General features: G+C 44.4%; 3 protein-coding genes across 4 annotated transcripts; 2 read left to right on the top strand and 1 right to left on the bottom strand.

The window, feature by feature from the left end:
• The first annotated feature begins 16,095 nt into the window (after positions 1-16,095).
• Positions 16,096-28,566, top strand: B3GNT8 (UDP-GlcNAc:betaGal beta-1,3-N-acetylglucosaminyltransferase 8). Its single transcript, XM_030219273.1, has 2 exons — positions 16,096-16,111; positions 27,258-28,566. The coding sequence occupies exon 2, from the start codon at positions 27,281-27,283 to the stop codon at positions 28,511-28,513; it is 1,233 nt and encodes a 410-aa protein (XP_030075133.1). The 5' UTR covers positions 16,096-16,111; positions 27,258-27,280; the 3' UTR covers positions 28,514-28,566.
• Positions 28,567-33,113: 4,547 nt separating this feature from the next.
• On the bottom strand, positions 33,114-45,428 carry BCKDHA (branched chain keto acid dehydrogenase E1 subunit alpha). 2 transcript variants are annotated; one of them, XM_030217402.1, is made up of 9 exons: positions 45,356-45,428; positions 40,543-40,719; positions 40,231-40,317; positions 39,862-39,970; positions 39,551-39,712; positions 38,280-38,486; positions 37,435-37,576; positions 36,707-36,878; positions 33,114-35,705 (listed from the first exon to the last, which is right to left on the bottom strand). In XM_030217402.1, the coding sequence occupies exons 2-9, from the start codon at positions 40,585-40,587 to the stop codon at positions 35,535-35,537; spliced, it is 1,095 nt and encodes a 364-aa protein (XP_030073262.1). In that variant the 5' UTR covers positions 40,588-40,719; positions 45,356-45,428; the 3' UTR covers positions 33,114-35,534. The 2 variants fall into 2 exon arrangements, with proteins under 2 accessions (XP_030073262.1, XP_030073261.1); XM_030217401.1 differs by lacking the exon at positions 45,356-45,428 and adding an exon at positions 44,960-45,142.
• A 101-nt stretch (positions 45,429-45,529) lies between these two features.
• EXOSC5 (exosome component 5) lies at positions 45,530-97,657 on the top strand. Its single transcript, XM_030217403.1, has 6 exons — positions 45,530-45,630; positions 58,930-59,043; positions 59,288-59,409; positions 78,569-78,709; positions 86,465-86,554; positions 96,690-97,657. The coding sequence occupies exons 1-6, from the start codon at positions 45,546-45,548 to the stop codon at positions 96,780-96,782; spliced, it is 645 nt and encodes a 214-aa protein (XP_030073263.1). The 5' UTR covers positions 45,530-45,545; the 3' UTR covers positions 96,783-97,657.
• Positions 97,658-112,363: the final 14,706 nt, after the last annotated feature.

The raw sequence follows: 112,363 nt of genomic DNA, 5'->3' as shown, positions 1-112,363 counted from the left end.
TGAATTCCGTTACCGTTTTCATCTCCACCACCTCCCGTGGATATTTCTCCAGCTTTTCACCCTGCTTCTCTGCGGATGTAGAGAGAAAGCAGCCCTGTGAAGAGCTTCCTCCTGGGTGAGGAGTGAGCTTTGAGTTGTATGCAGCAGACTTTGCCCATCAAAGGGGAATTAACAAAAGTGATAGGGCCGCAGAGTGTTGGGAGAAGAGTTTACTTAGCCCTCAAAAGATGCTTGGGATGGCAGGAGATGAAAAGTCAGATCAAATTGCTCAACCCTGCAAACAGGTGGGAAAATGTGGGATACAAATGTAACAAATAAACCCCTGATTTGCTGTAGTAGCTGAGAAAAGCAGCCCCACTGGTGGAATGTGTGAAGATTGATTACCTGCTGTGGCCATCACAGTGTGACCTTAGGGCCAGATGCACTAAACTTAACGAGCCATTAACGAGCAAGTAGTAAACCCTGGCATGCACTAAAGACTTTTTTCCCGACCACGGGTAGCAGCTAACGAAAACGGAATGCAGATGAGCAAATTGTGTAGAAACCCTATTGTAATGAGATGCACTAACCTTTTCCGATTGCCTTAACGCTGGAAAATCTAACGAGAGCTCTGTACCTCTCATTAAGTATGCGCGCAAGCCAGACAAAAATGCTTTAAAAGAGAAAGACAAGCGTAAGACGGAGCAGTGAGAGAAGGAAAAATCACGTTTCTCAAGAATCGGACTGAAAAGCTGCACAGCCACAGCAAGAGAGGGCTCAGCAGTTCTTCTTTCACAGGCAGGTGTATCTCAGCCAATCACAGCGCGTTTAGCTGTCACTGGTGTCAGCTAAACGCGCTGTGATTGGCTGAGAGGCCGTGCGCTGCTCTCCCTCCCGGCTGCTGATCACCTTTCTGCCGGATGCTGTGCTTTGGCCGCCTTGTTCACGCCGCACTCCACTCGATGCAGGGCAGTTGAGGCCGCCCATCCATAGAGACGGCCATTTTGGCCATCATCCCCCCCCCCCCCCCTCCCAATAATGAAAACGTCCTTTTTGGACGTGCTTCACCCAGCTGAGAGACCCAGAAGTCTCTGAGCCAATCACAATGCGTTTAGCCGGGAGAGAGAGCAGCGCACGGCCTCTCAGCCAATCACAGCGCGTTTAGCTGACACCAGTGACAGCTAAACGCGCTGTGATTGGCTGAGATACACCTGGAAAAGGGAACTGTGCCTTCTTGGAACTCGATCACACACGGAGGGAGGGAGGGAGCGAGCCAGGACACCGGGGGCAGGAGGAAGGGAGGGATCGCGAGAGAAAGAGACCGTCATAGACGGAGAGGGAGCAGCAGGAAACCATAGACGGTGCTGGGGGCAGCTAAGCCCTTGTGCATTGGAGATCGGACGTGCTGCTGTTATTTATTTTTTTTTTTTTGAGTGAAGGATTGGCATGTGCAGAGCAGCCAGCATAACGCTTGGCTGCTCTGCGCATGCTCGACCGGCCGACTGTTTGCCGATGGAATAGAGAATGCAAGTGAGCTACAACGAGCACCTCATTTGCATTCCCTTTCCTTAATGCATACCCGTTCCTTACCGGTTCGCTAAGGGAATCGGTAAGGGAAGGGCTCTAACGATTTTTTTTAGTGCATCTAGCCCTTAGTTACTAGCTGTAGTGTATCAGCAGCCAAGGCTATGTTATAGTTAAATTTATTAAAGTCTTCGATATACCGCCCTTCTATGTAAATCAGAATGCTATACAACAACAAAACAAACATAATTGCTGAAAGGAACTACAAACAATCAAAACTGTTAAATCCACTTCTTATCTTGTAACATCCCCATTAACCCCACTGTACCTTCCCATTGTTCCATGTATGCCACATTGAACCTACCAATTGGTGGGATAATGCGGGATACCAATGTAATAATAAGTAAATAAAATAGGGACAGCACAGAGTGAAATTGAGGAGGGGCAGGGGCAGTTCCAGGGTTGGCAACCTAGGTCAAGTCAGCCTGGACTAAGAAAGGGAAAAGCCTGGGAAAACAGGTGAGGAGGGTTCGGAATTGAGAATTAGATGAAAGGACAATCCAGAATGAAGGAATTGCACAGAAGAAAGCTGAGTGACGGCTAGATTCAAGGTGGGAGCAAGGGGGGGGGGGAAGACAAAATGTTAATGTAGAACAGAGGGTTCTAGAGGAGAGTGTAGGGAGCGATGGGTGCTGAAAGGTGAGAGGAGATTGCAGAATGTAAGACTTTGAACCAAAGTGAGAATCCTGAATTGTATGTGGAAGCCAGTGATAATAAGCAAGCAGGGGAGAGAAGTGATCGGACGTATGAGCATGGGAGAGCAAACGGATAGCATCATTTTGGACCCTGTTGTATTCTGTAGTTCCCCCTCCCCCTTTTCATCCACTGCAAGGGCAGAGCCAATACTAAATCCCAAAAAAACCAAGCAGACCACAGTTTGTAAACATTGAAACTCTGGAATTTGTTAGCAGAGAATGTGGTAAAGGAGGTTAGCTTAGCGGGGTTTTAAAAAAGGTCTGGACGGTTTCCTAAAGGAAAAGTCCATAGACCATTATTAAATTGACTTGGGGGAAACTCCACTGCTTTTTTTCTGGGATCTTGCCAGGTATTTGTGACCTGGATTGGCCACTGCTGGAAACAGGATGCTGGGCTTGATGGACCTTTGGTCTGTCCCAGTGTGGCAATACTTATGTACTTACGAATTTGTGTGCCAAAATCAAACCAGAAATGGTAAGCAAGATTCTGTTTTCACTGGCACGAGTAAATGTCTGAGTACCACATCCCTTCCAGAAAATAAAAGGGACAACATTCTGAGATCAAGCATTGCATGAAACAAAATGGGTGATCCAAGGCAACTTGCATGGCAGAAAACTGCATGAAGACAAACTGGAGTTGGACTAAAGCTTCCCTTGTGCACGGTAAGCAGCAGTCACGCTGTTTCCACTGTCTCCACAGTAATACCTATTCCTGACTGAATTTTGCACTGCTAATCTCTGAGAGCAGCAATCACCTAATCTGTTCCATTAACTAACAAATGGATCTTCTAAATTGTAGAATTCCAAGTTCCCCCGGGATTGCTGCCTAAAAGGGTCTTAAAGCAGTGGCAAGAGCTGGAAGAGCATTAAAGATGCGTCATTTCCTAAGAGACACTGTATTGTACAAGTCTGACTTGCAAGGAAAGCTTTCAGGCAGTTGGTGTAGGCTGGAAGGTCTGTCAAGTTCGATCTTCTTGCTGTATCAAGACAAAAGCAAGTCCTCTTTCCTATGTGGCAAATTCCTTCCTAACCCCAAAGACCACATCAGCACTTCCGAGCAATATGATATTTTTCTCCTGCATGTGTATTATTCAGTGTTGAACACAGCATCGATGGTCCTTGCCCTTTCCAGAGCAATCCTGCCTTTCTTGCAAACAGCAGTATTGAGCCCACCACCCTAACGATATCATCCTTTCAGTAGTAATTCTCATTATACTGTAACACTCAGGAGCATACAGCACTGATGATTCCTAGTCCAGACTTTTAGGCACCTTAGTCATTCTGTGGGGGAAAGTCCCCCTCTGAGGATGTGACTACATACCAATGGCAGTCGCTTAAGAGCTCTTTTAATATCCTGCCGCTGTGGTGTGGTACACTTAATTGCTGCCTGCCTTATCTGCTTTACAGTGGTCCTACCTCTTGATATTAAGTTTTAATTGACACACACCAATAGAACATCCTTGGTGCAAAAACAGTACAATAGGTATTTATTGGGTAAACACCAGAGGAAAACCCACTTTCTCCAGTACTCTTTCACTCTTCCCCTTGTTTGCCTTGAATCCTCCAGTCTGGTTTTGTGCTTTTTCCATGCCAAGGACTCCTGCAAAAATGTATGTACAGTAGAACTTTGTTATGAGGGACCCTGATATAAGGGATACTCGGATATAGTGGACTAAAATTTTAGTCCCAGCTGAGAGAATAGGATATCTCATGTATTTCAGTTTGTTTATAGTGGAATTCCAGTTATAAGAAACCATTTTACACAGTCCCAAGGCTTCATCGAACCATGTATATAAGAGACTGACACCTAGGTTGCGCTACGAGTGAACTGACTGACTGTCTTAAACAAATCTCTGTCGGACAATTTTAACTGAAATGTAAGTGTTGTTCAACTTCTTTGCATTTATATATACTGGACATTTTGTTCACAGTAGTGAGCTGTGATTGAGTAAACAAACTCATTAACGTACAGTTTGGATATAAAGGACAATTTTTATCTGTGCCCAGAAGACCCTTATAACAAAGTTCTACTGTATTTTAATTCTGCCAGAAAATACACCCAGCAGTGGCACCATCACTGCAAAACGCTGATATTTTGTACGCTCAAAGAAACCCTAAATCGTTGAAAAATAAGCACCTAAATGTATAGTTTCTGAACATCTAAAAGCACCAGTTATACAGCAGTGATGATATTTTTTTTCACAATAATCCTCTCACACTGTATAGCAGTGCTGAGGCACACACAGCATTGATAGTGATCCTTCTCAGGTTATGCAGTGGTGCTGAGGAGGATACAGCATCAACAGATCCACATTGTATATTTGTCAGACTAGCTTTTCTAGACTCCTTTAGGATATTCCTACAAGCAAAATAAATAAGAAAAGGCCTCTTTTTCTCTCTTGTCTCTAAAGCAGTGTTGCTTACCTGTAACAATTCATTATTTTTTTATTAGTTTTAAATATAACATCCATCCCAATGCATTACAAAATATAATATAACTTCCATTCCACATTAGAAGAACCATATGAAACAAACATATAACTAGATTACTGTCAAAGTTCATAAATGCTGCGTTCGGCACCTAACCCTTACCGTTCAGTGAATCCAGACTGCCCCAATTTGACTGCCCCGATCGGACCGACCGTTCACTTGTCTATTAGATTGTAAGCTCTTTGAGCAGGGACTGTCTCTCTTTGTTAAATTGTACAGCGCTGCGTAACCCTAGTAGCGCTCTAGAAATGTTAAGTAGTAGTAAAGTTCATAAATTCGAAGTAAGTATACAACAGGTATACAAAAAGGAAGTTGTATAAAAAGAAATGATAACTTAAAGGGAAAGACTAAGGACAGAGGGGAAGATAGGGGAAAGGGAGATCATAATATTGTGCTCAGATGGCTAACTAGTAGAATTGATTCCAAATATTGCTGCAATGTTAACCAAGTGTTTTCCAATGGACAGCAGGATTGAGAAGACGCACAAATGAGTGATGTTATCCGATGGTGCTGGGACAGAACTGCTCTCCCAGAGCTCAATACTTGGTATAAAGTTCTGAGCGTTTGTGGTCACCTCATTTCCTCTGGTAGTGCTAAATCTGTAAAGGGAAAAAAAAAAAAGCTTATGAGGTGGGCAGAAATATGTACCTTATCAATCCTGCTGCCTGTGAAAAAAAAACACCTGTTAGAGGTCAAGGACATTACCTTTTCTGTCAGGAAGCAGGATTGAGTTGAAACGTACAAGTGGATGACAGGGCCGCCGAGAGTCTGAGCCGGGCCTGGGGCAAGGCTGCCCCCGGGGCCTTGCCGCCGCCCCCCAATCGCTACTCAGGCTGTCGGTGACCCAGTCCCCACCCGCCCACCCCCAGCCCTGTTGACAGCCCCCCTCCGTCCGCCACCGGGCCCCCCTGGATTCAAATCAGCAGCGCCTCATTTCCATGTGAAAGTGCAGCAGCAGATTGCCTCCCTTCAGGCCTTCCCTCCCTGTGTATGGGTGTGAGGCTTAGGAGAGTGGGAGTTTGATTGGGCTGTTGATCTTGTAGGAATATGTGAAAGACAAGTGCTGCATGCATTAACTGTCAACAATTCTATGAGCTATGATGTCATTGGATATAGTGTAATGTCTTGTGGGTGTGTCTGAGTCACTCTAGTTGCTCTGTGAGTGAATGAGTCAGTCTGTGTCAGCATAAGATGGTGTTAGCAATCTCTCTTCAAGCTGTATGATAACCAACTGACAGAATTTTGTATTCAGTAGTTTTACCATGTCTACTGCAAGTATGATGTAAATAGTTATCTGAAGAAACTGTAAGTAAACATCATTTTTGTTTGGAAGTTAAAGAAGAGAGAGTAATTGAATCTTTTATTCAAGAGTCTGTGTGAAAGAGAGAGAGAGAACAAAAAAATGGGAGTTAACACTTCTAAAGCTCTGCTGCGTATGGGCTAAATCTGCTGAAGTAAAAGTCTATTTTTTTTTTTCTGTTCTCCCCATCAGATCTAGATCGGAGGTGGATGGAGGGTCCTGGATCGCAACCACAACCCCTTTAAGTTTTTGGCAGGGGTTATTTTATTGTGAACTTTATGGCCATAATGCATCTTGGGGTATGCACCTGGTGTTCATCACAAGTCATGTGATGGTTTTTAATATAGTAATGAGCTGTTTTATAAGCATCTGCATGTTTTGCATCTCTTTACTATGCAACCCTACTAGGAACAGTCAAGCTTGACAACTCCCCCCTCAATTCTTTTGGTCACCATAGTAGCATAGTAGATGATGGCAGAGAAAGACCTGTACGGTCCATCCAGTCTGTCCAACAAGATAAACTCATATGTGCTACTTTATGTGTATACCAGACCTTGATTTGTATCTGCCATTTTCAGGGCACAGACCATAGAAGTCTGCCTAGCACTAGCCCCGCCTCCGAACCAATGGCCCCGCCTCCCACCACCACCGGTGCTGCCACCCAATCTCCGCTAAGCTTCTGAGGATCCACTCCTTCTGAACAAGATTCCTTTATGTTTATCCCACGCATTTTTGAATTCCGTTACCGTTTTCATCTCCACCACCTCCCACGGGAGGGCATTCCAAGTATCCACCACTCTCTCCGTGAAAAAATACTTCCTGACATTTTTCTTGAGTCTGCTCCCCTTCAATCTCATTTCATGTCTGCTAGTTCTACCGCCTTCCCATCTCCAGAAAAGGTTTGTTTGCGGATTAGTACCTTTCAAATATTTGAACGTCTGTGTCATATCACCCCTGTTTCTCCTTTCCTCCAAGGTATACATGTTCAGGTCATCAAGTCTCATACGTCTTGTAACGCAAATCACATACCATTTTTGTAGCTTTTCTTTGCACCGCTTCCATTCTTTTTACATCCTTAGCAAGATACGGTCTCCAAAACTGAACACAATACTCCAGGTGGGGCCTCACCAACGACTTGTACAGGGCCATCAACACCTCCTTTCTTCTGCTGGTCACACCTCTCTCTATACAGCCTAGCAGTCTCCTGGCTGCAGCTACCGCCTTGTCACACTGTTTCATCGCCTTCAGATCCTCAGATACTATCACTCCAAGATCCCTCTCTCCGGCTGTACATATCAGACTCTCACCACCTAACACATACATCTCCCATGGATTTCTACTCCCTAGGTGCATCACTTTGCATTGAATTTTAATTGCCAAACTTTAGACCATTCTTCTAGCTTCTGCAGATCCTTTTTCATGTTTTCCACTCCTTCCGGGGTGTCCACTCTGTTACAAATCTTGGTATCATCCGCAAAAAGGCAAACTTTACCTTCTAACCTTTCGGCAATGTCACTCACAAATATATTGAACAGAATCGGCCCCAGCACCGATCCCTGAGGCACTCCACTACTCACCTTTCCCTCATCCGAGCAAATTCCACTAACCACCACCCTCTGGCGTCTGTCCATCAACCAGTTCTTAATCCAGTTGTCGGGTCCTATCTTCAACCTGTCAAGTTTATTCAAGAGCCTCCTGTGGGGAACTGTGTCAAAAGCTTTGCTGAAATCTAAGTAGATTATAGTAACATAGTAGATGACGGCAGAAAAAGACCTGCACGGTCCATCCAGTCTGCCCAAGATAAACTCGTGTATACCTTATCTTGATTTGTACCTGTCTTTCTCAGGGCACAGACCGTATAAGTCTGCCCAGCAGTTTTTCCTGCCTCCCAACCACCTGTCCCGCCTTCCATCACCGGCTCTGGCACAGACCGTATAAAAGTCTGCCCTCCCCTATCCTCGCCTCCCAACCACCAACCCCTCTTCCCCCCACCTGCCCTGCCACCCAATTGTAGCTAAGCTTCTGAGGATCCATTCCTTCTGCACAGGATTCCTTTATGCACATCCCACGCATGTTTGAATTCCGTTACTGTTTTCATCGCCACCACCTCCCGCGGGAGGGCATTCCAAGCATCCACCACCCTCTCCATGAAAAAATACTTCCTGACATCTTTTCTGAGTCTGCCCCCCTTCAATCTCATTTCATGTCCTCTCGTTCTACCGCCTTCCCATCTCCGGAAAAGATTTGTTTGCGGATTAATACCTTTCAAATATTTGAACGTCTGTATCATATCACCCCTGTTCCTCCTTTCCTCCAGGGTATACATGTTTAGGTCAGCAAGTCTCTCTTCATACATTTTGGAACGCAAATCCCATACCATCCTCGTAGCTTTTCTTTGCACCGCTTCCATTTTTTTTGACATCCTTCGCAAGGTATGGCCTCCAAAACTGAACACAGTACTCCAGGTGGGGCCTCACCAACGTCTTATACAGGGGCATTAAATCCTCCCTTCTATAGCACGTCCATCATTTAATTCTCCGGTCACCTAGTCAAAGAATTCAGTGAGATTCGTTTGGCACGATTTACCTTTGGTATGTTGTCCTGGATCTTGCAACTTATTGGCTTCCAGGAAATTCACTATCCTTTCCTTCAGCATCGCTTCCATTACTTTTCCAATAACCGAAGTGAGGCTTACCGGCCTGTAGTTTCCAGCTTCTTCTCTATCTCCAGATACTACTTCCTAATTCTTTAGGTGGGAAACATTCTTTTACCATGTGTACCCATATTTTCTCATTATTTAGATTATAACAGGGGTTCTCAACCCAGTCTTCGGGACACAGCTAGCCAGTTAAGTTTTCAGGATAGCCACAACGTATGAGACAGATTGCATACAAGGAAAGTGATGCTTGCAGATTCATTGTTGCTGTCCTGAAAACCTGACTGGCTAGATGTGTCCCAAAGACTGGGTTGAAAAACCCCTGGATTATACCAAGCCCTTAACTTCCATGCTTGATCATATTTACAAATGTCCTGAGCCACTCATTCCCCTTTTTATTTTTGAGCTATAGACCATTGTTTTAGTTATTATTGGCACTTTAAACTTCCAACTAAACTCGAATGAACCTCTGAGGCAGGGGTTCACAACCCAGTCTCGGTACACACCAAGCCAGTTGGGTTTTCAGGATATCCTATATAATAAAACACACCTCCAACATTCTGAAGCTGACTGCATGGCTGAGGCATTCCTACTCTCTGTATCCATCTCCTGAATTGACATCACGTACTTCTGGGTTCTTCACAAGCAGAAGTGACCAGCCACACGAGGTTTCTTGGCTTCAGAATGTTGCAGGTGCATTCTATTAAATAGGATTGGTCAGTTCCTTGAAGCACAGCCAGAGCTCAGCGTCCTGCACAGTAACGCTCAGACACCAGAGAGAGGGGGGGGGGGGCTAACACCAGAGAGAGGGAGGGAGGGGGGGGCCTGACACCAGAGGGGGGGGGGGGAGGTATCTCTGTCACACACACTCTCTCTCGCTCTCTCACAGTCAATGTCTTTCTCTCACTCTCATACTCTATGTCTCGCACTGTATCACATTCACTCTCTATCAGGCTCATTTTCAAAGCACTTAGCCTTCCCAAAGTTCCATAGAAACCTATGGAACTTAGCCTCCCAAAGTGCTTTGAAAATATGCCTCTATGTGTCACACAGTCACTCACACACTCTCTTGGTCTCATACACTCAGTCTCACAGAGAGTCTGTGTCTCACGCACACTCTCGCACACACTGTATCTGTGTGAAACACACTCTCTCTCACACTGTCTCACATACGCACTTGCACACACACTCATTGTCACAGACACACTCGCACCCAGACTCACTCTCTCTCACACACACACTCGCACATTCACTCTCTCTCTGTCACACACAGTCACTCTCACATACACTCTCTCAAACATACACACTCCGAGGAAAACCTTGCTAGCAATAATACACGAAAGAGATCTGCATGCACGACCCCCATTGTGTGCAAATCTATCTTAAGCATATTCAATGTAGGTATCCTGAAAACCCAACTGGCTAAATGTGTCCCGAGGACTGGATTGAGAACCCCTGCTGTAAGAGTTTTCCGTGTCTTGTCTTGGGAATTTGATAGGTAGAGTGAGGAAGGTATAAAACATTTATCTTTATGCTCAGTTGGTTTACCCCGCCAAGAAACTCTATTGATATATCTTTTAATTTATTCATTATTAAAGCAGGGTAATTAACTTTATTGATTTTGAGCTTCATATTCAAAGAACTGGTGAGTAAGTAAATTGTCTAGATAAATTTATTCGGATATTTAGATGGACTTAAGTGAACAACTTCAGGACAGCCTTTCTTCCTGTTCAGATTTGCCCACATAATTTAAAGTCGATAGCGCTGATTGGCTAAAGCAGGCATATCCAAGTTCAGTCCTTGAGAGCTACAAGCAGACTAGGTTTCAGGATATCCCTAATGCATAAGAGAGAGCTGTATAAAATGAATATAGTGGGCATGCAAATCTTTCTTATACATGGAGTGGCATTTTCGATATGACGTCTAAGTCGGACTTTGGACATTTTACGAAAAATCCAAATAGGAGAGAAGGTCATTTTTGAAAGAGAAAAATGTCTATCTTTTGTTTTCAAAAATAGGTTCTGAACAATGTTTTGTGATTTGGACGTTTTGTTTTTTGGTCCATTTTCAAAAACAAATCCCGTCCAAGTGCAAAACGCACAAGATCAAGCCATTGGGATGTAGCAGGAGCCAGCTTTCTTAGTAGACTGGTCACCCTGACATCCCAGGACAGCAATAGGGCACCCTAGGGGGCTCTGCAGTGGACTTCATAAAATGCTCCCAGGTACAGATCTCACCATTGCTCCCTTACCTTGTGTGCTGAACCCCCCCCCCCCCAACAAAGATCCACCCCAAACCCACTACCCCCAACTGTACACCACTACCATAGCCCTTACAGGTGAAGGGGGCACCTATATGTGGGTACAGTAGGTTTCTGGTGAGTTTTGGAGGGCTCACAGTTTCCTCCACAAGTGTAACAGGTAGGGGGAGGTAGGAGCCTGGGTCCACCTGTCTGCAGTGCACTGTACCCAACACTAGACTACTCCAGAGACCTGCATTCTGTTCTAATGGACCTGAGTATAACATCTGAGGCTGGCAAGTAATGTTTTTCATCACAGTTTTGGGGTGGGTGGGAGGGGGTTAGTGACCACTGGGGGAATAAGGGGAGGTCATCCCTGATTCTCTCCAGTGGTCATCTGGTAATTTAGGGCACCTTTTTGTGCATTCATTCTAGAAACAGGTCTAGCTTAAAATGTCTTAGTTTTAGTCCTGGATGTTTTTGTTTTGTTCCATTATGGCTGAAAAACGTCTAAGTCTTAGGAACGCCCATGTCCCCGCCTGAACACGCCCCTGATACACCCCCTTAAGATTTGAACATATTTCTGACTGACTTCATAGAAAAATGTCTAAAAAATGGGTTTCAAAAATACTGATTTGGACGTGTTTGTGAGAAAAACGTCCAAATGCTGCGTTATGTCACTTTTTAGACATTGTTTCAAAAATGAGCCCGATAGTCATTGAGGATATCCTGAAAATGTGGCCTGTCTGCAGCCCTTGAGGACTGAACTTGTACAAGTCTGGGCTAAAATTATATCTTGCCTTGTCAGTGCCTCCAGCCCTGCCTGCTTTTATGCAGATAAATTTTGTTTGGATTTGGATCGGATGAAAATTTTTTATTTACCTTTTCCAAACCCCAGTTGAAGGTACATTACATATGCAGGTACACGACACGAGCCATTCATACCCTGTGCAAACTGGCTCACAATCTAGTTATCGAAGAGTAATGTTCCAGGAGATCAATCTAAAAAAATGTGGTCTAAAGCTTCTTAAAATTCTCGAATGCTTGGCGTCCTGTGTATTTCAGGCTCGTGTTACGATTTTTGCTGAGTGGACAGTTTTATGATTGGTGCTAGTAGCGCCGCTCTCCAATTGTATTTATTTCCCTTGAAGCACCTACAGAAGATTCCTGATGAAGGCTTTTATGCCGAAACACAGCCTGTGTGGAGTCAAGATTCCATACACTTTCAATTGGCCATGATTTTATGTATATTGGAGTATTTGTTGATGAATAAAGAATTTTAAGAAGCTTTGGACTTCACGTTTGTTTAGTCAGATCTGGAACATTACTCTTTCACTCCTTTTGGTTTGCTTTGAGTACTGTGGGAGTTTGCTGTTCCCTCGCTTGCTGTTTCACAATCTAGTTTATACCAGAAGCAGTGGAGGGTGAAGTGACTTACCCAAGCTCACACAGAGTGTTAGCAGAAGAAGCAGGATTTAAACTTCTCCTTTCCTGGCTTGTATGAGCAACGATTTCCCTGAAGAGAATATACCTAAGCGGCAGGTAGAAAGTGGGGGCAATTTAAAACCCAATCATTTCTCTGTTTTATTTTTGCTGAAAATGGACGTGCGGTAAAATGAAAATTGCCGCGCATCCATTTTGGGTCTGAGACCTTACTGCAAGCCATTGACCCAGTGGTAAGGTCTTACACGGTAACCGGGCAGTAATGGTCTATGTGAGTAGCTGCCGCATGTCAGAAAATAAACATTCTTTTTTGGACGCGCATAGCGGATGTGCGGCAAAATTGAAATTACTGCAAGGGCCTCGCGGTAACTCCAATCACTAACCACACCCTCTCCAAAAGACATTACACGATGTGATACCTGCAAGCGAGCCTTCTCCAGAGTAGCCCCACACTCTGGTATGCACTGCTTGAAAGGCTGCGCTTAACACAAGACTACTTCAGGAAGCAGGTGAAAGCTTGGCTTTTCAACCAGGCCTTTAATGGAAGACGTAACTAACTTATTAGTCTCACTCACACACACAAGGAGTGACTCGGGCTGCACAAACTGCAGCAGGACACATAGGAGCCAACTCTGGGGGTGCTTGAGCACCCCCAATATTGAGAAAATTCCTTGTATGTGTCCAGGGAGGGGTTATTTCCACTGGGCTTAGCACCCCCAATAATTTTGAAAAGTTGGCTCCTATGGTAGGACATGTCTATCCACTCCTACCTTAGCTGAGATAATATTTAAATACCTCTCTGAAATAATTCCTTGGTGTGCACCTTTCTTTAAATTAGTCACCTATATGGCCAGCTATATAGGAAGTGCTAACCCCCTAATGCTATATAATTAGGGGTCCTTTTACTAAGCTCCGGTAAAAGGGGCCTGCACTAGCGTCAGCGTGTGTTTTTCACGCACTCTGAGGCCCCCTTTTACACCAGCGTGTAAAAGGCTGTCTTTTCTCAAAAAGAAATGGCCGTGCGGTAAGTGAACCACTTGCCGCATGGCCATTTCAGGGGGGGGGGGGGGGGGGGGGGGGGGGGGGAGAGTCCGTTGAAATGGAAAGCTTAACTTATTAAGTGCTACTGAATTAGAATAATTGATTTTAAATCCTGACTTCTTTCCAAACAGATCAAATTCTTTAGATAAATTGGGTAGAAAGGGTTCAAAATTGTTAATGTGACATCTTAATCTCATCATGACCATATTTCACTCCTCCAGTGTCCTTATTTTCCCTGCTCAGAATTAACAGATTCCTATTATGATAATGAACAGTAAGGGTGACTGCGAGCATTCCTGTCTCATCCCCCTACACCCTTGAACTTATTCTGAATAGCCTCTGTTAAATTTGCACCTTGTCTTGTGATGACTCGTATCATTTTCTCATCCAGGAACAAAACTAGCTTCCAAACCAGTTTTCCTCAGCAGTAACTGAATAAACGGCTAGTCTACCCTGTGGGAAGGCTTTCCCAGCAATTTATAATATGCAGATAGGTGGTCTCTTGTCCACTTTATGGATGACATTTAAGATCATATATAAATGTTGCTTTGAGTCATCCCATCCCACCCCACAAAGTCCAAAAGGCCTATTCCATGGAAAGCACCAACGTTTTAGACAGTAACCCCTAATTTTATATATGGCACCGAAAGATTTGTGCCAAAATCTGATTCATATACAACTTAATTGCTTAATTGGGTCAATTATTGTCTAATTGGTGCAATTATTGGTGTTAACAAGCACTTAATTGAGATCAATTGGGGGTTATACTTCACCAACCGCGCTTAACTGGTCTAGCACAGATCTGAAAATAGGGTGTGACCATGGGAGAAGCATGGGCGAGTCAAGGGCATCCTGAAAAGATACATGTAATGTTTGGAATTCTCATGCCAGGATTTACACCAGGTTTCATCTGACGTAGGCCCTTGTGCCCAAAGTTGAGTGCGGGATTCAGCGTCACGCTCTGTTCTACAAAGAGCACTCATCCCAGAGCATCCTTTACAGGGGCGTAGCCAGACAGCCAATTATGGGTGGGCCTCAGTCCAAAATGGATGGGCATGGAATTCAGTCCCTCCTGGCACCCCCCCTCAACTGTGCTCTCCCCCTACCCTCAAACACAAAATATTAAATGTCTATTTTCTTATGTATTTCCACTATTCATGATGTATTGTAAGCCACATTGAGCCTGCAAAGAGGTGGGAAAATGTGGGCTACAAATGCAATAAAATAAATAAATAAATACCTGAGCGGGTAGGGATCCCCAAACTGCACCAGCTGAAGATTCCCTCCTCCTCGGGCAGCCAGTGCTCTTCCAAACAGCAGTTAGCAGCACTTGACTTGAGCTGATGCTGCTGCCAGTAGCCCATACATGCTCAGTGCTTCCGCCTGGTGAAAAGTGAGCATGTGCAGAGGGGCCGGTGTGTGGTGCCAGCTGCCATTTGGAAGAGCATTGACTGTCTGACAAGGAGGAAATTCTGGTGCCACAGCAAGAGAGCCACAATTTTAGGTGGGCCACAGCCCACCCAGGCCCACCTGTAGCTACGTCACTGATCCTTTATAGAACTGTGCTGAGTGCTGATTTTTCCCTGCCCCTAATTTTCAGTGCCATTTACTGAATCCAGCCCTAAGCCTCAATTTGTAATGCTGACTTACAAACATCAGCTTACGAGTAACCATCTGGCAGATACAATTAACCTTCACAGCTCCAGTTTCCATTCTCCAGGCACACTCCAATATCCACCCTCATGCCTTTCAGTTTCTACATATTCCCAGACACCCCTTCTCCTATTCCCTGACTGGAGCTCTGAAGGGGACCTGAAACCCGGCCTCCGCTGCCTTCCCATCCACCTCTGCAGTCTATTGATCTCTTTTGAATTTGTTTTGCCAATACATAAATCAACTTGCCCTACCTCCACCTTCTTGGAAATGTATTTATTTATAAAGAGATTCACCCAGGGCAGTGTATAGCTGGTACAATTTAACATCAAACTTTTTTTTTTAAAGAATTTTAATTTAATTTTTTAAACAAATTTGTTAAAAGCATAACAATAGTAAAATGACCAAATATGAGAATAAATAGTCAATAAGGTAAACTTGGAAATAGCAGATTGAAATCTAGTAGAACTAACGTGATATAAACGTTTAACAGCAGCGTATAACAGTTATATTACAGAAATATGATAAATGTTGTACAATACAAATGATATGTTACTAGACAGCATGGAAGAATATTTAAGGGGGCCTTTTACTAAAGATTAGCTTGAGTTATCTGCAGCAGAGCACATAGGAATAAAATGGGCCCAAATCTTTAGTAAAAGACCCCCTAAATAACAGGGCATGTGCATTTTCAGTTTTTGTAACTTCCTTCCACCTAACTGGGGAAACTACTTGGTCTTGCTTTTCTTTCAAACATCTAGGGAGTCCTGATGTGGGGCTGGGATGGTGGAACAGGCATTCTTCTTCATCCCTTCTGTCCTCTCTCTCTCTCTTTTTTAATGGAAATAATTCCTTGTTGTGCCTTTAAGCTTGAAAAGCGTTTGATCAAATTATCGAATAAACTACAAGAAAAGAAGAGTAGGAAAGGGGAGGGAGACAGAGGAGGGGAGAGAGAAGCAGTGAACACAGGAACCACAGCCTCTGACTGGAGAGAGATCGGCTGTCTGCTGGAGCCTGGCTTCCACTTCAAGGTATTTCTCATTCCCAGTGTGTGTGTTGGGGGGGGGGGGGGGGGGGGGGGAGATTCTGGGGCAAATGCTGTCTCCCAATGCTGGTGTTAAACATGCTGGGGCCCAGGACAGAAATCCTGGAGGAGGCCCACAAAGCCCATTCCCTTTACCTTCAGGCAGGCTTGGGACCCCCTGTAGCACAGGGGCCCAGGGCTATTGCCCTGTTTGTACCCTCCTAACACCAGCCCCGGCTGCCTCCAAAGAGACATCTCTGCTTGCTGCTTTTTGGAAGAGGAGGATCAGACTTTCCTTCAGGCGATAACATTTCTGTCTGATACTTGCCAGCAATATGAATGGAGATTGGGGTGTGGTGGGGGAGTCTGACATAGGGAAATGAACTATGAGTCTTACTGTCTGTACACACTCCTGTAGGCCTATTCTGGTAAATATCTATCCTGAAAAGTTCAGAGACCAATATGTTAACACCTAGATGATTCTTGTTTTAATGGTTAGGTGCAAGGGAGAGAATTCAGGCTGGATTCCAGACAAGAAAATGGATTTAAGAGAGAGTAATGTATAGTTGTAAATACAATTTGATTTCATTTCGCTTATGTTCCTCCAAGTAAAGTAAGAAAAACAGTAGAAATGGTATTAAAAGTTTTCTCCACTGTGAAGAGTGATCGCAAGAGAAGTGATAGGCAGAACGCTCTGTGGATGTTATAGAGGTTCTTTTTGTCCATTCAGGATTCTGGCACACTTTGCTAAATAATTTATTTATGTATTTATTTGTTGCATTTGTACCCCACATTTTCCCACCTATGTGCAGGCTCAATGTGGCTTACATAGTACCGTGAGGTGTTAGCCACCTCCGGTGATGAAACAAATACAGAGTGATGTTGTTACAATAATAAGAATCAGAAAGGTGGGCGGTTGCCTCTGGGATGACCGTCCAGGAATAACACACAGACAGACGCACACGGTCAGCGGCAGAGCTGTCATTAGAACTGTAGCACAGGGAGATAAATGACCCACCCCAGGGTCACCTACAGAGAGTCTGTGACAGCACTGGGATTAGAATAAAGCTCAATACAATTTCTTATATTGCACAATTACAGAAGATCAGTTATAAGTGGAGCACAATAAGAAAAGAAAAACCAAGTCATTACTAGGAAGTACAGGAATAATAAAAAACTGTCTACAAACAGGTTACAATAATATTTCAACCACTGTCGTCTCCCAAATTTTCAAAATAAATATAACTTCAAATTGTTTTCGGGGAAACTGTATGATTTAATTCAAATCTTTACTATCAGCTGGTGGCTATTCCACTCTTAATATGGAAAAGTTCCGTACAATATATTTTCATATTTCCAGGGCTTTTTTTGAGTACCGGCACCTTTTCCATTGTCTGCTAAAATTGACCCATGGTCCCCAAGTTTTAATGAAGGAGCTCGGGCTGTACACACCAATTCTGCCTTGTCGTAGATTCTGTGTGACTAGTTGCAGGGGCCCCAACTATTGTGGGGTGGGTCCCTCAGTGATCACCCCACTCCTGAAGGCTGGCCTGGCATTTGAGTACCGGCACCTTTTTCGCTAGAAAAAGTACACTGCATATTTCACACCTCTAGGACTGGAAAATGAAGATATTAATCATTTCTTTTTGCCATAATTTATAGTTAGTAGAAGGAAACATTAATAAGTGACCCATGTATAATGGAGCTTGATAGTAAAATACCTTATGAACCAAAGAGCAAAGTTTTAAAATAATCTGTACTTCTTTAGGGAGCCAATGCAATCTTTGTAATGAAAGGGTAATCCTATCAAATTTACAGGTGTCACATAAAAGACAGGCTACAATATTCGTAAGAGTTTGCAATCTCTGCAATGCTTTCTTTCTTTCTTTCTTTCTTTCTGTATTATTTATTTGTGACATTTATATCCCACATTATCCCAAAAGTTTGAGTTCAGTGTGGCTTATAATAAACAGTATAGGATACATAAGAAAGAAATAATGCATAAGAAAGTAATTTAGTGTAGGAATCGAACTTTACAATATAGTATCATAAACGTACTGGGATAGCTATGGATGTTTAACATTTAGAAAATCTATTATGAACGAGAAATTGTACATGAAGCAAAGAGAAAGTTAATGGTAAATAGAGTAATAACCGATTCAGGTTGTTTGAGATATGGTTGTTCTTTGTGAGGGTTTGTTTGAATAGGAACAATTTGAGGATTTTGCAGAATCTAGTCTATTCCTGTATATTTCTTATTTTGAGTGGTAAGGAGTTCCACCATTTGGTTCCTAGGTAAGTGAAGTCTGCAGAGTGGACAGTTTTGTAGATCACTTTTTTTTTGCAATTTGGGTGGTGTAGTCTGAGATAGTTTCTTGCCTCATATTTTGCGTTTCTTTGAGGTAAGCTTATTAACAGGGCCGTGCCAACCCGGTAAGCGGGGTAAGCACCGCAGGGGGGCGCCTGCCTTCAAGGGCACCGCGCCGGCCGCCATCCAGTTGCATTTCAAAATGTAAAGAAAAACCAAACCTTACCGCGATGTCGCCTATGCACATGCGCTGCTGCCTTCCCGCGTCGCTGGCGGGCGGTGGGTGGAACCGATCGTTGGAGGTGGGGATTGATGTGCATGCGCTCCTATGGGGCACGGAGTTCCGAGATTGACGTGTTCGCGGCCCTATAGAATGCGGCCGAAGAGGTGTCGGATCGGGTGCTTGGGGGCTGCGGTGGTCGCGCTATGGGCGCTGCGAGCTTGAGCACGGTTCTTCTGTTGTTGGCGGGGGTCGGGGCGCTCGCGCTCCAGGACCCGAGGGATTCGGAGTCGTTACTGGGACAGGACACAATCATACCATAAAATCAGCAAAATAACACACCAAAGTCATAAAATAAACGTAGAACAAGTAAAAATGTACATTGTCTTTCTGGGCCTCATTCAGCAGGGCTAGGCTGCATTCCAAACAAACACTGAAAATGGGTTTTAAGAAGAATTTTAAATTTAGCAATAGACATTTCAGACCTTATATAGCTATATGATAAGTAGTATAATAATGCATATTATAACAATGTGTATTGTTATAATGAAAATTGTGTATTTTCATATTTTATGGAACACCATAAAAAATATTAGCATGTGAGATGTAAAAGTTATAATGTAGAAATTCAGTAGGATAATGGACACCAGCTTATACAGGGACTACATTCTTATAAAGGGAATGAAATGTTACTGATGGATTTCTGTAAGGTCTCACAGCTGTGATCTTACTGGCTGCTGGTTTTTGCCTTATCCTTTGTCTGATGCTCTTTATTGATCAGAGATTTTGCAGTCTTGCAGTTCTGCTTTTGTGTGCATGGAAATGTTTGACCTCTGTCCCTTTGTTAGATTCTCCTGTCCTTTTGTTGAGAATGGCTTCCTTGTCTGTATGGATCTTTTCTCAGTTCCTTTCTTTTCTTTTGCTCAGTATGTACGTCACCTTGGCCTGCCCGCCAGATAAGGCAATATAGCAAGTATGAACCAGAGGCATAAGTACATAAGCACTGCCACGCTGGGAAAAGACCAAAGGTCCATCAAGCCCAGCACTCTGTCTCCGACAGCGGCCAATCCAGGCCCCAAGAATCTGGCAAAAACCCAGAATTTAATAACGATCAATGGACTTTTCCTTCAGGAATCTGTCCAGACCCCCTTTTAATTTCATCTTGTGTCCCCTAGTTCTATTATTGTTAGCGTAAACAAATGCTTCACATCTGTCCACTCTACCCCACTCATTATTTTGTAGACCTCTATCATATCACCCCTCAGCCGCCTTTTCTCCAGGCTAAAGAGTCCTAGCCGTTTTAACCTCTCCTCATAAGGTAGTCGTCCCATCCCTTTTATCATTTTCGTCGCCCTTCTCTGCACCTTCTCCAATTCCTTTATATCTTTTTTGAGATGAGGCGACCAGAACTGAACACAATACTCCAGGTGCAGTCGCACCATGGAGCGATATAACGGCATTATAACATCCTCATGCTTGTTTTCCATCCCTTTTCTAATAATACTCAACATTCTGTTCGCCTTCTTAGCCGCCACAGCACATTGAGTGGAAGATTTCAATGTTCTATCCACGATGACTCCCAGATCCCTTTCTCGGTCCGTAACTCCTAAAGCGGAACCTTGCATGACATAGCCGTAATTTGGGTTCCTCCTTCCCACGTGCATCACTTTGCACTTGTCAACGTTGAACTTCATCTGCCATTTGGACGCCCAATCCCCCAGTCTCACGAGGTCCTCTTGTAATCTTTCACACTCCTCCCGCGACGAGACGACCCTGGATAACTTTGTGTCATCTGCGAATTTAATTACCTCACTAGTTACTCCCATCTCAAGGTCATTTATAAATATGTTAAAAAGCAGCGGTCCCAGCACAGACCCCTGAGGGACCCCACTAACTACCCTTCTCCATCGAGAATACTGACAGCCCAAGGTAATCTGCTGCCCAAGGCAGGGATGAGATGCCGCCCCTGCTCTCGTACCCGGTCTAGCATCTCCTTTCCTCCTCAACCCTCTTCCCTGCATTTACTTTTTTTTTCCAAAATGCGGCAGTAATTCCCATAGGCTGCCCTGCTGTGGTGCCGCTGGCATCGGCCTCTTCGCTACTGCACCCCTTGTTACGTCAAGAGGTGGGCTGCAGTGGGAGAAGAGGCCGGTGCTGGCAGCAGAGCAGCCTATGGGAATTGCTGCCGGTACCGCTGACTCTGCACTGACACCTATTGGAAAAGAAACAAATAAAGTAAAGGGTGAGAAGGGAAGGGGAAAGTGCCGCTCCTGGAGTGTGCTGCCTGAGGAGTGGCCCTGTGCGAGGGCTGTTGGGGAGCTGAGGGCGGGAAGGAGGGACCAGAGCTGCCTGCAGTGTTGTGCTGGCCCTGCCCTTAGCGTCGATCTTTTCTGGTGCCCAATTTTGATACAACCTGTTTTAATACCGCTCTCTACGACCCGGGGAAACCCATTTCCAGGGAGACGTAGAGAGGGTTTGCGCCTCCACAGTCTGCTTGAACGCCTCCTTGAGTTTCAGTGGTATCCCTCCCCAAGGGAATTGGCGTTGAGGAGACATCAGAAGGCGGAGTTCACACCTTATTCCCATGATCACAGCTTTCTGTCTTTCAGGATCTAGGTGTATCTTGGGCCATTTATGTTCCCACATATATATTATTAAAATCTACCCTAATTAGTTGGAAAAGTGAGTGTCACCTGTGTGTGGATTATTTGGTAGAGCAAATGATAGATAAACAGTAGAAATAAAGACAAAGATAGTTTTCAGAAATAGGATTTTGTTTATTCTTACCAAAATAAAGTCTTCTATTCAATACATTCATCAGACAAATTCTGGATTCAGCTGACCGGAGCTCTGCATCCTAGATGCGTTGGGGAGAACCTCCAACGATCTATCTGATGCCCTTCTTTATATAGTATCTGGCCCTAATACAAGTCTATGGCAAAACACTTTTTTTCTCTAATATTGCTTAATCTATGAATCATACTTTGCTTTCCGGCCAGGTGTCCATCTGCACCATCTGTACCATCTCCTTTCCTGTTCTAGCTATTTTGAGAGATTGAGACATTTCCCTTTTTGTAAACATTTCCTTAGATACGGGTATCCAAACATCCAAACAAGAACAAAACAACTTTTGTTATGAAGATATCTAAATTTGGATATATCAGGTTCATATCATCTTGTGATCTGAGTGCCAACTTATTAAAAACATTCTCCATCTTACAAACCAAACTTTCCATTTTCATCCATAATTTCTACATCATATGTGTTACATTCAATTTGAAAGTTGTACCAGGTTTCATTAAGACTCATCATGCAGTCCTGCTATTGCAGGTTCTCTGCTATAAGGCCATCAGCTTGTTATCAGGCCTAGTCAATGCTTTTCAGCTGTTTAAAGCTATGTAGCTTGGCCTGCCACTATTCCAGTGGATAGGTCTTAAGCTAGAACACATATTAACTTGCAGGAAAAGCAAGTCCTTGCTCAGCCAGTCATAGATTTTTAAACCTAGCTGGTATTTTTACAGCCTGAGTCCTAAAATCTGGCCTTCCACCCTTCCGGTGGACATCCAGTGAGGGCCTCTTGCTGTAGTGTAATTATACAAACCACACAAAAGTGGAGGAATGTTCAGTCTCTACGTGTTGTCAGCAAGACAAAATCCAAGGAGTAGAGTAAATTGGTTCTTCCGAAAAATCAAGGGAGATGCTCGTTCAAAGGTGATCTTTATTGACACAATTCAAATGACGACACAGCTGCTATGTTTTGGCTTTTTTAATGACAGAAGTTTTCGTGTTCGTTCATCTACCCCAGACCGACATTATTCATATGACCTTATACAGATGATCTTGGAAATAATACCTACATCTGCACAACAGAACATTGTGAGACTCCTGAAGCAGGCGTTCTGATGCCGAAATACAGCACCTGTGTCGAGTCATGTGAATTGTGTCAATAAAGATCACCTTTTGAATGAGTGTCTTGCTTGGTTTTTTGGAAGAACCAATTTATCTTATTCCTTGGATTTTATCTTGCCCAATTTTGAGCGCTATTTGTAGAATTTGCCTCAAAATGCTTCCCTGTTTAATACATCAGAAATGATTACAGCCTCACCTGAGAAGGAAATCACTAAAAACTAACCTATTCAAAAAGGCATACCCTGCCGATCCAACCTAAATGCCTGATCTCTGCGACACAACAAAATTAAAGTAATGGACATAATTCAACTCCTCCGAAGCACATTCTCTAAATGTGAATGCGCCACATGAACTTTATCCTACCACACTATCGCTTTGTATTTGTTCTCACCGGAGCCGGCAAACGCCTTCCGGTACTATGTAAGCCACATTGAGCCTTCAAATATGTGGGAAAATGTGGGATACAAATACTACAAATAAATAAACATCTCCAATCAAACTGTTATCAAACCTCTGCGATATAGCAATGCTACCATTACCATCCACTTAGAGAAAGGGAGCAGAATTTTTTTTAGGAAAGACTGCCACAGCAAGAAAAAAAGAAAACAGTTCTCTGTCCTATTACTATGGGTTGACTGATGGCTTTCTTTCTGCTGCTAGGGGACAAAAGGGATGATAATGGGGGCCATATCAGAAGTCCTCAGAGGCCACCAATGGTTGCTGAGCTTTGCTTTGAAGAGCACCGGTCTAGGGAGTTAGCAGAGTGTCTCCTAAGCTGACTTTGGAGTGGCTGCATTTTTCTTTCCGCACTAATCAGATGTTTCCTAGATAAAACTGTGTACTCTGGAAGTTAGATATTAAGGAATTAAACAATATGGAGAACATGTAATATTACAAGCTTACTGAAAGGTCAAACAGGAAATGTGAAAAGATCCAGAAAATATATTAAAATGGACAAAAGAAAAATAAGACAGAAATAATTTGCATCTTTTACTGCTATAAGACATATCTCATGAAAATTATGACAAATGGAATCAGATGACAAGAAATTCCTCAACCTAAAGAAAATGGATTACCATTGAATGCATGTTTTTTTTTTGTTTGCTTTTTTAACATTCTTACCCTAGTTTTTAACCTGATCCAGTAAATGTTCTAAAACCATAGTTACAGCCCCCCTTTTAAAACCTATTTATTTTTAAAAAATCCATTCCCCACCCTCCCCTCCAAGTTTATTGCCTTGATCCTTGCTAAATAGTGCAACTTCAAATGCACACACAAACTGATAGCATACCCTTATGACCAGTGATGACTTTCTAAGAGTAAGCATTTAGGGGCCAATTTACAAAGCCGTGTAAGCATCTACATGCGCCCAACGTGCATCAAAATGGAGTTACCACCCGACTACCACGTGGCTCTTGTGGTAATTTCTTTTTTTGGCGCGTGTCTGATACATGCGTCTGAAAAATATTTTTTTTATTTTCGGGTTCTCTTCCTACCTCTCCCTCCGCACCTTTAGTGTTCATTCTGGTGGATCCTCTTCTACTTCTATCCCTCTGCCTGTCGGCGTACCTCAGGGTTCTGTTCTTGGTCCCCTCCTCTTTTCTATCTACACTTCTTCCCTTGGTTCATTAATCTCATCCCATGGCTTTTCCTACCATCTCTATGCTGATGACTCCCAAATCTACCATTCTACCCCTGATATCTCACCTTGCATCCAAACCAAAGTTTCAACGTGCTTGTCTGACATTGCTGCCTGGATGTCTCAACACCACCTGAAATTAAATATGACCAAAACCGAGCTTCTCATTTCTCCCCCAAACCCACCTCCCCGCTCCCCCCGTTTTCTATTTCTGTTGATGGCTCTCTCATTCTCCCTGTCTCCTCAGCTCGAAACCTTGGGGTCATCTTTGACTCTTCTCTCTCCTTCTCTGCTCATATCCAGCAGATTGCCAAGACCTGTCGTTTCTTTCTTTACAACATCCGTAAAATCCGCCCCTTTCTTTCCGAGCACTCTACCAAAACCCTCATCCACACCCTTGTCACCTCTCGTTTAGACTACTGCAATCTGCTTCTTGCTGGCCTCCCACTTAGTCACCTCTCCCCTCTCCAGTCAGTTCAAAACTCTGTTGCCCGTCTCGTCTTCCACCAGGGTCGCTTTACTCATACTACCCCTCTCCTCAAGACCCTTCACTGGCTCCCTATCCATTTTCGCATCCTGCTCAAACTTCTTCTACTAACCTATAAATGTACTCACTCTGCTGCTCCCCAGTATCTCTCCGCACTCGTCCTTCCCTACACCCCTTCCCGTGCACTCCGCTCCATGGATAAATCCTTCTTATCTGTTCCCTTCTCCACTACTGCCAACTCCAGACTTCGCGCCTTCTGTCTCGCTGCACCCTATGCCTGGAATAAACTTCCTGAGCCCCTACGTCTTGCCCCATCCTTGGCCACCTTTAAATCTAGACTGAAAGCCCACCTCTTTAACATTGCTTTTGACTCGTAACCACTCGCCTCCACCTACCCTCCTCTCTTCCTTCCCGTTCACATTAATTGATTTGATTTGCTTACTTTATTTATTTATTTTTTTGTCTATTAGATTGTAAGCTCTTTGAGCAGGGACTGTCTTTCTTCTATGTTTGTGCAGCGCTGCGTACGCCTTGTAGCGCTATAGAAATGCTAAATAGTAGTAGTAGACAAGCGCCAAGTGGCATTTGGCGCGTGTAGGTCATTACCACGTGAGCCTTTACCGCTAGGTCAATGGCTGGCGGTAAAGTCTCAAACCTAAAATGGACGTGTGGCAATTTTCATTATGCCGCACGTCCATTTTCAGCAAAAATTTTAAAAAGGCCTTTTTTTTACAGGCACGCTAAAAAATGGATTGGACTGTTCCGGGGCAGAGGGAGCATGGAACAAACGGACAGGCGCGCGTGGCACCCCCCCCCCCAGCGGCGTGCACCTGGGGCGGACCGCCTCCCCCCCCTTGGTACGCCACTGGTGCTAGTGGTTTTAGTATGTGCTAAATGCTAGAGACATCCGTTGAAATAGATGGGCATCTCTAACATTTAGCCCGTACTTAGTGTGCGCTAAAAATGCTAGCATGCCTTTGCAAAAGAACCCCTTAGTTTGCCCAGCAGCTCTCCCAAGATTCATTGTTTTGTTCCAGTACCTCTGAATCATCACCTACAGTAGAAGGAATGGTTCTGTCATGAATATGTTTCCAACATCCTCCAGCATAAATACTTAAGCATAGAATGCATTTGGGTTGTCAGCTAAGGCTTTATCCTCCTTGGAGTGTCCTCCTCTTTCTCTCCCCTACCAGCTGTCTAAAGCCACAGGTCTTTCTGAAAAACATTATTAGCTTTAGTATTTTTGATAAGTCTGTCCTCAACTTCTGTCTTGGCTTCATGTATTAATGTTTCACATTTATTTTTTGGCAGTGCTTTTTTGCCTTCCTATTTCTCTCTTTTGATTCTGCTTTCCATTTTCTGAAGAATACCTTTTTTGGCTTTTTATAATATCTTTTGCAGAACCATTCAGTCAGCATGGCATACACTTGTTTTCCTACAGCCTTTTTCACTTTGTAAAATACATTTTACCTGGGCTTCCAAAATGGTATTTTAAAAAGCTTTTCATGGCTCTTGCAGCCTTTTAATCTTTGTTAACTGCTCCTCATTGTATCATAATCTCCCCCTTTGATTCAGTGTTTGGTTCTGTCAGCTCCGCACTCTTTAACAGCACAAAAAAAGAAGCTTGAGAGGTGAGGGACAGATCAAAAAATAAAGAAGCAAAAAGATAATACAACTCAATTACAATAAACATCTATTGAACCAAAGCAGAAGCAAAACACTTTGCTGTCTGAGGCAATTATGGTGTCATGGGGGAGCTGTTTTGCTTTGTTAATAGAGAGAATAGAAGTGTTTCATAACCAAATTCACAGCCAGTCATGAATAATTTATAAGTAATGAAATATTCAGCTCTGCATTTTGACATGCCCCACCCTCTGTGCAGGATTTTCACATTAATGGCAGTCCAGGGAGCCCTGGAGCCAATACATTCCCTGAAAGTAATCACTATATAATTTGACTATAATGCACGTCTATCATGTCACAGTAAAGTAACTGATCAGTCAAGGCAGTTCTTACTAGAAACCTGTTCCCATATACATCCACCTATCCTTCTGCCTCCGTGTACAAATAACCTAACAAGAATGGTTCCCCCTCCCACCACTCAAAAAAGCAGGATTAGAAATGAATAAATATGCAATATCTATTATCTTCCCTTTTGTGTTTTGATTTTCTCAAATTATTGTGGACAAGTGAATTTATGTTATTCATTTTTGTATTTACTTATTTATTCAATCAATCACTCTGGTTATGCAATTAATAAAAATAAAGTTTGCAATAAAAATAAAATTTAAAAATATGCAATCAGATATGATTTCCTCATAGTCATAGAGAAATGAGGGACAGTCCTCTCCCAATCTACAGAATCCCCTGAAAACACTGAAAAGGAATTCTGTACATTTGGTCCTTTTCAACAAATCTCCACAGCCAGAAAATACACCAATCTTTTTTTTTTTTTTTTTTTTTGGGGGGGGGGGGAGTAAGTTATAAATTTTTATATTAGCTAAATTATAATTACTATGTTTGCATTCACATTACAGTGAGGCAAACTAATGGTAAAAGAAGCACAAGTCTATGTTGTTTCCTGTTGCAGGTTTTGCTGGGGAGAAAGAGACAATGAGATGCCCCAAATGGCTGCCCTTCATTTGCACTATCTTCATACTCTTGGCCATGAAGCTTTGTATTGATTGGAGCTCTGATGACCTTCTACCCCAGTCAGAACTTCATCGATCCAAATCAGAGTGGAAACTCTCTGCCATGAACAAATTGTCCTTCATGGGGACAGAGAGAGACTTCTTAGAGGATGATAGATACAGGACTCTGCTACTCAACCTTTCCCAGGAACTGAGGAACAAAATCCCAGTAGTTGATGCCTATTGGAACAGAAAGCAGCATGAGATGTTCCAACGGCTGGAGAGTGGAGCCAATATCTCCATGAGTTGTTCAGCCAACAGAGACGTGACTAAGGAGATCAGAAACTTTGACTCCTACCCGGACCTATACAAGCAGTTCCTCTTGTACAGTAACTGCCATCAGTTCCCCCTAGTGATTAACCAACCCAAAAAGTGTGCTGGGAACCAAATATTCTTATTACTTGCCATCAAGTCAATGCCCCAAAACTTCATTAACAGACAAGTGGTCAGGGAGACTTGGGGCAAAGAAACTGCATATGGAAATCTCTGGGTCCGAAGAGTCTTTCTTTTGGGAATGGAAAAAGGGGATTTTGACCCAAACTTGCAGCACCTCCTCTTATTTGAGGGCCAGCGGTTCCAGGATATTCTCCAATGGGACTTTCATGACTCTTTCTTCAACTTGACATTGAAGGATAACTTGTTCTTGAAGTGGACCACAAAGTACTGCCCAGATGCTCACTTTATCTTTAAAGGTGATGATGACATTTTTGCCAACACAATGGCCATCGTCAACTACCTGCATTCCCTGACATATCCAGTAGCCAAGGCCCTTTATATGGGACATATTGTTTCAAATGCTGTGCCTTTCCGAGAACGAAAGAGCAAATATTACATCCCAGAGTCATATTATTCTGGTCCATATCCAGCCTATGCTGGAGGTGGGGGCTTCATCTTCACAGGGCACTTAGCTAAATGGTTGTATTTAGTTTCATATTACATAGTCTTTTATCCTATTGATGATGTCTACATAGGACTGTGCTTCAATGCATTAGGGATTGAGCCCTTGGCGCATGCTAAATTTCAGACTTTTGATATTGCTGCTAAAAACAGAGATAATGCATGTTCGCATAAGACGTTACTACTAGTGCATCAGAGAAGCCCACAACAAACTCTACGTCTCTGGAAGCTGCTGCATGACCCGACACTCAGCTGCTGAAAGTGCCCTGCAAATATGCAGTACTATGCCCCTTCTCATTAATCCCCGTGTAAGCTTTCCAGTCCTCCTATTAAAGGGCTAATGTCTGAGCATTTGGTAGTCTGTTAATAAGCACTGGAGTAGCTATCATTTCCACATCTCTATCCCACACCTGTGTACAGTTTCTATTTCATGTAAACTGGAGCTACTGGACGACCTGATATATTTTATGTAAGAAGGAAAATAGACATGGCATGTTAAATGAGCTTTGGAGACCACGTAGGTCCCTTCATCCTATGGAACAGATCTTTCCAAGCCTGTCCTGATGACCTATAGCCAGTTGGGTTGTCAGGATATCTACTTTTTTTATACATATAGTAACATAGATGATGGCAGAGAAAGACCTGTACGGTTCATCCAGTCTGCCCAACAAGATAAACTCATATGTGCTACTTTATGTGTATACCTGAAAAATCTGCATGACCCAAGTCTCCAAAGTTTGCAAGTTTCTCATGGTTACACTCTGTAGATATCCTAAAAGCCCAAATGGTGGTGGTGTGGGTTGTCATCAGAAAACAGTGGGATAGCCCTGCTTTCTCAATATTTTGTCAAAGCCTGGCAACCACACTTCCAAAGACCTTATGCCAGTTGCCAATCCTTAGTGCTTTCCAAATATCAGTACTGTCCTCTGTGACTCTGCTATCCATTATGTGGTGGAACCTGGAGATCTATAAGACCTCTAAAGCAGTACTTCTCAACCTCTCCTGTAAATCTATTGCATACATATTCATGAAAAACAGACTGGCTTAGTATGTCTCCAGCAAGGTATTGAACAGCTCTGCTCAACCCTCTCATGAGTGGAGGTGTACTCTAATGGTTACTGCAGTGGCCTGAGAACCAGGGGAACAGAGTTTGATTCCTACTGTAGCTCCATGTGACGCTGGGCAAGTCACTTCACCCGACATTGCCCCAAGTACAAAATAAATACCTTTAATAATATATAAACTGCTTTGATTGTAACCCAGAAAGGTGGTATATCAAATCCTATCCCCTTTTCCCTGTGAAGAACTCATGAGGCTACAAGTGTGAGGTTACCAGCACCACTCCAAAGCCATAAGGCCCTTCTAGGGGGATTTGAACCTGGACCCTCTGGTTCCTAGTCTGCAGCTCCTTTGCCCTATCACATTTAGGTGCATTGCTCACATCAGACAATCTGCAGCTAGGAAACTCTGAACAATCAGGAAACATATACACAGCTAGATCAAAGGATAATGGCTGCTGCATTAGTCTATTTGAATGTGTCAGTCCTTCTCTCAACCCCTTTCCTGGAGGCACACCTAGTTACTTGGGTTTCCATGATTCCTGTAATGAATATGCATGAGATAGATTTGCATAGAATGAGTCTCCTCACTCTTATATACTCATTGTAGGGAAACTGATTGGCTAAGCACTAGGATACAGAGAAATTAGGATCAAACAAGTTGGATGCGATTCCCTTTTATTTTTATTAGGCTAATTCAATACATTTGTGGATAGTGTGATTGTCACGTTAGTCCACTTTAAAGGCAATAAATAGAAATATTTATTGGATCAGCAAAGCCTTAGGCAACCTACATATATCATCATAGCTCAGTGAAAGGGAAAGGTGGGGGAGGTAGACTTAACAGAAGTGGAAGACAGTAGAAAAGGCCTTGAGCTGATACATGTATTTATTTAGATTTTGCTCATACCTTTTTCAGTGGTAGCTCAAGGTGAGTTACATCTGGGTACAGTGGGTATTTCCCTATCCTGGGGGGCTCACAATTTAAGTTTGTACCTGAGGCAGTGGGGGTTAAGAGGCTTGCCCAAGGTCACATGGAGCAGCAGTGGCATTTGAACTGGCCACCTCTGGATAGCAAGGCTGGTGCTCTAACCTCTAGGCCACTCCTCACTCCTAAAGACATTGGAAAACTCAACTCTCTTAATTCTATAAAATTGGGTGCACTATAAAGAATAAGGGAAGCTGCATGCATAACTTAATTTAATAATGGACTGGGGCTGTTAACTCCAATTAACAGAAAATATTAGCTTAAACCAATTAGTATTTGAGCTTGTAACTTCTAGAATAGTGACTAAAGGCAGTTGTGTGTGCAATTTCTATCATGCACAACATCTAGGGGGTCATGGAACTAGGAGGGGCAGGGGCATCCCTAGGAGTTAGGTGCGCAAGTAATAGAATACTAGGGGTTAGGCGAGACCACTTACACCAGCCTTTGACATGGCTAAGTGTTCACATCTAAAGTTAGGCCTGAAACTGCTGACTTATACTGCTATTCTTTAAAGACATTTCCACACAGAACTGCGATTATAGAATTCACGCTTACAGCGCATCATCCCAGCACCTAAAATGTGGCACTTTTTCTTGAATCTACCCCAAGAAAACTAAGTGTTTCACCATCCTAATTTCAAACATTTATGATCCTAGGCCCCGATGCTCAAAACTCTAGCCTATTCTGAATAGCGCCGTAAAGATACCGCCAGAATAGCAACGATGCTCAACGCTGAGATGCAAATATAGGTGCGCTTATAGCCTTGAGCATTAGGGAGTTTGGCAGGAGAGTTCCGCAGTAAGCTTGGCTCCTGTGTAAATGTGCCTGGTAAAATCCGAACATGAAGTACACATGGGTGGATGTGAATCACTTGTTTACTCTTTCCAAAAATATCAGGACTAGGGGCACGTAATGAAGCTATTAAGTAGTAAATTAAAAACAAATCGGAGAAAATATTTCTTCACTCAATGTGTAATTAAACTCTGGAATTCATTGCCAGTGACTGTGGTAAAAGCAGTTAGCTTAGCAGGGTTTAAAAAAAAACTTTTGGACAACTTCCTAAAAGTCCATAAGCCATTATTAAGATGGATGTGGAGAAAATCTACTGCTTATTTCTAGAATAAACAAGATCTTGCCAGGTACTTGTAACCTGAATTGGCCACTGTTGGAAACAGGATACTGGGCTTGATGGAACTTTGATCTGTCCCAGTATGATAACTGTTATGTCCGTTGGTGTCTGTTTTCTGTGGCCTAAATATAAGTGTATTAAATTGTTTTAGGTTGGACGCTTATATTTAGACGCAGGAAACAGACGCCAATGTGCATTTTCACTATGAGCGTTTTAAAATTTTTCTTAGCATGGCCGCTTTAAATTTAGATGCAGGAAAGAGACGCCAACGTATGCTTTCGCTTGGGTCCAAAAGCAATCAAAACCAGCAGATTTTGCAGAAAGAAGCATGAGAATCATGGAAAATCCTCTCTTCCAACACCCTAACACTTGTTCCGACCTGGCGTTTGCAGCGATAAGGCAATTTTTTTTTGGGGGGGGGGGGGGGGGGGCTCTTTTCTGAGCACTGGGGAGGAATACAAAATGACCTCATTAGCATGTGCTTGACTACATTAACATGCTACTTGCGTTGTTTGCATGGTCGTTTGTTCCCACATTCTGGGCCTCTGAACATTCTGCGCAGGTAAACGCGGGTGCTAGTCAGGTGCTAATAGCCTCTAGTAGCCGCATTTACACATTTTTAAGTATGCTTGTTGTGAGGGTGTTAAGAAGTGCTTCCTTGAGAAATGTTCACCAGTCATTCTGTTTTTCTCTATAATAGTTTATATCAGAGAGGACTGATTCCTTTCCATAATTTTCGGCTATTTTCGGAGATTCAGTTTTCTTTTGCACATTCTTCAAACAAACTAGGGCTATCACCCCAAAAGTCATCACCTCCAAGAAAAATACCACCTCATTCCAAATACCACAATGGACAGAGAACGTATCTGCAAATAATAAAAATGTAACCCGCTGTGGTTGTAAGAAAGCAAGAAGGCAGTTGGTCCACAATATCCACAGTGGGTAACAAAAAGACAAAAAGCAGACCTTACTGAAGAAACTGCAGTCTTTATTAATGCTCCCAGGATGCACACACTCAAATGCCCAACATGGACATGTTTCGCCTAGAATACAGGCTGTGTCATGGGCATACAATACCAGTTGGTGCAAATCTAAACACTCCACCATCATGGATCAGTGTGTATCTTCCTGGGTCCGTTTAGAACAGTGGAGTGTTTAGATTTGCACCATATTGTATGCCCCTGATGCAGCCTGTATTCTAGGCGAAACATGGCCATGTTGGGCATTTGAGTGTGCATCCTGGGAGCATTAATAAAGACTGCCGTTTCTTCAGCAAGGTCTGCTCTTTGTTTTTGTTACCTGCTGTGGCTGTACAACAGAAAGACGGTATATCAAATCCATGACCCCTTTACCTAAGGAAAACTCCATTATCATAAAAGGAAAGGAGAACCATGGAGAGAGTATCACTCCTAGTAACACAATCTGAAAACAGAAAACCTAAGCTGTAACAAACATAAAAGGCCTACAACCACTACTACTACCAGAGAGTTCATTAGGAACAGAGAACAGGAACAGAGGTGGAGGAGTGGCCTAGTGGTTAGGGTGGTGGACTTTGGTCCTGAGGAACTGAGTTCGATTCTCACTTCAGGCACAGGCAGCTTCTTGTGACTCTGGGCAAGTCACTTAACCCTCCATTGCCCCATGTAAGCTGCATTGAGCCTGCCATGAGTGGGAAAGGGCGGGGTACAAATGTAACAAAAAAAAAAAAAAAACAACAGCAGATAAAGAGTGGTCTACCCGGCTGTACTTGGGCTTTGGGACCAAAAAAACCATAGCCGTTAATTTTAAAACAGCTGGCAGTGGCCTAGTCGGGGAAGCAGCAAACTGAAAAAGCAGACTGTAATCTTGTTCCTACATCCTCTCTCTGTGGGACATTTGGCTAGTCTGTGACCCATTTCATGCAGATAGGGAACTCTTTTGGAAACAACCGAGGACAAATGATTTTCTTCATGTAGAGATTAATGATGCCTTTTAAATTAAGTGAGAAAATTACACACACACTCATCATAAAAAACATATATACAAAAATCTATTTTTACTTTCCACACTTGTTTTATTATTTCCCATAAGTACTTTCCCCATCTGTACAATTATATAATTTATCTGAAAGTGGTAGCTTTGCCATTCCCGCTAATGCTTTGTGTGGGCACACATTCTCCCTATCAAATGCCACTGCCAGCTGTGTAAGTAGCCACAGGGACTATCACATGGCTTACAGGTTACTAGACCAGGGACTTTACTGCTGCCTAAGTATCATTTTCCCAGCTAAAACTGTTCTTGATTGTGTAACAGATATTCCATGATTCCATAAATTGTCAGGGAATCCCTAGCCAGGGCACAGATGGCTACTAGACAGGGACTCTCGAGACTTGAATATAAACAAGACAAACCAGAATTGGCCAAGGTAAGTTTTAATCTCAGTAGCATACCAAGGGCGGTCCGTTCTGGGTGCAGGCAGCAATGGGGTATGCGGAACAGGCGTGCGGTTGCAGGCTCTTCCGGTCCCCTACCCCCTCTCATTACTTCCTGTTCCGGGGCAGGAGACTGGCAGAGCTGACAGCTGCATGCTTGCTCCGCGCATCCCCTTGCTGGGAGGGAAGGTCTGGTGATGCGCCGGGGGGGGGGGGGGGGGGGGGGGGGGAGGGGGCCATAGCGACGACCCGCCCCAGGTGCAAAACAGGCTAGGAATGCCACTGATATCACTGCACCTCCAAGGAGTGCATCCAACACAAGGCTTACAAGAACCAAAGAACCTGACAAGAAACTGGAAACTTGAGATATCAGGAAGCAAGGCCAAAAAAAAACAAAAAAGAAAAAAACAACCCACAGGAACCAAATACAAGGCCTCTGGAAAAAGACTGGACCAGAAGACAAGAACAATGAACCAGAGGGGAACAAACCCAGAGGCGGGGCAGAAATATCCAATCTGCCCTGGGCCACTGCAGACACAAGAACTAAAATTAGCACAGATATTATAAAAAACAAAACACAAACCTACTAGGAATGGGCCAGTTGAACATCGCCACGAGAACTGCTACTCCTGGAAGACTAGTGCCCTCCAATCCGAAGGGCATCGGTTCAAGGCCAACCCATACCTGACCCCTCCCCCTCAAAAAAAAATATATTTATCAGTTCTGTCAACAAAAATTAGCAACTATTAATCCTCAAAGCCCCTATATTTTGTGATTCAGCAGCAGTCTTCCCCGCCTTTAGGGAATATTCCAAGCATGTTATAAATCTTGGCACTGTTAGCAAAGGCTGCATCATTCAAAACACAGCCCTGGGTACAGGAAGGGCACCAGCAACACACATGACCCTGCAAAGAGAACCGTGGAGAATTGCAGCTGCAATGAACGGAAAAGGACAGACAGCAGCTCCATGTTTCTATTCCTCAGTCCACAATATCTAGTGTAGCCCTGAGTCACTGAACTGCCCTGTGCTTTAGACTATGCTCTCTGGGGGGGATGGTAAGTAGGTGAATTTTCTCCAACAGAACCGTGCATCTTTAAAAGGGAAGGAGAATGTGATAGTGTAAAACTGGCCTCACATCATGTTCTTGCAAGAAAGACTGGACACAGCCACTGGAAACATGGTCATTCCCATAGTTATTCAGTAGCCTGAAGAAATACTGCAGGCTCTAATATCTTTCTGAGAGGACCTGTGGGAACGGGACTGGGAGAGTGGGGTAGTGTAACCATTACCTTTCCCCTACATTGTTCTCAATTTGTGCTTTTATCTGTGGATTCCTGTACCTTCTAACCAAAAGGCAGGAGGTTAACTTGGCTGGTGAACAAGATACACAGTAGGGTGCTAATACCCATGCTGCTCTTTAGCCCTTATGAGAGGGGGTGGAACAGTTTGTGCAGTTCCTATTACTACCATATCTTCCCTTCAACTTCCTGTTTACCTACTGCTAAAGGCTCATATCTTCTGACTAAAAATCTGCACCCATTTATTCAAAGAATTCCCATCCTCCCCCTCCCTGCCCACTCTCCAAGTTCTAAGCTTTTACTCCCCTAGGGAAGCGACAAGAATCTGTAGGATGTGATCCATAAGGTCCCCCTGGAGAGAAGGAAAGACAGGGTCTGGGAGAGGAGGAAATGGTTCATTTTTCATAATGGTCCAGTGGGTAATGCTCTCCATAAATCTTCAGGTGTCTCCACAAGGACTCGCGCTGCTGCTTGATGTGAGCTGGCATCTCCGAGTACACATCAGAGAACAGGTTATCTGGGTGCGGCTTCAGCTTCCGTTCGGCCTGCTCGAAGGCCTCCATGACCTAAAGAAAAAGGACATGAGGAGGTTACAAAATGAGAAGGTAGGGAGATGGGGCTCTGCCCCAAAAACAAGCACCAGGAAAGAGCACACTGCTCAAACACAGGGGTGGGCAACCTCAGTCCTTGAGAGCCACAACCCAGTTGGGTTTTCAGGATTTCCCTAATGACTATGCATGAGATCTATTTGCATACAATGAAGGCAGTGCATTAAAATACATCTCATGCATAGTCATTGGGGAAATCACGAAAACCTAACTGGGATGCGGCCTTCTTATAATTCTCTAGGTCAAGGTTCTCATCCTGGTCCTTGGGGGCACACCTATATAAGTACATAAGTATTGTCATATTGGGACAGACCGAAGGTCCATGAAGCCCAGCATCCTGTTTCCAACAGTGGCCAATCCAGGTCACAAGTACCTGGCAAGATCCCAAAACAGTACAATACATTTTATGCTGCTTATTCTAGAAATAAGCAGTGGATTTTCCCCAAGTCCATTTTAATAATAATCTATGGACTTTTCCTTTAGGAAGCCATCCAAACCTTTTTTAAACCCCTCTAAGCTAACTGCTTTTACTATATTCTCTGGCAACAAATTACAGAGTTTAATTACACGTTGAGTGAAGAAATATTTTTTCTGATTCGTTTTAAATGTACTACTTTTAGCTAAGTCAGGTTTTTAAGATTTCCAAAATGAATATGCTCGAGAGATTTGCTTGCACTCCCTCCTTTGTATGCAAATTCATTATAATATCCTGAAAACCTGATTGATTGGGTGTGACCTGAGGACTGGGTTGCGACCCACTGCTCTAGGGAATAATACTGCAGCCACGTCAGTTTAATCTTACATATCACTGCTGGAATAACAAAACATACAAAATGACAAATGTAGTCTCAATGCGCAAAAGCTGCAACCGAAACAGCTTTACCAGAGCGCTTGCCCAGAGACTGGGGTTAATCACAGTGTTGCACCTTGTCCTGTCACGGAGGAGGATCACAACTCACCATTTTCCGAGACTTCTTTCTCCAGGCCTTCTCCTGCTCCTCGTCCCACCAGTGCTTGCTCACCATGTAGTGGCGAAGGCGGGAAATAGGGTGGTCCTGCTTGTCCCAGTAGTTCACCTCATCCACAGAGCGATAGGCTGAGCTGTCATCGCTGGTACTGTGATGTCCAATCCTGACAGGCAAATGCAAATGTCAACACTGAAGAATAGGAATGGACAGCCTCTGTTCTCCATCACAAGAGGTTCCTGTGGTCCCCGCGTCTCTTTCTGCCCATTCCAGACTTTAAGCTCTTCATGGCAGGGAACGCTTTTATCCACTGTACCTGTATAGCATTTGCCATTCATTCATTACATTCATCTAATTTAATGAAAAAATTTTAGCCCACAATATCAAGCAGCTAACAATGAAAACATGCATAATAATAATTAAAAAAAACCATAGCATACAGCAATGTATAATAATGTAATATCTGTCTTATCACAATATACCACCCTAACCATCTTGTTGACTTCAAACACTGAACAAGCTGTCAGAATTATGAAAAATAAACACACTCACTAACCCTACACAGGGAATGAAAACACAGGATTTAGAAAGAAAGGTTTGTAGGGTCCTGCGTGGAAAACAATGGCAGTAGCCCCCTCCCATTATCTCAAACAGGTACGAGATGCTCTGTGGTCCTATGATCTATCCCATCTTTACAGTGAGCCATGAGAAAGAGCTTTCACCTGTACGTCATGGCCTCAATCAGAAAGGGCTGGTTCTCCGCCACAGCTCTGCGTCGTGCCTCCTTGACAGCGTTGTATACAGCAAACACATCATTCCCATCCACACGGATGGACATGAGGCCATAGCCAGGGCCTCTAGCAGCTGCGATATGAGAGAGAGAGAGATTGTAAATGCTGAAAAGTCAATGGAGGTCACATTTAGGGCCCACAGAGGTGAATGAAGTAAACGGAATAGTCGGCAGGACGAGTCAGGTTAAATATGAGGGGGTTTTCCTTGAAAAAGCAGTAGCAAAACATGGCGCATGTCAGAAGAGATCTCCCCCAAGCCAACAATTGAAAAAAAGAGATTTATATTAAGGTACGTACCAATTTTGTTACTTTAATGTGAAAGATAAAAGAGATAAAAAAGATTTCAATTGAGAACAGATGAAGAAGTAGGTGTATAAAGCTCTGGGGAAATACAGTACTCAGAGTAACACCGCTATGATTCTATATATAAATTATTAAAGGATTTGTGACATCAAATTTTAATTATTGCTAAAAGGTATTCTATAAGATGCACGCGTTACATGGGCGGGACATCGGGGAGTCACCCATCTCCTCCAACATGTACGCATCCTTTTCAATTGCATGCTATGCCACATATGTGTGTGCTTACAGAACAGGTACACACTTGCCCAAAGCGCTAAGTGGCACCTATTCTGCTTTTTACGCACGTCAGATGTGTCTTATATAGAATTACCCTCTATGTGATCTCACCTCCTGGTTCCACCACACCTTCTTGCAAGAGTGCTGGATCTAGTGGCTCCCTCCCCTCTCTTCTGCACTTCACCACACGTACTCACCAATGCCATCCCCCCGGTACTGCTCGGAGGTGGGGGTGGAGATGGCATAGCCATTGTTGCGACAGAAGAAAAGAATAGGGCACTCCAGCGTGGCAGAAAAGTTGAAACCAGCATGGGCGTCCCCTTCACTGGCTGCGCCCTCCCCAAAATAGCAGATCACCACACGGTCAGCGTTCTCCCGTTTGATGGCATAGGCGGCCCCCACGGCTGCCGGGAGGAAGCAGAGGAGTAAGAAAGGAGAGAAAGAAAAAAAAACCAAGCAAATAAAACAAAAACCTCAGCCACTGAAACTTCACTTTCAAATAATAAGCTTTTATCACATGGATGAATTCCTGATCAGTACCAAATCCTGCTGCAATATAATCTTCACATTCACCCTGTACTGATGCACACAATTCTCTACAAAACCTCTTTCAAAACATGGAGGAAAGGGACCTCAGCTCAGAATCTGTCCAGGTGTGTGGCAGCGGCCAAAAAAGCAAACAGGATGCTAGGAATTATTAGGAAAGGGATAGAAAACAAGACCAAGAATATTATAATGCCTCTGTATCGCTCCATGGTGCAACCACACCTTGAGTATTGTTTTGCAATTCTGGTTACCGTATCTTAAAAAAAGATATAGTAGAATTAGAAAAGGTTCAGAGAAGGGTGATGAAAATGATTACAGAGATGGAACTCCAATCATACAAGGAAAGGTTTAAGAGGTTCAGATTCAACAGCTTGGAAAAGAGATGACCAAGGGGGACGATAGAGGTCTACAAAATCCTGAGTGGTGTAGAATGGGTAAATATAAACTGATTTTTTACTCTTTCAAAAAGTCCAAAGATTAGGGGATACAATGAAATGACATGGAAATACTTAGGAGGAAATATTTTTTCACTCTACAAATAGTGGTAACAGCGGTTAGCATATCTGGAATTAAAAAAGGTTTGGACAAGTTCCTGGAGGAACAGCTCATAGTCTGCTACTGAGATAGACATAGGGAAAGCCACTTCTTGTCCCTGGGATCACTAGCATGAATTTTACTACCAACTGGGATTTTGTCAAGTACTTGACACCTAAATTGGCCACTGCTGGAAGCAGGATATTGGGCTAGATGGACAACTGGTCTGACCCAGTACAGCTATTCTTATGTTCTTACTACAGGGTAAATATCAAGATTATATTGCAGCAGGTTGTGGGCTTGGATCTTTCTTATTCTGCTGTGTCTGCGCTGATTGTCATCATTTGTGTGAACAAAGACAGCAGTGCGTCAGCTTACATGTCCTCACCTTGTGGGATCTGGGTTGCCAGTGGGGAAGAAATGGTCACAAAGTGCAAATCCTTGCATCCATAATGCACCGGCATCTGACGCCCTTTCCCTTGGTCGCCACTATTCCCATAACACTGCGACATGAACAAGTCCAGGGGGTAACCGCGGTACATAAGGACACCTGAAGTGACGGCAGGACAGACAAGTGAGCACCCTCTTTCAAAACAAGGCAGATAACTTAAAGGTGTATCTATCAATATCAAAGTACGGCATCAGAAAAAAATCACAGCCCAGGTCCCTCGTCCTCCCCCACCTCCAGTAAATCGTTACCTGCCTCCCTGTACTGCCCGAACACCAGATCTCGGTCACCCAATGCAGCGGCACTGCCCACGTGAGTGCCCTCTTCTCCATAGTTTGTCATGTAGAAGGAAATCCTACCCTATAACACAGAAATTATTTTGCAGTCGATGCAAGTAGCCTGTATGATATTTAACTCACTTGTCATTCATGTCCCTCTATACGTAGCCTACCAAATGTGAGGTTTACAATTCCTATCTGTCAACCAAGCTTCAACCTATACCCCCTACAACTGTTTTAGAAACCAGTTCACTAATGAGGAAGCTGTGGCTCCATGTTCCTGCCCCTCCCCCTCCAGCTGAGTGCCTACTTACCAGCCTAGTCCCCAACTGAAGCACCCACCTGCCGCTGGGACTCATATAGGATCCGGTCCATGGTGTTCAGCAGTGTCATGGTACGATAGAACTTCAGTACCATCTCCTGCGGAAGCTGCAAAGAGCACAGACCACCAAGTTACTGACTGCAGTTTAGTTCCACTCCTCTATCTGGAATTTGAGAAATACATTAAGATCTTCAATGGCTGGGATAGGTGTGTGTCTACCAGGTGGATGAATGCCCAGGAAACTCCCCTTCCTTGCTACAGATCCTATCTGAACTCTTACATACTAAACCAGGGGTATGAAAAGGGAACTGGTCAACACACTGATAGGTTACCTGGGGATCTTCTGCTGGGTTTACAATCTGCCCTTGGCGATCCATGACCCTGTAGATAGGGATCCCAGAGATCACATTGGGCTGAATAAAATCCAGTTTGTCCACAAACTCAGCTGAAGCTCCAGGGAACTGTGGTTTTTCCTCCAGGGACGTGAACTCATGCTGACAACGAGCATGCTGGACGGGCAGGGAGAAACAAAAAAAAAAAAAAACACATATTTTTTTACATAGTGGTTAAAATTCTGCACCTGCTGTTGTGTAAACTTATATCTGGCTTGAGTGAAAATCCACACTGTACAAAATGTATTCTCCATTTTTCAAGCAGGATTGGTTTGTTTTACCACCCAATTCTTAAATCTAACCCTCAATATATTTGTAATCATAAAAAGAGAACTCACTAAAAACTTCAAGAGGACTAAAAATATTTCCAGTTCTCTGTTAACTTCTGTTTCAATATTCAAGCACCAAAGTTATATTTACAAATTTGGATCAACTTCTACCCGTAAGTAAAAAAAAAAAAAACAAAAACATTAAAAAACTGAACCCCCCTCCTTTTATCAACTTGTGCCCCAGTGCCCGAGGTTTGACGTTAGTAACGTAGTACATGTTGGCAGATGAAGACCTGCATGGTCCATCCAGCCTGCCCAACAAGGTAGCCAGAGTTCAATCTGGCACTCTGCAAAAGTTCCACTTCTTCACGATTAAACACTGGTATACTTACTCTCTAGCTTTCCCTGCCAATTTTGAGGCACAGACTGTAGAAGTCTGCCTGGCATGGATCTTACTTCCCAACTACTGGTTTTGCCATCAAAGCTCACTCCAGCCTTGAGGAACTGAGTTCGATTCCCACTTCAGGCACAGGCAGCTCCTTGTGACTCTGGGCAAGTCACTTAACCCTCCATTGCCCCATGTAAGCCGCATTGAGCCTGCCATGAGTGGGAAAGCGCGGGGTACAAATGTAACAAAAATAAAATAGATACTATTGGAGATTCTACATGGAATGTTGCTACTATTGGAGATTCTACATGGAATGTTGCTATTCCACTAGCAACATTCCATGTAGAAGGCTGCGCAGGCTTCTGTTTCTGTGAGTCTGATGTCCTGCACGTGCAGGACGTCAGACTCACAGAAGCAGAAGCCTGCGCGGCCACATTGGTGATCTGCAAGGGCCGACTTCTACATGGAATGTTGCTAGTGGAGGAGTAGCCTAGTGGTTAGTGCAGCAGACTTTGATGCTGGGGAACTGGGTTTGATTCCCACTGCAGCTCCTTGTGACTCTGGGCAAGTCACTTAACCCTCCATTGCCCCAGGTACAAATAAGTACCTGTATATGTAAGCCGCATTGAGCCTACCATGAGTGGGAAAGCGCAGGATACAAATGTAACAAAAATAAAATAGATACTATTGGAGATTCTACATGGAATGTTGCTATTCCACTAGCAACATTCCATGTAGAAGTCTGCGCAGGCTTCTGTTTCTGTGAGTCTGACATCCTGCACGTACGTGCAGGACGTCAGACTCACAGAAGCAGAAGCCTGCGCGGCCACATTGGTGATCTGCAAGGGCCGACTTCTACATGGAATGTTGCTAGTGGAATAGCAACATTCCATGTAGAATCTCAAATAGTAGCAACAGTGGAGGAGTGGCCTAGTGGTTAGGGTGGTGGACTTTGGTCCTGAGGAACTGAGTTCGATTCCCACTTCAGGCACAGGCAGCTCCTTGTGACTCTGGGCAAGTCACTTAACCCTCCATTGCCCCATGTAAGCCGCATTGAGCCTGCCATGAGTGGGAAAGCGCAGGGTACAAATGTAACAAAAAAAAAAAATCCTGATCTGTTTATGTCATTTACGGGACATTGGTCTAACCTCCCTACCTCTGAAACTGTCGTCAAAGTTCACTCCAGTTATGAGATCATTTAAGTTGTGCTTTAATTGGATTCCATCCTTTTTCTATATAGTGTTCCTCTGTGTTTATCCCATGCATTCTTGAATTCTGTCACCATTTTTGCCTTAGCTTCTTGCAGGAGTGCATTCGACTTTCTGTGAGAAAGTATTTCCTGACATTGCTCCTAGGTCTCCCACCCTATAACCTCAATTCATGACCTAGGTGTACCACTTCCTAAGTATTTAAACGACTGTATAATATCCCCTCATCTCTCATTTCCTCTAGGGATACAAACTGAGGTCTTCAAGTCTCTTCTAATATGTCTTTTGGCATAAGCCCCACATCATTTTTGTCACCTTCCTCTGAACCGCCTCTTCTGACGTCCTTAGCAAGATACAGCCTCCAAAATTGAACATAATACTCCAAATGGGGCCTCACCGACGACACATACAGAGGCCTTAACACCTCCTTTCTTCTACTGAATGTGCCTCTCTCTATGCAACTAATTATGAAACAAATTCTTCACAGCAATCAGTATGCCACCCTATATTAATCTTAACAAATATAAATCATTTAGATTGCAATCATGTCTTATTTTTTGCATAGCAGCTCAAGTTCTTTAGTCAATTGGTGTTAAGAGGGAAAGTTACTAAACTACAGTAAAATATCACATTTTACTGCAACTTTACCACGAGAGTCACTAACCAGCAGTTACTCGGTACTGCAGGTTAGTCACACGAGATAAATAAAACAACTTGCAATCAACCCTGCAAGCTGTGTTATTCTTCTCTCTGGGAGCACTGAGCTGCTAATGGGCAGCTCAATGCTCCCGGTGGCCACTTTAAAGAGCCAAAAGTGCTGCACAGAAATATCACTAGGGCTCATGCTGCCAAATAAGGACTGTGCACTCTTATCTGGCAATATAACTGTTAGCTGTTAGCGTAGTCCTGTGCAACTACCATTATGGGGTAAACAGTGCTGTTTTGAATCCAGAGGCCCCAGGGATGCCTGGGGTGGGGGGGGGGGGGGGGGGGTTGGGTAGAATCCACATAGAACTTTAGCTCTGGTCTCTTTAAGGGGTCTCCCACGAGCATCTGGGCAGTGTGTTTGTGGCCGATGCTCCAAGACAGATAAAATAATGCAACTTGTGAATTTTGATGGAGCTGCATTATTTGATTTGCATAATAAGGTGCTCTGCATACATCTGCATCCTTTGCATCTTATGTATTGTACAATGTGCACTGCATAAATTAACATGCCTTATGAATCTCACTCCTAAGCTAGGATATGTGACATACGATCTGTCTCTTAAATTTACTGATAAGGCTTGCCAAAGAGAGCTTCCTTCTGGAGTCCTTAAGATGTAATGTGTAGGCAAAATGGTATTTGCACAAGCAAAAGCCCTTATTTATGTTTATTTTTGAAACCTGTACTTTCTTCAATGATTTAGATTTAAATTACCTTCCAATTCTGTTTCAAAGCAAGTTATAGACCGGTTCACAAGTTATTTCCTTGCTCAAGAGGGTAATGGCAGGTGAGGTGACTTGCCTAAGATCACAAGGAGTATCAGTGAGAGAAGCAGGATTTGAACACTGGCTTCCCTAATTCTTATCCTGTTGCTCTAGCCACCAGGATACTCCTTCATCCAAGGTCACAGCATTAAAAAAATGGGCCAACATTAAGATAGTGTAATCAAATTATTTGCCTCTAATAATCTCATTTAGGTTTTCTCTAAAGGTCATAATCATAACCTGCACATTAAACTCCAGGAAGGTATACCATGTGTTCTTGGGTAGGTCCAGCCCCTCTCCCACCCCCTGATAGGCCTATCAGCTGCCTGCAAACTACCAGAATCCTTCCAACCTTTTTCACAGGCTTAATTCAGGATGTTTCTCATAAATATATTCAGGTATACTAATATAGCTCGTTCCATTTTTTAAGCCCAATCCATGCAAATCATTAAATACATGCAGATCTGGTTTCCAAAGAGCCCTGAAGACGAATTCAAGCACTGGCAAAACAACCTACAGAAAACAATCATGCAAATTGGCCTTCCCATAACACGTATGATTCTCAAAAACTGAAGCTACTGTAATTACACATTACTGGCTACTCTGATTTCATCAATGTGTTGTTACACTATATTACAAAATTTCAATAAAAATGTATTGCAACAACTACAAAAAAAATCAAGTTACTACATGAATCCTCACAGAGATAAAGCCAATTTTCCCTTTCTTTTCTACCAGGCAAGTGAGCAGGGTTTCCCCTTTCTGTCTCTCTCTTTTTTAGGGAATAGATAGTAATGTACAGTCCATCCCCAGTCTTTATTTAAACTCAAAATAAATAAAATAATACCATTATAAACATAAACTAGAATAGTAAATCTAAAAACGATTAACATAAAGTATAAACACTGACAACAGTGCGTAAATGTATGTAATAGGTTATGCAAAGCACATCATAAGTAACATTCCTGCTAATGACAGCACATAACGAGAATTCGCAAGGAATCTGTGGGTCTCCGTCTCACACTCAGTGTCAGGGTCCTACAGGAAACAGTGGCCCGGCGCAGCCCCCGGAGCAACCCTCGCACTGCCGCCATCTCGCAGGCCGGTGAAAGCGTCCACGGCCCACACCGCAACTATAACGGCGGCTGTTTCGTGCCTTACGCGTCGCCGTTCTCTAGCAGGCAACGCGTAGGACAACCAGCTGCCACGCTGGTCCTGCGCACTTCCCTGATACCAGCCAATCCCGACAGGAGGTGAGGGCGAGCCTTCCCCACCCTATCCAATCACCACAGGCAGGGGTGTATTCTTCAATCCGCTAAAAGAAAACACGACCATTTGGTTTTTTTCCACAATTCTTCCTAGAATGTTTGTACTACGATTGCGATGCAGGGGAGAGGAGAGAATGGTTTTGTGATGACCTGCTTATGAAAGGGTTATATCGCGGTCCTTGCCGCTGCCTCCTCCGTGAAACCCGGAAGAACTTGTTGGTGGAAATCATCAACGAGGTTAGATTGAGAACCACCTCTCGAAGAGACGTAAAGCACGTGGCTTTGAGCTGGGACGGGACGGAGGAGTGACTTTTGCCGTTTAGGAGGTGGAAGTGTGAGGATGGAGCGAGATTGCTGCTTAAGAGTCTTTGCTTGTGAGCAGAATCTGTTGTCTAGGCCCGATGGCTCTGCGTCCTTCCTGCAAGGTGAGATAGCGAGGGGCAGGGGCTCATCTTTGTGTAGGCTTGTTGGGTCCTGAGGTGGTTCTTCGACATTGTAAGGTAGGGATAGGTAGTTCGTTCCGCTTTTCAGATTCAGAATAGCCTTAAATGATTACGGGTTGGATTTAGTTATCTAATTCATGCATAATCATTAAGGCTATTCTGAAAACCGGATCAGTTTGTGGTGCTTGAATGATGGTGTTGCTCAGGCTGCAGATGATGATGGAAGGATTCTTATTTCACCATTTATCTTTATTTATTTATTTAGATTTTGCTCACACCTTTTTCAGTAGTACCTGAGGCAATGGAGGGTTAAGTGACTTGGCCAAGATCACAAGGAGCAGCAGTGGGATTTGAACCGGCCACCTCTTGATTGCAAGACCGGTGCTCTAACCACTAGGCCACTCCTCCACTAGCAACATTCTGTGTAGAATCTCAGGTAGTAGCAACATTCCATGTTCCACTGCACTAACTACTAGGCTACTCCTCTACTAGTAACATTCCATATAGAAGCCTGCCCTTGCAGATCAGCAATGCGGCCGCGCAGGCTTCTGTTTCTGTGAGTCTGATGTCCAGCACGTATGTGCAGGACGTCAGACTCACAGAAACAGAAGCCTGCGCGGCCGCATTGCTGATCTGCAAGGGCAGGCTTCTATATGGAATGTTGCTAGTGGAATAGCAACATTAACATTCCATGTAGAATCTCCTATAGTAGCAACATTCCATGTAGAATCTCAAGGTGAGTTACATTCAAGTACACTGGATATTTCTCTGTCCCAGGAGGGCTCACAGTCTAAGTTTGTACCTGAGGCAAAGGGTTAAGCAGGGGTGTGCTGGTAAATTTTTAACAACGGGCTCTCTCTCCGGGCATAGCCGGCCCTGAAATTCTTTTTTTAGGGGGGAATACATGACTCTCTCTCCCCTTCCTTGTGTGGGCACGCTAGGTATACCTTTGCCGAGCCCCACCAGCCAATAAATGGACTGCCACCATTCTCTGCTGCTTGTTTCTGGCTCTGAGCAGCATGATGGAACCTTCTTGCGCTTGCATGAAAAGTCTCAGCCTGATGCTCAGAGTCAGAAACAGGGAGCAGCAGCAGCAGTCTCTTTACTTGGCTGGTGGGGCCAGCATTACTGCCAGCAAAGTAAAAATGAATTCAGGAGGGGGCCCAAGCCCACATTTTGGGAGTCAGTTGTTAAAGTAGCCATGGGGAGGCCTACTTTAACAACCGGCTCCCAAAATTCTTAAAAACTTAACGAACGGCTCTCGTGAGCCTGTGAGAGCCTGCTCCAGCACACCACTGGGATTAAGTGACTTGCCCAAGATTACAAGGAGCAGCAGTGGGATTGGATCTGGCCACCTCTGGATTGCAAGACTGGTGCTCTAACCACGAGGCCAATCCTCCACTCCATTGTACTATGATGTGGGACGAAAGATAATATAACCGCACTGTTTTCGCGAGTTAAACTTGATTTGTGATCAGATAATGTTTTAAACTCAAAAGGTGTGCTAATATTGGTACTGAGAACCCATTTATATTAGGATGGGGGTTTGGGTAAATCGTGAGATCTGTGTGGTCCGTAGGATCTGTGTTTTACTCGGACCCCACAGCAGCATAGACCAATATTAACATCAGTATGAGTTGATTGTATTCCACTTTTGCTCCTGACTGCCCGCCTACTCACAAACTGGATTATTGAAGTAGTTAGGTGGGCATGAAGGACCGGGATGTTTAATGAGAGTGAGACAGATGATGAGGAGTGGTTTAGGAGATTGGTGGGAGGTGTTCCAAAAACCATTAGTAAAATGACTTTTTGTGCTTTTAAGAAATAGGGGAGGGGAGAACCTACCCAGAGCAGTAGTTGCAACTGGAGAGTTGCACGGGGACAGAAATCTAACCCATCCCCGCCACAAGTAATCTCCTCGATCCCAGCCCTTGCCGTGCCACAGGCATCGTAAACCTCGCCCCCTCCCCGGAGAAAGCCAGATTCTATAAGCAGTAAAAATACTAGTAAAAGTAACATAAATCATTTTCTTCTGTACTCTGCTAAGACAGCAGATGTACATTTCAGCATAGGACCCAAAGCAGTCCAAGCAAGTAAAGTCAGAAACAACAGAGTTTATAGCTAACTGTTCCACCACCCTTAGGATTCACCTTTGGGTTTAAAAAGCAAAACCATATGCATGTAAGGACTGGATAAATGAATTCAAAGAAAGTTTAAAGGAAATGCCCTTATTCCATATCATCAAGCTGATCAATCCATAGACTGGTGGTTGTGTCCATCTACCAGCAGGTGGAGATAGAGAGCAAACTTTTGCCTCCCTATATGTGGTCATGTGCTGCCGGAAACTCCCCAGTATGTTCTCTATCTCAGCAGGTGGTGGTCACACACAGCAGCAGCTCTGGCTAGGCCTCCAAGCCTAATCCTTAGGTTTTGTTGAGGCCTGGGGTTGAGGGCTCTTTTGAGCAAGTGCAAACCTGGTGGTGCCAGGTCCCTCCTTTTCTCCCCCCTCCCGCTGGCTCCGTTAAAAAAAAAAAAAAAAAAAATTTTAAACGTCCTTAAAGGCGTTTATTTCGACGTTTATTTAAACGTTCATTGCAGCTACTCACTGGGACACCAGTTCGTTACCGCTCGGAGCGGCAAGCAGGTAATTTTACCTTTTTATAGCGGGCAGGGGGTTCCCCGATTCTTCTCCTCGTGGCATATGGCGTCGGAGGGCGAGGGCGCAAAGGGTCGCTCCCCGGATCGCTTGAGCGCTTCTAGAGGGGATGCGGGGGTCTTACAGCCTGATTCGCCCTTGTTGGGTGACAGTTTCGTGACCGAGGAATGTCCCGGTCCTTTCTCCGGCGTGGCGGTTTTTCCCGCCATAAACGCCCATCCCCCGCTCCTCGCCTCCGCCATCTTGGCCGGCCACGCGGCTCGGACGGCTTCTTCGTGGGCCGCCCTTGAGGTTGGAGACATTAATGCCATGAACGCCCTTAATTTGGGTGACGGCACAAAGCGGCTAAAGTTAAGCGCCGTTCTTCCCGCGCGGCTCCTTCGCGGAGTGTCGCGCCGGACGCCATTTTGGATGCGCAGCATGTCTCTCCCCCGCTCTTGCGAGCGCCGGTTGAGGGTGCGTCTAGGGCTGTTGCCCAGGCTGCGGAAGTGCACAGTCTGGGGGGTTTCTCCCCCGAGTTTGTTTTGCTGCTGCATCAGGCTTTCCTCATGCAAAACGCTGCCCCTGCTCCCTCTTCTGGTAAAGAGGTTGAGGTTCCCAGAGGTAAACGCCCTCTGGTTGATTTCCAGGCCTTGGAGGACTTTGTCTCCTCCGATGTAGATGAGGGCAGCGTGTCTGAGGTCTCCCAACGGTCCTTTGCGGATTCCTTGGAGGAGATGGATTCCCGCTCGGATGGAGCGGATGACCCCTCTGCAGCGCGGCTTTTTAGCTCAGAGGATTTGCCCAACCTGTTAGTGCAGGCCATGGGCATTTTGAAGATTTCCTCTCCGGAGGACGTCTCTCCCTCAGCCCCTGTTGGCTCTGCCATTATGCTGGGGACGAAGCGCCCGCCTAGAACCTTCCTCGTGCATGATGCCATGCACACCTTAATTTCGGCTCAATGGGATGTCCCGGAAGCGAGCCTCAAAGTGGCTAGGGCTATGTCCCGCCTCTCTCCTTTACCTGAAAGTGAATGTGAGGCCTATCTGTGGCCTACCGTGGATTCTTTAATCACTGCGGTGACTAAGAAAACGGCTTTGCCGGTGGAAGGTGGCACAGCCCTAAAGGACGCCCAAGACAGAAGATTGGAGGCGGCCTTAAGGTCGTCCTTTGAGGCGACTGCTTTAAGTTTGCAGGCCTCGGTTTGCGGTGCCTATGTGGCCAGGGCGTGCCTGACTATGGTGCAGCGGGCTTCCCCCTCGGATCATTCCTTGAGGGCTGATTGGCCGGCCCTGGAATCGGGCTTAGCCTATTTGGCAGACTTGCTGTATGTTGTCTTGAGAGCCTCAGCTAAAGGCATGGCTCAGACAGTCTCTGCGCGGCGGTGGCTTTGGCTGCAACATTGGTCTGCTGACCACGCCTCTAAATCCCGCCTGGCTTGATTGCCTTTTAAAGGCAAGCTGCTCTTTGGGGTCGAGCTGGACAAAATCGTGACCGATCTCGGCACGTCTAAGGGCAAGAGGTTACCAGAGGTCAGGGCTCGGGCTAGTACCCGTCCCGGTCCCTCCAGAGGACGGTTTCAGGAAGCCCGTCGGTACCGCCCGGGCAGGCCGAGCTCCTCTGCTCCCTCTTCCTTCAAGAGGAATTTCTCCCCCAAGCAGCATTCCTTTCGCAGAGACCGCCGTCCCGGAGCTGCTCCCTCCGGTCCTCCCCCAGGGTCTCGTACCCAGTGACGGGGCCTTGGTCCACGCCCCAGTGCAGATTGGAGGACGGCTGTCCTCGTTTCGGGGTGAGCGGACCACAGTAACTTCACACGCTTGGGTGCTGGAAGTCATCAGAGATGGCTACAAGCTAGAGTTCTGCCGACCCTTAAGAGACGGGTTTGTACTCTCTCCCTGCAAGTCTCCGGTCAAAGCTGTGGCAGTGCAGCAGACCTTGGACAACCTGATCCGCCTGGGTGCGGTCGTTCCGGTGCCAAAAGATCAGATTGGCAAGGGACGTTACTCCATTTACTTTGTGGTACCAAAGAAAGGAGATTCTGTCCGGCCTATCCTCGACCTCAAAGGGGTCAATCGGGCCTTGAAAGTGCGGCACTTTCGCATGGAGACTCTCCGCTCTGTTATAGCGGCAGTGAAGGCAGGAGAGTTCTTGGCTTCCTTGGGCATCAAGGAAGCGTACCTGCATATTCCCATCTGGCCTCCTCTCCAACGCTTTCTGCGTTTTACAGTCCTGAGACGACACTTCCAGTTCAGAGCCCTCCCTTTCGGGTTGGCTACTGCTCCGCGGAGCTTTTCCAAAGTAATGGGGGTCATAGCGGCCTTCCTGCTAAAGGAAGAAGTACAAGTCCATCCTTATCTGGACGACTGGTTGATCCGAGCCCCCTCTTATGCAGAGTGCGGCAAAGCTATGGACCGGGTAGTTGCTCTTTTGAGCTCCCTGGGATGGATCATTAACTGGAAGAAGAGCCAGCTGCGCCCGACTCAGTCCCGGGAGTATCTGGGAGTTCGATTCGACACCCAAGTGGGCAGAGTGTTCCTGCCAGACAATCGGATTGTCAAGCTTCAGGCTCAGGTGGACTAGTTCCTAGTAGCCTCTCCTATTCGGGCTTCGGACTACGTGCAGCTGTTGGGCTCTATGACGGCCACGATGGAAGTAGTGCCCTGGGCCAGGGCTCATATGAGACCACTACAGCTATCTCTGCTGTTGCGCTGGACTCCGATGTCGGAGGATTATGCTGTGCGCCTTCCCTTGGACCCAGCAGTGCGCAAGCCGCTGAGCTGGTGGACGCAGACAGACAAGTTGTCTGCAGGAATGCCTCTGGTGACCCCGGAGTGGATTGTCGTCACGACAGACGCCTCTTTGATGGGCTGGGGAGCCCAATGCTTGGGAAGGACAGCGCAGGGGCTCTGGTCTCCTGCAGAGGCAAGTGGTCTATCAACCTCCTGGAACTCAGAGCCATTCGGTTGGTGTTATTGGAGTTCATCCCGGTACTGGTGTTGAAGCCTGTACGGGTCCTGTCGGACAATGCCACGGCTGTGGCCTATATCAACCGCCAGGGAGGTACCAAGAGCGCCCCTCTAGCCAAGGAGGCTATGAATCTATGCCAGTGGGCGGCAGCGAACCTGGAGCAGCTTTCAGCGGCCCACATTGCCGGAGTCATGAATGTCAAGGCGGACTTTCTCAGTCGCCATACTTTGGAGCCCGGAGAGCGGCAGCTATCTGCTCAGGCGTTCTTGGACATCACGAAGCGCTGGGGCCAGCCGAGCCTAGATCTGATGGCGTCATCGGCCAATTGCCAAGTGCCGCGCTTTTTCAGCAGAGGACGGGACCCTCGATCCCTGGGAGTAGATGCTCTTCTCCAACAGTGGCCGACACAAGAGCTCCTCTATGTGTTCCCGCCCTGGCCCATGTTGGGCAGGGTGCTAGACCGGGTGGCAAAGCATCCCGGCAGGGTAATCCTGGTGGGCCCGGATTGGCCCAGACGTCCCTGGTATGCGGACTTGATCAGGCTCTCAGTCGACGATCCTCTGCGGCTGTCAGTGGAGCAGGGCCTGTTACATCAGGGTCCCGTGGTGATGGAGGATCCCTCCCCCTTTGGGCTTACGGCCTGGCTATTGAGCGGCAGCGTCTGAGGAAGAAGGGCTTCTCAGACAAGGTCATCGCCACTATGCTAAGAGCGAGGAAGCGCTCTACTTCTACTGCTTACGCCAGGGTTTGGCGTATATTTGCAGCGTGGTGTGAAGCAGGCTCACTTTCTCCCTTCACTGCTCCAATTTCTTCAGTGTTGGCGTTCCTGCAAGAAGGTCTGGAGAAAGGCCTGTCGCTCAGTTCCCTTAAAGTCCAGGTAGCGGCTCTGGCTTGCTTCAGGGGCCGCCTGATGGGTGCTTCCCTGGCTTCGCAGCCAGATGTGGTGCGCTTTCTCAAGGGAGTTAATCACCTGCGCCCTCCTCTGCGCTCAGTGGTGCCTGCGTGGAATCTCAACCTGGTGCTAAGAGCATTGCAGAAGCCGCCTTTTGAACCCTTGTCAAGGGCATCTCTGAAAGACCTGACGTTGAAAGCAGTCTTTTTGGTGGCTATCACTTCAGCCAGAAGAGTTTCCGAGCTCCAGGCGCTCTCATGTCGAGAGCCTTTTCTGCAGTTCACTGAGGCAGGAGTGACTATTCGCACAGTGCCTTCCTTCCTGCCCAAGATTGTTTCTCGCTTCCATGTGAATCAGCAGCTCTGTCTCCCTTCCTTTCGTAGGGAGGTCTACCCAGAGGAGTACTCTGCTCTTAAATATCTGGATGTGAGGCGAGTCATCATCAGATACTTGGAAGTGACCAATGATTTCCGGAAATCGGATCATCTGTTTGTCCTGTGTGCAGGTCCTCGTAAGGGTCTGCAGGCTGCTAAGCCTACGGTGGCAAGATGGGTCAAGGAAGCCATTGCAGCGGCTTATGTGGCCGCAGGGAAGGTGCCGCCTATCCAGCTGAAGGCTCACTCCACGAGAGCTCAGGCGGCCTCGATGGCAGAGGTCGGATCCGTCTCCTTGGAAGAGATATGCGAGGCGGCAACTTGGGCTTCGGCTCATACATTCTCCAAGCATTACCGTTTGACGGTGGCTGCACGGGCGGAGGCCCGGTTTGGAGCTTCAGTGTTGAGGTCAGGGATGTCAATGTCCCGCCCTGGGTGAGTACTGCTTCGGTACATCCCACCAGTCTATGGATTGATCAGCTTGATGATATGGAAGGTAAAATTATGTATAATCATACCTGATAATTTTCTTTCCATTAATCATAGCTGATCAATCCATAGCCCCTCCCAGATATCTGTACTGTTTTTATTCTGATTGCATTTCAGCTGCAAGTTTAGTCTTCAGTTACTTCAGAAAGACTTCGTGTTCAAGTTTTTTCACTTGGATTCTTCAAGAGTTGAGACGAGTTTGTGTTACAGTGAGCTGCTGCATTCCTCTCCCCCCCGTTTTACGGGGCTGGATTGAGACATAAATTCTGCCGGCACTCCCTCCCGCTTCGTGCGGCTGTAGGGCAGCTTTGTACCCCTCCCTCTTCGGCGGTGTTGGGGTCAGTCAGCTCCTCCCGCGGTTGCGGTTGCAGGATAAGCCAGATCCCCCCGCATCGGCGGGTGTGGTGTCCCTCCCCCGCTCCGCGGGGATGAGCTGGACGGATTCCCCTCCCCCACTTGTGTGGGGATGAGCTGGGTTAATTCCCCTCCCCCGTTTCGGCGGTGGTGAGCTGGGCAGAGTGTCCCTTCGTGGGTGTAATTCTCTAAGTGCTGAGTCCTGCGGATGGAGCTTTGATATCGACATACTGAGGAGTTTCCGGCAGCACATGACCACATATAGGGAGGCAAAAGTTTGCTCTCTATCTCCACCTGCTGGTAGATGGACACAACCACCAGTCTATGGATTGATCAGCTATGATTAATGGAAAGAAAATTATCAGGTATGATTATACATAATTTTACCATATGTAATACTTGGTAGCAATAAGAAAACGGTGATGGAATATTCACATAGCAAGCATCTTGAGGCAACAGATTTATTTTCTACTGAACATAATTAACTTTGTATGAACTTGGTGGCTAATGGTGTGCTGAACTGGACAATGTTGGCACATTTAGACTGATGCTGGACAAAACTTCTGCATGAAGGAAGCCCTCTGAAAAAGTAATAAAAAAAAAAAAAAGCAAGTGCATTTGTGTAATATACTATCACAATCCACAAAACAAAAGGAGCAAGTTCCCATCTGCCATCTTTTTCTTTTGATGTGGGCACAGGTGAAAAATAAAGGTTTTAAATGCTCCCAGGTTTCAACCTAATTCATGTTTAATGTGGGTTATAAATAGATACATGATGGCAGATAAGAGCTGTATGGCCCATCTGTCCATCCTCAGTAACCACTAACTTTTCCTCTTCCTAAAAAATCCCACGTGTCTGTCTCATGCCTTCTTAAACTCTGACACAGTCTTCGTCTCCTCGACCTCCACCGGGAGGCCATTCCAGGCATCCACCACCCTTTCCGTGAAAGATTATTTCATCGGATTCGTCCTAAGCCCGTTTCCTCTTAACTTCATCTCATGCCCTCATTCCAGAGGTTTCCTTCATTTGCAAAAGGCTCACCTCCTGTACATTAACACCACTGAGGTATTTAAACATCTTTATCATATCCTTTTCTCTCCCGCCTCTCTTCCAGCATATACATGTTGAGGTTCATGAGCCTGTCCCTATCTGTTTTATGATCGAGACCGCTGACCAATTTTGTAACCGCCCTCTGGATTGACTTCATCCTATTTATATCTTTCTGTAAGTGCGATCTCCAGAATTGCACATAGTATTCTAAATGGGGCCTCATCAGAGACTTGTATAAGGGCACCATCACTTCTTTTTTTCCTGCTGGTCATCCCTCTCCTTATGCACCCGAGCATCCTTCTGGCTTTGAGCATCGCCTTTTCTACCTGTTTGGCCACTACCTTAATTGCCCCCAAGTCCCTGCTCTTCTTTCGTACGTAGAAGCTCTTCCAAAACTCTGAATGTTGATTCTTATAACATGATGTCTGTTTTAGTGGTCCTTTACCAGGAGAAAAAAATCTCTGCACAAATATAACAGTGCTAGGGTGTCCCTATAACCAGCCCCTCCAAATGACACACTCATTATGATTTATAACAAATTACTACTCTACCTGTGAAAAGTTATTCCATTATTAAACTTCCTTTGCACAAGCTGGCATTTTTGAAAATGTAAGTGAGATTAAATAAAAATGCCACCAACAATAAAGAACGACAACATGGATGTAGCAGCTCATAGGTTTGCTTGCTTTGTTTTCAGTGTACGGCAATGATGGTATCGTGATGAAGGGGAAACAGAGACTAACCTAAATGGCTTCAACTTTTTATCATCCCTACTGTAGCCATCCACTTCCCTTCCAGCTCTGGGTGCCCTCCTAGCACGTACGTCAAGGCACCCTAGTGGTCTAGTAGCTTCTTGGGGGCAGGAAAGATCCCCACTCTTTCCTGCCCGCTACCGCTTCCCCGAATCCTCTCGCTGTGGAGACAAGAGGATCAGCACCGTGGCAGCGGGGAGGAAAGAATGGGGATCTTTTCCTGCCCCGAAAAAGCCACTAGACCACCAGGATACCTTGAGGTATGTGCTGGGAGGGCACCCTGCGCTTGGAGGAAGGAAGGCATTTCTGCAGGGATCTCGCAGGACCCAGGTCCATCTCCTGGGTCCATCCCCATAGGATCCCCACAGACCTAGAGGGGATACCTATGGGAATCCCGCTCCCATGCAGCTCTCTAGTTGCAACCCTAACCATGGTGCCGGGTAAGCTAGAGGTTCCTTTTGATCTTTATCTGCTCTGTTACTGTGTCTCAGATTGGGATCCTGGTATAATAAAAGGCCCTCATTATATAATCCAGGGAGGTTTAAAAGGACAGGAGGTAGCAGGGATGTGCTTTTTCCATTACGTGGGCTGAAGCCAGTAGACGGAGCTTGCTGCCACATTGAGTCACCCAAAGCAATAGCAAATGCTTATTATTAAAATAATATAAAGCGCTTATTAGAAATAATGGACTGCCTATGTGTGGTCCATCTGTAAAAAGTCTAAAGCTGTTCCAGTTGGATAAGCAGTGCTTTAAAAGGTGGAGGATAAAGGATTTTATTTATTTTTTTAATTTATTTTACATCCCACATCGCAAGCAAACTTGGGTTGGATGTGGCTTACATGTGAAAAAGCTGAGTGTAGGGGTTTTAGGTCTGAGAAGGAGTAAAGTGTAGTTCATTTTTCAGTGGTCAGTGTAAGTGAGGATGTCATACTGCGTCTCTGTACTGTGAGCATGAAGTACTTGCAACATTTTGTTTGGCTTTGTTGAAGGAAATGGGCCAAAATAAATGGCAGGGTATGAGGTTTGTTGAGGGGAAGATACATTGCATGTTATCAGCAGTCCAGCACAATTATTATTTCTGTGCCAAATAATATTGAGGTTTGTGTGAAATAGCATTCCAGCATGTGTTCAGAATACATGTGCTTTAAAACCCTGTGCAGAGCTAGCTTTCCAGATACCAACAATATATTTTCATGTAATTCCCAACTTCTGATACAATTTTTTTGGTTTGTTTTTTTTGTGAGCAAACTATAGCTGCTGTCACGTCAGGGTTTCCGGTGTGCTCCCCCACGTTACCGCACACTTTTGCATACAACATATTTGCATACTGTTTGATTCCCTATATTGGAGAGCAACACTTTTTTTTTTCTTTACACTTGCATTAGAACCCACATGTTGAGATGTGTTACAGCTGTGTGCTAAATCTTCAGGTTTACTGGGAGGGATTATATAACTCTCACAAAAAGTAATATGTTCAAAACATTTAAGGGTCATGAGGTACTTGTTGCAGCATTGATTACTACCCTGTTTCCCCGAAAGTAAGACATCTCCCGAAAATAAGACCTAGTAGAGGTTTTCCTGAATTGGTAGATATAAGGCCTCCCCCGAAAGTAAGACCTAGCAAACTTCTGTTTGAAAGCAGGGCCGCCGAGAGCCGGACAAGGCCGCACCCGGGCCGCCCCCCCTCCACCCACCCTCCATCGCTCCCGGAACTAACCTTAAACGCCTCCTTTCACCTTTGCAGCAAGCAGCAGCAGGGCAGACCTCTCCTTCCTTCCGTGCCCCACCCTCGCGGACGTTACATCAGGCGAGGGCGGGACACGGAAGGAAGGAGTGCCTGCCCTGCTGCTGCTTGCTGCGAAGGTGAAAGGAGGCATTTAAGGTTAGTTCCGGGAGCGACGGAGGGCAGGCGGGCCAACCCCGATCCAACCCCGATGTTTCCCCGAAAAATAAGACAGCCCCTGAAAATAAGACCTAGCGCATTTTTGGGGGCAAAAATTAATATAAGACAGTGTCTTATTTTCGGGGAAACACGGTATATTGAAAACTCTTCTTGTTTCCTAAGTTGCGGCTGAAAGGTTGGAGCCTGATCTGTGTTAAGTTTTGATTTACTTATGTTGGTTTGTGAATGGATATTTTATTTTGTCAATGCTAAATAAAGATCTTTATAAATTAAAAAAAAAATCTTGGTTTACTATATCAGTCCATCGGTTGGAATATATAATCCTGGGGCTTGCCAAATACAGCGCTGCTAGGATGTCCCTATAAGCAGCCCCTCGAAATGACATAATGATTATGATTTTAGAACTAATTAGTAATCTAACCGATGAAAGGTTATTCCATTGTGATAACTCCTCTATGCTGCACAAGCTGGCGTGTTTCAAAATATAACTGAGATAAAGTTAAAAAATGCTGTTAACAATGAACGATAATGTGGATGCAGTAGCTGATAGTTTGCTTTCTTTTGGGTGTACCAACATGGCGCTCCTGGGGAGTGGGGAGGCTTCAGCCTTGTGACGTCAGGCCGTCTCCTGTCAAATCCAACCTACTGATACATTGCAGGATAAGAAGGAAACAAAAGGAGGACTGGGTTGAACTGAGAGCAAGGTGGTCTTGGTAGAGAGGGAGAGGAAGAAAATCTTCTCATGTTTATGCACAGTGGCCCTTTTCTTTTGTGCCCCAGCAGTCCTCTTCTGCTGCTTTTGGCTTACAGTACATAAGTATTGTCACACTGGGACAGACCAAAGGTCCATCAAGCCCAGCATCCTGTTTCCAACAGTGGCCAATCCAGGTCACAAATATCTAGTAAGATCCCGAAAAAGTTCAATACATTTTATGTTGCTTATCCCAGAAATAGCTGTGGATTTTCCCCAAGTAGCTTATTTAGAACCGGAACTTGGATGAAGCACCATAAGCCTTCGTTTTCAACTACTGTAAGATTTTTTTCCCCCTCTATTCAAGCCTTTTCCCAACTTGCTTTTAGTCTAGTTGTAGGAGTGACTATCCTTTGCTGGGTGCGACTCCAGGAACCCCACAATCTTGAGTCCTAAATCTTGCCATTAGGTGGCACCGCTGCATGTTCAGACTCTGCTGCCTCAGTTTACAGCATCACTAATAGACCCAAGAAGATGACCTGAACCAGAAATCAAATCCATATTTCTCTGCATTTTGGTGCCTAGCTCAGCCTTTTTTTTTTGTTTTGTTCCATTTGTACCCCGTGCTTTCCCATTCATGGCAGGCTCAATGCGGCTTACATATTTTATACAGGTACTTATTTGTACCTGGGGCAATGGAGGGTTAAGTGTCTTGCCCAGAGTCACATGGAGCTGCCTGTGCCTGAAGTGGGAATCGAACTCAGTTCCCCAGGACCAAAGTCCACCACCCTAACCACTAGGCCACTCCTCCACACTTTTGAGGGAGGGTGGCAGCTCTGCATCTTTGTTCATGGTCAAACAGATAACTGGAGCTGCCAGAATATTATGTGTGGTCCAAAGAATCCTTCCATCATCTTGTCCTAATTTCCAAATACACCTACAAATGTGTATTCTTTGACAGGATGCACTTTCTGACCAATGAAACAGGTAATGAGGACTCTTTTTGTGAACTGCATAAATAAATGTATAGAGAGAGGCTGGGGGGAGTAAAAGTAACCATTTGGATCTTTTATTTATTTTTTTTTTAACCAATGGCTAGAAAATTGTGTTTAGCTCCTACTGTGTTAAAGCAAGTGTCAATTGAGGGTTTGTTTTCCCTTCAATGTCTACAGGTGATACCTCAGTCCTTGCGGGTATCTACGGTCCAGCAGAAGTTAAAGTTAGTAAGGAAATCTTTGACAAAGCGACACTGGAAGTCATCCTGAAACCAAAAATCGGGTTACCAGGTACAGTGCAAAAGTGCGTGGGTGGAATTGTACCATAGCTATGATATTTCACTTTGTTGGAGCTACAGAAGAGAACTTGGCATGTGCTTCTCTGTTTCTGATGGCGTACATAGTATGGAACGAGGTCTTATGTGAATGGAACGTGTGGAATGCAGCGTGTTTGCATTTGAGATGGTGGAAGAGACAGCAGAAACAGTTCATGTCAGCCTTGAGCCTTCACAACCTCTTTCCTCTCAATCCCCAGCTGTACAGGAGAAGAACCAAGAGCAGATCATCCGAAACACATGTGAAGCTGTTGTGCTTACAACTCTGCATCCCAGAACCTCCATCACTATTGTCCTACAGGTAGTCAGTGATGCAGGCTCTGTATCCTTTCTCTGAAGGTGAATAGTTTTGGTTCCTTGATAGATCAATGAGTTGGGCCTCTTATTCCCAAAGTGAAAATCCCTTTGCAGAGTAATCCTCCCTCTTGTGAACTTTCACCTTGACGTTCACCGCTAAACGCTTGGGTGGGGGGGGGAGCTGACAGATACTAACATACTGTTGATTTCTAGCAAAATGAGGTTAATTGGAAATATTTGGAAAGGGAATTTTAAAACAAGGATAGGCTATAGGAAGTGTTCACAGGATTGATGGATGAATGGAATAGACAGCCAGGGGAGGTCTCATGGCAAAAATAGCAATTTAAGAAAGCATAGGCCAGGTATAGAGCTTTTTATTTATTTATTTGTTTTTTTGTTTCATTTGTATCCCACATTTTCCCACCTATTTGCAGACTCAATGTGGCTTACAATAATACATCATGACAAGCGTCAATCAAGAGTAGATAATTACATAGTAACATAGTAAATGACGGCAGAAAAAGACCTGCAAGGTCCATCCAGTCTGCCCAACAAGACAAACTCATATGTGCTACTTTTTGTGTATACCCTACTTTGATTTGTACCTGTCCTCTTCAGGGCACAGACCGTATAAGTCTGTCCAGCACTATCCCCGCCTCCCAACCACCAGCCCCGCCTCCCACCACTGGCTCTGGCACAGACCGTATAAGTCTGCCCAGCACTATCCTTGCCTCCCACCACCGGCTGGCTCTGCCATCCAATCTCGGCTAAGCTCCTTAGGATCCATTGGTTACATAAAGAACAAGAGTAACATAATGGATATAAACAATTCAATAAAGCATACAAATTATCAAGTAATTAGTAAAGTGTTGGAATTCCTATTATTTTTAGTAGTGAGGAAGCAAAAGATGAAGACTGGTAGAGGTGCAGAGGATCCTTAACAGTGGAGCAACAAGGTGTAAATGCCCAGGATTTCTGGCAGTGAGGATGGAATGGGTAAAGCCCAGTGTTAGGGAACTCAAACAGCATGAGAGATGGATAGTGACTGGATGGGTCTGGGTGTCTGTATCTGCTAGAAGCTAGTCAAAAAGTGTATTGTCGGTCCAGAAAGGTGTTTGTCTTTTCTACATTCAATTGGACTAACGTAGTAACTACACTCCTTTATTTGCCTTGTGGATATCTGTTTGTTTCTTTGTCTGTAAGGATAGTTATAGTTGCGAGAAAGATTTGTCAGGGTGAAAAACACTACTTTCCATCCCTTTTATTTGGATTTTGGCATGAAATTCAATATATCTTAATTGTGTGTGGGGGGGGGGGGGGGGGGGGGGGAATGGGTTTAGATGTGTAGTATTCTCAAGTGACCTGAGGAGGGCAGCAGTGCACCACACAGCGGTGGAAGCTGTTGGAGACCCATTAATCAGAGAGGTTTCTTGCTGTGCACAGCCTTGTGCCCACATCTCTCCCCTGATCCTTGCTTGCAGTACCTATAACTTTGGCCTCAACCTGGCCCAGGGTACATGTTTCTTTTTGACACATCTTTGAAAATATTCATCTGATCATAGGACGGCAAAGGTTTGTAGTCTGGATATCTACCCAGGAAGTGGCTGCATGTAGGGCCTTGAGTTTTTTTTATTTGCTTGAAATATGCTGTACCCTAAACATATTAAAGATAGGAGTGTTCCTTGTTCAAGTGCTTCCTTTCGACGGCTTGAAGTCTTACTTGGGAGCTTTTGAATTTACCTCTTTTGGCTGCCCATTGTCTGGAGAGCAATCTTGGTGTTGGGCCAACATGATCAAGGTAGGAACAGCCAGCAAGAATATGGGCAGCAGCGTTTAGAATTAACTGTAATATTCAGTGAGTTGGGAATGCCCATACTGTGCACTTTTTTTAGGTTGTGTTCTGGCTGTAGCCCCCATATTGTGAATTAAAGTTTCCATCTGTATTCTGTGAGCAGTATGTTGGAGGAAGTAGGTTTGCATTTCTACAAATAAGGCTAAGAGCCGCTTGAGACTGGACAAGTTCATGGGAGCAAATGTCATGAAGTGGTCTAAGAAAGCACAAAATGGCTGACTTTTTAAAAGCTTCTATAACACCAGTCCTACCATTCTAGTCAGCGCATGTGTAACGAGAAATAACTCGCTTAGGGGCCCTTTTACTAAGCTGCGTTAGGCACAAATGAACGCCGAATGCAGCAAAAAAAAAACGGAGTACTGCGGGATATGCTACAGTGTCGCACAGTAATTTTGGAATGTGCGTGCGCTAACCACACGTTAAAAAAAAAACTTTTTTTGAGGGGACTTGGGCAGAGAGTGGGCATTCCTGCACCAACCAGTTAGTGCACAGATGACGCAGGAGCCCTTATCGCCTACAAAATAGGTGGAGGTAAACGCTACCGCGGTAATCTGTTAAAAGAAAAAAATGACCGCATGCTAACGGCAACATTAGTTCATGGCCACTAATTTAATGTAAAAAAACAGAAAATCAGGTTTCCCTAGCGTCCGTCCGGCCCGGCCCAGTGATTGACTGATGGGTTGTGCACGCCTTCCAGCAGGTGGAGACTGAGACTTCTGACTTAATCTAAGCTATCCAATAAGAGCCCTTGCCAGATAGAAGATTCCAGTATTCTCAGTCTCCAGCAGGTGGAAGGTGGTGTGCAAAATAGGTGGAGGTAAGCTGTACTGCGGTAATCTGTTTAAAGAAAAATGGCCGCATGCTAACGGCAACATTAGTGCATGGTCACTAATTTAATGTAAAAAAATAGAAAATCAGGTTTTATAATGCTCTAGTAAAAATGGCCTTAGAGTACGGGAAAGATCTGTGTGAGGGCACACTAAGACCTGTTTTTACCACAGCTTAGTAAAAGGGCCCCTTAAAGCGACGATGTTCCACCTGTAACAGATGTTTTCCATAGACGGACGGCAGTCTTGATCAGGTACACACAATGAATGATGCCATTGCTGCAAGTTGTTTCACTACCAGAATAATGCATTTTGCTTACTGAAAACCAAGGGAGCACTACATAGTGGTGTTCACAGAACAAAAAAAAGATGTAAGGTTGATCTGTATCTAATGATTTCAGAGTAGCAAAACAGCAGAGCGAGTCGGAGCTGTAGGAATACGAGTGTGCTCAAGGTGCATCTTCCCAAACTGGCGTTGCAACCTAGGTGGGCACCCCATACGATGTCCTTATCCTGTGCCGTCTGAGATTGCATGCGTTCTGCAATCGCACAAATCGAAGTTGCGGATGCAGAAAGATCGGTGAGCACTGGCTTGGGGATTTCCCCACCAGTTATGCTACAACCCATTGTATTGGTCGTTGGTGAGACCCCCACCTGGAATATTGTGTCCAGCTTTTAGAAGCTGTGTCTTGAGGGATACGCACAGAGTGGAGGCAGGCCTACCAAGTCCGCAACAGAAATCATAAAAGATGTGACTTAGAGATCTAAATATGTAGGGGCCAGTGGGTAGGAGAAGCCCCTGCCTGATTATCTGCGCAGACCACGTGATCCCTGGATTTTCAGTGGCACATAACCAGATAGTGCTGCTGAAAATCTGGGGAGACTGCCGCGGCACCGTCCGTGTAATGCTGGAGTGATCCACGGATAGTCTGGGCAGAACCAAGGATTTTCAGTCCACTAACCCCCAGATTCTATAAACGCACACTAAAGTTCGACACGCAAGTCAGCACGCGTAGCCAATTTGTGCATGGAACTTAATTGGGTAACAAGCCAGTCAGCGCTGATAATTGGATGTTAAGCAATTATCGGTACTAATTGGCACTAATTAGGATTTACACGCATAGCTTGCTAAGAATATTCTATAAAGTGATGTGTGTAAATCGGACCACGTGGATCTCAGAAGGAATGGGCGAGTCATGGGCATTCCCAAAATTTACGTGCAGTGTTACAGATAAATCCGATCCGCGCCTGAATTAGTCGTATGCTTTTACACCAGGTTTTAGTTGGTGTAAACGTCTGCGATTAAATTTAGTCATAGGACCGGGTGCTACTCATATTTTATAAACCATGCCTAACTTTAGGCGAGGTTTTTCTTGGGCGTCATATATAGAATCTAGTCCTACCCAGTTAATAGGACACCAAAAAGGCTGTCTTAACTTTATCAGAGTACCAGTTTGCATATTGGCTGGCATTCAGATAATTAACTTCCAGTGGTTACTTTTATACCCGAATATTCAGTGCCAGTGTCTAGATTAGGCCTGGCATTGAATGTATGAGTAAAATTCTGCCAACGATGGTCAGCACCTTTAAAAAAATATATATCATTGAATGCCATGGGCTTAATATTGGGCCATATACTCCAGAGAAGGCTTCAAAGAAAGAGCAATGACGGAGACATTCAAATGCTTGAAAGCATGTGTAATTTGCTTATTATAGGAGAAGGTGGAGGGCAAAGGGCAGAGGGAGACCAATTCAGAATTAGCACTCCAAATTACACCTATGTTTGAAAGGCAATATTGGCAGCATCTCAGATGATTTGGGTGCCTAGAATCTGGAGCCTAATGCTATCCTGGGCCTGATGGAGCTGCAGCCCTAGGGAGAGAGGTTACGGCTGCTGCTGTGGGGAGAGATGTTGCTCCACTGGCCCACAAAAAGTATAAAGGGATGAAAAATTGCAAGGAAAAAAAGATTGTAAAGTGCATGCTAGAAGCCTTGCACATAGATGTAGTCCACTAAGGGGTGTGTGAGTTGGGTGTGTATAGTAACATAGTAGATGACGGCAGAAAAAGACCTGCACGGTCCATCCAGTCTGCCCAACAAGATAACTCATATGTGCTACTTTTTGTGTATACCCTACTTTGATTTGTACCTGTGCTCTTCAGGGCACAGACCGTATAAGTCTGCCCAGCACTATCCCCGCCTCCCAACCACCAGCCCTGCCTCCCAACCACTGGCTCTGGCACAGACCGTATAAGTCTGCCCAGCTCTATCCTCGCCTCCCAACCACCGGCTCTGGCACAGACCATACAAGTCTGCTCAGCACTATCCCCGCCTCCCAACCACCAGTCCCGCTTCCCACCACCGGCTCTGGCACAGACCATATAAGTCATTCCCAGCACTATCCCCACCTCCCTACCACCAGCCCTGCCTCCCGATCTTGACTAAGCTCCTGAGGATCCATTCCTTCGTTACAGGATTCCTTTATGCTTATCCCACGCATGTTTGAATTCCGTTACCGTTTTCATTTCCACCACCTCCCGCGGGAGAGCATTCCAAGCATCCACTACTCTCTCAGTGAAAAAATACTTCCTGACATTTTTCTTGAGTCTGCCCCCCTTCAATCTCATTTCATGTCCTCTCGTTCTACCATCTTCCCATCTCCGGAAAAGGTTCGTTTGCGGATTAATACCTTTCAAATATTTGAACGTCTGTATCATATCACCCCTGTTTCTCCTTTCCTGAGTAGTAGCTTGGTGCAGAGGGCTCTATGAGAGTGAGTGGGTTGCATGTATCTCTGACTAGGTTGTGTGATGTTAATGTCTGTATGTGTTTTGCTGCATATGTGTAGGGTTTACAATTGTAACAAATTTTTTATTTTATTATTTTCACCATTCCCTTCCCCTCCCCTCCCAACTCCCTCATCCATATGTTTCTTTAGTATCAACATGAACCTATACATTTCTATTTAATCAAGCATGTGGGTGATATTGCCCTCCGTAGTAACCCATTATCCCATAGTATAACAGTGAGGGGTTATAGCATAAGCCAAATGTATTTCAAAGCTTGAATTTGCTGATGGTCTCGAGTTCCTACAGGCAATCCTCGCCTGTCTTTAATTTAAATATTCATTTAACAAGGAGTGTTAAACATTTAACAAGAAACTTCTCCCTCTGGAAGGGAGGGTAACCCACAAGGGCTCCCACTGTGCCCGGAACCTCTGGCCCGGAGTGCTGTCCATGTCAGTAACTCCACATCTGTCCATGTGCATTTGCTTTATCAACTGCGATCGCCACACCTGCATAGGGGGGCTCCTCTTTAAGTCTCCAGAATTGTAAAATAGAAGTAATTTCAAAATGTACAGTCATCCTTGCAAACGCTTTGAATCCCTCTGGGGGATCCATCGAGTATTTAAAAATGTTAAATAATAACAAGGGATCCCAGATAAAAGTGCAGTTCCATAACCGATCTACCCCCCCCCCCCACCACCCTTCGCCAATGTGTAGGGTTTATTAATGTGAGTGAGTGTGTATGAGATGGTGTTTCGGGCGGGGGGGGGGGGTAGGTAGTGCACTCACTTTTGAGCTGTAACCTTAGGATAGTCTTCAGCTTCCCATTACCACTCCCCCCCCCCCCCATCTCTTCCTAACACCTTTCCTTCTTCCTCTTCCTCTCCTCCTTGCCGTCACTCACCTGTGCAGACAGACAAGCCTTCCCTAAAAGGCTCTCTCACTGTAGTGAAAATGTGCATACTACTACTACTACTATTTAACATTTCTAGAGCGCTACAAAGTGTACGCAGCGCTGTACAAACACAGAAGAAAGACAGTCCCTGCTCAAAGAGCTTACAATCTAATAGACAAAAAGTAAAGCATTTAAATTTAAAATATTTAAGCAGTCAAGCACAAGAGAACAGTCACAGAAGGACAGAAGATGTTGAAGGGTGGTCAGTGTGATTAGGTGTAACTCTGGTTGGAGTAGTGGGAGAAGGTGATAGAAGAATAGAAATGGGTGAGGTAAAGTAATGAGTGGGTTGATAGGGAGGTTATATAAGACATGTCACTCTAGGGGTGGGTGGGTAGAGGGGTAGGGTGGGTAGGATTAAGTCTAAAGCAGGAGAAGGTATTCTCTGCAGCCTATCTGTGAGATGGAAAATGCTCTCTGAAGCTGCTGCTATAAGTTGTTAGTTTTCTCTCCCTGAAAGAGATCCAAGCCACACCCACGAAGTTCAAACTGTCAGTGGGGAGGGTGAGGGGAGGAAATGGCAGTGCTTGATGAAAAAGAGAGCTCAGTTTGATAGGAGATATACTATAGGATGTCATTCTGAGGCCAGGCTAAGTCTAAAGCAGGAGAAGGTATTCTCTGCAGCCTATCTGTGAGATGGAAAATGCTCTCTGAAGCTGCTGCTATAAGTTGTTAGTTTTCTCTCCCTGAAAGAGATCCAAGCCACACCCACGAAGTTCAAACTGTCAGTGGGGAGGGTGAGGGGAGGAAATGGCAGTGCTTGATGAAAAAGAGAGCTCAGTTTGATAGGAGATATACTATAGGATGTCATTCTGAGGCCAGGCTAAGTCTAAAGCAGGAGAAGGTATTCTCTGCAGCCTATCTGTGAGATGGAAAATGCTCTCTGAAGCTGCTGCTATAAGTTGTTAGTTTTCTCCCCCTGAAAGAGATCCAAGCCACACCCACGAAGTTCAAACTGTCAGTGGGGAGGGTGAGGGGAGGAAATGGCAGTGCTTGATGAAAAAGAGAGCTCAGTTTGATAGGAGATATACTATAGGATGTCATTCTGAGGCCAGGCTAAGTCTAAAGCAGGAGAAGGTATTCTCTGCAGCCTATCTGTGAGATGGAAAATGCTCTCTGAAGCTGCTGCTATAAGTTGTTAGTTTTCTCTCCCTGAAAGAGATCCAAGCCACACCCACGAAGTTCAAACTGTCAGTGGGGAGGGTGAGGGGAGGAAATGGCAGTGCTTGATGAAAAAGAGAGCTCAGTTTGATAGGAGATATACTATAGGATGTCATTCTGAGGCCAGGCTAAGTCTAAAGCAGGAGAAGGTATTCTCTGCAGCCTATCTGTGAGATGGAAAATGCTCTCTGAAGCTGCTGCTATAAGTTGTTAGTTTTCTCCCCCTGAAAGAGATCCAAGCCACACCCACGAAGTTCAAACTGTCAGTGGGGAGGGTGAGGGGAGGAAATGGCAGTGCTTGATGAAAAAGAGAGCTCAGTTTGATAGGAGATATACTATAGGATGTCATTCTGAGGCCAGGCTAAGTCTAAAGCAGGAGAAGGTATTCTCTGCAGCCTATCTGTGAGATGGAAAATGCTCTCTGAAGCTGCTGCTATAAGTTGTTAGTTTTCTCTCCCTGAAAGAGATCCAAGCCACACCCACGAAGTTCAAACTGTCAGTGGGGAGGGTGAGGGGAGGAAATGGCAGTGCTTGATGAAAAAGAGAGCTCAGTTTGATAGGAGATATACTATAGGATGTCATTCTGAGGCCAGGCTAAGTCTAAAGCAGGAGAAGGTATTCTCTGCAGCCTATCTGTGAGATGGAAAATGCTCTCTGAAGCTGCTGCTATAAGTTGTTAGTTTTCTCTCCCTGAAAGAGATCCAAGCCACACCCACGAAGTTCAAACTGTCAGTGGGGAGGGTGAGGGGAGGAAATGGCAGTGTTTGATGAAAAAGAGAGCTCAGTTTGATAGGAGATATACTATAGGATGTCATTCTGAGGCCAGGCTAAGTCTAAAGCAGGAGAAGGTATTCTCTGCAGCCTATCTGTGAGATGGAAAGAGCATAGAAAGAGCAAAGTATGCCAAAAATAGAGTTCTTTGACTGGTGTCCATAGAAACATGGAACATGATGGCAGAGAAAAGACCATATGGCCTATCTAGTCTGCCCATCCACACCAACTGCTCAGTTCTGTAGTCCCTTCCTTTCCCTTAGAGATCCTCTTTGCTTCCTTTCTCAAATTCAGTTTAGTTTTTTTGTCCTTGACTCTACCATATCCCCTAGGAGTCTATTCCTGCATCTTCCATCTTTTCTGTACAGAAATAGTTCCTTAAATCGGTGCATCTGAACCCCGTCCTCGGGGGCACACCCACCCAGCCAGTCAAGTTTTCAGGATATCTGTAATGAATATTCATGAATTAGATATGAATGCACTGCCTCCTTGGTATGCAAATCTAGCTCATGCATATTCATTGTCTTAGATTACTCCTGAGTCTGCCCCATTTCACCCTCTTCTCATGATCCATCTTTCCAGAGCCTCCTTTGCATCTATTCCTTGGATTTGTTTAAATGTCTCTCAGCTCCCCTTTTCCACCTTTCTCTCCAGGATATCTCTGACCATTTTTAATAGCCACCTCCTGGACGAAGCCATCCAGTTGATTATCCTTTTGAAGGTGTTGTCTCCAGAATTGTACATAGTACATGTTAGGAATCGCTGACCAGGAAAAGGTATCTAGGTGTCATCATTGATGATACGTTGAAACCCTCTGCTCAGTGTGTGATGGTGGCGGCTAAGAAAGCAAATAGAATGTTAGATATTATTAGGAAAGGAATGGAATACAAAAATGAAGACATTATAATGCCTTTGTATCACTCCATGGTGCTACTGCACTTTGAATATTTGCAATTCTGGTCACCGCATCTAAAAAAAGATATAGTGGAATTAGAAAAGGTACAGAGAAGAGCGATGAAAATGATAAAAAGGGGAATGGGACGACTTCCCTATGAGGAAAGGCTAATGTGACTAGAAGAGGCATATTTTCAAAGCACTTAGCCTTCCAAAGTTCCATAGGTTTCTATGGAACTTTGGAAGGCTAAGTGCTTTGAAAATATGCTAGGGCTCTTCAGCTTGGAGAAGAGACAGCTGAGTGGAGATATGATAGAGGTCTATAAAATAATGAGTGGAATGGAACGGGTAGACGTGAATCGCTTCTTTACTCTTTCCAAAAATACTAGGAGTAGGGGTCACACAATGAAGCTAGAAAGTAGTACATTTGAAATGAATCGGGGAAAATATTTCTTCACTCAACAACATGTAATTAAACTCTGGAATTCTTTGCCAGAGAATGTGGTAAAAGCAGTTAGCGGGCTATAAACAAGGTTTGGATATATAGCCTCCTAAAAGGGAAGTCCATAAGCCATTATTAAAATGACTCGGGGGGGGGGGGGGGGTGAAATCCACTCTTTATTTCTAGGATAAGCAGCATAAAATGTATTATACTGTTTTGGGATCGTGCTAGGTACTTGTGACCTGGTTTGGCCACTGTTGGAAACAGGATTCTGGGCTGGATGGACCATTGGTCTGACCCAGTATGGCTATTCTTATGTATCTCATCTAGCCTCATCAATTGTCTACTTTTTAGTTTAGCTAGCTCCTAATGAACACTGTCTTCTGAAAATCGTTTGAGGTTTTACTTCACTTCCATTCTTATCTGTATTTGTTTCCTGCAGTCCTGTTCCTGGCCTTTCATCTGTTCATACAGCACAGAAATATTTGTTAAACCAGTGATTCCCAAACCTGGTCCTGGAGACACCCCAGCCAGTCAGGTTTTCAGGTTATCCACAATGAGTTTTCATAAGAGAGAATTGCATGTACTTTCTCCACTGAATGCAGATTTCTCTCATGAATATTAATTGTGGATAGACATATTCTCCCCCTCTCCTTTGGGTCTGATGGTGCCGCTTTGCGCTTCCTCCTGACACTAATGTATCTAAATAAGTCGTACATCCATTTTGGCTTATTGGCTATTTTTTTTTCCATTTGCATCTTTATTTTCCTGATTTCTTTGCCATATTCACATTTCACCTATAAATTATATTCCTTAAGTGGTTTACTTATTGGTTAAAATATTATGGTAGGGTAAGAAGAGGCCTAAGATACAGTAAACAATAAAGTCTATCTAACTGTTTAAAATTTCTTCTACTCAATTCACAATTGGCAAACTTTTAAGTAGTATTTCACAATCTCAGAGAACATTCACCAATATAAAAACAAGAGGAGAAACTTGTATATAAAGTGCTTATAGTGAAAAAGGTTTTGTGGACCTCAGTGTGGGGATCAGATGGCTTGTAATTCTTTCCTCTGTTCTGAAATCGCCCAGTATTGTCACTGGCCCTTATCAATTTTTGGAAAACTCTATTCAAACTTCATATTAAGCAAAATCTTCCTTCTTTCAAACAATCTTCAAAGTATAAAAAATATATAGTGTTACTTAGCTTTTGTAGTGTCAGCTGCGGAGGGTCTTCAAAAAATTGATAAGGGCCAGTGACGATACTGGGTGATTTCAGAACGGAACAAAGAATTACAGTCCGTCTGGTCCCCACACTGAGGTGTGTCTTCCCCCCCCCCCCCCCCAAAAAAAAAAATTTATATTGGTAAATTTATTCTAAGACATATAAGGAAGGGAGGAGGATGCGATTAGAAGTCGACAAAGACAATGAAAGCTGCTGACCAGGTGATTGCAGGCGCATTGCAAATTTAGGAGCCCTGTTATTAAATCTTTGAGCGCTAACATAATTAGTGTGTAGTAAATGCTATGGCTCCCATAGGTATAAAATGGGCATCTTACCATTTAGGGTCTCGTTTACTAAACCACGCTAGAGGCGCGTTAGTGCTTTTAGCGTGTGCTAACCAGTAGTGCGCTCTTAACTCAGCCTGAAAATCCTTGGCGTTACAATGGACCGCAACTTAACACTAGAGAGCCAAGTGACATCCACAACAAAGAAAATGTACCACTCAATGTGGAAACTCAAATGCGTGAAACAGTTCTTCCCGAGGGGAACATTTCGCAACCTGATACAATCAGTGGTACTAATCCATGTAGACTACTGCAATGGAATTTATGCGGGATGCAAAGAACAAACCTTAAAGAAAGTTCAGACCGCCCAAAACACGGCAGCTAGGTTTATCTTCAGAAAAACGCAATTTGAAAGTGCAAAACCCCTTCGCGAAAAACTACACTGGCTCCCAATCAAAGAACACATTGCTTTCAAAATCTGCACTCCGGTTCACAAAATTATCTATGGTGAAGCTCCTGGATACATGACAGACTTGATCGACTTACCAACTAGAAACACATCCGAATCAACACGAACGTACCTAAATCTGCACTACCCAACCTGCAAAGGACTCAAATACAAATCAACTTACGTGTCCAGTTTTTCCTACATAAGCACACAACTATGGAACACATTGCCAAAAGCCTTGAAAACTACGAACGACCACCTAAACTCCGGAAAACTCTAAAAACTAACCTGTTTAAAAAGGCATACCCTACCAATCCAACATAAATGCCTGATCTCTGCAACACAACAAAACTAAAAGTAATGGACATAACACAACTCTTCCGTTGTACGATTCCCTAGTGTGGCTGTGCCACATGAACTTTATCTTACCACAACATCACTTTGTATTTGTTTACACCGGAGTCTGTAACGCCTCTCCGGTACTATGTAAGCCACATTGAGCCTACAAATAGGTGGGAAAATGTGCGGTATAAATGTAACAAATAAATAAACTGTGTAGGCACCCACATTATTCTTATGGGCGCCAACACAGCATGAGCTAATTTTGTTCATGCTCTAAAAACGCTAGCGCACCTTAGTAAACAGAGCCCGTAGCGCATTCTAATGTCATTAATGTGCGCTAAGCTTTAGTAAAAGGGCCTTTTAAAGTATATCAGATTTGAGAACAAGGAAAGGCCTTTACAAAAAGATGCGACTTCAACGTGGCTTGGAATTCTTTGAATGACAGCTCAAGGCGAAGTTCTAATGGGATAGAATTCCAGAGGGACGGTGCAACCACTTCAAAACATGATGATCCGGCTCGATGGGAATGAATTTTAGGATGACTTGGACTATCGTAAGGTTTTGCTGTGATGATCAAAGAGTGTTAGAAGGTGAATATCCAGAGAAATAAGGGTAAGCTGTAGTGAATTGTTTGGTGTGATAATATCAAGGTTTTGAAAATTTAATCGGTACTGTACAGGGAGCCCGTGTTTTGAAATTGAGAGGCGACACTATCAAACTCTCTGGCTCCTATGAATTAGCTTAACAGCTGTATTTTATGTTAGCTGAAGTTGTTTTAGTTGATACTGAGGGATACCATGCATTAACGAGTTGTAGTCTAAGCGGGTTATAACTAAAGAAGATGAAGAAGTGAAACATCAAAAAGAGACCTAGCAGAATGAATTTGACGCAGGACAAAGATTTTTTGCCAGCAGAGGCAATGTGATTAGTGAAAATCAGTTTTGTCATCTAATGTGACCTTGATTTTTAACAGAGTGCTGAGTGTGAATTAATGTACTGTATATACTTAGGAGATATTGCAATGGTGCTGAAATAAAAAGTGAAAAAAAAAAATAAAGCTTTTTCCAGATCTTGCCTTCTTTCTCTTTCTGCGATCTCTTATAATTTATGAAGATTAATTGCTTTTTTTTTTCTCTTGAAAACAATAGTGCCCTCCTTTTTCCACTCACCTTTATTTACTTCCATAACAAAAAGATTTGGTGCGCTAAAAATAACTGTTTTCTTCTTTCTACTACTAATCATTTCTATAGCGCTACTAGACATACGCAGCGCTGTACACATTATATGCAGGCACTTTCTCTGTCCCTAGAGGGCTCACAATCTAAGTTTTGGTACCTGAGGCAATGGAGGGTTAAGTGACTTGCCCAGAGTCACAAGGAGCTGCAGTGGGAATCGAACCCAGTTCCCCAGGATCAAAGTCCGCTAGGCTACTCCTCCACTCAGCACTCCACTTTCCCCAGATCTTCCTATCCAAGTAACTCCTTGAGGTATTCCCCTCCGTTTTGATAGTTTTCCTAGAGTCTTAAGACCCTCATTTTTGAATGAACCTGCTGTATGCATGTCCTAATATTGAAGTTCCAACACCAGATGCACTGCTGACTTACTAGATAATCTGATTACACTTCTATCAGTGATTATTTTGCAAACGAGGGAAAGGTCTCAACCACTACGGTTATATTTACACATTGGTGTTCATTGTATAGCACGTAGAAAAAGTCATCACAGACTCAAAACCCCTCAATCTCTCTATATAAAAGGCAACCCCAACGTTCTGAAGCCTCCACGGAAGTTGAGGCGCCCGAGATATCCGGTGTGCCCTGGAGTGTCTGCACCGCCCTTGCGTCAAAACGTCATGACGTCGAGGGCGGAGCTATGACACTCGAGGGCCGAAACGGAAACGCCACAGCGAACAAGGCAAGTAGCTTGGAGGGACGGAGGGAGGGGGCCCCTTGCTAGCGCCCGTTTCATTCCGCTCAGAAACGGGCATTTTTTCCTAGTTATTTAAATAATTGAGGGTTTTTGAGTCTGTGATGACTTTTTCTACGTGCTATACAATGAACACCAATGTGTAAATATAGCCGTAGTGGTTGTCTTAATATTGAACCACATCATCCAGTGACCCCTGGATGCCAGATGGAAACATCAGAAACGCTCTTGCCATTCATAAGTGTCAGTTCTAGGGTGACCCCATCTCTTTGAGGTACCATTATCAGTTGCTGGAACAGTTTTCCCTGTAGAAAATCCAAAATCTTCTTACTTGTAGATGATACCACAGCAGGGATATTTCAGTTAATGATATTGAAATCATCATCCATCAGCAGTGCTTCCTCTTTCATAGCTATACTTTGAATATCTTCAGTGAAATCCCTGTCTGCTGCTTCCTGTGCAGGAGGTCTGTATATCGCACCAATGTAAATGGATGGTCCATTCCCTTTTTCTAGTTTAATATACAGGGCTGCCACCTTACCTCATATGTCTTGCAGTTCTACTGCTTTAATGTTATCTTTAACATATAACACCACTCTGCCTCCCCTTTTTCCCCACCCTATCCTTCCTTTCTATGGATTCTAGGCTGTTGTAATTATATTCTAGTCATGTTTTTCCATGAACCACATCTCTCTGACTGCCTCTAGATCCAGAACCTTATTTACCATACTGCAGGCATTAGAATACACAACTTTCCAGATCGTGCCCTTTTTTCCCCCCATTTCTATAGAGGTATGTAATATTTTACTTATCTAGGAGCTTGAACTGAAGAATTGGTATGCAATGAGCCTAGTTTAAAGCCTTCTTCAGTAGGGTTAGCCAGTCTGCTGCTGAGGACACTTCATCCTTTAATGTTTGATAAGCGGCTTGATATATCACTTTTCTTAGAAGAAAATCAAAGCAGTGTACAATCACTAAACAAATCAGAAAAGGAAAGGAACTATTCTTAATAGGTGGACTTATCCCTTGATCCAGGAAGCTGAAACTCTCTGATACCTTCCACACAGCCATGCACTTATCTCCAGGACGTGAGCTTCTCTGCCTTGGCTTTTACCGTTAACTGGGAAGATTGATGAGACCACCACCTGCACATCTATCTGCTTCACTCTGTCTCCCAGAGCCTTAAAGTCTCCTTTGATACATTTGGAGGGATATCTAGCAGTATCATTTATGCCAATGTGGATGAGCAGCAGTAGGATTGATGAGTGTTGACAAATTCTCCATAATGTTCTGGATATTAGCACCAGGCAGACAGCACACCTCCCGGGACATCATGTCTGGTTGGCAGATGGATGCCTCTGTACCTCTCAGAAGGAAGTCACCAACTATCGCTACCCTTTCACTTTCAGCTGCTGATCTAGCAACGTTGAGGTTCTGACCACTAGGTCCTCCTGTTCTTTGGGATGTTCTTGTGGAGGAGTAGCCTAGTGGTTAGTGCAGTGGACTTTGATCCTGGGGAACTGAGTTTGATTCCCACTGCAGCTCCTTGCGACTCTGGGCATGCAGGACGTCAGACTCACAGAAACAGAAGCCTGCGCGGCCGCATTGCTGATCTGCAAGGGCAGGCTTCTACATGGAATGTTGCTAGTGGAGGAGTAGCCTAGAGGTCAGTGCAGTGGACTTTGATCCTGGGGAACTGAGTTTGATTCCCACTGCAGCTCCTTGTGACTCTGGGCAAGTCACTTAACCCTCCATTGCCCCTGGTACAAAATAAGTACCAGAATATATGTAAACCGCTTTGAATGTAGTTGCAAAAACCTCAGAAAGGCGGTATATGAAGTCCCATTTCCCTTTCCCTATTTGAGATTCTACATGGAATGTTGCTCTTCCACTAGCAACATTCCATGTAGAAGCCTGCCCTGTGCAGGACGTCAGAAACAGAAGCCTGCGCGGCCGCATTGCTGATCTGCAAGGGCAGGCTTCTACATGGAATGTTGCTAGTGGAGGAGTAGCCTAGTGGTCAGTGCAGTGGACTTTGATCCTGGGGAACTGAGTTCAATTCCCACTGCAGCTCCTTGTGACTCTGGGCAAATCAGTACCAGAATATATGTAAACTGCTTTGAATGCAGTTGCAAAAACCACAGAAAGGCGGTATATCAAGTCCCATTTCCCTTTCCCTTCTTGCCTCCTCCACTTCCAGGGCTGCATACCAATTCTTCAGTTCAAGGGAAGGTGGAGTCAGGATGTTGACTCTGCAGGCTTTATTGATCCGTTTCCAGTTGACCCCTCTCGGTACAGTTTCATCTTCTCCCTTTGCTGGAGATATCGATGCCTCAAGAAGCATCTCATCAAAGTATTTCTCGTGTTTGTGGATGCTTATCAGTTTTGCAGCCGCCTCTCTTATTTCCTCCACTTGTTTCATGAGGAATCCAACCAGCCCTTGCCTTAAAATCACTCTGGACTGAGACAGAAGCTGTAAAATGGAGAATCGGCTTTGGTGACACAGAGTATTTGAGTTGTGGGAACTTTGCTGCCTGTTGAAAGAACAGGGAAAGACCTACCATAGCCCCTACTGTTCCTTATCCTCAGCTGTTCTGTATTCAGTAGAAGCAGCTAGCAGTAACATCTCTGTTCTGGTTCCCTGTATGTAGTCCTTCTGCTTGCTTGTTATTGGGGTATGCAGCGGTTTATCATCTTTTTAAGTTTTGAAGGGATGTGTTTTATGAAGCTGAGATGTGAAAGACTTGCCTCAAAAGATTTAGTAAAATATTACTAAGCAAAGCCTTCCCCTGAAATATAATTAATTTCATTCTTTTTAGCAGATAACCATAATCTATTTATTTCCTTGATTTCCCCCCCCCCCCCCAACCAATATCAAACACTCTTGTCTAATTAAATTCAGTAAATTTGTGAATGGGTCCATATAGCAAGATTTTGAAGATGGAACTAACACCTATTTAAGGTCCCCTAAATGTTTAAACAATTGCAAAGTATTTTGAAACTATGTAAGGGGTCTTGTTGGGGGGTTTTTCTTTTTTTTTTTACACCATGTACTGTACATACATATAAAGGTTAGTTGTTTTGTTTTGGAATTCTGCTGCTTCTGAATTCTGAAATCTTGTCATGACTATCAAATAAGTAATGTCAGCACTGTTATAATACACACATAGCAGCCAGTGGCGGTCTCTGAGTACTGATGGCAGTAGCAGCAGGCACTCGCTTAACAAGGTAGGAAGTCCCTGGTAGATGCCCATGCAATAATCCATTCCAGTCTGCACTAAGGCTTTCAAAACAAATCTGAGTTGATATGTCAAGAGCAAGTGTGTCCAACTTGTTACCAATTCCATTCTCTAAAACAGTGCACACCCAGCCAATCATGGTTGTTCATTGTGGATATCTTGAAAACCTGAGAGAGATTTGCATTCACCCTCTACTCTGTGTTGCATCTTGTTTCTTCATGGAGGTTTCTTCCTGTTTTCCTTGTGGATGAATGGGAAAGGTGCATGTCAGAGACAATTAGGAAATGTTTCTTCACACAACGTGTAATTAAACTCTGGAACTCGTTGCCAGAGAATGTTGTAAAAACATTTAGTTTAGCAGGGTGTAAAAAAGGTTTGGATAACTTGCTAAAAGAAAAGTCCATAAACCATTATTAGCATGGCCTTGGGGAAAATTAACTTCTTTTTTTCTAGGATAAGCACCATAAAATGTATTGTACTGTTTTTGGATCTTGCTGGGTACTTGTAACCTGGATTGGCCACTGTTGGAAACAGGATACTGGGCTTGATGGACTTTTGATCCGTCCCAGTGTGGCAAACACTTATGTTCAGTATGCAAATCTTTCTCATACATATTCATTGCGGATATTTGAAAACTCCACCGGCATAGATTAGTCTCGTAATTTAGAAGCATAAACTTTATAGAATCTGGCCCAGAGCGTACAGAATACTGTAATTTAACATGCACCCTTCCACATTTAAGCACTCGCAGTTATACCAGATCTATGGCCGGTGTATTCACATGCTCATAAATGAGGCGTCCTGATACCAGGTTATGCTCATGTTCTATAACTGAATCTGGATGCCCGCTGTGCGTCATCAAGGCGCCTAACGGGAGGTCCCTGGTATTCTCTAAGGGCACGATTATTCCTGGCATCCAGGTATAAACAGCCTGTGTACTTTCAGTAAAGGTAGATAATGCCAGATGTTTGGGCTATGTAGATAGGGACAACATAGGTATCCTCTGCATTCAGTCTGTATTTCATCCCAGAGGCAGACAGCAATTTTTCTATAGGCTGAAAAGAAATAGTTAGACTCAAGAGTACTAAACCCATCTGACCTGAGAAGTTCCAGTCAGAATGTTTCTTGCCCACGCTCACTTGCTGAAAACTGCCTATTAAAAATGACAGAAATCACAAGAATATTTATTTATTTTATATATACACTGGATATTTATTTTAGAAGCATGGGTGCCCAGGGCAAAATGACACGATCCAGTGTTTGAGACCAGTCAGGTGTCTGAGGACCATTAAGATTGCTTCCTTCCCTGTCTCAGTAGAGTCTCGTTGCTGTGATGCCTGTGAAATCCATATCCGAAGGAGCCGAGGACACCACAGTTGAGTGAGAACTATCTGCTCTTGTCAGCTTCCCTAAGAAAGGGAGACCTGAGATGAGATAATGATGATTTCAGAAATCCGAGGTATCCAGAGAAGGTTTTTTGTTTAACAGTGGCTGAACAGCTTGGAAGATGTGCTCTTTAAAGAGGTGTGCAACAGTTCTGGTCAGAACCTTTGGCAGAGAGGCATCAATTGCTCTCACTACCCAGATTGGACAGGAATCCAGTACCCAGTGAGGAGAATTTAGACACATGTTATCCAAGGGTTTCTCGACTCAATCCTCGGGACATACCTAGCCAGTCAGGTTTTCAGGATAACTACAATGAATATTCATTTGTATACAAAAAAAGATATGTTATACAAATATTTCATGCATATTCATTGTTGATATCCTGAAATCTTAACTGGCTAAGTGTGTCCTAAGGACTGAAACCCCCTGCCTTAGATTAAATAGAAATTGTTCTAGGCCATAAAACTAGGATTGGATAGAATATCTGACCCTTCTAGCTCCTCCAAACCAAGGGATTTATAGAGTTGTCATTTTAGAAGAAAAGAAAAAACCCCATGGCCATTTCTTCACGGTCAATTTTATGACAAGGGGTATCGCTGTCTTCTGAAAATAAAGTTGCCTTCTCCTTAACTTACCCTCCACACAGCTGCTGGCTTGCTGTCTGAATGCTGCCTGCATGGGTCTGCTGGATGCTGGACTGCCTATGAAGTCTTTGTTCTGTGGGGTGACATGTGCCTTGGATTTCGAGGGGGGTATTACTCTCGATCCCACGGACAAGCAAGAAAAGGTAGACATGGCTGCAGAGATGTGTTGGTTCATGTGGGGAGGCCTGCATTTTTGGGTGGGGGGGGGGGGGGGGAGTTATCAACATGGACTAACATTAAGACGTTATTTTACTGTTAACTCCAGTTATTAGTAACTAGGTCTCACTGCATAAAATGGAGCCTGGCTTAAAGTAGCATCAGTTGTGGTAAAATGACCCGACTTAACAGCATGGCAGAAAAAAGCACAATGATCCTCCAAGAGTGGGTTTAACATCAAACTTTTAATAAAGGATCCGACATGGGCCATGTTTCAGTGGAACGCTTGTGTCCGGGGTCTGTTAAAAACATTCATATAAAGACATATGTAAAACGTATGGGGCTCCTTTTACAAAGCTGCTCTACCGATCAGGGCGCGCTGAATGTGAATATACCCATGAGAATAGAATTGGCTTCTTTGCATTTAGGGGTCCTTTTACAAAGGTGCGCTAGCGTTGTTAGCATGTGCGTTAAATATGTGTTCGCTAAATCCTAGAGATGCCCATATATTCCTATGGACGTCTCTAGCATGAGGCACGTGCTAAAAACACTAGTACACCTTTGTAAAAGGACCTCTCAGCATGCCGCTAATCGGTAGTGCAGCTTTGTAAAAGGAGCCCATGATAGGCTAAATAAATCACCAAAAATTTGTTTAGCAAAAATTAAATATAAAATCGAACAAATTGCACGTCAAAGAATGGAAAGGTAAAATGACATTAAAAGGAAGAAGCTCGATACTGGCGCAAAGAAAGAAGGGAGGGCTCCTCATGGGGTCTTCTGGGAAACCAAATAGTGAGGAAATGTACCCAGAGCGGCACTGGGCAAAGAACCGTTTTGAAAATTTTAATCCAACAGGAAGCGGTGCCAATCAAAACTCGTTCAGCTGTAGGTTAAAGTGGAACAAAGGATCAGACTCGTGTGACAAATAAATAAGAAAACATTCACAAACATAAAACCAAAATGATAAAAGCCATAGTTGTAAAAAAAAAAAAAAAAGATAAAAACAATTGTCTTAACAAGATCCTTGGGACTAAATAATAAAAGCAATAGTAATTTGTACTGAGAAAATGACCGTTTAAATGCTCACTGTCTTAATTTTATCTTATTTAGGATACCACATAGGATCTCTTAGGAAAAGGAGTCGTTAGTAGTTACTGAGGATGGGCAGACTGGATGGGCCATTTGGCCCTTATCTGCCGTCATGTTTCTGTGTCTTCTTTATTTACCGTATTTTTCGGACTATAAGACGCACCGGACCATAAGACGCACCTAGGTTTTAGAGAAGGGAAATAGGAAAAAAAAATGTTCCTTTTTCCCTCCTCTAAAACCTAGGTGCTCCGGTGCGTCTTGTCCGAGTTCGGGATCGCCCTCCCCCCGGCCCTGTCACCATTTCTCCCTACTCACGTCACGCGATCTTCCCTGGTGGTATAGTGACGTCGGGGCAGGAAAGAGCCCCCTCTTTCCTGCCCAGCGCGCTACTCTCCGTCCTCCTGTATGCTGCCTGACGGTCTCGGCGAGATTCAAAATGGCCGCCGAGAATTGAAGTCTCTGCGGCCATTTTGAATCTCGCCGAGACCGTCCTTTTAATGTCATTTTATCTTTCTAGTCCCTGACGTGTGGTTTGTTCATTTTATGTGCATTTAATCGTTGGAAAAAATTTTTTATTTTGTGTTTTGAAAATTGATTTAGCATATCAGGCTCCTTTTACGAAGCGGCACTACCGATTTAGCATGTTCTGAATACGAAGAAGCCTTTGGGAATTAATAGGCTTCTTTGCATTCAGCATGCCGCTAATCGGTAGTGCTGCTTTGTAAAAGGAGTCTTGTATGTTTTACGTTTGTATTTGTGTGAATTATTTTTAACTAGGATTGCACACTAATTGCAATTAACGCTTTAATTATTAGTCGCAATTAATAATTGATTGCCCTTCCTCCCCTTCCTGCTTACATGCACGGTCAGTCCAGCATGTTTCCCTACCCTCCTGGACCGCCAGCGGCTCGCTCTCCCCTCCTGGTTTATTTTTATTTTATTTTTTGAGTAAATCTTCTCCCTGCAGCGGTATTGAAACGCTGCCCCTGCCTGCATCGGGCCTTTCCCTCTGACCTGTCCTGCCCCCTTCTGACACAGCTTCCTGTTTTTAGAAGGGGTAGATCAGATGAAAAGACCAGATGCAGGCCGAGGCAGCATTTTAATATTGCTGCTGCTGCAGGGCAAAGATTTACTGGGGAAAAAAAAAAAGGTAAACCGGGGAGGGGAGAGAGAGAATGGGTGAAGGCACTGGGGGACACATGAGAGAAGGGGTGAAGGCCCCCTCCAAAGCTGCAGCACCTGTTCAGTGGCTGATGGGGTAGCTGAAGCCCCTCCACCAGAATAAATCCGCTGCCTGAGTCGCCCCCTTCCTCCTTGTACTGCCTTAGGAGCGAGGAAGACAAACGGGTGCGTCTAGCCACCAAGGCTTGCACTTCCCAAGCATTCTCAGTTCATGCTGGCATCAGAAGCTGGAGGCACCCCACTGATTTCCTCGCTCCTGAAGCAGCACAAAGATGAAGGGGGCCTCTTTGGCTGTGGATTTCTTCGACTGTTGGGGCTTCGACATCCCCACCAGCAAAGGTATGACATCTAATGTGGGAGGGGGGAGGGTGAGGTTATGCGTGCCCCATCCCCAATGGACTGCCAGTTTTAATCGAGATTAAAACGTTTAATCAAAATTCAGTATTATTTTTAATAGACCCCTGATGCAGGAGTTGTTGCACTGAAACATGGCCTGTTTCGGAGGTTTGATACTGTGCTTGGTTCTGTGTGCTTTGAATTCCCTCTCTTCTGTCTCTTGTCTTAACGGAAGCCCACTTGATAACTTTCCACCTCCCTTCTTTTTATTTTGGGAACTGAAGACGGGCAAGTTTAAGGCTGTTGGGGTTAAGGAGGAGGCCATCAAGTCCTAGAATGTTTTGGGAGGTATTAAGATAGCACTGGGCAGACTGGGAAGAGAGAGAAGGCATTCTGGTGTTAGGGACACATCCTTTTACAGAGTCCGACTGACCTATGAAACGTGGACTATGTTTGGCACAAACATACAGAACCATAATTGGTTACTTTATTTAAGAGATCTTCACTGTTTTTCAAGTGGGGGCCAGTTTATTAAAAAAAAAAAAAAAGGTTCATTATGAGAGTCAAGACAATCACCAGATAAAATGCAGACATGTCAACCAGTTAAACATAGGACAGACCAGCAGGTGTAGAAATAGACTGTTTATTAAAATGAGTACCTGACGTGGCCACGTTTCGCCCAGAAAGGCTGCGTCAGGGGTACAGCTGTAGTCCAGACATATAACGTAAGAGTACAGTCAAAAGTGTAACATGACTAAAACAACCTCAACTGTGTGGCATACAAAGGAACAAAAAACAAAAAGTGAGGAAATGGATGAGGATACCAAAAAGTGTGTATTTATTCACATGAAAAGTAAAAATTAAAAAGTAACAAATTGTAGACATCTCTTCGGAGAGGAGTATTACAAGCTTGTTTTGCTTTTTAGCATATTTTATATACGTTTTTTAGAAGAGAGGAGACCTAATAGATTTTCGTCTTGATATTTCCCTTGGAGCACACATTCTGAGGTATATCTTCTAAGGTTGCAAAGACCCCTGAGGCAGGCCTTAGGGCCGAAACACGGCCGTGTCGGGTCCATTTTATGTACCAATTTGTTACTTTTTAATTTTTACTTTTCATGTGAATAAATACACACTTTTTGGTATCCTCATCCATTCTCCTCACTTTGTTTTTTATCTCACGGTTTCGTGAGGGCTTTTACCTCCTTTTTGTTTTATACAAAGGAACAAGCCACATCAGTAGGTGTACAGATGATCAATTACAGAGCAAGCTAGTGTGAAATGCACGCACCCGTGCATGGATACAGACAGAGTGAATCATAGAAGGTTCTCGGGCCTATTTTTGTAGACATACAAAAGTGGCACCAAAAAGACACATACCTAAAAGAACTAGAACAAACTTTCCCCTAACAGCAAAATTCTATCCAAAACAACCTAAAAATAGAGTTTTAAAAGAGCTAAGGCATAAATAGCTTAAAACATTGTTTAAAAAAAAAAACACTAAAAGTTTGGCTTATAATGTAATCAGAAATACAGCACTCTCTTGTCAGAGCAGCAGCACTTCTACTCCACAGGCAGAAATGAAAAATCTGTCATGCTGTGAAATAGTACTAGCTTATGGGACTCCATTTTCAAAGCGCTTACACATACAAAGTACCATAGTAATCTATAGCGCTTTGTGTGTCTAAGTGCTTTGAAAATGAGCCCCATAATCTCTTGCTGAGGTGAATGTTTGCATTTTGACCTTTCTTAACTTACAAAGAAACGGATTCTCAGAAGAAATGTGAAATTGTACCTGAAAAGCACTTGTATGAACCTAAAATATGAAATCACATTGTTTTTTTATTTATTTATTTTAGAAATTTCAAAACTTAAAACCGATGATAAAACTAGATATAGTTAGGTCTGCTGACCTGAAATGGCACTTTTTTTTTTTTTTTTTTGTCAAAACAAAACAAAAAGCTGGAAGAAAACACCTAAAAAAACCCCACTAAAAATATTTTAAAATCTTATACGTTCTAGCACCATCTTAGAATGCATTCCAGTGATGCAAATGTTGTCATTGGAACCAGGAAGTGCTGTACACTATGGGGAACCTAATAAAATAAAATCCCAGTAATCACTCTACAAAGGTTAGAAACACCAAAAAAAAAATGCATAAAAATGATGAATGACCACACAAGTAAATACTGTGCATCGATAAATGCAAACATTCTGCACTAAAATTATAAATAAACAGCCACATAAATTATATTACTAAAACGTCAATAAATAAAGATTGAAAACAACGATGAACAACTAACTTTGTAAGTCTGTGTGCTTTGAAAATGAGCCTCTTAATGTGTGGTCACTACTTCAGAACCAGTGTCCTATTTGGTGACTACAAAAAAATACAGAAATATCCGATTCCTGATTCAAGCCTTTTGATGCAACAGTATCATATATTTAAATATGAACTTTTGTTCTGCCTGCAGTAGCAGTCTGAGGGCCCTGTTTACTAAGCCACGTTATAGGCGTGTTAGTGTATTTAATGCACGTTAACCATATACATACGCTCGTTTACCATGTACTAGGGTTACCCATGTATTTGGTCCCCCCAAAAAGACACATGCCCCGCCCCCTTTCACACCCCACCCCCTTTCACACCCTCTTTCCGCCCCCGTCACCCTCCCCACATACACACACACACACACTTCTCCCCATCACCCCCATTCCCTTACCTTACTCTACTGACCTGGTGGTCTAGTGACCTCTTCGGGGCAGGAAAGAGCCCCCTCTTTGCTGCCCTGCATCCTGTTGCTGATCTCGGCGCCGATTCAAAATGGCCGCCGAGAGTTGAAGTCTCGCGAGGTTGCTTCAGTTCTCGGCAGCCATTTTGAATCAGCGCCAAGATCAGCAACAGAATGCAGGGCAGCATTCCGGGCAGGAAAGAGGGGGCTCTTTCCTGCCCCGAAGGCGGAAGAGGTCACTAGACCACCAGGGCAGTAGAGTAGTAAGTAAGGGGAGGGGAGGGCCGGGAGGCTAGCATAGGATGGCTCGCCAGCCTGCCCGTTTGTCCAGAAATCCGGACAAACGGACAGATTGGCAAAACCTGCCCGGTTGCCCAAAAAGAGGACATGTCCGAGTAAATCCGGACATATGGTAACCCTACCACGTACGCATCTATAACATCCCTATTGGCGCCTACATGGTTAGCGCGTGCACTGACTAGGCGCGTTAAAAATACTAACGCGCCTTAGTAAACAGGGCCCTGAGTGTGTCTACTTCTCCAATGTATTTTTGTAATCACCAAATAGGACACTGGTTCTGAAGTAGTGACCACACATTTAGGGCCTCTTTTACAAAACCGCACTAGCGTGGCAATGCCGACAAAGCCTATTTGCTTTGATTGAGCTTTCGCCAGCATTGCTGCGCAGGAATCGCTAGCGTAGTTTGGTGAAAGGGGCCCTTAATTATATTATAATTTCTGTGTTTTACTATAGGGCCTCTTTTTTTTTGTATCAAGCAGCGCTAGAGGTGCCGACGGAACCCATTCAAAGTGAGTGGGTTTTGTCTGCATTACCTTACCAGGAGCCGCTAGTGCAGCTTGATAAGAGGCACATAATCTTTTTTTTTTAAATTTATTTAGCTGTTCATCGTTGTTTTTTTTTTTTTTAATCTTTCTTGATTCTTTAGTAATATAATCTATGTGACTTTATAATTTTAGTGCAAAGTGTTTGTATATATTGATGTATTTACATAAGTACATAAGTGTTGCCATATTGGGACAGGCCGAAGGTCCATCAATCCCAGCATCTTGTTTCCAACAGTGGCCAATCCAGGTCACAAGTATCTGACAAGGTCCCAAAACAGTCCATTTTATGCTGCTTATCCCAGAAATAAGCACTGTATTTTCCCAAGTCCATTTTAATAATGGCTTATGGCTTTTTCTTTTAGAAAGCTATCCAAACCTTTTTTAAAACCCCGCTTGTGTACTTGTGTGATTATTCTTCATTTTTATGCAGTTTTTTGGCATTTCCATCTTTTTTGGAGTGTATAAGCTACTTCTACATCTGCTTGTCTGCTCCGTGTTTTGCTTTTTTCCATGCTTTTGCAGATCATGGAGTTTGAGACATCCTGTCTCCACCCCCATTCTCACTCCCACTCCCATCCTAAGTTCTTCAAGCTGGTTCTTCCCGTCTGCAGTTTATAATCTGTCCCTATATTTTTTGAAGAACTGTTCTGTTTTCTTCCAGCACCACACAGCTCACACACAGTAGGTTTGAACTGCATAGTGCTTTTCGGTCTTGTGAGATTTGAATGGGATTTTGGGCAGCACATAACTCGGACTCACTGAGAGCTGTGTGGTATAGGTATTAAACAGAATAACACTTATGGAAGAATGCCAGCAGCCAGGGCCGCCGAGAGGGGGAAGTTACATCAGACGAGGGCGGGACACAGGGAGGGAAGGCCAGAAAAGAGGCGATCTGCGACTGGCCTTGAATGCAGGGGGCCCGGACCCATGGAGGCAGGCAGGTGAGACCGTGGACTGCAGCGGTGTGGGGAGCGATGGGGGGCGGCAGCGGCGGGGGGGCAGAGATGGGGCGGCCTTGCCCCGGGCCCGGCCGAGTCTCTTGGCGGCCATGCCAGCAGCAAGTCTGAGCAAAAGGTGGGAGGGAGATTGTATACTGGGGAAAGACTGATGGGGCCACATAGAGTTGATGGGGGGGGGGGGGGGGGGGGGTTCAGACCTTGCAATGAAGAACACTGCTTTATTTCTTTCAATAGCTCTTTGGTACACAGCTCTGCGTGTGGAGGAGTAGCCTAATGGTTAGAGCACAGTGTTGAGACCCAGGGAAGCCAGGTTCAAATCCCACTGTCTCCTTCTGATCTTGGGCAGGTCACATCACATGACAGACTAGTGTCTGAAAAACCACATCCTCTATTGTCTCGGGTACAAACTTAGATTATGAGCCCTCCAGAGGTAGGAAAATACCTTCTGTACCTGAATGCAGCTCACCTTGAACTACTTGAGAAAGGTGTGAGCTAAATCCAGAGTGAATAGCTTAGAGAGTTGAGACTGTTCCTTCCTTACGCTGATTGTGGTCTCTTTTTTTTTTTTTTTTTTTTTTTTTTTTTTTTTTGCATGTTCTCAGGAGAGCAGAGCTCTGCTGACGTTCGCCATTGACAGCGTGGAAAAGAAAGTCCTCACCATCACATCGAAGGGATCCTACTCCATCGAAGAGGTGGGTCAGAGGGAGGGGAATATTCAGCCCATGAGTGCGTGCCTGTGTTCCTGTCCTGGCCACCAGTAACTGTTCACCATTGGTATTAGGACATCACTGGAGTCTCGGGTTCTGACCAAGGTTTCCAGTAAGGAGTGGCCTGGTGTGTGCAAATTATTTTCCGTATGAGCAGCACGTTTTAAAAACCAACAATATTTGAGCATCAGCATTAGCAATGCATTTCTGTATACAACACACAAAAAAAAACATTTTTGTGAGCAATGCTCTTAAAACGTATGAACAGTTGCTCATGTTCTCAGCTTAGAGGAAACACTGGTTCTGATGTTGTCGGTACTGACACCAGATTGGATTTCAGTGTTCTTGTGAAGACCACTTCCCCTCCTCCTCCCAGTAATAGGGTTTATTTGCCTCACCCACCTGTGTGCATTTGTCCCTTGGGCTTTAATTCTTTTCTGGATCAGGGATGTGTTAGCTGCTGTGGGGAGGGAGGTGAGACTGAATTGCAGGAGGGGTAGAGGGTAAAACATGAGAAGAAAGGGAGGGAGAGGATACAGTGGTAGCTAGTGAAGAAGTTACACACAAAGAAAAAAAAACATCTCTGTATTAGAATCAGCTTTTATTTTTCATTTCTTTTTGGAAAACATATTGGCCTAGGTTTGTTCGCATATTTCCTGTTAAATGGCTCAGAACGAGAAGATGCACAGAACGGATTAGAAGCATTTGACATGTTAAAACCAGGGTTGGTGGAGAGGGCTGTTTAATGAGACAAGAGCAGCTGTGACAGGAGTAGCGATTTTCCCCTCCTCCCCTTCCACTTCGTTCTTTGAATTATAATTAGGGCCAAAACAAAGCACCGTTTTTTTTTTTCATCCGGAATGCTCCGGCTCCTCGGTGTCTCCCGTGGGATGTTCAGTTCCACAGGAGCAGGAGAAGTTGGAACATATTGAACAGTACTCTGGCCCCAGTCCCCTCCTCGATGACTGCCACATCTGTTTGGTACCCTCGTCTGTCCCTTTTCTTCTCAGCAGCGGTGACCTTCCCCCTTCCACAATAGTTCCTTGTGTGTGTCTAGAATCGCAGCCTGCCCCTCTGCGGTTCCTGCTGCTTTCTGAGGTTTGGCTTTTCTTCACAGGCCTTTAATTTTTCATTATTTGGTAATACTAACATCAATTTTGAGCTGAAAACCAGATTCCACCACCCTGTGGTAGGATGTGCAGTTCATAAAAAAAAAAACCATGAAGTTGAAAAGTACCAATTTATGGAGACGTGCCGTGAAAGCTGGGGATTAAAGAATTAATTTTCCCACCACTTAATTGTAATAACTCTGGGCCTGCATTACACTGAAATCATTGAAATAGAAGCAGCAGTTGTGGATTTCCCTCCCTGCAACCTCCTTCCCACCACCCTTTCATCCACACACATCTGGAGATCCACAGAAATGTGTGTAATACAACTGCAGTAAATTGTGGAGCTGTGACAGAAGCACCATGCTCAGATCCTGCTCCTCCCCCCCCCCCCCCCCTCGACCTTAAAGCTTTTAATCCAGGCGCTTGCCTGTGGATGGTCATTCACCAGTTAGAAAATGAGATGAATTTTTGTTTTCTTAATATGAGTTTGTTTTCTGCTGACCTTCTTAAGAGGTTTTGTGCAAACAGATTGAAAAACTTACAGAAGGGAAGTTTGTCCTGCCACTGCCTTAAACGGTGCCTGTTCTCTGGCTAACAGAGAATTTCAGATTCTGGCCCTGATGATCTCTGTTTTTAGCCATCACTAAATTAACAAGGAATGAAAATAAAAACCTTAAAAACAGAAGTAATTGCCTTGGCTCTTTGCCACCGGTTCAGCACCAAAAGAAATGACTCAGGATAAGGCAATTAAAGCTGGAGATTAGAGAGATTTTCTGTGCTTTAGGCAGACAGAGGGACACTGATTAATTTGAGGTAGTAAATTTTGCTAGGTGGTGTTTTGGAATTGAATGTTCTCTGTTAATTGGGTTTAAGCGATGGTGATAAAGCGGTGTAGTGTGTGTCTGGTAACTTCCTGCTGAGAATGAACAAGGCAGAGCTGTGAAAAGAAGAGGCCAGTTGCTGGTGTGCAGTTAAAAGTAGTCCTGAAATCTGAATGGGAGAGGGTGACGATAATAGTACAGGGGTGTTTGTTAGTATTGGTCTTTATGAGGTGGGTGGGCTTGAAGGGTCAGGTACTATACATTAAATTGGGGGTTGGGGGGAAGAAGGGGTGGTGGTAGAGAGATCTTCGCCATGCCTGTTTAAAGAGTAGGGTGGGATTTAAGGATAAGGGTCCAGGTGTAGATTTTAAAATAGACTGGCTGCAGTAGTGTTTCTGGGCTACTGCTGCACAAAGACCACCCCCCTCTTCAGGGGCGTAGCCAGACTTCGGCGGGAGGGGGGTCCAGAGCCCGAGGAGAGGGGGCACATTTTAGCCCCCCCCCCCCCCCCCCCCCCCCCCCCGACCCCGCCACCAGAATTTAAAAAGGGGTTGGACGGTTTCCTAAAGGACAAGTCCATAAACCGCTACTAAACGGACTTGGAAAAATCCAAAATCCAAGGAATAACATGTATAGAATGTTTGTACGTTTGGGAAGCTTGCCAGGTGCCCTTGGCCTGGATTGGCCGCTGTCGTGGACAAGATGCTGGGCTCGATGGACCCTTGGTCTTTTCCCAGTATGGCATTACTTATGTACTTATCTAAAACGAGAGAAGACTAGAGAGCACACAAAGGGGTGGGAAAAACAAGGACTGTTAGAGATTCCTCGTGCCCGCCAATCTTACGCCTTCTAGCAAGCTTCCACCAGTATCACTCTAATTCTCATCATGTCTTTCTGCAGAACCCGCTGCCATTCTCATGTTCAACTACATGTACCTCAGTGACCTACAGTTGGTCTGCTGTACGGCGACTCTCGCATAGTGCTCTGTGGTTTCTCCTCACTGCTGCCCTGCAGTATCCTCTGCTATTCCAGTACCGAGATCCTCACCCACAGTTCTGCCTCCACACCTTGCTCCTGTCCTATAGTGTCCAACATAAATCTGTTTTCTGCAGTGGTGCCTCAGTGAAGGTCCCCTTGTATCAAGGGAATTCTCTTTCAAATCTTTTACTGTAAAATTTCTCATTAAAATGCTGTTTCAAGCATCCACCTTGGCTTTTGTGTGGGAGGGGACAGAGCAAAAAGACCCTCACGGGTCAGGGCTGGAATTGCATTCGCTTAATTTCTAAGCCGAACTGCAGATTGATTTTTAATGAGTTTTTATAGCGTTCGTGTGGGGGGATCAGACATTGAGTTTGGAAGTTAGTGCCAACGCTTCAAGCTGATTGGGTGGTGGAAGCAGGGAGGGGAATAAATCCCGGTTAGTAAGAGGGGGGTATGACGCATGGTGAAGTAGCCTCCGCAGCAGGCAGGAGCTAATTGTTGAAAAGTACCGAAGCCCCTGTGTGACAGCCGTTGACACTTTTCATGTAAATTGCTTCAATTTGGAAGCAAAGTGAATCTTTATCCCTGTGTTTTTCTTCTCTCTCCAAGCTAATATTCCATGGAATATAAATTGGCTTATTAGAGGTGCGCTTGGAAGTGGAAGAGAGGGAGTGATACGATGGTGATCTCTATTTGACAGATTTATACTCTTGAGGGGTGGCAGTGGGCCAATTTGTGCACCATCCCCTGGTGTCTGAGTGCAGAGAAGCCCTGGAGACCTACGAGTTCTGGTCCCTGGCTCGGTCACTGAGTTCCTGTGTGTAATCTTGTGGTGAGTCAGTCGTGCCTGCACCCACACTTTTTTAGATGAAAAGTGGTGTGTGAATGCAAAGCACAAACGTCACTAAGTGAACTGTGCAAATAGAGGGTGACCACTGGAGGACCCAGACAGCTGCCTGCCAGGTATCACTAGAGCTGTAGGACGTGGGAAGGCTGTGAAAAGATCAGGGATAGCAGCATTCTCTATAGTGCAGGCTGTGCTTCTCTGCAGCTTAGAAGAGAAGGGAAACATAAGGCGAGTTAATAGAGAGCGATTAGATTACAGCATACAAGCGGGGTTTCCTGGGCATCTAATAAGGCTGGAAGAGGAGCCCTGGGGAGAATCAGAGTATGTAATCTGTTTCAGCATCCTTACTGTGCTGTTTGTTTGAGTTATCAACTTGGCTTACCACTCATAAAATGATTTTGAACCCAACAAAGACCACTGCCTGATACATTTCTGGAGTTCTGCCAGCTCCTACCTCTCCACTCTCAACAAAGAGAGTGTTGTTCAATGTTTCTATCACAGCTGTTCAATGTTTTCGATATCTGAGTGTCATCCATTGATGATTCTCAAGGTCTGCCATTATTAAGGAGGGTTTCTATATTGGTCATGCCATCTCCGATCTGTTACACAATTTCTAGATTCTACTTCACTTTCGCACTATTCATGCATTTGTGATCTCTCGACTCGATTACTGTAATTCAACTCTTTATGGAATTTCGTCTTCTCTCCTTCGTAGATTACAAACATTACATAATTTTGCAGTACGCTTTCTGTGTAAAGCCCAAAAATATGACCACGTTACCCCTCTGCAACTGCACTGGCTTCCTGTGCAAAACAGATGTTTGTTTAAGGATTTGTGTCTAACCCATAGAGCCTTATACCTTGGTACCCCAGCTTACCTGGCTTCTGTAATGATAACTTATGCTCCTTCTCGTGCCCTCCACTCACTAGATTCAGACTGATTAGCTCTCCTCTCTCCCAAGGCTGTACATTTTGAATCCACCCATTCCCCTGCATTTTATTTTCTTGCTCCCTCACTCTGAAATTCCCTTCCCACTTACTGCCCCTTTGGTCATTAACCCCCTTCCACCTCAAAAAATGTGATTAAAAAAATTACTTACCAGCCTCTATGCTAGCCTCAGATGTTATATTGAGGTCCATTAGAGTAACATGAGTGGAGGAGTGGCCTAGTGGTTAGGGTGGTGGACTTTGGTCCTGAGGAACTGAGTTCGATTCCCACTTCAGGCACAGGCAGCTCCTTGTGACTCTGGGCAAGTCACTTAACCCTCCATTGCCCCATGTAAGCCGCATTGAGCCTGCCATGAGTGGGAAAGTGCGGGGTACAAATGTAACAAAAATAAAATAGATACTATTGGAGATTCTACATGGAATGTTGCTACTATTGGAGATTCTACATGGAATGTTGCTATTCCACTAGCAACATTCCATGTAGAAGGCTGCGCAGGCTTCTGTTTCTGTGAGTCTGACGTGGATTTTGGTCCTGGGGAACTGAGGAACTGAGTTCGATTCCCACTCCAGGCACAGGCAGCTCCTTGTGACTCTGGGCAAGTCACTTAACCCTCCTTTGCCCCATGTAAGCCGCATTGAGCCTGCCATGAGTGGGAAAGTGCAGGGTACAAATGTAACAAAAATAAAATAAACATGCAGGTCCCTGGAGTAGTCTAGTGGTGGGTGCAGTGTACTGTAGACAGGTGAACGCAGGCCCATACCTTCCCCTACCTGTTACAGTTGTGGTGGAAACTGAGCCCTCCAAAACTCACCAGAAACCCACTGTACCCATGTGTAGGTGCCCCCTTCATACATAAGAGCTATTGTAGTGGTGTACAGTTGGGGCTGGTGGGTTTTTGGGGGGCTCAGCAGACAAGATAAGGGAGCAACGGTGAGATGTGTACCTGGGAGCATTTATTTGAAGTCCACTGCTGTGCCCCCTAGGGTGCCCCATTGCTCTCCTGGGGTGTCTGGGGGACCAGTCTACTAAAAATGCTGGCTCTTCCTACATCCCAGTGGTTGATTTTCTAAGTTTTTCACATGGACTGTTTTGGGTTTTTTTTAAAGCGCAAAACCTTGTTTGATCTCCTAACATACTTAGGAACATTTAAATTAAGACAGACTATAATCATAACTTATAATCGCTTTATTACACTAAGTTAACTAATAAGAATGTATTCATCCAATGTCTTTTCTATAAAACTGTAACTGTTCCATTAATGTTGTAAACTGCACTGGACGCTAAACAGGGGGTATTAGCAGTATATAAAAATTGAATTGAAACGGTATTTATAAAAAAAAAAAAAACAATTAGACATTTTCGTTTTTTCAAAAATAACCTTATTTGCTATTCAGATTTTGGACGTTTCATGCAAAATGTCCGAAGTCTGACTTAGACATCATATCAAAAATGTCCCTCTTAGTGACCAATTATAGACCAATCTCCAATTTGTGGAATTTTGCTAAAGTTAGAGAAAAAATTGTGAGTGCTTTGGATGTTCTAAGTCCTTATCAGTCGGGTTTTAGAGAGGGGCATGGTACCGAGTCTGTGTTGACTCTACTGCCTTCTGATGTAAGGCACCAGTTGGACGGTGGAAAGGCAGCATTGGCTGTCTCGTTTGACCTGGCCTCAGCTTTTGACATTTTGCATCACTGGCTGTTGGTAGGCAGATTGTGGGAATTGAGCCTTAGGGGCCAGGCGTTAGTGTGGTTCGGTTCTTTTTTGGAAGGCCGCACCTATTTTGTTCAGGATGGTGGTATGCATTCCTCATTCTTTGATATTTCTAGTGGGGTTCTGCAAGGCTTTGCCCTCTCGTCCTTATTGTTTAATTTGTTTTTAGCACCTTTGATTCATTTGATTTAGCAATTTTCAGTGGGCGTTTCTGTACACACTGATGTTAGTTAGTGGAGTGGAAGAGTAGCCTAGTGGTTAGTGCAGTGAACTTTGATCCTGGGGAACTGAGTTCGATTCCCACTGCAGCTCATTGTGACTCTGGGCAAGTCACTTAACCCTCCATTGCCCCTGGTACAAAAGAAGTACCTGAATATATGTAAATCGCTTTGAATGTAGTTGCAAAAACCTCAGAAAGGCGGTATATGAAGTCCCATTTCCCTTTCCCTATTTGAGATTCTACATGGAATGTTGCTACTATTGGAGATTCTAGATGGAATGTTGCTACTATTGAGATTCTGTTGCTACTATTTGAGATTCTACATGGAATGTTGCTATTCCACTAGCCTTTAAAAATGGAACACAGTTCTTTAATGAATGAGCCTTGACAAAAAGACCCGACACGGATACAGAAAGTGAAAGTGCCTTGGTGCTTTGTAGCTTTTACTGTATGAGACGTGGGGTAAGGAATAATATATTGTAGAGGAATATATTCGAGTTATTCCCCAAGTTTTCCACGTCATCACTGTGACCCCTGACGCAGGTGCTAGTCACCGAAACATGGCCCGTGTCGGGTCTTTTTGTCAAGGCTCATTCATTAAAGAACTGTGTTCCATTTTTAAAGGCCCGTGGTGCTGTTTTTTTTTTTTTTGGACTTTAGTTTGTACTTTGTTCCCTCTCTTTTGTTATATAGCTATTCCACTAGCAACATTCCATGTAGAAGCCTGCCCTTGCAGATCAGCAACACGGCCGCGCAGGCTTCTGTTTCTGTGAGTCTGACGTCCTGCACGTATGTGCAGGATGTCAAACTCACAGAAACAGAAGCCTGCGCGGCCGCATTGCTGATCTGCAAGGGCAGGCTTCTACATGGAATGTTGCTAGTGGAGGAGTAGCCTAGTGGTTAGTGCAGCGGACTTTGATCCTGGGGAACTGAGTTCAATTTCCACTGCAGCTCCTTGTGACTCTGGGCAAGTCACTTAACCCTCCATTGCCCCTGGTACAAAAGAAGTACCTGAATATATGTAAACCGCTTTGAATGTAGTTGCAAAAACCTCAGAAAGGCGGTATATCAAGTCCCATTTCCCTTTCCCTTTTTTTCTCCTCGGAATCCGGATTTAAAACCATTAAATAATTGCTTGTTAGCGATAGATAGTTAACTACGGCAGCACAAGATAATATTGAATGTAGCCAAAACTAAGGCCTGTTGGTTAACTGGTTATCTGAAGGGCCCTGCAGTGTTTGCCTCAGTTTTTGGTTGGTAAAGTGGATTTATCAGAGTCTTTTGGAGTTATTTTGGATGCTAGCTAGATTGAGATTTGATCAGCAAGTCTCGCGTGTGATGCGGACATGTATTCAAGTTTTGTGTATGCTACGTTTGGTTAAGCCGTTTTTTTGATGTGACTACTTTCCATTTGTTTTGCATTCATCATTGATTTCCACTCTTAAGGTTATCAATAGAAATCAAACAAAATAAAACTTGGAAAAGAAAATAAGATGATACCTTTTTTTATTGGACATAACTTAATACATTTCTGATTAGCTTTCGAAGGTTGCCCTTCTTCGTCAGATCGGAAATAAGCAAATGTTGGTAGATGACAGTATATATGAGTGCGATGAAGGCTGCTACATTGGAGGAACAAGTCAGATGCTAAAGAAGAGATTTAATTTACATAGCCATCATTAGAAAAATGACAGTACCAACAAGGATGTCACGTCTGTGGGGCAGCACTTTACAAAACCAGAACACTACCAGTGATTTCATGGTAAGGATCCTGAAAGGGAACTTTAAAACAATACAGGAACGTAAGACCTTTGAAGTCAAAATGATTAAATATTTTGACACTCACCAGACAGGACTTAACAAAGATCTGGGTTTTCTAGCCCATTACAAAGCATAAAATTGTATTGCTTTGTAAATTGCAGTGCTCTCCTGTCTCCCTCTCACCTATCCACCCCCATCCTGTTAGACTGTCACTGAAATGCTTTGATGTTTTCACTCATCCCCTGTCTCCATGCATATAGACTCACTTAAATGCTTTGATGTTTCGCTCATATATACTGTCATCTACCAACATTTGCTTATTTCTGATCTGAGGAAGAAGGGCAACCTTCGAAAGCTAATCAAGAAATGTATTAAGTTATGTCCAATAAAAAAGGTATCATCTTATTTTCTTTTCCATGTTTTATTTTGCTTGATTTCTATTGATATCATTGATTTCCAAATTAGATTATGGGAATGTAGTGTATCTGAGTATTCCCCATTGTTTGAATAAAAGATTAAGAACTTTTATAAAACGCAGGAATTCATTTACTGGGGGAATAGAGTTGGAGAGACCATGTGACCCCGCATTATATTCATTTTCAGTGGTTGCCGATGGAGTATCGCCCTTTGTACAAGATCCTTACCCTGGTGCATCGGGCATTATTTGGGGGTGTTCCTCTCTATTTGAAGGCAATGCTTTCTTCCTATGAGCTAGCTAGGGCCTTAAGGTCAGCTAATTATTTTCTTTTTGACTCTTCCTAACTCGTCTTAGGCTCGCTTATCTTTCATCAGTGTGTGCTCTTTTTTTTTTTTTTTTTTTTTTTTTAGTGAGCTCCGGTCCTGTGGAACTGGCTCCATTTTGGATTTGCGAGTCTTTTTCAGAGGTTTAAGGCAAAATTAAAAACCTATTTTTTTTTCAGTGTGCTTTTGGGAAGGGGGACAGATCCTGGGAGATGGCATGGGGAAGGCTGTATGATGAATGCATTTTTAAAGTTATTGTTCTTAACGTGGTGATAGGACAGAATCAATCGCACTCCAATTATAATTTGGAGTTCTTTTCTATATTTTTCTGTGTAAACCATTCTGACTTCTTTTGTAAGAAGGGGTGGTATGTCAAAAGTTTTAAACTGTCTCACCTGGGGGCTAGCAACAAATGTAGTGTTAACTTCGGTTATGGGGGAGGGAAGCAAAGGGTAAGGAAGTCGTTGGCTGTATGGGGATGGAGACCAATTCATCATTAGCACCTATGAAGATAACTAAGAGCAAAATGCAGCCTAGCAGGCTCGATTGTAAACATACAATTGATCAGACAGTAGCTGATGCTTGGGTGTCTTCCCTCATCCATTTCAGCGGCAGGCACTTCACTGATTGGTTTTGTGCAGACAGCTAGATAACGTTCAGCTTGCTTGACAGTTGAGGTCTCCTCAAACCAAGTCCATTCACACACTGACACGGTCTCCAATTGTCCCCACTGCCAGTCTACGATACAGTCATTAAGTTTGTTGCTTGGGTTCGTCTGTATTCTTTCTTCTTCTTCTTCTTTTTTTTGTGATGATTTTTGTACATCATCTGTATTTTGCTTCCAAATTTCCTCCGTGGCGTTTTCTGTTTATTCCTTGTTGTCTCCGTTCTCCTATTCTTGGAGTTGTTTTTGTCCTTGTTTCTTCCATTCTGGTTTATTTTCTTTTCTTCTTTGTCTTCCCCTATCCCCTCTTGCAGCTGCAGCAGTGCATCGCCACGTCACAGAAGGCAGCCGAGAAGCTCTTCCAGTTCTACAGAGACTCCGTCAGTCGCAAATATTCCAAGTCCTGATGTCTCTGTGGGGAGGGATCCTAACGTCTCTCCTGATGTATTTTTCCGGGGCTTCCTTCCCCCTGCCATGACTGGAAATCCTGTCTTCCAATTGATTTCAGAGCAGGACATTGTCGTTGCTGTGGAAACACCTTTTGTTTTCTCATGTGGAAGAGGGGAATGCCTCCTGCTGAATTTTTGACCACTTCATGGGTAATTTTGTAGCTTGGAAGCCAGAAACCCCAGCTCATTGGAACTTTTAGAACCATGATGCTTGCATGAATTGCCCTCGCCTACCAGACAGCACTAACCAGTCACTAGTAGAATATGGAGAACATTTTGATCTAGGTATGTCTACCCAATGAGCATCAATCCCAACAGAGGGCTAGGGGATTAGGATGGTTGATTAGTACAAATACATAACAGTGGCATATATGGCTATGAGACTACTCATTAGCCACTGACTATCTAGTCACTTGGTTAATGGCAGATAAAGATCATACAGCCTATCCAGTCTGCTGATCCACACAACCTTCTAAGTTCTCCAATTCCTTCCTCTCCCTTAGAGATCATCTGGGCTTGTCCTATACTTTTTTGACTTCAGATACAGTTCTTTGTCTGCACTGGGAGGTTGTCCCAAGTCCCAACATTCAATGGGAGGCTGATCACAAGAGAGAGACTGGGTCAGTCTGTCCCTGAGGACCTGCAGCCCACTCGTCAGACTGGGTACCAGCTACCTTGACCCCCCCCCCCACACACACACACACACACACACTCTCTAGAAAAATATTGTCTGGCGCAAATTCTTTGATTTGTAGCCTGTTTAAGGAATACTCTATACAATTGCAGTGTGTACAAATGTTTTTCCAAACTGTACTATTAAATATTTTTTTGTAAAGTCCAATCAGTTTTGTCATCTGTTTTCTTCCCTTTGTGTTCCAGAGTGAGGATCCTCTCATATTTGCACATAACGGATTTAGGAACTACGCTCAAGGATGCAGACCTTTCCCTTGTATTCAGTAAGGCTGTTCCTTGGTCCCTCCTTGAGGTACATTTAGCCTAAACAATCGCTCTTCCTTTCAGTTCAGTCCCAACGAGAGCTGGGATTCTGATGTCATAAATTTATTCACAGTTACCTGTTAGATCTGTACACAATGGGCCTTCCATTTCAAGTAGGGTTACCATATTTGCCCTAAGGAAAAAAGAGGACACATGCCCCGCCCCCTGTCACACCCTACTCTACTCGTCACACCTCACCCTGTCCCCAGTCACTTTCACCCCTCCCCAAAGAAAGCCAGATTCCCTCTCCCTCCATGTATATCCCCTCCCCGATTTTCAAGCCTCCTTCCACCCACATGACTCCATTCATTACCCCTCCCCTCCTATACCTTATTGTAGTGCCTGGTGGTCTAGTGGCTTCTTCGAGGGAGGAAAAAGCCCCCTCTTTCCTGTCTGGCACGACTGTAGACCTCTCTTGCTCCTGTCGCTGATTCAAAATGGCTGCCGAGAGTTCAAACAGTGACCTTCCAAGATTTCTGTGGAAGTCTCGCTCTTTCCTGCCCCAAAGAGGTCACTAGACCACCAGGGCACCACACTAAGGTAAAGGAGGGGAGATGAGAATAGGACACCCTGAGGCCAGCCTGCCTGTTCGTCCGCAAATCCGGACAATGGCAGGCTGGCAAAACCCGTCCGGATGCCTGGCCGTGCCCTCAAAAAGAGGATGGTTGGTATGGTAACCCCAATCTCATGCATAGTCATTGTGGTAATCCTGAAAGCTCGACTAGTCAGATGTGCTTTCAGTTAGAGGGCAACCAAAAAAGTGTTTGTGTGTGTGTGTGGTGTTTTTTTTTTTTTTTCCATCTGAAACCGAATCTGCAGCCAAAACTGAAACCGGCCTAGTTCCCATTCCTCCTCCCCTTCTCTTCTGCCATCCCCCCACCCCTGGGCCTACCTTTTTAGCCTGGTGGTCTAGTAACTGGGACAGAAGTGACTGGGGATTGCTCCTGCCCTGACTAGCCACTAGACCGGTAGGATGGTACGGGAGGGGGAGGAGAGTCACAGGACATAGAACAAAAAGTTTGTTTCAGCCGAAAACTGAAACAAGGCCAAATGTGGAAGCCAAAACTAACCCCAAAATTCGGTCAGTCTCTGCTAAAGGCGGGGCTCTGAAGCACTGCGGTAGGGGATAGTGTAAAAACTAGGCTGGTTATGGAGAATCCTGAGTGCCGTCATTGGGTGACCTATTTATATTTGAAATCTTGGTGCCAGGCATTAATGGATTGTTCTGTGGTTTTTTTTTTTTTTTGCTTTTGTTTAATCTTTTATTTAAAAAAAAAATTTCACATCCTTCAAAGACTTGGGTTCTAGAAATTACTGTGCATCCGAAGAGGTGACAGACTCTGCGCCAGTCCCCCGAGCCATTCTGTGCCTCCCTCCTACTGATTCTGTTTTCATCTTGAATCTCAGCACGTTCCCTTCTACCGTCTCTTGTACTTTTGATAAAGCGAAATGGAAGGATCCCCATTAACTCGGCGTGAAGCAGTCCTTTCACACTTCTAACCAGACATTTCCCCCTTGTTCCTACCGTGCATTATGTATTCTTTTCAAGCTCTGGAGGAGCTGCTAGAACCACTGTCGGAAAGCTGCCTTGTGGGCGGGGGTGAAGGGTTGATGCTGAGTGCTTGTCTGTTCTCTGCAAATAGTTATTCCCGTGATGGGGCTGCCATGTTGACAGTGTCAGCTCAGGGCTGCCCACAATAGGTAAATGCTGTTCACAGCAAGAGAAGGGGCTCTGTGGCATGAGGTCATACGTGGCTCAAGGAGAGGGGAGGTATGCTCCAAAGAAAATGACCTAGCTGCGAAAGTAAAGCAAAAACAGCAGGGGTTGAATAATTCATCAAGCACTGTGAAACCTTTATAGGCTTTGCATGTTCTTTAGAGTTAAGCGTTTTCATTCCCCATGCTGTTTCTTTTGAAATAGCTGACTTTGGTTTTTGTTTCATTGGAGAAGGAAGGGATTGTGTTTAGGTCTTGCTGTGCTGTTCATCCTCAGAAGGTTTTCTCCCATTTGTGATGTCATAAGCACTGGACTATGACTTCACAATCCATCACCTGGCCACCTGGAGAAGTGTGGTGATCTCAGTAGCTTATCAGGCCTAAAATGGCTTAAAGCAACAGCACCACACAACATGCCAAACTGTGGTCGTGTGTGAATGCAACAAAGGGCTTTTTCTTACCCTGGTGGTTAAATAACGGTGCTTGATCTTTTGCTTCAACGTTTCTGAAATATAGATTGAATGATGGGGATCTCCATTATACCTGGCTGCCGGTATACTGCAATTTATAGCTGTGGTCTCTTTTATTCTTGTATCTTAAATCTTTATTGATTTTTTTTTCTGACAGTATAAAATACAGATAATAATAATCCATAAAATGTACAAAACACACGCAGGAGTGAGAGATGGTACAAAGTCAATCTGCATTATTTTGTAGTATCCACCCAGACTCCATTTTGATGTTTATAGGGATATAAATACTATAACAAAGGGGATATGACATTATATTAAATAACAAGACATCAAAATAAGAGGAGAGAGAGAGAGAGTGTGCTACATGTATCATTTTTCACACAAAAACACTACAAAAATGGAAACCTTTCTGTTGAGTATGAACAGGTTTTTTATTTTATTTATTTATTTTGTTTAGGTTATTTATATTTATATTAGGTTGTTTATTTTATTTAGGTTGTTTATATTTGTCAAGGAAATGTTTCCAGGTTTTTAAAAATTGTCTTATCTTGTATTTATTTGGTAGTTTTTCCTTTCAGCTCGATCAGTGCAAGTTCTGGCATCTGGTGCTGTACATCTACATTCATACCTATATGGGGTGGGGGATATTTTTCCTCTTTGAATGGAACTTCTCCCACTGTACCAAGGCTGGTCATTACTGCATTGGCCCTGTGGTCAGGAAACTACGCACCAGGCTGCCTAGTGCCCTGTCTGGTGGGCTTGAAATCCAACTGCCAGGGTTCACCTTAATTTGTAATCATGACTTTTAGCTCCCATTACTTCCCTCATCCGTAACTGTCTTGTCTGTCTGTATTATTTAGATTGTAAGCTCTTTTGAGCAGGGACTGTCTCTTTGTATCAGGTGTTCAGCGGTGCGTGCGTCTGGTAGCGCTATACAAATGCTAATAATATTAATAATGACTTCCTGCCCCCTGCAGTGCTGCAAGCGCTGCCTTCTTTAGCCGCCTCTGAAAAAGCCGAGGAGCGGAGGACCTAATCCAGGCCAGCCCTTGATTTATTTATCTATTTTTTTTTTAATGGCTATTAATTTTACATTGTCAGACACTTCCAAACCACCACTTAACTATTCATTGACCACTGGCTCTTAAATCAACCTCCCTTTGGCTTCTGTTGATAACCTGACTGCAATTACCAACTGAATAATTGGCCCTTGAGGGCGACCTAAAAGACCAATGTGTGGATAAAATGGAACATCCTTATCTGTAATCCATGTAACATGCCACCAAATTTTATTTTAAAATTTCAAAATGCCACGGCAGGGCTCTACCTAATTTATGCAACCCCCTTCCTCCTCAAAATTACACCAGCAAATATTTGCATTCATTTCATACCATGCAGTCCTTTTCATCAAATGTTTGGGTGCCTTGTGGGCTATTCAGCCCTTTTTCCTCATCAAATCTCAGCCTCTCTTGCTCAGTGAAACCCCAGCTTGTCATCTCAATTAGAGCAATATCCAGGAACATCTTCCTGTAATGAACTTAATAGCTGATACAAGCAGGGAATTGCTCCTTCGCTAGATGTGGATCGCTTCAGCTGTTTGCCGCAGACCCAATATCTTGTTTTCTAATGTAATCATATAAACTCCTTTACTCGCAGCCCCTGGTTTCTTGTAGCAGCTCAAGAGTAGATTTCTGTGCCGGGGCCCCTTTTACTAAGCCATATAGAGGCATATTTTCAAAGCACTTAGCCTTCCAAAGTTCCATAGAAACGCCAACACGCGCCAAAATGGACTTACTGCATTGCTCTTGTGGTAATTTCATTTTTGGCGCACATCCGATACGCGCGTCTGGAAAAATATATTTTATTTTCGGATGCACGCAGGTCATTACCACCCAAATTCTTTACCGCTAGGTCTATGGCTGGCGGTAAGGTCAGAGACCCAAAATGGACGTGCGGCAATTTTGATTTTGCCACACGTCCATTTTCGGGGGGAGGGGGGGAGGGAATGAGGCCTTTTTTTACAGGCGCGCTGAAAAATGATTCTTCGCGTGCCCAAACCTGCACCTACACTATCGCAAGCCATTTTTTCAGCACACCTTAGTAGAAGGACTCCTCAATTTCTTGAAATTCTGCAGCACAGATGAGGGCTCATTTTAGATGGAATGTAGAAATTGGAACGGATATGTCCAATAGCACGTGTGAAATTCTAGTAGTGTTATAGAAAAGAATGTGCTGATGCAGAGCGCACGTGCATGTGGCCGCCCAATCCACAGGAGCAGCCGTTTTACAATTATAAACGTGGAAAACATCAACGGACACAACAATGTACGTGTGTGAGTTGTGAAATGCCGACTTACACTTAAGTGTTGGCATTTATCATAAATCACTTTGGTTGTACCACAGAAAGGTGATATATCAAATGTCTGAACCAACAAACATTGGATCCAAAAGAGTCCTCTCACAAATGGTGTTATCCTAAACAAGGTCTTTATTTTCAATTGATAAAAACAACCCGACACGTTTCGTGTTTCGGCCGTAGAGGCCTGCGTCAGGGGTCTATTGATTTTCAATATAAAAGTAATCTAGCAGAGCAAATGACAAACAGTTATTTGTCTGATGACTGAGAAATCGCATGCAAAGTGCCGCAGCACAACCTTCTCTATCGAACCTGGTATACCAAAAAGATATTTCTCAGTCATCAGATTATCAATAGAAATCAAACAAAATAAAACATGGAAAAGAAAATAAGATGATACCTTTTTTATTGGACATAACTTAATACATTTCTTGATTAGCTTTCGAAGGTTGCCCTTCTTCGTCAGATCGGAAATAAGCAAATGTGCTAGCTGACAGTGTATATAAGTGAAAACATTCAAGCATTACTATGACAGTCTGTCAGTCACAGACAAATAACTGTTTGTCATTTGCTCTGCTAGATTACTTTTATATTGAATAGACCCCTGACGCAGGCCTCTACGGCCGAAACACGGATCGTGTCGGGTTGTTTTTATTAATACAAAATAAAGACCTTGTTTAGGATAACACCATTTGTGAGAGGACTCTTTTGGAGCCACTGTTTATTGGTTTTGACTTTCGTTTCTCCTGTGGAGAGATCACCTTCTGTAGGTGTTGGCTTCTATATCAAATGTCTGGCCGTGATCATTAGGTCACGAGCAGTGTCATTGAAAGAAGCAGGATTTGAATTCTGGCTTCCCTGGTTTCAAGTCTGCTCTAACCACTAGGCCGCTCCTCCATTTTATCTTTGATGTACAACCATGCCACTGTTTTGCCACAGCCTTTCAGAAACTTTGGCACAGAATTCTCTGTCTTCGTGCTCTTCAAGCTGCTGCCAAAAACCGTGGCTGTGATTATAGGCAATTATATCATTACATTAGTTCTTTGTCACATGCGTTTGTGTTTAGTTTTTAATTGCCGTTTTCTTTTGAGGTTTTTTTTTTTTTGTTGTTGTTGCTGTAATTGTCTGGCATTTATTTGTTAATGTTGCATTTTTGTAAGCTGCCTGGAGCCATGTCTGTCAGATAAGTTGTGAATATAGAAGAAGCAGCACTCACCTGCTTTGACAAGTGGAAAGGTTTGAGTGACCCCCCTGCCACCTGCTTCCCCCTCCCCCCCCCCCGATATTTTGCACTATTTATATCGCGCAATATAACCGGCTATCCACCAATTTGCAAACTAGGTTTGTCGATCATATTTGACCGCATCAAACCCTGGTATATCTTTGGCCGGATTATAGATAACCAGCTATGTCTGAATATCAACATAACAGGCTGTCTTCAAACCGGCCGAACCCCCCCGAATACTCGGCGAGGTCAAAAGTGATGATGCCGAAAAAAGGGGCACCAAAAAGGGAAAAAGCCGCTCACGCAAAGAAAAGGAAACTTACAGAGGAAAACGTTCTATGACGCAGCAGAAACCTTTTTTTTTTTTTTAAACAAACGAACACACGAGGAAGAAGATAGGCTGAAAAGGCACAAAAAACGCACGAAGAACGCAACGGGGGCCTCTCTGGGGGAGAGAACAAACGAAACACGTCAGTTCTGACCGCAGAAAAAGAGAGACTGACGAGCACGCTCGCGTTCGGGCGGGAAGACGGTCGCGCATGTGCGATGCGCATGGATCACGCGAGAGCTAGCAAACGTTTGTTGCTAGGAAGATCTTCCGATCCTGGGGGCTGCCGTGGACATCGCCCAATCGTGAGAGCAATCAGCCTGCTGTCTGAATATCAACATAACAGGTTATCTTCCAACCGGCCGAACCCCCCCCCCCCCCCCCCCCCCCCCCCCGAATACTCAATGCCGGTAACCGGAAACGGCCCAACATTGAATATCTGGATTCAGTGTGGACTGCGGGACGCAGCCCAGCTATCTCCCGCAGTCTGAATATCGGGCCACAGCTTTTAGTGCAGCTAGGTTCTGCTATTCCAAATTTGCTCCTTTTCTCTGGAATTCCCTTCCTACTTCCTTAAGGTCTGAGCTCTCTTATCCCCAGTTTCACTGTCGCCTTACAGTTCACCCTCAACGTGCGTTTGGCTTTCCTAATGCTTATTTTGTCCACATACAAAGGAGGGTAAACACATAGCAACGCAAAGTACACCATACAAACACTCGGCATGATGTCGTAAGCCTCTCGGTTCTATTGAACTGAGGCTAAAAAAAGACAGTAATTACAGGAGAGGATCAGATTTGATACTTTAGTAATAGCAGAGACCAAATTGCTGTTGCCACAGTCAGAAGAGGTCAGGGCTCTGCAGTAGGTGTTTGAGAGAGCTGAAGAGATGCAAGTTATTTATAGAGTAAGGGTGCAGAATGAGCGTGAGGAGGAGGGAAGGAAGGTGGCATTAGATTTGTGCCACAGAGGCAACTGATGGGGTGAAGGTAGCTGCTAGAGTCTGAACAACAATTGCATGTCACCGCTGAGTTGGTCAGTGAAATGGAGGCTACCTCTGGACTCGGTGCAGGGGTGTAAGCAGAAGGTCATTTTTTAGGGGGGGGGGGGGTGCTGGAGGTAGACTGGAGGAACCACGCATTTTGTTTCGTTTCTTCTCCTCCCTTCCTCCGGCGGTGTGTTTAAATCCTACTTTTGCTGGTGGGGGTGCTCAAGCCCCACTTGCCAAAGTGGTCCACTGCCCTATAGAGAACTGAACGGGGTAAGCGGGCATCTCATGGGTATCTCATCAGGTTCATGGGGTTTGGACACAGGTCCTGCGGGATTCCTGCAGAAGTGTGCCAGACCAGCCTACCTGTCCTTTCCTTGTGTTTCTAAGCTACCTTAATAATTATAATAGCACTAAAAAAATTAATGGCTATGGTCGATGGCACTGAGAGGAAGGTTATCAACATGGGCTACTGTTAAGCTGGGTTACTTTACCACAAGGGACTGGCGGGGATGGAGGAGATTCCAGTGGGGACTGGCAAGGACGGGTGAAGTTTCTGTCCCTGTGCAACTCTCTACTGCCCATGCCCCCTCCTGTGCCGCCTGAGCATCAAAGGCATCAGCGACATGTTTCAGTCATATATGACAGCACTCCTGCACATGCTCAGTTCATGCTACCGAATTGAGCATGTGTGGGAGTACCAGCGTCGACGAGTGAAGCACGCTGCCGATTTTCGTTGCTGCTTGGGCATCCCTGCCAGCCATTCCACGGGTGCCATTTTTTGGCCTAAGTCCAAAGTGAGAAAGCCAGGGCCTTCAAGCACCCCCCCCCCCCCCCCCCCCCCATGGCTATGCCGCTGACTCTTAAGCAGGAGCAGCCACAGGACTGAGCCAGTGTAATAGCAGGCTTCCTTCTTGAAGTCCTTAGAGTGACGTTTAGGGGAAGGGCTGCTCCGTTCTGCCACAGATTCTATGCTAAGGGGGTTTCTGATGCTGCTGCATGAGCCCAGCAGTGTCCCATAACTCCTGTGCTGTTCATGTGGATCTGCTGTCTGCACAAGACAGGATTAATTCAGCAGAGAGGTGGAGGAACTGGAGGTGTGGAGAGGAGAGAGAGAATGAAGAGAAAGAGGGGTGTAGGAGCATGGGGCATGGTTGGCACAAGGAAAAGAGGTGAGAAGGATAAAGGGACAGAGGGCAACAAAGAAGAGGGGGCAGAAGCAGAGGGAATTCAAGGGGAAGTGAAAGGTTGGTTTGATGGGGGGCCAAAGATGAGAAGAAGAATGGATGATATATGAAGAGAATGATGGAGGAAAATGCATAAGGAATATGGCTTTTGGGGAGGGGGGGATGACAGATGGGGCAAAAAGGGAGAGAGACAGATGGAAGCGGAGAGGAGTTGAGAGAGAAGGGAAGACAGATTGAGGATGATGTGAGAGAAATGGCTGGATGAGAGTGAGAAACCAGAGGGGGGAGGGCTGGAGCAAATATGATGGCACCAGAAGGATGAGAAGTTAAAAAAAAAAAAAAAACCGAGATGCTAAAAATTGAAAGAAGCGAAATGATGACAGATGGAAGAAAAGCAGAGAAGTGGCATAGAAAAGGAGGGCGAACTGGAGAAAGACAAGTAATAGGGAAAGGAAATGCCAGACAATAAAAACAGAAGAGAGAGTAATATGATATGGTGTAAAACACACAAGTTATTTTATTTTCAATTTCTGTGACATTATTATGAGATATGTTTTTTTTTTTATTGTGAGTTGCCTAGAAGTTTGATAGGTGAGGCATAAGTACCAATAACAACTGAAATGACATTAAAAAAATTCTAGCTGTGAAATGACACTGGGGCTGTTTGCTCTTCTAAACTCTGCACCCTGTAGTTTTGGGTTGCTGGAGGTGTTGTGCATACACTTCTGTACAAACCAGGTCCCAGGCTGCTGCTGCACCCCCTTAGTTCTTCACTCTTGCCCCTGCCCCTTGCTGTGGCATGCCCTAGCTGCTCACTGATGCCTTCTAGTTCATGCTTCCATGCTTGGGCAGCTGTGGATTGAGCTGTGGGCTACCCCCACTCATGGGCTCACTTCCAAAGTAAGGAGAGGAAGTGCTGGAGCTATGTCACTGCAGGGACTCCGAGTCAACCCATTCAGTCCTGAAATGCACAGAGGTATCTGAACAGTGGTGAAGGCAAGGTAGGGAAGTACCAGAAATAGGGTGGGGGAGGTAGGGACTAGAGAATGACACTGGGACGGGGACCCACAGAGCCCGCGGGGACAGATCCCGTGAGGACGGGGACAAACTTTGTCCCTGTGACACTTTCTACTTTGAAGCCTGTTAATGAACTGGACTGTTGTTTATGTTTGATGCAGATGACAATATTTATTCTTTGGAAAAACAAGCAAACATGCTGGCCACAGCTAGTAAAATTTGCATGGGGGATCCTGTACATCCTGCTACCAGCACATCTTCTAAGAAGACACCTTCTATTGCAAGAGGGACTGTGGAAGACAGGAGAGCTAGACTGAATCCTGAGATTGTTGATGACTTCTTATTCATCCACAGATTAAGAAATCATAACAGTGTTTCATAGGGCATATTTCTCCTCTCTAAGGCATATAGAACAGGTTGTATTTTGTACCCCTGGATATTTTAACAGGGTGGATTAGGATTCCTTGGGGTAGTAGAAGTCAGCTATTGTTGGGGTTGGAAGGGTAGAGGGTGGTAGTGGTTGGAGGGTTTATTATAGCAGCTCATTGTTATTGTTTCTCTTTGTAATTTATACACAACAGCTGCACAGCATATTGTTCCTTTTTATAATTTAATAAAAAGATTTAAATATAAAATCATAAGTGTTCAAGGCTTCTACAGATGAGAACAGAGCCCACGGGGATGGGATGGGGACTGAACCTGTGGGGGAACGGGGGATGGAGACAGAACCCATGGAGACGGGGACAAATTTTATCCCCTTGTAATTTTCTAATAGGGACATCTTGGACATCATACTGAGAGGAAGGGGAAGATAGCAGCTGTACTGATGTTGGTTAAATGGTACCTATATTTTGAAGCTGCCCAGAAACCTTGCAGTGGCCCTGGGAACAGAGAGAAAGGTCAGCCACCAGCCCTAACAGGAGTAAGTTTGAGAGGGTTCATGGAGAGAAAACGGGGGGGGGGGGGGGGGCACGGACACCCAATGAGAGTATGAAACCAGTGAAAACCCAGCAACTCTGCATCTTCACAGATATTCCAACAAGTGGCTACAGAAACAAGAAAGATAAGATGGATAGATTTTTGTCTCCAAACCGTCCTTTATTAAATTTGAAGTTGCAGTCGAGGAGAGCGTGAATGCTTCAGAATTAATTAGCTCTTTGCCTGTGTGCTAAATGTCTGGAGAGCAGAGCAGGGCACGGATAGATTTTTTCTGTCGCTTTTCACTAGTCTGATCTCTCCTCTCCTTATCTTTCCTGTTTGTCTCTGCCTCTGCTTTTGCACCTGTCTCTTTTTATCTCATGCTCTGACTTTGTGCATTCTTTCCTCTGACTTTTTTGCATATCTTTTTGTATTTATCCCCTTCATTCTTTTTTTTCTCCTCATTGATTTTTCTGCACCATCATCTCTTCACCAGAGTTGTCTGCTCTGATGCTTTTCTCCTACAGAGCCTCGGATGATAGGGTTTGTTTTCTTTTGATGTTTTATGTTTCTAATTTTTTCTTCACAGCATAATGACAGCATATCTTGTACTTCCCGCCCCCCTGGGAATGTTTCAAAATAAATTACTGGAAGACATTTCTGCAGTAGATTAAAAACCTGTTGAACCGTGCTGTCAGGAGAAGTTATCGGAGCCCAATTAAAGTAGGAGCCTGGTTCTGTTTGGGTTTTCGTTGTTCCCTCTGGAGCGGCTGGGGTTTTACGTACACTGGGTTTGCAAAAGGCCAAGTATTTTGTGATGCCTGTGTAATAGAGCTCTAAGGATCAGAGTTAGCTTTCTGGCCAAGTCTTGGGGTTAGAGTAGCCCTGGCTCCACTCTAACCAGACCTGGTTGCTTGCTATCCCTGCAACACATTTAACTGGGGTTCTGCGATGCAAAACTGTGTGTGTGCATTTTCTTGTCCACAGTTGTGTACATTTATGGCACTAAGTACCTCCCTCCCCATCAGCTTCCTTTCCACCTAAGAATAGCCCTTGTGCCCCGCACACCCGGTTGGTCTCCTTTACCTGAGAGCACATGGCACTCAGCACTCTGCTGCTGCTGGTCTCCTTTACCCGAGAGAACAGGGCGCTCGCGGCAGCTGGTCTCCTTTACCAGACCGTATGCTGTAAACCACGCTGTGTATAAGAAATGGATTAGATTAGTCTTCTTTATCCTGACTCATCAATGTTAGTAAGTGACGGCAGATAAAACCTGAATGGTCCATCCAGTCTGCCCAACAGTCACATCATTATCAGTTCAAGATTAAATCAGCAATGAACGTGATATTATAGACTTGATCATGGTCTTTCTTTAGTGTTTCTGGGACATAGACCGTAGAAGTCTGCCCGGCTCTGTTCTTATGTTCCAACGACTGGAGTTGCTGTCAAAGCTCAGGCCAGCCATCCTATCCGAATCCTCCTTGTCATTTGTGAGGAGGAAAGTGATCGCTGAAGAGAGTTTTGCACCCTTTCAGTGCCAGGGGAAAGAGAGTACATAAGTAAAGCCACACTGGGAAAAGACCAAGGGTCCATCGAGCCCAGCATCCTGTCCACGACAGCGGCCAATCCAGGCCAAGGGCACCTGGCGAGCTTCCCAAATGAGTTTATTCTCACACCTGTTGCAATGCAACCAATGCAGATACATCATATGGCCTATCCAGTCTGCCCATCCGTGCATCTACTCTCCTTACCCCCTCCTTAGAGGTTCCTTTGTACATGTCCCAAGCTCTCTTGAATTCAGATACAATTTTCGTCTCCACCAAGTCCACCAGAAGCCGGTTGCAGGAATTCACCACCCTTTCCGTAAAGAAGTATTTCCTCAGGTTACTTCTGAGTCTATCCCCTTTTCACCTTCATCTTGTGCCCCCTCGTTCCAGAACTTCCTTTCAATTGAAAGAGACTCGCCTCCTGTGCATTTATGCTGCATAAGTATTTAAATGTCTCCATCATATCTCCCCTCTCCTTCTTCCAAAGTATACGTATTGAGATCTTTACGTCTGTCCCCATACGCTTTATAATGAAGACCACTGACCATTTAAGTAGCCGCCTATTGGACCAACTCCATCCTGTTTGTGTTTTTGAAGGTATGGTCTCCAGAATTGTACACGATATTCTAAATGAGGTCTCACCAGAGTCTTATACAGGGGCATCATCGCCTCCTTTTTCCTACTGGCCATTCCTACCCCTATGCACCCAAGCATCCTTCTAGCTTTCGCAGTCGCCTTTTCTACCTGTTTGGCCACCTTAATGTCATCACGTACGATCACATCCAAGTCTCGCTCTTCTTTCATGCACAAAAGTTCTTTGCCCTCTAAACTGTACCATTCCCTCAATTTTTTTGCTTAAGTTACATGCTTAAGTGGAGGAGTTTTCTAATGGTTAGTGCAGTGACCTGAGAACCTAGGGAAACTGGGTTCAATTCCCACTCCGGGCATTGCCCCAGGTACAAAATAAGCACTTGCATATAATATGTTAAACAGCTTTGATTGTAACCATAGAAAGACAGTATATCAATTCCTCTCCCATTCCCCCTCCCCTTAACTTTAGGTGTGAGTACTTATGCTATTAGATTGTCTTTCTTCTATGTTTGTGCAGCGCTGCGTATGCCTTGTAGCGCTATAGAAATGCTAAATAGTAGTAGTAGTAGTAGTAGCCAAATTGCTAGTGTAAATGCTTGCACCCTAACTGTAGGTAGTCAGGTTTATAACTGCAAGTATTGTGTAAGTCCGCGGAATGTTAGTGGAGATTGGGTGGTGACGCCGGTAATTGGGAAACAAAATGGGAGCTGGGCAGACTTCTATGGACTGTGCCCTGATTGTGACTGAATAGATAGGGATAGCCTGGAGTGTAAATTTTAAGGGGCTTCGACATTAGCTCCAGAACTTAGTACAAGAACAGTGCTGGGTAGACGTCTATGGTCTGTGCCCTGAGAAAGGCAAGGACAAATCAAACTCGGGTATACATATAAAGTATCTTGTTGGGCAGCCTGGATGGACCGTTCAGGTCTTTATCTGCCGCCATTTACTATGTTACTCTTTGGGGTTCTACATGGAATGTTGCTACTCATTGGGATTCCGGAATCTTGTAACTCTTTAGGATTCCAGAATCTTTAGAACTTTTAGTACAAGAAGAGTGCTGGGCAGACTTCTACCGTCTGTGCCCTGAGAAAGGCAAGGACAAATCAAACTCAGGTATACATATAAAGTATCGCATACCATGTAAAATGAGTTTATCTTGTTGGGCAGACTGGATGGACCTTACAGGTCTTTATCTGCCATCATTTACTATGTTACCTGCCCACACCCCTTGCAGTTGTGTGCTATGGAAATTGCTTGCACGATTTGTAGAATACAAAGGGCAGTTACGTGCATCACTGCAAATTTATGCCAGTAATGGGTTGTTAAAGCCTAATTATGCAATTATGTTACGCACATAACCGCCCTTATTTTATAACTTGGGTATGCAAGTTTATAGAATGGGGTAGAGGTCACCACCAAAATTAGGTACCAAGAACATGTATAGATGACCAGAATGCTGACACAACAGGTGTAGCTATGTGCTGTTCTCTCAAATGGTGGTTAGTTTGTTGAAGGTGGATGAAGTTGGGGCAGGATGTGGGCAGGGCGCAGTTATGCATATAAATTGTAGAATGCTATAATATTCCCACCGTCAACAGTTTTAGACACTAGCTCTATGATTGGGGTAAGGGGTCGTGCTTAAATTATACACGTATCATATTGTCTCTAATAATCAGGGCCCCCCCCCCCCCCCCCCGGAATTCACGGTTACTTGGCATTGCTCTCCTCCACCCCTTCCTCACAATGAACAGATTTCTTCTTTTTCCTCTTCTCAAGATCATGGCACAGGGCTAGGATTGCCAACTGGCTGATATTAAGCTGCCCTGGCCAGTTTTTGGAAGGCCAAGTTGGCTGCCGGCAGACCCTTCAAATTGGCATTGTCGGGGCACTGACCACTCACAAGACAGCTCAGCCTAGAGTAGACCATCCCTAACCTCCTTTCCTCTCTCCTTCAAGTTCCTCCTTCTCCCCTGTCCCCCCTCCCTGCAGGCTTTTTTTTTTTACTTACAGGTTGCTTGCTGCTTTAAATTCCAAGTTCCTGTGGGCTCCAGGCAGTCAGGGGACCTCTGATACTGCAGCTTGCCTCTTGATGTAACTTCCTGTTTCTGTATTGGTGGGTCATAGCCGCAAAGGCAGCAAGCCAGTCAGCCTGAAAGTGTCAATCATTGCCAGTCAGGACCAGCCACGAGCCAACTGTGAG

The sequence above is a fragment of the Microcaecilia unicolor genome, chromosome 11 (genome assembly GCF_901765095.1).
Source record: "Microcaecilia unicolor chromosome 11, aMicUni1.1, whole genome shotgun sequence".
Taxonomy (NCBI): domain Eukaryota; kingdom Metazoa; phylum Chordata; class Amphibia; order Gymnophiona; family Siphonopidae; genus Microcaecilia; species Microcaecilia unicolor.
The sequence above is the reverse complement of the archived record's forward strand: the minus strand, read 5'-3'. Positions and strand labels throughout refer to the sequence as shown.

Bases quoted from the DNA above. Each gene is read 5' to 3' on its own strand.
- B3GNT8 (XM_030219273.1), top strand. From the start codon at position 27,281: ATGAGATGCCCCAAATGGCTGCCCTTCATTTGCACTATCTTCATACTC.
- BCKDHA (XM_030217401.1), bottom strand. From the start codon at position 45,031: ATGGCGGCAGTGCGAGGGTTGCTCCGGGGGCTGCGCCGGGCCACTGTT. The intron at 39,713-39,861 runs GTAACGATTTAC...CCGTCACTTCAG, and splicing joins CGGGCAGTACAGGGAGGCAG to GTGTCCTTATGTACCGCGGT. The intron at 38,487-39,550 runs GTGAGGACATGT...TCCTCCCGGCAG, and splicing joins GGCAACCCAGATCCCACAAG to CCGTGGGGGCCGCCTATGCC.
- EXOSC5 (XM_030217403.1), top strand. From the start codon at position 45,546: ATGGAGCGAGATTGCTGCTTAAGAGTCTTTGCTTGTGAGCAGAATCTG. The intron at 78,710-86,464 runs GTAGACATGGCT...GCATGTTCTCAG, and splicing joins CCACGGACAAGCAAGAAAAG to GAGAGCAGAGCTCTGCTGAC. The intron at 86,555-96,689 runs GTGGGTCAGAGG...CCCCTCTTGCAG, and splicing joins GATCCTACTCCATCGAAGAG to CTGCAGCAGTGCATCGCCAC.